The following is a 144,179-nucleotide window of genomic DNA, read 5'->3' on the forward strand; positions in this document are numbered from 1 at the left end:
CTACTTAAAGACAATAAAAAGTCCAGTCTTTCCTTAACCATATTAAAAATATTATTGATAGAGAAATGCTTTATATATGAGATCACTGGTTTTAGTCCTGGTTTAGACCTGCTTTAGTCCTACTTTAGTCCTAGTTTAGTCCTAGTTTATGAATTAATCCTGGTTTTAGTCCTGATGTTAGTTCTGGTTTGGTCCTGGTTTAGTCCTGGTTTAGACCTGGTTTTAGTTCTGGTTTTAGTTCTGGTTTTAGTTCTGGTTTAGTCCTGGTTTAGTCTGGTTTTTAGTTCTGGTTTAGTTCTGGTTTTAGTTCTGGTTTAGTCCTGGTTTAGAACTGTTTTTAGTTCTGGTTTTAGTTCTGGTTTAGTCCTGGTTTAGACCTGGTTTAGACCTGGTTTGAGTTCTGGTTTTAGTTCTGGTTTAGTCCTGGTTTAGTCCTGGTTTAGACCTGGTTTAGTCCTGGACTGGATTAGTCCTGGTTTTAGTCTTGGTGTTAGTTCTGGTTTAGAGGCGCACAGGAGGAAGCGCGGTTTATGCAGCGTAAGCGAGAAAACACGATCCACACGCGGCTCACGGGAGCACGTCGGTGTCCGCGCAGTAACTACGGAAGGAAACGTGGTCCGCGCGTTCTCAGGTTAATGACGATGATGAAGGTGTGTGTGTGTTTTTGTGTGTGTTTGTGTTTGTGTGCGTGTCCCCTCATGTGGCAGGTCACTATAGGACAGTAGTGCAGACATCATGAGCCTATGCAGGTTGTTTTCACCAGTGACATTTAAGTTGTAGGCGATATTATATTTGTTATTTTCTTTTATATTTCACGTCGGGAGAATAATTTCCAAGACACGAATGTGTTTTTACCTGTGCACTGCTGACTCTGTTCTACTGGCTCTTCGACCTCGTCCATTGTGCCGCCAACGTTAACGTGACGTTACATCGCTCTTACTGCGCGCGTTTTGTGTGGGTTTCCGGCAATGAGTGGAATTACCGAAATAAAAAAAATTTATAAATGTGTTTTTTGTGTATGTGTGTGTGTTGTTGTCCCAACAACACATAAAAACAGGTTTTATAATAAAGCAACTCGCATACAGAAACACTAAAGTTAGAGATTAAAAATGAGATTAACGCGATTAAAAAACATAACGCGCTAAATATGACTGTAATTAATTAATCGCAATTAACGCGATAATTTGACACCCCTAGAAAATATATAAACATATACTTACTATTAAACATTTTTAGGCTATATTTAGGTCTATATACCCTAGTGGTATTTGAAAAACTGTATATTTAACATGGTATTTGGTTTGAAAAAGCTGGAGAGCCTCTACCAGAGCACAGTCCCAGTTGGTGAATTCACTGACAATGAAATAAAACAGATTTTTTGTCTGATTTGGTTAAAAAATTCCAAGTGTGTTTTTTAAAGAGATTCACAATCACTAAATATGACAATGAAAGGCAGTAGTGAATGAGAGAGGGAGAGGGACAGAGAGGGGGAGGAGAGATACAGGCAGCGCCAGAGAGGATTATGGGTAAATACAGCGAGGCCCGCCACTCACTCGCTGCCAGTTGATTAGCCCAGGTGTCTGTACCCACACATGAGCACAATTTGAATTTTAAACTCAAGCCCCAAAACACGTGTCAGACCTCGGCAGGCTGTCTGTCACCCCACCTCGCGCTGACAATAGCACAAGAGCAATTAATGTAAAGCTGCAGCCATGTGCCAATTTACCCACAATTCCCTGCTCACAACATAGGCCTTGTCCTATCACACAAGTATTTTTTTAACATAATACATGAGGCACACCATCTCCTGTGCCAAAAACATCTCCATATCAACCAGCAGTGTCCCAATTTACTCATTATGGAGCGCGTTCCAATTTAGGCAATTTTAGCATCTTCCATGTATACATCTCTGTGCTTCCTGAGTCGCGTCTTTTGGATTGGCGTTCTGCATATATAATGTTTCTCAGTATAGATCTGGTGTCTGGGTTACTGACTGAATATTTTACAATATATAACTATATTCAATTCATCGCCTTCAAGCAGAAAACAGTCCATTTAATGTATGTATGTATATGTCACACGCTTGTATAGGCAAATATTTAGACACTACATCCCAGTTTACAATACATGTAACATATTTACTGCTTTGGAAACATGGATTTTCCAAGATACTAAGTTAAAAAGACTCAAATAACTTAAATAACATCGCTGAAAATAGTACAAGTTGAAATAATAATCCTCTTTCTCAATGGAAATTTTAGACGAGCCCTGAAAATCTGTATTCACATAAAAGTAATATTCAATAAAAGAAACAATAAATCAGATATAATCACTGTTACCTCAGAATAACTCAATCCTAAAAGACTGCACAATTTATGTATCAGTACAAAAAGGACTTATACTTTACCCCTGTAGTATAACACTATTTATTACTGACTTTAACACTAACTACTTACTTTTACTATTACTATTTCTTAGGGATGTAACGATAGCCAAATCCTTCAATAAGAAATGTTCACGATCTGCATGTCACGGTACGAAACTGATACGATATTTTGTGGAGACTAAGTGAATTGTGAATATGCTACTTTTAAAGCCTTTACCTTTTACTTTGCCAAGCCTTTGGTTCTGTCATCTGTATAAGTGCTTAATAACATAATTTCTTCATGCTGTTTGTGCTGAAATGGAGCAAAGGATCATGGTCTATGTAGTTCCATCTGTTTTTTAAGCTATTCCTGCAGCATAACAAAGAATTTAAGCAATGAAACTTGTAGCGTGATATATTATGATCCTTCATGATATTATTGTAAGGCTTATGAGGATACAATATCATGATGTTTTGGTTATATTTAATGAAACACAGTGATTACATCTCTACTATTACTACTATCAACACACTTTTTACTCATTGGCTTTTAACACAGAGAATTCTGTAGTAATTTTAGCATTTTTTTATGTTTTTTTTTTTTATTGACTTGACTTGTTTGTTTATTTTTTATGCTTTATTTTATCCAATGTGTTAAAGTATATTGTGCCTGCTGTGTGCAACACTTAGGAGACTTAGTATTGGTAAAAAGTGCTATACAAATAAAGTTGGATTGGACAGTACAAAACCACCGTACACTTAAGACTTTCATTTATTCCACAATTTCATGAATATTTGCACGTTAGCACAAATACCTTGTTAGCGGTAGGTATTCTCAAAATGCTTTTTTAATGAACATACTTTGGCTTCCAAGACTAATTGAATACCAAGCTTTTTAAAACCGCATTTTAATTTGCGACACATTTCGTCTTAATGCCTATTTTGTCTGTCTCTATCTCATTGTACATTAAAGTGGATGCGCACTAGAAGCCTCTTCTTTAATTGAAGGTTAACTCTACACATTATGCATACTAAAAAGACTGTTCCTGCCTGGAGCTCTTTGTTTTTCTGCATATATGTTAGACACTTTGACGTCCAGAATGACAGGGAGAGTAGACAATTAATGTAAGCATATAGGTAGACCATACAAGCAAGTGCCCCAGCAGCTGTTTTCCATATAAGCAAGCTGAATTAGTGCCAAAAGCAAAAGGATACAGGTGCTGCTATTTCCTTTGAGACTTTAGATACGGCAGAACAATATTATCACCATCCTAGCTTGTGTGTTTGTAAGTTTTGTGTTTTTCTTCAGAGAGAATTGATTAAAATTCAAAGCAGCAGTTATGAAAAGCTATTCCGATTCTGAAGGGCGCACTAAGCAGTGTTTTAATAAGTAAAATGGATCAACAGCCGCTGGGATTTTTCAGGTTTAGTTGTATTCTCGTTCCCAGTGAGGTGAAATTAAAATGCACCACTCCGACCTTGTACGAAATATAATTATTGCAACTCGATTCAATAATCTCGCAGTTCTTTAGTTTTTAACTTTGTTTTCAAATATAAAAGGGTTTGAGTGAATGCAAAGAGGAGGAGAAGAGTACTTAAGAAGAAGTCAGTCTGTAATTCTGTCTTTGTTTATGTCTGTTTATGCTAAATACATGGTGTTATTGTTGCTTTCAGAATAGTAAGCAGCTCGCTATCCAAACAGCTATTCATCATACATTTCTTGTTTTGTGAGGGTTCAAAAGATTGTACCTGTTTTGTTTGTTATCACTCATATGAGATCTGAAATTACATGTGGCACATTTGCTGCAGGATAACAGTTATTCCAACTAACCAATCCACAGTGGTACTATAAGTAATGTGCAGGAGTGGCTGTGTACTAGTACTATGCAGGAGTGGTTGTGGGAGTATAACATTACAGCAAGAAAAAAAAAAAAAAAAAGAAAAGAAAATTTTAAAAAAAGAAAGAAAAAATATGAACATGTAAATACTCATGTTAAAACTTCAAATCCAGTATATGCTTCTAGATAGATAACAAATGATGTGAGAATTTGATTCCTTTCTGATTTAACAGGTTTTGACAAGGAAAATTCTGCAAAAATTGGGAAAACTATGACAAAAATGAAAGAGAAAAGTTTAAAGGGCTCATATTAAGCTATTTTCTGATCTATGTTATAATGTTTCCTCATCCAAAACATACCTGGGGTTGTGTTTTATTTCATTCATGTTTAATGCACAAACCCTGCTTATTTAGGTGAGTTCTTCTCTCAGACTGAAAACACGTTTTTACTGTTCCACCTTGTGATGTCATGTAGTAATACAGGAAGTGATCCCCTGCGTTTTTAAACTCGATACACCTTCATTAGAATCATTTGGATACATTTCAACCCTGGATTTATCAATCTCTACTGATCTAAGGGTAAAAAGCAGCTGTTAACTTGAAAACTACTGCTTCATGACATCATAACGTGGAACAACGCATTTTTAGCTTTGGAGATCTAGACAGTAGGCATGTAACAATATCCAAATCTCTCGTACGATATTATCATGATATACATCTCATGGTACGATATTTATTGCGATATTTTGGAGAGGCTGATATAATTGTAGACACGTTTTTTGCTTTTAAAATATCTTGACAAGATTTTGGTGTGAATTATTTCCATCATAATCACAAGAATTAAAATAAAAAACATTTTACTTTATGTTGTCTGCGCTGAAATGAATCATGGGATATGTAGTTCCCAATGTTTATTAGCTGGTGCTACTATAAAATCATGCATTTAAGGAACTTGTAATTTGATATATTGCGACAGCCCACGATATTACTATGAGACTTTTGACGATACAATATTACGATATTTCGGTTATTGTTACATCCCTATTAGACAGAGTAATAATCCAGGATTATTCAAACCTGTGTGAATGAAACAAAACATAACATTTTTGGGGGAGTAACATTAGAACATGGCTTAAAGCTCAAAATAGTCAGTTTTGTGTGTTATAGGACCTTTAAAGACTGAAAGACTAAAATTGACTGTACTGTGCTGTGGATGTAAACACACACCAAAAAGCAGATCTAATTATTGGCTTATTATCTGATTTTACTGGCCTTGTAAATGTACCCATATAAGGTTCCTCAACAGTGCACACGATAGCACTAAATAGCATTGACATTTAAATGCATACTGTAACTAAAAGTAGATCAAGTGGAATTGTAACACATTGTATAATATTATATAGAATCAACGTCTCTGCTCCCTGCACCTACTCCTTTTATTAGCGGCTCTTACAATGACTCAAATTAAAACTCCCATTAATCCAACAGTGTAATCCATGCATGCGTAGGGCTGCTCCATTCATCCTGAGTGGGGATTAGTGAACAGTGAGCCCTGTGTTGGTGGTCACTGGACTATGGCACCTCATGAAGATAATATGCCTGATGTGTGCGTGTGTGCGTCTCTGTGTGTGCCGCTGGTCAGTATTGTGCGTATGCGAGAGGAGGTATTCAGTACATGTGGCCAATGGGTTTGTCCGGGCCCTTTGTGGTGACCTGCTCAAGGGGAAAATCCCTGTGTGGTGGTCTTCTGGAGATGTGGAGGTCCGAGGGGGAGGCCTGCAGCATAGGTAACTGTGAATAAATGGAATAAGCCCCCAAAGCCACATTCTATTTGTAATTAGGCTTAGTAACTGGATAAAGGAATGAATTTAGATTGGTAAATCAATGTTGGGAACCAGGTTAACTGTAAAGTAGGGGTTATACACAAAGGCAATTCTGGAAATATTTAAGCACTGTGTCAGGTTAATGAAATTGAAATGACCAGTTTGCAGATCTAAGATGGAGATGTATACGATCAGGGTCAATTACTGTAACATACTAGAATGTAATGAGCGCTAACATTTCTGGTGGAGAGTCTACCACTTGCACGGCTCTATGGTGATTATTGCATTGCCTCGATGTTACACAGTATGGCATTAAACATATAATATATCTCCATGAAAACAAGCAGCCACTAGGCAAAGTAAAATCTTCGGAAAAGCGATTCAGTAAACAAAATGTTTTTCTCACAATAGCCTTTCTAGGTGTTGTTTACCTATAAAAACTGAACAAACACAATAAACAGAAGTTAGATGCAATATTGTGGAATATTTCAGGAAAAGTGATACCATCCCCATGGAGACAAGCAGGTAGCTGACAGAAAAGTTACATAGTGCACCTTTAATGTGGCTTTCTTCTCAACCTTCTTTTCTGCCACTCATTTGGACAAGGTTTTGTGATATTTGTAATACTGCCATTATAATCTGTCATTGGATTTATGCGAATAAAATATATTTAAGTACATCAATAATGAGCACTTTGTTTTTGTGGTATTAATACACTTCTGTGAATTTGACAATGAGCAGTTTTCCATTCAGAACTCTTTCACAGAAACAACAGAAGCATTAGCAGATCCTGTCAGACTAACACCTTCAGCTGTGCACGCCATTGTAGCGTTGTGTTTCATTTGCATATCACACTTTTTAGGCTTTCATTCTTCTCATATAGTGCCACGAGAGAAGTCTGCTTAGAGCTGTAGTTTCAGACCTTTTGTTCCTCTCTTCCTGTATGTAAACAGCCATGTATTGCATCTGCATGTACCCAACATTTATAGGAACTGTTTTCCCCCACACAGCAAAAGTAAATGCACCTCTTGACCCTCCCGCATTGCAATCCCTGAGATCATTAGTTAAGCACAAATTGGAATTGGTGAGAATAAGGGACGGGCTAAAATGGAATCGCAAAACAGTAATAATAATAAACATTTATATCCCTGTACTGGAGTATTGGAAAATCTATACAGCGCAGCCTTCAGTGCAATCATGAAAAGGGATCGGTCAGAGATGCTTGGCTGCTCTGTTCTCACCGGGCCACACCGACCAATGGATTCATCTTTGCACTGTTGTTGCATCCCAAATGAGAAGCTTCTTAAAAGGTGGTCCTAACATGAAAACACTTTATCTTCATTTGAGGAGATGATGCATGGTGCGTAGTGTGTGTGTGGGCGGATCTGGACAGAGATATACTGGATTTTCATTGCTGATTTTTACAGCAGTGAAAACAAGAGCGTCTAGTTTGCACTGGGAGATGAGCGTATATATCCATTGTAAGCTTATGGGCCCATAAACATGCATGCTGAGTTGGGGTAATCTGTCTGCCAAGTAAAGTATATTGGGCCAAACTAAATATTATGTATATGCTTTATGTAGTCTGTGGCGGTATAGTGATGCAGGAATTATGGGTAATGGATACACACTACGTCTCTTTTATGAATGCATAATAGAATGACTAGGATGCAAATGGCATAGCTTGTGCCTCACAGCAAGGAGGATGCTAGGTTTGATAATTGAAGTATGTTTGTGTAGAGTTTTCATGCTCTATTCATATCCACACAGGGGTTCTCTTTGCAAAGCTTTTACCCATCGACCTAAAACTTTGTGCACTACTCAGCTAAACCTCCATAGTCCAAGAGTAGGAATTATTGAATGTTTTATATCTATGCGATCCATATAATTGAGATTAAAGGTAAGATTAAGGAAAGAGCTGGCAATAAAGTAAATGGAGATCCAATACACAATAAAGGTTCCAGAGGATACACTTAAAGACTTTCATTGCCTCTGATAGAATAATCCCTCCATGTTTTTTTAATTGTTTGTTTGTACATTTTAATGCTTACTTAGCTGTTGTAACAATGAATGTGTGGCTTATTGCTGGAACTTATTGACAGAAGCAGACATGAGACTGAACACTAGGCACATGGACCCTTCGTAATATTTGGTCCAATAAAATTTTTCAAGATGAGTATAAGTGGCACGAGTCAATATGATTTCTTCGGTCCTATATTATGCAAAATTGACTCTTGCAAACTTCAAGCTATATATATATATATATATAATGCTGTTATCCTGTGTTTAGTTATGTTTTGTTTTGTTTCATACATGTTTGAGTAATCGTTTATTATTAGTCTGTATACATCTTCACAGCTCAGAATGCTCTGTTCCACCTGTGATGTCATGCAGTGGTAGTTTTCAAGTTAACAGTTACCTTTTACTTTTAGTTAAGCAGATACTGTCAATTCCAGATCTGAAATTATATAAATGACTCTAGTGACTGGTAGCCTGATTCATCAGACCTGACCTCGCAGCATTTGGATTCATTCGCTCGACGGTAGGCAGGTACTTTTTTATTTAACCAATTGCTGCTATTTGGTTGTGACGTATGTAATGCACCAAATCCTGTAGGAAGAAAGGCAATAACATCTTCCCCTTGATAAAATTCACCAAACATTCTCTGTGTTCTGGCTTTAAATCTCAATCTCGGTTATTGTTGCCAACATAGAATGTATGGCTTCATCTACATCCATCTCAGCGGCTTTGATTACTGTTGTGCTGTACCACAAAAGGACCCAGACAGGCGCTTGAGTTTGATGTCAATAGCTTCACAGCTCTTCGCTGACTGGCCGACTACAACTTCCGAGGTTCTTGCAAACCATCTAGTGTATTCTGATTCCTGACCTAGTCACTGGAGAGAAATTAAATTGAGTAAAGGCACTAGGTGGTGCCAGCCTGGCTAAGTGACTACTGTATGGAGTTTAAAAACACAGAAGAGCACTACCTGTTTTACCACATGACATCCCAAGGTGGAACAGAGTGTTTGAGAGAAGAACTCAGCCTAAATATGCAGGGTTTATGCATCAAACGTGTGTGAATGAAACAAAACATAACAAGTATTTTTTGTGATGAGGAAACAACATTTTAACATAGATTCAAAAATAATGTAATATGGATCATTTAATAAACAATAAGAAGAAATGCTACAAACAATAGAAATACAGTATCCCAGTTTGATAAAGACTCACCCAAAATACATCTGTCCTAAATCAAATGTAATTCGTAGGTGGGCATACAAGAAGTGTCAGGTACAGCTCTGAACAGAAATCTCCTAATCCGAAAACTTGGACAGCCTTCCCAAGTACATAATACTTTTCCGTTCAGTCTGCACTGGCTCCGTCTCGGGTTTGATGTCCCTCCAACATGCAGCAGCCTATCATTATTTCATTCCTTTTTTAACATAAAGCATCAATTATTCAGCTTTGGGTAGATCAGATATGATTTTTTGATTTGACAAAAATGACTGTGCGAGAGTCCACCCCTTGCATATAAAAACCGCTGCAATGATAATACCTTGAGTGATGGATGAGAAATGGGAGGAGTAGATGGAAATAATTTCAGTATGCTAGAATAAATTATGTCTACATTAGCATAGTGTGACAAATATGACTTTCTCTCTCAATAAATAGCGTTTGCATCCTTAAAAAATGCCCAATGCAAATTCGTTTTTTAGAGTTTTGTATAAATCTCATTTGTAAGGAACCCTGGAAAGTTCTCCTTCTGGCGACAACAAAAATGATTAGACGATTATACACTGATGCGCATTCATTACTCCTAACTTTTACAAATACAGACAGTTTGCTTCGTAACTTTTCCTGAATGTCCTAAAAGTCCTCATTAATTCCTACCTTTACTAAACTGGCCCTTTTTCCTGTCTCCTCCTTCCTCCACTATTCCTCCTCTGTCCTTACATCCTCTTCCCTAGCTAATGAGGCAACTTAAATTTATGCCAAAACACAAACAGTGAAAAAAATTAAGGTAGCGCTCACTGGAAGCTGTTTGTAAAAGGATTCATCATGTGAGCAGTTTTCAATAAATAATAAATGCAAGTGGTGACTTTTGTCTGCGAACGAGACTTTGGGCTATGAATAATGCATTGTTATTCCTGGATACGGGGAGGTGCGGGGACAGCATGGCAGCGTATGAACTGTCATCATGTGTGTGTGTGTGTGTGTGTGTGCGAGTGTGTGGGGAAAACAACGCCGTGAAGTCCATGCTGTTTAAAATAGCAACAGCAGCATTGAAGTTTTGACGGGGTTGAACTTTTAACATGTTTCTTGATCCACACCTAACCCGTATTCAGGATATTATGTTAGCAATGTTTTGGTGTTATTCAAATCATTTCAGGCATTTTATTTACATAGCCTGCAGTAACCTCAAAGGAGTTTACAAGATGCATGGCACTTCTCAGACTCCCCACCGGGGCAATGAAAAACTCAATGGGACCTCGAACTGCAGGACAGACGCACCCGTATAAAACAGCACGTGCATGTGATTAGAACAATAACTGTGTTGTAACTACACTCAAATGTTATTCTCTTTATTCTGTGTTTTTGATGTTAATTTTTGTTTGGGAAGGGAGAGAGGAGGGTCAGGTAAAACTACTTTCAAATTCAAATTCACACAGATTAATTTCATCTTTTATATCAGATGCCCTTCCAAACAGACATATACTATGGATATGTCATTGCTCTGCTTAGAATGTTCCACAGTATGACATTAAATCACTAAATAGATAAAGAGAAATAACTAATAGATAAATATTACATTTTATAGTTTCATAGTTACAAAATATCTAGAAAAACAAGCATTATGATTGTGAGCGGGTTTGGTCTCCATGAAGTTAGAAAGGTTTAGTACTATACTGTGAAACATTCCAGACAAAGCAATAACATCTTCATGGAGAAAAGCATTTGATGGACCCTCCACCACAAAAGTTACACAACACACTTTCAATAGACATATAATTTGTGATCTGAAATATGTTATGAAACAATAATAATAATTAAAGCCGCTAGCAGAGATGATGGCCCTCGCCTTGGCACGCAGGCACCTCACACACGACCACCGGCATGCTGTTGCCCTTCCTGACAGCTGCCCAGGCCCACAGATCCTCTGTCAGAAAAATTACACAGTGCACCTTTAAATGTTTTTTTTTTCTTTTGAATCTTTACACTCTTACTGATCAGCTGTGAAAAATGCCCCATGTCCATAATACATTTTTTTGCTTGGAGTCATTCATAGAATTTAATCCCCAAACTTGGTACAAGTCCAATAATGCCGACATTTCATATCTATGGTAGGGGGAGCTATTGAGTACACTTGTCGTATACTTGTATTATATTCAGACTGAAATCACGCATTAGTGATTTAATTTCAGCACAATCGAACTAAGCATGTCTGTGTACGATTTTTTAAAATATTTTTTGGGGAAGTCTTTGTGCCCCTGCTGGCCAACAGTGAAAAATGCCCCATGTCCTTCATATATTTTTTGCTTGTAGTCATGCTTAGAAGGGAATCCCCAAATTAAGCACAAATCCAGTAATGTTGATATTTCATGTCTATGCTAGGGGGCGCTATAGTGTTAAATTGTATTAGATTTCATAGTCCTTTACATTCAGGCCAGGACCACGCAATTGCAATTAGAATTTAAGCTCTCTAGATCAATGCCTGTGGCTGTGAGAAGTCATTACAAAACAGGAAAAAAGGTGTTTTTTCACCAGCGTGCTGTGAGCAAACTAAGAAAATAATATCTCAAAATAATGGATAATTTTTGTGAACCTATGTCTCTAGATGGGACGTGCCAAATGTGAGCTCATTTGGCCCAAAAAAACAGGGACTAGTAGCGTTTTACAAACATGCAGCCAAAACAGTGGCGAACTTTTGATCCAATATGGCCAAGTTTCTGTTCATTATGGGGGTATGCGCCAGTTCAGCTTTTGCCTTGTCTTATTATTCGCTATCACCGGTCTGAATTTCGTTTGCCTATGCCAAATTTTGCTTGTCCCCACTCGGCGGCAGCGCTGTTGAATCGGGTCACTTTGTGCATTGTTACGATGCCTGTTTCATCAAATTTTTCACCTAACCAGTCAATCCCATACTTGGTTTGGGGACTTTCTGACAATATTTAGGCCCTCTAAATCGCAATCGTTTGCAAGGAAAACTAATAATAGAGAAGAAATGGGCAAAGAACGATAGCCCTCATCAGTTACTCTGTTACTGGCTCTGACCAATAATACTGTTTCTAAATTACACAAATTTGGCCTCAGATGGTACATATTTCACTTGGATTGTGGAGCAGTTTTTGGTGAAACTTGGGAATAAAAGTGAGTGAGAAGTGATAGACTATGTATCGCTGATCTGAATATTTGATTTGAGCAGCTGTTGGTCAGGTCCTAATGACCCTTAAGTAACTATCAGTGGGACGTCTAACTGCAGGACACACATCTGCACAGTACAGTATATAAATAATCAAATAGTCCTCTCATGATTAAAACATGATTTGCTGAAGCTACTTATTTACAGAGGGTTTGTGTTTGGGCATTTACTCGAGAGTTGCAAAAAACTGATCTTAAAGGTTTACTATGTAACTTTTCTGGTTGAAGGTTCACCATTGGTTTGTCTCCATGGAGATGTTACCAGGAATGTTCCATGGTACAGCATTATTTTTTTTTAATTCCAGGTGTTTAAATGCCTGGAAAACATGAATTCTGACTGTGAGTGGGGTCATCTCTCCACAGATCTGACTTGTAATCTGACGTGACATGCTTGTGTCTGTAGGTATAGTTAAGTTAATGCCTTGCTGTCAAACATTTTAGGCAAAGCGTTTCTATGGAGATAAGCAGGAACAAAGTTACACAGTGCACTTTCACAATCTGATTGTACCATTACTTACCAAAATGATCACTATTATTATTCCTTGTACAATATGCACTTTTTTCCCCCTGGCAACACAATACGATATTAATAACTAAAATTTGTCTTGCTGTTGTGGCCGATAATCGATTATTGGCAACACCGATATCAAGATTTCAACATTTCAAGCAACTGTCAACCACAAATTTATGATAACATTTCACAGGAAAACCATCCAACTTATTCATCAACCAATGCTAACCCACGGTAAGATAAGATTACTTGATTGAAGAAAGTTTTCTCATGACTTGAGTAAATTTCACATGTCAAGTAAAATAATTTTTCAATGGAATAAGACTTTTTGCACTTGAAATACGAAATCTTGCTACACTTGTACGCACGATACAATTTTCTGATTAATATTCGAGCAACGCATTATGGTCAGATGTAATAATAATCACAAAGTTGATTAGCCAATTATAGTTTGACAGTTGTTTGATCAGCTTTATGGGGCTTTTCAGACACATCGGATGAAAACCCCAGCTTTTCTCCTGCTCTTGTATTGGCCTATTATTATTTCATCTGAGCCTAATAGCTACCCATTGCCCTAACATGATATGAACATCTAATGTATATCCTCTTGTCCATGTGTGGGAGTTCTATGCACTGGACCCCGGAGCACATTCGTATTGCACATTTTCTGTTCATTTGATCTCCTCTCCATCCCCTCTCTTCTCATTTCCCCTGCTTTTTCCCCACTCTGTAATCATTACGACAACAAAGGCAACTACTTTTCCTGCTAGCTTCTACACGGGCCTAATGTATGTGTGTGTTTTTCTGCTCCTCGTCAGTTGTCACGGGGGATACATGAGTGAAAAACTTGATTGAAAATGTGTGGAAAAAAGGGAATAATTATAAAGGGGAAAAAAGCTGCAACGGCCCGTGACAGTAATCATCGGTGATCTTGGCTGTCATTCCAGAATGTTGTAAATAATTTATCAAAAGAAACAAAGGGGAAACAAATATGCAAATAAATCCCCGAAAAGGCCGCTAACAGGGGCCTGCAGTGCCACATGGGAAGAATAGGAGCGGATTATAATGGCGGCAGGTTATGGCTGTGATGAATCTGAATCTATCTTGTTTCATCTACCTTGACAGTACTGAAGTCGCACATAACAGAAAAGAGGAGAGAAAAAAAAACCTGGAGGGATTTGTGGTTTTGATTGAGGAGGGAAGGGAACAAGGGAGGGAGCAAGGATTAAGGACAAGGGGATAGGAAGGATTGGAGAAAGGAGGGGTGAAACAACATTTGGGAAAGAGATGGAGCAGAGAGGGATAGAGAGAGGGAGGGAGGGAGAGAGGGAAGCTTTTGAGGGTGTATTCGGCAGTGCTGTGAAAGGTAGCCATCAAGGGCTTTGATGAAAAGTGCAGGCCTTCTAAAGCTTAGGAGTGACAGCATATGATTTGGTCAAAGCATGGAGCTTTTCAAAGGTAGACATTTTCCCCTCCATTCATCCCTCACGACTTGACTGTAACTTTTTAGGGGGCTGGGCTCAGGCTCAAATGTAGAATTGGGATGACAGATTGTCTGCTGCTGTATTGTCAGTGACTTATACAGAGTGCAGACTGGCTGAGAGCAGACAGGCTAAATGAGAGGGATTACACTCAATAGTTTAGCTAAGGGGCCACAGTCAAAGACAAGTTGTGTATTGTGGATAATTAAGTAGAAATATGGGTGCTGGTCAGTGCATTTGTTCTGGAAAATTGCAGTTACTTCTGTATTCTCTATAAACTGAAAGTGTATGCCCTCCAAAGCAGCACTCCATGGAGATGTTATTGCTGTCTCTGAAATGTTTCACAGTAGGGCATTTACCATTTCTATCATTATGGAAACTAAACCGGGCCAAGTTTCTGGTCATATCTGTGGAGAGACAACTCTGCTCACAGTCAGAATGCCTTTTTTTCTGAGTATTTTGGAGCCATAAAGCCATAAGTAACTAAATAAATGCAAGGTAGATCTGTTTTAGGTCATATTGTGGAACATTTGAAGCAGAGTAATTAGCCTGATTCATCAGAGGATTTCACTTCGTGGAAACCGTCTGACCTCACAGCATTAGAATTCATTTGCTCAACAGTAGGCGGGTACTTTTTTTATTTAACCAATCGCTGCTATTGGGTCATGATGTATGTAATGTGCCAAACCAGTAGAAAGAAGGACAATAATGTCTTTCCCCTTGATAGAATTCACCAAACATTCTCTTTGTTCCGGCTTTAAATCCTCGATCTCGGGAATCGTTGCCAACACAGAATGTCTGGCTTTGTCTACATCCATCTCGACTGCTTTGTTTACTGTTGTGCTGTACCACAAAAGGGACCTAGACAGGCACTTGAGTTCGACGTCATGGCTTCACAGCTCTTCACTGATTTATGGACGGTGATGGACCCCCAACCAAAAAGTTACTCAGTGCAGTGTACCTTTAAACACGTGATCATGTTTGCGGTAGTCCATTGTTATTGTATCGTGTGATTTTGGACATTAACTACAACCCTTACTCATCTCTTGGGAGTATTTCTTTCTGTGAGTAATGGATACAGAAAAGCTATTTACTGCATTGTGCTTTATTAACTAGCAACACTTATGATGATAAACCTGTTCAAATAAATGCACTAGAACTTTAAATCAAGTTAATGTGCAGTAACACAAGATCACATGGATAAACAATCTTTTTTCTTTGCATTTTGATAAGGTATGGCTTTTGTATTACTCTCTTTACTTATCTGTGCTTCACATTGGCACAAATAGTGAACTGATTCGTATTCGTACTTTTCTTAGTTTTTCTTATTTTTTTGTGATTGCATGTTTAATTGAAGTAAAAAACTATCCTTTCTGTTGATACTACTCCGCGAACATCATCACGTTCTATTTTTTTTATCTTTTTCAAACATAAAATTATCCTTTCCCATTATTTTTTCTCTGGTTCTCACTTCAAAACCCCTGATTACATTATGCGCGGCTTAATTTGTACCTTTAGACTTTCCATTTCCACTCTGCTATGACAACAGCCCGCGCAACTGTTGTCTTGCAATGCCTTTCTCCATGTTATTATCATTCAAGCTCGGAAAAAAACATTAGCTTTGGGGGAACAACAGTCATTACATTTACAGCGCCTATGCTAACGGGCTCCTGAGCTGTCAGCTGATGTGTGCGTGTCCCTTCACACACACGACAACATAACGCCTTGTGCCTTATGTAAAATGTAGCTTTAACACCTATGCGCAGAGACAGGCACGCTAATGACGTGGCTCTTTCAAAGTAAAAGCATGCAGAAGGGAGCTGGTACGCCACCGGGGCCCTTGTCCTGATATAGTGCTACCCACACACAAGGAAAGATAATAGCGTCTAATTTAGGCCCTCATATCTGCACAGTTCTCCAGAGGACCAAAGCTCATCAGGAGTATATTGGTGACCTACATACTACGAAGAGAGAGGAGAGGGCTCAAGTGAGTACGTTTGACAGAGGAGTAGGGACTTGTCTTAGCCCAGACACACAAGCATGTAAACATGTCTCTGAGCATGTCTGGGTGAGTCTGCATACATAACATACTGTACCATACATTAGGTACATGAGGGATGAGGGATCCTCCATGGGCTAAGAAAGTGCTCAACTAATATGAATCAATGTAAGTTTAATGAAGTCTCAAAAAGAGCATTGTGCCGAGTTTAAGAATAGATCAGTGTCAGGTCAACCATACAATACTGACTCCAAACACAAGAGTTCAGTAAAGGAGCAGATATTTGATGTATGGGCTTTTTAGTGTTTATGATTTTATTAAATTTAGCCCAAAATCACAATGACCTGGCTTCACGAAATGGTTGATTTATATTAAGGAACGTTAGATACTTTATATTGATTTCAGTACTACAATTATAATTTAAAAAATATAAATATTGTGGTCATTTGTGGTATTTCTGATATAGATCTAAGACCTTAACATGTCAACAGATTCTTAACATTTTCAGGAGTAGTTTCATTTTCTTCAGTATTATTCAAATGAGAATCTAGCTTTGATACTATGCACTGTTTTTTTTGTGTGTTTTTTTTTGGATATACATATACATATGTCTCCCCAGGACATCATGGAAAGTCCCAAACTCATTGCTCCAAGCCAGATCAACATCCATACACCAGTGAATATGTATGGACATTAAAGGGACAGTCTGGAATTTTGGACATTGGACCTCCTTTCCTAGCACTAGTGACCTCTGAAAATACAAGGACTGGATGGAAAATATTAAAAAGTGTCTCCACACGTCTCCAACACTGTGGCTAAGAAACGTGGTCCTATATAAAAAATTTTGGACTGTCCCTTTAACTAACTTGTCCAACGATCTTTACTATCCATGGGTTTCAGACATAGACTGTATATAGATATAGACATAGCTAGCCAACTAGCCACTGCGTTCCAAATAGGAAGTGAGCATGGGCGCGATTCAAGCTCCATCGACTCTGGCTTCAATTCACTTCATATTGAAAAACTGTCTCCCCTCTCTCTGTAACTGCTCCTCAATTTAGTCTTAAAATGTTCGTATTAACTTGCTCTATAAGATCTTTTTTCTGTAAATCAATTCCTATTGCTAATATGGAACTCAGCCCTAAATTCGCCCCCATAACTGCTGGTCTCATGAGCTTCATTTGACTGGAAGCGAACGCTCCAGGTGACGTCACATTCTCTTCTCCACTTCTTTATACAGTCTATATTTTCAGAATGATGTGACGTGATTATAACAGTAACCTGAAAATGGAGCATATTTTACTTGTCAGAGATGAAGTCAAGATTTAGATTTATCATTTTATATATTTATTATTTTATATGTACACAATACAAAATTACAAGACAGATTAAATGTGGGGTTTGAACAGTATACACATCCATAACAAGATTGATTAAAAGCTATGCAGGTCAAAAAGTTGGAAAGAAAAAAAACTGAACAAAACGATATACGATTTCAAGTGTACACAAAATAAAGTGTATAAGTCTCAGCTTTTATGAAAACCCCACAGAGGGTCTTGAATATGTTTAGATCTCTTCTCAGATGGTCGCGCGTGTTGCCGGGGGGACCCTCAGTCAATGATGTGATGCACCGTTTTGTGGCGAGAAGGCCAGAGAACGGCTGGATGTGCGATGTAATATGTATTCAGCTGGCATCAGACAGACCTCCAGTCATCATTCATCATTCATGGGCATCGTCTGTTACCTTCACAGTCCGCCAAATGTCTGAGAGGACCTGACAGGGAGAGAAAAGAAGAAACACATATAAGTAAACACAATAGAAGAAGAGAATAATATGCTGTTTATATAAGAGGATAATGGGTCCTTAAGGTTAGCTGCTACAAGTCTGACTTGAAATTTCTGCTGACGTGTGAGATTCTCGTACCACAAAGGAAAAGTTTAATGAAAATTTAAGTTTTATTTCATTTAATTTGTTTTTATCAATAGAAATTTGAAATATGTCAGAGCAATCGTCTCACTCAGTACCAAATATACCCACCTCAGTTACTACAATGTATTATAAAATCCTCAGTCAAATGCTTTAAAGGGTCTATATTATGCCATTTTCTGATCTATGTTGTTTCCTCATCAAAAACATCTAGAGTTGTTTTGCTTCATTCACATATGTTTAGTGTTTAGGCTGTGTTCTTCTCTCCAACTGAAAACACTCTGTTGCACCTTGTGATGACATGTGGTAATTCAGGAAGTTGTCCACTGTGTTTTAAAGTCAATACATCTTCACTAGAATCATTTGGATGACCTCAGCCCTGGAATTGCCAATCTCTACTGAACTTAAGGTAAAAGGTAGCAGTTAACTTGAAAACTACCACTTCGTGACATCATAAGGTGGAACAGAGCTTTTTGAGCTTTTCTAATTATCTATCTAATACAGGATTACTCAAACATGTGAGAATGAAATGAAACACAACTCCAGGTATGTTTTTGAGGAGGTAACATTATAACATGACCAAACATGACCCGCATACAAAAGTCAATTTTGTGTAATACAGGACCTTTGTTTTATTTCTTTTATTGGCACTCTATCCTTATTACAGAAACTTAAAACACATTTTTGCTATTGCTGTTGACAAATGCCATAATGCACTGTTACATTTTTGGCATCTTATATTATACTACTATATATACAAAATACACCATTAAACTTTATTGTTTCAGTTTCCAATGTAAAGTATATTGACTGGTAAACAGAACATTCAGAATACCCTGGTCCAAAACACAGCATATACCAAAGGGTGGGGACATCTGCAGACGTTTATGTGTCTGTCTGGCTCAGTTATAAATGGCCATAGAACAACTTGACTCATGCATAGTAGTGGTGGTTGCGATTGAAGGAGAAGGAACTGAGGTTGGACCACAACTGATGCAAAAATAGCTATTTGAAACAGCCTGGAAATGTATTAGCCCTACTTTATTTGTATGGGTGGTTGGAAGACTTCAGGATCCAGCTCCTATGTCCCTGTTACCACAAATAGTAACCTAATGTTTAATAGTTATTTTTGCAGTTTTCCTTCTGGGGTTGCAATTATCAGCATTTAGCATAAAGTATTCAGTAACATATTGCTGGCAGACCGAAGTGGGATTCCCTTCCTTACAATTGTACGAAGTTGAAAGTATTTGATGCAGCAAATGCAAGACAGAGATAAAAATAAATAAATGCTCATAAGGCTCACACACACATTGTAGATATTTGCTCTAATACAATGGAACATGTTCAGATCTACATCCAGACCAAGATTAGTGCCATTCTCTTTTTGCATGAGAAAATAAACTAGTTGTGCTCATACAAAAGTGAAATAATAGAAAATATTGGGCTTCTCATTAAAATGATTCACATATTTTAACCATCTGATGTTCAACAACAAAGGTCTGGACTTGGTCAAAATGCCATTCTGTCAAAAGTCGGAGCTGGCCTGGGCATCAGTGGCATGGCTGCAGACTTTTTAAGAGTTTCCAGACTGATGCTATTAAGGCTTTTGTTCTTACTTCAAACATTTTGGGATCATCAGTGACTTTCCCATCTTTTATCTCTGATTGACTTTTTCTACAGACATTTGGGAGCATGAACAGAACATGTTTATGTGCTAAGTTGGGATAGAAGTCCTGGTGAGAAAAGTCAGAGCTGAAGAGAAAACTCCTTAACGATGTTGGGGCAACGGAAGTGAAAGAGACTGCCTTTAGTAATTACAGATTCACTGAGTGCTAGCAAAGAGCTGAGCCACTGTTATGTAAACCCGAATGAAAGATTAATGAGAAAGCCATCATCTCACTCTCAACCTGCTGGGGTAGCACATGACTGACCCATATGGATGACTGCTATCTTCAACTCTATACTGTATAAACCTTTTAGTGTTTGCAAACACTTCCTATGGCTTCTAAAGATAGTGACAGTAATAGATCGTGATGTGAGCCAAGTAGACCGCAATGTATGATTTTATAAGGAACCACAAGTAGCAAAAAACCACACAAAAAACACACACAAAAAAAAAAAAACATTTATAATAACTACACCTTAAATTTCCTTATTAAAGCACACATAAAGATTTAAGATGGGGCAACACAAATAACTACACCCTCATTCACCTTACAAAACATGATCAAAGTTTTAATACATAATGAACAAATAGTACAGTAAAATGATTCAGGCTTAGTAGCTTAATTAAGGGGTTCGTGTTAGGGTATTAATTAAGTTCTTAATAAATGATTTGTTCATTATCTTAAAGATGTATTATGTAACTTTTCTTGTGGAGAGTCCGTCAAATGCTGTTCTTCATGGAAACGTTATTGCTTTGTGTGAAATGTTCAACAATATGGTATTTAACCTTTCTGTCTTCATGGAGACCAGATCAGACCAAGTTACAGGTCAGATCTGAGAAGAGGCAATAGACTTTCCAGCAGCGCAATTATAGTTTTTATTTTATTATTATGATGTATTACAGTGAAGAGTAACGCCTTGGATTATATAGAGCTTTAGCGTCTTAACGTGTTATTCATTCACAGTGTGCAAATAAAAATATATACACAATAACTTAACTCACGTTTTTATATGTTATAAAAGAAAAGCAAATCATAGCCCCAGACACCCTCATTTATATTGGAATTAATAGAAAATACTGATTCCAGGGCCAATATTATCAACAACAACCTTTACAAGTACAAATGCTAATGTCATATTTGAGCCTTAACTAGCAATTGGACAGAGGTGCTGGGGTGAAGGAAACAGATGAAGGACAGACAGCAGGGAAAGGAGACGGAGGTAGGAGCTAGGAGATAGGAGGTAGGAGAGAGAGAGAAAGAGAGAGAGAGAGAGAGGGATTAGGCAATAAAAAGACAGATGAGATCGACACACAGCCCTGACACACTGAGGCTGTTCTTTAGCCTGGGAGCAGCTGCAGTCACCACACTCATACACACTCACACATACACACACACACACACACATACATACACACACATGGTAGCTTTGTGATGTGGTTAGAGCGCGTGCATGTGATGTTTAGAGAGGGGCCATGCTGTAGGAGGCCAGACCCACAAGCCTGCATCATAAGAGTAGGGGGGGACTTTGCCATGTGTTGTATCTTGACTTCAGTTGCGGCTTCCATAATTCTTAGTCTCTCCATCTTTTTTCCTCTTTCCTTTATACTATATATCCGCCCTTTTCCCTCCCCATCTCTTGTCTCAGTCCAATGCTCCGCTTCCCTTCAGCTCTTCCTCCTCTGCCTGCGTCGGTGTCCATCAATCTTCCCGGCTAACCTTATCACATCCATCTCCAGGCTCTCTCTTACAAAGGATACACTTCTATGAATAACAATTGCAACTCAATCATCTGACGGTATGATATCTGCATATTACCAATCAAACAGTCAATGCAAAGGTCTCCAGCTCAGCAGTTTAAGCATAATCAGGAAGGACACTGGAGTCGTATTTAGGTCATAAGCAGGAGGTTGGATATATAGGCCTCAACTGTGGAAAGCCGTGGAGAATTTTATTGCTATACTTGATGATTTATTTGAAATAGGATGAGCCTATTTTTCCTTAAGTTATTATGCCGTTACGCCTTTTAGACACCTTCACCTATGCCATAAAGTATATATGCAAGTGCAACCCAGGTTCCATATAACAAACAATAGATTAGGATTACGTCATAACACCCCAGAGGATTGGCAAACATCTTCTGCTGACCAGTTCAAACTTGTGATTGACATGAGTACGCCCACCCTTTACAAAGTTGTATTGTACGGAGCGTTGGTGAATGAAATGAAAATACCTGATTGTCTCCAGTGAGATCGTACAATTTATGACATCAAACTTATCTCGATGAAGGCAAGCAGGTCACGACACTAGGTCAATTTACAGGTCAGGTCTGTAGAGAGTAGAGCCCACTTTAAAATAACTTTAAAGTAAGTACATAAGGTAAGTGGTAATGATTTGAACTGTAATGGTAAAATGTATTTTAATTCATCACAAACACAATAATAGTGGTTTTATGGTGTATTGAAATAGAAACACTGGTAACAGACAGAGGGTGTAGCCAGTGGCAGAGTTAGCAATTTGGGGGGCGAACTTGAGTTTAGGGACCTCACAATAATGCACTGTTATGTTGGTTTTTTTTGTATTTCTTTAATATGTATTGTTTGTCTTTCTCCATTGTTCTTGAGACACACACATCTTTATTTGAATTAGGGTGGATTGGAAACTTGTCTTATTAATTAGGTCGCCTACTAGATAAACAGAGCTGAAAGTTGTTTTGTTTTTTTGCTAGTACAATTTTTTGTTTTGTTTACATCCATTATATATGATTATGATTATACTATGATTATGTTCAAATCAGGGTAAAGCTGGCTAGTCCATTCTAACATGAAAAGGGGGAAGCTTTGACAGTTAAAATAGATTTGACAATCAGATTTTGATGGTGTTTTCTTTTTTAAAAGTAAACCACTCTCATTTAATGTCATATTGAGAGAAAATCAACCTCGACCATTAGTGGCACTGAGGGCAATTGGTTGGGGGGCCCCTCCAGGTTCAAGGGCCCTCGCTGGCTGCCTAATAGTAACGCCACCTCTGGGTGTAGCTGTACTAGCTCAAGTATTAGCATTAGAGGTAATTGCAGTATTAAAAGTAGTATTAGTTGTATAACTGCTATTAGTACTGGTAAGTTAACTTTGCTTTCTTGTTGAAAACAGAGTTCGCATTTCATTTTCTATTACACAGTAAGTAGTCAGCAGCTCTGGAACTTTTGAAAACTTTGGCAGTCCAACAGTAACATATACTGCACATTCTGCTTAGCACAGCCTGAACCCAAAGCAACTTAAATTACCCAAGTGGGTAAAAGCAGTGGGCAAAATGGCAGTAGATTGATGTCATTACCTCAGTGTGAGCCTGGAACCTTCACCACAAATAGTTAAGGAATCTGATCTCTTTCCTGGCGTGCGTGTGTGTGTGTCTGTGTGTGTCTCTGTATGTGTGTGTGTTTGCAGTAACACGAACTTGGGCGCAGTTTAGATTATGACTATAATAAGTATAGGAACCTCCAACCACATTAGCCTGTGATCATGAGGTGGTGGGCTTCTCTCAGTCCTTTGAGGTCTGGCTTCCTCTGTTGTGGTCCCTTTGAATCTGAGCTATTCTGTATTTTCCTAGGATTATCATTGGCTCCCCATGCGTTAATCACCCTATAGCTGTTCCAGTTGTCTGTCCTTGCATGCTATATATGGGTGTGACTGGAGCACGTTTAAATAAGGTGAATATGGTTGAAACAATTACCCGAGAAGGCTTCAGAGCTAAACTTGCAAGCCCCTTGAGTCATGAGTAATCCTAGACGCTCATGTACGGACACCCACGCACTGTACACATCGCAATTTCGACTTAGCTGTGGATAAGCTAACAATCACATCTGACCACTCTGTTCAGTGCCTTCCACCCCCATGTTAGCTCCTATATACCTCCAACGCCCACACACTTCTATATGATTCAATTAATGCTCAACCCCACGGGGTGACCAAAAACTTCCAAGACACATTCTGCCCTGCCAGGGACCTTACTGCTCATTGCGGTAATGGATAAGTGAACTTTGACCCCAGAAAACATTCACAATCCACCCTATATGTGACTTCCAGTAGCACGATTTTTTATCATCCTGTATTGGCCGACTGTCTTTCCATCTCACTCTTCAGTAATGAGACAAGGACTGTCCTCCCTGTGGGTAAAAAGGTCAGTAACCCTCACTCACACAAATACATAGACACACAATAAGCATCTAGCCCTCATGCATGCACTATGAACACATGCGGACATGCACACACCGACTCACAGATGAAAAGGACCCCACTATGCCCCACCATCCCCCGCCTCAAACCCCAAGCGCGCACACACACACACACAGCAGTCACACTGACGCTGACCCAGAAATCCCATCTCTATTATGCAGAACATCAGTTAGCTGATGGTGGAGCTGATTATGCAGCTACCCTCCGCTAGCCCAGAACTCCCCAGTGGATCGCTGCCTTTAAAAACCCCTAATCCCAAATGTCTTTTTAGCATATCAATAGAGAATTATATATTCCTAAACAGTAGGAACTTGCATACATCTCTGCGTCTCTCGCAACTTTTTTCTCATCTCACCAAGGCCCAGTGAGAGCCAATTTAAAGAAAGAGACAAATTTAAGCAAACATGTCCTATATAAAGTTACTCGGACTGTCACTCAAAAAATAGGATTCACTTTATGGATGACAAATAACACTTCTGAAATGATTCAAACTGCTTATTATTCTAATCCATATTATTGGCCAGGAAACTCTTGGAAAAGAGATTTTAATATCACTGAGGTTCTCCTGGTTAAATAAAGGTTAAATTAAAAAAAAAAACAATCCAGCCATTTGTAGACTTTGGCCCCAAACATTTAAGATCTTTAAGGATAATATTGTGTGAAATGGTAAAATATCTAAACAAATATACATATTTGGGGATTTTACAGACCCTTTCACAGGCTTATGTGGGCTTGGGATGGGTAAAAAGCAGTATGCAGGCTTGACTTGATTCGCAAATGAAACCCCACTGAGAAAGTAATCCATAGCATGCGGAGACTGTCTGTTTGCAATCTCTCTTATGAAAACAGTGGCTGATCATCTATTATACACACTAATACCATCGCAAATAAAAAGAGCATATTCTTAGACAATAATCCTACAAAGAACCTTGAAAAACTTTTGCAAAATGAGAAAGCTCGAAGATTAGTTCAACTGTTCCAGGGATGTATAATGTTTTTATTAGATAAGGAACAGAGCTAGAAGTCAGCAGCGATGGCAGACAGTAACTAACTTTGTATGTATTGGCTTCAGTGTGTCCCAGTGGGCAGCTTTATGGATTGCTCCAGTGCAGGGGTGAAAAGTGGTGACCCCAACACAGAATGCTGGGTAAGCAAATTTACAAAGTAATCTGACACTGTGTGTTTGCATGGGGTCCTGGAGGCTACTTGCTTTATATAAACACTTGTAGAGACAGAACACCATAGAGACAGTGCGGTTGAATAAACAGTCAAGCCATGTTTACATACACAAGATAAATTAATTAGTTATATCAATACTGCTTTATTACTAACTTCTGTCTATGTCCAGTGATGCTAGCACTTTATAAAGACATACTTCACAGAAAACACATTTAAATTATCTAATGAATATACCAAATTCTGTTGAGTTGAAAGCACTGCCAGTAGAGTTATGGGAGGGCTATCACAGAAAAAAAAAAAAAAGTTGAATAAATATCAACTGCATTTTAATATATTATAAAACAGATTGACACAATGGGATATGATAAGTTGACTGTATCCTTGGCTCTGGATACAAATCCCAGTATGAATACTGGTCTGTATGTATGTGCACGTATGCTTACTCACACGAGCTGAAAATGTGGTCCCTACCGTACGCTCATTGATAATGCCATGCATAGCCATTCTGCATGTTTTAGCTTGGTAATTGAAAGGCCATCTGTGGTCTACTGGGGAGGTTTAGGAAAGGGTAAACTATGAAGCTCATTATTTTTAGAGTCGGAAGCCCTCGGAGGCCACAACAAATTAGTTTGTGTCCAGTTTAACCTTCACAAGACTCAATTACTGGAGCTTAGGTGTATGCATACATGTGTTAGTGCAAACTCACGTAGCAGTAGTAATATAGCAAAGTCAAAGGGACCCTACCCGAAAGTGGAAAGTACTTTGTCAAACGGACAATGGTGTCTGAGTTAAAACTTTGTCTGGACGACACAAAACAAGGAGAATTGATTACCCCATGTGAGGCAGAGAGTGGGTCTGCTTAATCTATAAACATGGAAACAGAAATAAGCTGCATGTCTCAGCAGTTTCCTGTAAGGTGAGCTCTGTGTGTGCACGTGTGTGTGTGCGCCTGTGTGTGTGCGCCTGTGTGTGTGTGTGTGATTGCTCAGGCCTGCAAAGCTACGCTCACCACTCTATTACTGTGTCCCTGTGTCTGTTGCCTCCATCGTGTGTGTTTCCATCTGTCTCCTGTCACCGCTGGTCCTCTCTGCACCATTAGGACCTGTTAGGGTCGGAGGTCATTTCTCCAGAGGTCAGAGGTCATCCTTCCAAAGGTGAAGTGTCACCAGGGTCGGCTCTGGTGTGAGGTGACATTGAACAAGCACGCAGCTGCAGTCCTGACAACCAACACCTCTGGGAACTTCAAGAACATCCCTCTTGGGTGGCATATATTATAGTTCATATAAAGTTATTCGATTGCAAAGATTAAAGGTTTGTTTAGCATATTCACAAATCCTGTGTTATTATTGACACCAGGACAAGCAGTGGCCTATGCTTAGTCATCCCCCCCCCCCCCAGTCACTGCTGATTTGTTAACCTAAACACAACCTTAATACTTACGTAAAAACTGAATGAATAAAATGGTTGTTTGGAAATGTTACAATTTGACTGTGTTTAGCACTGTGCTGAATTTAGCCACAGTATTTACCCTCATCAACTTAAATTAAAAAAGTATTATTACTGAATTAACTTTAGCTACACTCACTATGTTTTCATGCAAGCCAAGAAAACTACATAACTTGCCTAGTCTAACTGAAACCAATTTATGAGAATGCATGTAACCCATGTGCAACAAAAGCAAAGTAGACCACCTGCCTGGATTATGTCTGGGGTTAAAGGGGCCTAGGCTCTATTATACCCAGGTATATTTTGGTCTAGCCCAGTTTATACTCTTGGTTACGGTCTCAGCCAATTAAATCCATCCATCGTACTCATACTCATTACTCATAGTATCACTAGAGTTCATCTTTGATAAATAAATACATAAATACATCTCCTACTGTGTTAAAAATGTAATGCAATATAAACCTGGGTTGCCTTATTCTATCATACAGACAACAAACAACAGAGCACTTTTGGGAATTAAATAACTATACTATCTGAAATATATGAAATGTAAATTTTACAACTCGAAACACATAGATTAATATTGTACTTCAGTAAAGGTGAATGCAGTTGTAATGTAATGCTCTATTAAGTGTCACTTTTGTAACCAAAAAGCCACTGCAATGTCACTACAAGTAAATACTTTACATTTTATTACTTTTGAACAGGTGTTGGCATTTAAAAATTTCCATAGGATTAGTATTGGTCTATCTGATGTGACAACAAACAGTATAATAACATAAGTTCTGTCAATGTTACACAAATTTTGATTTTTTCTGTTTGACATGAAATGTATATATTCTGTCTATACAGTTCACTGCTCTGCACAATAATGGGAAAATACAAATAAAATCTACTGCAATGATTTTCAGACATCCACTACAGCCCTGTTTCCCCACAAATCTCGAACACAGCAGTGTAGTGTGGAGACCCAAGTATATTAGTCAACTTATTTCTTGCCAACATGTGCCTACTTTAGGAAAAATGCGGGGGAAAAAATGGATTGATAACAAAACTCTGCACATTAGTACATTAGTAGATGTGAGATGATGAATAAGACATCGAGATTGACAAATGGCTTGGCCTCACTTTATCTCTGGGTGTAGTCTGGCCTAGGCCAAAGCATACCTGGGGTTAGTCTGGGCTGCAGTTAATCTGGCCTGTTACATTATGAACTACATATCTCAAAGATCCCAATAACACATTTGGAGAAGCTGAAACATACAGAGATATTTGATGCATGTAACAGCGCAGTCCAATTTACATTAGGCCTAGGCTAAATGAGGCCTTCAACTGCATGGGGTAACAACAGTTTATGCATTTCTGCCAAATGTGTGGTTATATGTATGATAGTCATTTTTAATCATTATAGCAGGTTTGTGCTTATGCTAAATTACTAGAAGCACCTAAATGAGTTGAAGCTCCTGATCTACACTTGATCTGCATGTATACTGGGACAAGAGTGGTCTGACAAGTTTTGGGGGCCCTCAGATTTCCCTGTACATGTAAACATATGCAAGACAGTGAAGTACTTTGGCGCATTATTTCTATTAATCTCACAATTTGTACATTTTTGTATGTTTATAAGTTGTACAATGTGACTTTTGCACAACATCACACCTTATTACACATAAGGAAAAGGCAAAGGATGTAGAAAGAATGGTGTTTATGGTACCTGAAAACTGTACAAACTCCATACAGTAAAGGTTATTTAAACATGGTCTTTAGGAAGAATAATGGAGAGCTGCCAGACGGATGACTCATTAGAAAAAGCCCAGTGTCAGTCGGTTCAGTTAGAAGACATGAAAGTCCAGGAAGTCCAAGTTCATGCTGGTATTGAGGGTCTGTTTAGCTAACATACACACACGTCCGTTAACATCTCCACAAAAACAGAGTCTCACCCAAACAACAAGTCAACCCAGTCACCCGGGAACAGTCTGTCAGCCTGCAGCTAAGTCAGACAGACCATAATGACTCTTTCTGTGAGAGTTTAGAGGTGGAATTACATCCAAATCCCAAACAATAAAATACATCATTGGAGATTGGTTACTGAACTGGTGCAGTGTTGGGTCATCTCCATGGCTTCAGATCCACACAGCTGAATAGCACAAGTTCATCTTCGGACAAGTGGATTTAATAGCACAGTATAATTATCCAAATCATTTATGTGCCTTATAAGGGAAAAGTCCACTTGTTTCTGGTAACCATTAACATTGTTTTATACCACAAATGGACAAACAGATTTCTGGACAAAACAAAACCTAATGAGATTGCTGGCCTGATGATATCTCAACATAACAGGAAAAAACACAGTCAGCTACCTATGCTGGTGAAATGCCACACATTTGCGTGTGCCTTAGTCCTTATGTGAACTTCATTTAGTTTTTAAAAAGACCTTGGATGGAGCTGTAGCTTTTTAAACCGCATTAGTGATACTTAAACCTTGGTTTTTCACATGGTTGAACTTGAAAGAATGTTCATGTATGGGAGTCTAATTGAAGTTTTTTATCCCACCAGAGGGTGCAAGGACTCAGACTGCTGCTGCACTGAGAAATGAAGCATCAGGCTAAAAACATTATCCGCTATGTGGTTTGGTTAGCTGCGCGGTGAAGCTAATTTCAGTGTTGGAATGTTTGGAATAAGTAAAGTTAGCAAACCTAATGACATCATGCAGTGAGGGGAAATGTTCTGAGCTATAAAAGAGGGACACAGTCTAAATGTGCGGGATTACTCAGATATGCATGCAGTGAAACAAAACAACGCAACAGCAATTTGATGAGGAAATGGGTAAAAGTCAGCTATGCCAAATATAGGTCACATAGGTTGCTAATTTTCTGTGGTTAGCTCTAAAATAAGGCTTCTAGGACGTTTTAGTTTAGTGTTTGCTATTATTTGTAATTATCTCAGTTTAAAAAAATCTGTCCATGGATCACATTTAACAAAACTAAAAGTATAATACTGAAGTGCCGGTTTCATTAATGCAAAGTCCGTAATAGGAGTCAAGCAGGTCGATTCAGATCTATAACGCCTTCCCTCAATGTTACTCTCGTCCATAAACTGCACGTAATGGAGAAACAAAAATGGTAAACTCTCAATTTGGTTCCTGCCCACACAACTGAACCCCCTCACCCTCGGGCCCCCCTGTGTGAATGTGGGTGTGTATACATATGAATGAGCGTGTCCATCTTCTCCCCCAGTTACACAGGATGCAAAGGTCAAAGGACAGGTTCAGAGGTCAAAGCCTGACTAAATAATTACCAGATAGTCTTTCCAACAACACACAACACACAACACACACACACACAGCAACACAACTATACAACTTGTTATTTTTGAAATGTCTGGACAGTGTCTTCCTTATATGACCCTTCAGTTTACGCACACCTTCAGCATACGCCTTTTTCTCTCTCTCTCTTTCTCTGTCTACAAGGAAACTCACACTCGCACCCAAACAAACCAAAGCCGGGGGAGCTGGCTTGTCCCCCTGACAGGCTATCAGTCAGGAAACACTGGGGTGAAAAGGAGAAGAGGGCAAGAGAGAGGGGTTGGGTAGCTAGATTTAGTCTGTCAGTCACAAAAGGTCAAAGGGCACGCTCAAAGCCCACTGACATGTATGCACACACTAGCATGCATGCATTTGCGCGCACACACACCGAAACGTTCATCAAAACAAGGTCAAAAGTGGAGGGCAGGCAGCTGGCTAAGGTTTAGCAAGAGAAAGAACAAGTAGACAGCTGGGTAGTTTTACTAGTGTCTGCCTTTTAAATACAGACTGAAAGAAAGTTTAAAGGGGACAAAAGTAAATGTTTACAGCAGGAAAGGAGCTGCAAGCACTTGATTCTAATGTTCTACAAGATCTCACCATGTTTTCAGTGTTTTGTTCTAGGGAGTGAGATATAAACCATTTAATAGAAAGCATGTGACGTCAGCGTAACACGTGGAGTAATAACTTTCTATGCAAGTGTTTGTTTTTATTAGGGCGTTGTACAATGAAACGCGAGGATTTTGCAATAAAAACAACATATGTGGGCATAAGTCCAATGCAATGCTTTGTTCCCCTTATGCAATCACTCAGCGGAGAGACACACATTTGTTATGGTCAGACAATGACAAGGCCATGCCAGAATTTAAAATTAAAATTCAGCATGGAGCAATGGAGCATGCTACCAATACCTATATAAATATGGAGTAGGAAAATATGTCATTCTATGATGGACACCTTGACCAGTGAAGGGGTTATAGCAGTGGTAGTGCTTGTGAATAGCCATATTGTAAGTCATTTGAAATTTCATAACATATAAAAGTACAACTCCAACTCAGTGCTGCACCAAACTAAAATTCTTATTCAGCCTTATATTTTTTGGGTAGTTCCGTGGGATATTCTAGCCACCTGCGGGGTCCTCCATCTGGCCCTTGACATAAGAGCATGAGAGGCTTGAATAATGATCTCATTGAGAGCAAAACAAGAGTCAGCCAGAAACAACTACAACATGGGTGGTCAAGGTAGAGCCGCCAGGTAAAGTGCAGGAGAAGAAGGGTTAGAGTGGTTAGAAGGGTCTAACATGTGCTTAGTGATGAGAGATCCAAGGTACTTTTAACCACCATTTTTATTACCTTGTCTCTTTTTGTCTGTTTTCTTGAGGCCCTTACTCAGATTGCATCGCTATACAAATTACTCATGCAGGTTGTTGACAACATTTTAACATTGGTCCATTCTTCTGAACAAGTGAAATCTTGCATACACAAAAGTTTCCAAACATTAAGATGTGTATGTCAACAAACAACTTCTTATAGTGTCTCTACATAGTACATGCTGGTTAAACACCACGTACTTTGACTGTCAAGTAATGCCATTTCCTTTTACAACTGTTATGTACTTTTACTTTCATGTATACCATATAAGGAGGGTAGAAGTGCAGAAAGCTACTGTAAATAGCATTAGATGAAATTTCACAGCTTTTTTCATTATCACTTTCAACTGGCCTCAGTCCAATTCTAAGGCTAGTATTTTCATAACTGTATTACCATGGACTAATATCCACATTTCCATTGCACTTTTCTGGACTATCAAGAAAGACATATTTTCTGCAAGGCATTTGTTTAGTTTAAAAAAAAAGGAGAGAGAGAGAGATTACTTTTTATTAATTTGACCTGTCTTCAAGAGGTGAGAAACAAATAAGGGTCTGCTTAAACATTCAGGCAAAAGGCGGCTCCTGCACTGATGCGCCATGGCTTTAGGCATGAAGTTGACGAAGGAGAAATAAGGTTAATCTTTCATTTGCCACACCATTTATATGTTTTTACAAAGCCACGTCAGGTACACTCGAAAATACATCCATCTTCACAAGTAATTTCATCTCACATTCAGAGCTGGGCTGGTATCTCTGCTGCACCTGCTGCAAACACTGTTTCTAATAAAGTCTGGACCAGTCCCAGAGGAGCACACTCATATTGCCTATATTGATCAGTTTAATCTTAAGTAATGCAAACTATATGCAACCGAGGTATTTCAACACATATTTAGGTGTGAAGTGTTTACTAAGTAAACAGTACGATGGCAGCTTCAGTTTGCACTTGGCATATCTAAAAACAAACATATACGGTATATCATGGGCTTGGAACCAAAAGGCATAAATGATATTTCACAGTAGGAAGGGAAATGCTTTGATGTGACTTTATGTGAAATTTTAAGTGCTAAATATGCATACAGATGACAGACTACTTATGCACCCACTTTTACCTATTAGGGAAACATACATAAACTATATGGGTTTAAAAACAAATACCAGATCCAAATTAGGCTTACTATTTAGTGGCATTACTCTGAGTCTTTTCAAAAGCATAAAAAGGAGTCAATGTAAAGAACTCAGTTTATATTAACATGCAGATATTAACATTCAGCACCAACATATAACAGAATATGTGAAAAATGATTAGAACAAGAGCAACTCATTTAGATCAAACTCTCAGATCAGTTTGGGCTTCATCCCACAATGCATCTAGCCATCTGATTGCATGGCTTTTGATTCTTATATTCAAGTTCATATCACTCAGACTACAAGAGTGCATTATTACAATACACTGTGACAATTCAAATCTATGTATAAAATCTCCACCCAAAGAACCACATTGGGAGTGGAAAGATTGCATGCAAACTTGCTAAATCAGGCGGCAAGGGGAAACAGCGGGTTGCACAATGGCACTCTTGTATTAATATCCCCTTCTACAATTGTTGGATCGTGACGCAAAAAGTCAAGTTAGTCTGGGAAAATACCAGCTTCCTGTTCTGTGCATGACTCCAGGGTGCAGACTCGGAGGAAGTGCTTGGCGTTGCCTTCTCACTAATGCACTCACTCAATGACCCTGTTTCTCTCCCTCTCTCTCTCCCTCTCTCCGTTTCTCTCTCTCTCTCCGCCTCTGTCTGCGCTGCTGCTGCTATTTGGCTGGCTCCCTGTTTACTCAGATCAAACTTGTCAGGAGAAGCCGAGCCAAGTTTAAACAAACACACATGCACCTACTTATCCCAGCTCCAAAAACACACCAAGTTTGTGAGGGCCTCCATCAATACTAAACTAAGAGAATCTCATGTGATGTGCTGAGATCATTAAAGTGTAGTATGCAGTTGGACACAAGTGTGCAAAGGGTTGGAGCTAGTGAGAAACTAAAATGCATTTTTTATTTTCTTGTATGGAACTTTTAGGCAGTGTTGGTAATGGGTTAAGACTAGCAGAATTTATTTTTGTGATTTATTATTATGATAAAATCTTTTATAATAACAAAATAGCAAAATTCTTATAAAAGTGCTAATTAAAAATAAAAAGAGAACAAATGTAGGTAGTAATATTTCATACAAGGGCACAAAGTCTGTATTTCTGCATGTTTGAAGGTAATTTTATAGCCCTTTCTCATGAGTCACATCTTTTTACATCTAGACAAATACACTTAAAAACATATTTTAGCATACTCCTGTTGGGTTGCCAAAATATCTTACTCAAAAAACATTGAAATATTCATGTTTGCCAACATCTCCCACCTTTATGAGATACCTTACCAAAGCACAATACACAGTATCTTCTATTAAAGCGCTCATACTACACTATTTTCTGATCTATGTTATAATATTGTTTCCTCCTCACAAACATATCTGGAGTTGTGTTTATTTCATTCACACATGTTAAACACAGAATATACTACATATATGGCTGAGCTCTTCTTTCAAAAAACATTCTGGTGCTCTTGTTGTTGTTGTGATGTCATGTGGTAATACAGGAAGTGCTCCATTATGTTTTTAAACTCCATACACCTTTACTACAATTTGGATGATTTCAGCCCTTGAATTGTCAATCTCTACTGAACTAAGAGTAAAAGACAGTTAAAAATATCAGCTCATTACATCCTATCCATTTTGAGCTCTGATGTTGTAGACAGTAGCCAGGCTGGCGTCACCTAATGCCTCTGCTAAATTTCATTTCTCTCCAGTGACTAGGTCAGGAATCAGCATACAGTGGACAATTTGTAAGAACCCCGGAAGTGCGAGTCCGGGCACCAACCAATCTGCGAAGGGCCATACATTCTGTGTTGGCAAAGATTCCCGAGATCGAGGATTTAAAGTCGAAACAAAGAGAATGTTTGGTGAATTTTATCAAGGGGAAAGATGTTATTGCTCTTCTTCCTACGTAATTTGGGAAAAGCTTAATATACCAGTTAGTCCCATTAGTGGTGCACTACATACATCATGACCAAATAGCAGCGATTGGTTAAATAAAAAAAAGTACCCGCCTATAGTCGAGCGAACGAATTCTAATGCTGCAAGGTCAGACGATTTCCACGAAGTGAAACTGGCTGATGAATCAGGCTATGTAGACAGACGAATAATAAAGGATTACTCAAACATGTGTGAATGAACAAAACACACTTTGGGTATGATTTTGATGAGGTAACAACATTCTAACATGACTTAAAGCTCAGTAGAGTCAATTTCATGTAATATAGGACCTTTAAGTATTTACTCCAACTAAACTTAAGACTCGCTGTCATAGTTTTATCATTTCAAGATACAACTAAAGCCTACGCTACCCATGTGCTTTTAATTTGGACTTTTAACTACCACATACTGCATTTCCTATTCAAACTTACACCACGCACATGGGAAGAAGGATGCAGGGGATTATATGAGGCTGTTCATGTATAATTCTGTGTTGTTTTTAGTCGAGCTCCTCTGCCCCAACTCCACTGGTGTTTAGAGCAAAATAACAGTGAAATCTCTTATCCTAACATAAGGCCATCCAACTAGTGGGGAGTGTGTCTCTCCTTAGGCAATACTCACCATGTTTCTGACCTCATCTGAACCACAGCACTTCTGGGAGACTTATGCTGATTATGTGAGCTCAAAGGGAATGATGAAGACGAGGATGGAGAGAGGGCCTACAAAATGCCCTCATTAGTTTTAGCAGAAAGTACAGTGTTTGGCGAGACAGAATCGCTCAACTGTACTAGAAAGTTTGAGTCAGTCATATGAAGCAAAATATTATTTATTATAAGAAGTATAAGGGAAAGTAATTAATCAAAAATATGTTGCAAGTGCAGCAGTACAGAAATTAAGAAGTACATAAGAGTTCATGATTATATATATATATATATACTATATATATATATATAGTAAGGATATGATGATTAAATGTTTTTATTGTGTTTAGTTAGTTTAGTTGTTTTTTCTTTATTTTTTCTCCTCTCAAATTGAGTTTGTTATCTCTAGAGGCACAAATAGGTAGATGAAGTGGTTGTGTCCTAGTATAGTACAGTATCGTCCCAGATATTGTATATTCAATTGAAAGGAAAATACACCTGATGCCCTGGGAGCCTTCTTAATACAGAGACACTATACAATCCACATGCAGCGGAGAGTCCAAATGTACTGTGCATGAGGTAGTTTGCAGAGAATGAAAGGAGGACAAAGTCACAGAGGGCAGAGTGAGAGTGAGGTGGAACATAGAGAAAGTGACAAGGAAAAGCCCGCGTGCAGTGTTGTGCAGCAGGGACGCAGACAGGGCCATGATAGAGTTGGCACTGGGAGCAAAGGTAGAGAAGGGGACTGATGAGTTTGAAGAAAGAGTTCAGCAAAGGCCCAGGATCCAATCAGAAAATTGTTTCTGATTCTGGTTTTTAATTTCGGCCAAAATCAGGTTTCAATAGTCACTTGCTCATAGCTTAGCTCCAACCTTGGTGAGTGAATGGGCACTCGTTTTGAGCAAAACACTTCTCACTGGCCCTGCGTGAACCATGCAAGTGCTCTGGAGCAGCAGCTCGGGACCAGACCATGTGGGATTAACTAACCCCTGTTCACCATGGCAACCGCAGGAATGACGGAGACCCCTTGTAGATTTGGTTTGAAGCAAGGCGGCTCATTGTTTGACACGGGTTTTTGTTAAATGAACAGGATAATGTATGAAGAGAGCACTGCATGAGTCAGCCACGGAGCACTGCTTTGATTTATCAATCTCATTAAAAGTGAGTCTTTTAATATGACTTTGAGATTGACACGGCTAATGACTTGTGAAATATAAACTGGAGGGTAATTTACCTTGTTGAAATGTGTTAATGATCACAAAAGATAAAAAAAAAGGACTAAGTTTTTTAAAATGCACAGTTTGTGGAAAATCTAAAATTATTATTATGACTTTTCATCCAAAACAAAAAGTTCACTTTTGTAGAGTGAAGAAATGCTTTGGGCACAAGTGGAAACACAGAGGGAAGCAGCGCTGGAAATCTCCATCATAAATAGATGATAATTTACTGATATAGATCAGAACCGCTGCACTAATCCTCAGATGAGATCAAATATGGAGAGGGATCGATGCAGTGAGCAGCAGAAATAAAAGCAGCCAAACAGTGAGTTTTACCAACTGTGTGGGGTCTCAGAGGTAGGCTGTTTACCACAGCACATACAATAACAGGACCACGCGTCTCATTCTCAAGTGCTTTCAGTGCATATGGCCACATCAGTTCCACACAGTCATACATATGCATTATCTCCTTAGATACCAAGTTTCCAACACAAAATAATTTAAGAGTCTCTAAGTGCATAGTGAGCACATTAAAGGGATTTAAAGTTAGTTTTACAGAGAGAGCCGTGGACGTGGAGAATGGCACAACAGCAGCCGCACATAAAAGCTCACACAAATACATAAAAACCTGCATGTGTCAAGCTCCTCAGCAGCTCATACATAAATGCATAACATTTTGCACATGAGCACATGTGCTGTATGGCTGTCTGCCTCCCACATGCTGGCTTTGTGACGCATAGGAAAAGTCATTAGGCCTGTACTTCCTCTACAAAAAGAAAAGAAAGAAGAAAAGCCCATTGCACATGAAACACACAGGAAACGTGTGGGTGACTGCTGGATCTGTATCACTCTAAATGTGTGTGTGTTTGCGTGTGCATGAGGCTCACGTGCACACCCATATGTCTGTCTGTATGCTTGCTCCTGTACGCTGCTGAATGCACACACATGCCCTTAGGCCCGGTCACCACTGTCCTGTAATTGCTTGGCTTTGATTGCCTTTTTTTCAGTCGGCCACAATTACAGTCAATTAAATCCTACCACCATGGGTCAGCTCCTTGCCACTGCAAGATATGCTCCGCTGGCCCAGCTAATACTGTTTACATTAGAGATTATTAGAGATTGTGATGAAAAATTTAACTTGAAAATGTTATCAAATCAAGCTTTTGACCAAGCAATGTTAAAGGGCAACTCAAAATGATTTTATCATAGTATAATGTCCAAAGGTTATAAAGGTCAAATAACTTGTCTTGTATGCAACTATTTATTATGTTTAAGTAACACTGACAGTAATGATGCTAATTATGGTAGTGCTTTAGAAGTACACAAAACAACAACAACAACAACAACAACAAAACAACAATGTAAATAGCTGTAATAGTATTAGTAGTTGTACTGTAATTATAGTCTTACAATAATAGAAGTAAATTCAAGGCTAAATTGTAATTTTAGTCCAAAATAAAATACCTACAGCTCAAAGCTGAATAAACAGTATATCGAATTTAGTGCAGATGAGTCTCCTTCCACCTGGCTCATATAACCACTGCTTAACATAATCACAATTATGTCTTTTGATGAATGATTAACTTTCTTAAATTTCACTTCCTCTGTTGGAGCTTCTGCTTTTGGGTGTAATTGTGTAACGTATCGCTTGACATATTCAAACATGTGCAGCCCAGAGCTCTCCTTGTGTGCCTGTCAGAAGCTATCATTTTTTTCACATCATGTCACAGCCAGCACCTCTATGTGATATTTAAACTGTGTGTGGGTGCGCATTTACGGCATCCTCTGTCAACCCCAACCAACTGTCCCTGTATACTGTACCCAGCGCATTGTATATTATGTAAATGTGTGGGTGTATTTATGTATATAGAGGACTGGCTTGGACTATTTAAATAATCCTTTTGGAACACTGAGCCAAAATGACATTTAAAAGAAGAAGACAAGAATACACATTGACAGAAATTCCCAAAGAAAGAAAGAGCTGGAGAGGATCCTGTGGTTTGGACATCTGCTAAAGCTTCAGGAAATTCAATCATTTTATGGCCGAGGGTGGAAGTCTTGGAGTACCTGCAGTAAATCATGTCAATGCACACAAACATATACTTGGCCACAAGGGAAATAGGTGAAGGACAACTTTTCCCACTTTATGGAGACAGGGCTGGCTGTAATACACACACGCACTCATAAGTGGATTAATGTGGACATGTGTGCCCATACGTCCCCCAAACATCTGTCCCCTCAGCAGGAGCCAGCGCACTAATAAACACCACATATGCAACAAACATGCACTGGGTTATTATTACATGCCCTGTCAGGTACACAATGGTATCAGCGTGGAGCTTTGTTGTACACGGAGTAACAAAGTGCTCAAGAACTACGCAAAGTTTCTTTTGGAAGTTTTGATGGAAAATCTAAGTCTGGTACAAGTATTATTTTAGTACTACAAGAAACTATAACTGTACAGGAGGTGCAAATGTTACAATGTAAGTATTAAATTAATGAAAGAACAACACAATATGGGTTTAGGCTGCATCACATACAAGCTATAGTATACAAGATCAAAGTCTGCCAATTAGGGATGTAACAATAACTGAAATATTGTTATATCATATCGTCAAAGTTCTCACAATAATATCGTGGACCATCACAATATATCATATTGCAAGTCTCTTTGCTTAAATTTTGGATTAAGTCTTGTCAAGGCATTTTAAGAGGAAAAAGTAGCATGTCAACAGTTTTTTTAGCCTCCACAAAATATCACAATAAACATCGTACCATGAAGTTCATACCGTGACAATATCAAATCATGAAAGTGGGATATTGTAACACCCCTACTGACAATAAATGCCCGAATGTCTCTCCCCACTCTTCACACTTTACAATATTTATTATGAACATTTTTAGCACTGAAGGGAACTGTTTTACTGCTTTAACCATTTCATACATATTTATTTTTTTACTTCCTCTGCCACTGGGGGTGATCAGCATATGGTCTAAACGTAACAGTATACTCTGAGCTGTATTAATTTCAAAACTGAAAAAATGTGGTTAACAAAATCCACCCAGTGAGTTCACATTACATAAAGCAGTAAATGTAGTTACTATCCACCTCTGCTGCTGAGTAATGTGAAACTCTCCCGTGATCCTGCATTGTGTTAAAGCCATTAGTCACCTGTTGCCTGTGCCTCCCTCTGGGCACGACTTTCTTTACATGGCTAAAGCTAACTGTTTGTAACATGTAGTCTGCTGGCACATGATGAAGGGAAGACGGTCTCGGAGCAGGGTTCACAGGCTCTAAACAGCGCACACAGCTCTGGAAATCCCCACGCACACACATGCACTTGTGCAGGTGTTGCTAGCTGCACTCTTTGCCCTCTGAGCTGTGCAAGTAACAACATTTCACCTCAAAGTGTGCTGCTTTTTCTTTTATGTTCCAATTTTAAAACGGCTTGGAAAGAAAATACATCTCCGGTGTAACTGCATGTGTGTGGCCTTTTTATACAGGGCTTTCACTTGGGCTGGTTTATATTTTTCTGATAAACCAACTGTAATTCCAACTTCAGAGTCAATATTTTCTGTAGTTAAGGGGAAATTATATGTGGGGGTGTTGACAGCTAACAGCGAAGGGAAGATCTAAAAGGTTATCTACAACCTGGAATGTGGGTTTGTACAAATAGTGGAAAAATACATAAAGAAAATACTACTTTTTCATTTTAACAAAGTATATTTAACTTTGGCCATGAAGTATTAGCAATAAATATAGTGATAATAGCTGAATAAAAGTCGGTTGTACCTTCAGCACACTCCAGTGGAAAATAAGGGTTAGTAGCGGGTCCATTAAAACTTGTAGTAGACATACAGTAGCAATAACAGTGCTTCAATTAAAGAAGTACTTTAATTTAAAAACAACTTTCTTAGATGAATAGTAATTATAAAAGTACAGCAATATAACTGTCACAAAATGCTACTAACTAATGAAACAGATTTACTGTTTTGAAATGAAAAAGCAGAGACGTTCTACTGCAACACCCAAACTGCAAGTAGGCCTCATTGGAAATATCAAATTTATTTCTGTGGACTTGCAGATGAGAAAGTCTGATTACCCATAAGGCATTAATGGTTATTTGGGTATGTTTGGCTGCATATTAAATTGCAGTTTAATTAGATCATAAATCCAAAAGGTAGTAATATCATAGGCTATTAGCATCTAGTGGCTATGAAACACATTACCTTAGTCCCATACCTTTGCACTTCATTCTGCGTACATTTTGACGGTGGAGCTGGGAAGTCAGTGAGGATTTCTCTGCTGTTAATTAAACCGTCTGTCTTGGAGAGAATTAAGGTCATGATCTCCCAGACCTCTCCACTCCCACATGCCCTGAGAAGAAAGGCAAGAAGAAGACAAGACTTAATGAACGAATAAAAGGATGAAATGACTTAATGAAGCGCCTAACGAGGCCGGCGGCCATTTAATAAGGGCTTATTAAAGCTTAATTAGAGCAATAATCCTGCTTGTTGGGAGTCGTTCAGTGTTGACTCGCGCTTGATTGTGTTTTTACGGCAACAGGATAAACAAGGAAGCATTGTCATTCAGGAGGAAGGAAGACGGCGGGCGTGCAGCAGGAAGTGGCTGCTGTAGATCAGGCACGAGGTGAGCACGCATCAGGGCTGTTTCATCACAAGACCTTTAAGGATAACTTCTTTTATTTAAACTTGAACTTTTGTTATCTCTTTCACAAGTCTCTTTCACAACGTAATACTGTCTTGAAAAAGTGGCAGATTTGGTTAGTCAGATCATGGGGTTTAACATCACAATTTAAAATCAGAAAGTGAAAAAAAGAAGATGACAAAACATCTTCCACTCAATTGATTAAATGTACATTTTCATATAACTTAAATATGTATACAATTTTTCAGATATATAGACAGAGACATTGTCTACGTGTGCTTTTTGAGTAATAAAACAACTGCAAAGTGGGTAGTTGTGAAGTACAGGCTGTAGCTATACTAGTAGGAATGATAAACATAACAACAACTAAATTACTAGTTCTCTTACATCCTTAAGACTGTAAATAAGATTAAAAGTCATTATGGTTAAGTCAATAGGCCTACATAATACAACAATAATGAACATACTAAAGCTCTAGCACATGGAGCCACTAATGAAGTTCCTTCACAGTAGACATCACCATGACTCACAGTTATATCACACTTGGAGCAGCTCTGTCTTAGGTAACAGCCAAACCCCATGTGAGCCACAGCGCCCCCTTGAGACTCACATTTTCATTATTCATACAGTGACGACATCAGTGCCCTACAATCTGACTCAAGCTATAGTCGTATCCCACTGGTACAGAGATGCCAGCTAAGCCCCGATGACAATGGCTTTCTACTAAAGCCTGTTAATCATTCATTTTATGTGTCTGATTCACAGTGTAAATGCCTTGGGCTCTTGTATGTGGTTAGTAATATCCCGGAGAGCCAGCGGTGAACAGAGGTAGTCATCCGCCTTCCCGAGCATGTGAGATCTTATAATCCAACCACATATACCACAAGGTGTCTTAATTAGAAGAGCAATTTGGAAAAAAACAAGTAGCTATTGTATATCACATCTCTGGTTGATGCACACACTAACACATAATTAGGTATGAGTACATCGATGCGTTGTGAAATTGCAAGTTTGAGCCAAAGATAGTGACTCCAAACTAAAGGGCTCTGTGGGGAAGCATATTATTATAATGAGCACATGTCAAAGATAAGAGCTTAGTCATGAGATTGAGCATTTGCCCCTAAGGTATGCAATAAACTCAGAAAATAGGTTCAGAAGATACAGACAATGCTGTAACAGATATAATTAGAATGTATTAACTGTGGCGCATTACAAGTGTCTTATATAAAGCACCATTCTTAACAATTTCATGGTCAATTCTGCTACAGCTGCCCAGGAGTAGACTGACTGAAGCAAGGTGACCCCTCTGACCCTCCAACCCTCACTCATACACTACATTCATATAGGCCTGATAATCATTATAACAAATTTTGAAGTACAATATATAGCTGATATAAATATATAGACAATAAACAATAATATTGAAACCCAGAAGTAGCAGAATGAAAGTTTATTACTTTAATTCAAACCTTTTAAAGGGACAGTTCGGACTTTTGGACATAGGACCTCATTTCCTAGTTAGCCAGAGTGTCGGAGATGTGTGGAGACACTTTATAAAATATTCTATCCAGTTCTTGTATTTGCAGAGGTCGCTGGTGCTAGACTAGTGCATGTTAATGACCATAGTTAGCCTGCCACTAAAAACTTACCACCCACTTCACAAAGCACCTGAAGCAAATCTATTATAAGACTGTTGATGTCAATAGAATAATTTTAGAAGTAAAACCAAACTTGCATGTGAAGGATTTATGTCTGAGCAGCAGCAGTGAATTGTACTTCCTGATAGAAAGCTTGGTAGCAGCGGACTGCGGAAAATAGTCCCTCAACATGCGACGAATCAAGCAATGTAAGTTTAGTTTTTTTTCAAACATCATTCTACCCACACAGACATTTACATCGACATGCCTGTGTAATAATAGATTTGTTTCTGGTGCTTTGTGGAGTCTTTTTATTGACAGACTAGCTATGGCCATTGACATGCACTAGCCTAGCACCAGTGACCTCTGCAAATAGAAGGATTGGATGGAATATTTTAAAAAGTGTCTCCACACGTCTCCAACACTTCGGACTGTCACATAAAACACTTTAAATCTTATTGTAAAGCCAAAAAAATAACCAGAAATTCAGTTTCAATTCCAGTAGTGAAAGAAATAGTTCACACACAAAAAAGTATAATTCCAGCTTTCATATATTGTATGATAAGTTTATGGAGTAGTATTATTGTGAAAGACCTACATTCATACACAGGCAAGGTGAGTGTCTCGCTCAAGGACAATATGCACTGATCTAAGCATTGTTCAAACGGATGACCTTTGTGTAGGTGTATGAGCTCTTTAACCATTGCGCCAGTGCCACCCAAATATAACATAGCCCCTGTGATTAAAAATACTGCACTTGAGCCAAGTGGGTGAGGGTGAGTGAGAGATTGGAGGGTTGCATTATGAAGGGTGTGGTAGTCTGGGTCCTGCTAGGTCACTGACCCCTAATTAAATTACTTAAGTAAACATATCTAGTTACATTCCACCTCTGAAGACCCCTTGTTCAACTCCCAAGTTCTATTGCAGGGAAAGATAGGATCAATGTCTCTGCTCTCCAAGTGCTTCTAGTTAAATCTGTTTATTTTTCAGATGACATCATTATCCCAGAATGCCTCACCACAGCCTACTTTTACAGCAGTGGAGGAGAGACTTAAGTTTAAAAAAAAAAAAAAACATTACACACCACAAACACGGGTCCTCTCCCCTTCACCCTTTTGGAAAATGCTGACCAAGATTCACCTTTCTACTGCTGTGGTAATCATCATTTCTCACCACACTGACACTTTTCAGAGTAAATCCACTACTCTTAAAAAAGAAACACTACAACTGATAGAAGCACTAGTGAAAGGATGGTTTTCATTACTTTGGTTGTTTCACGTTTGAGTCTGAAGATTTAATTATTCACTAAAATGAGCCCCTGTCTTGAATGAAAGACAATTAGAAAGATGATGGAATTTTTAATAAGGCAATTTAATCTTCCCAATGTGGTTATGATTTTTTTTGGTAATCCTTCTTATTTCCCCATTTTAAACTTGTTTTACACATGCTACAAATGTCTGGGAATGCTGCTCCTTAGCCCCATGCTGTGTGAGGTCACTCTCAAGAGGATTTTAACTGATCTTCAATATTCCCGTCTAAAACATATGGGAAATTGGAGGGGAAAATTGTGTGACAGCATTTCACAAGGATCCCTGACAGTCACAGTTCACGGACCATGTCTTTGGCTAGTCTGCCGCTATTTTAAAAACACACTCCCTTACGCAGTTATTTCCACAACGCCAAACAGCTGACGAATCCTGCAGAAGGACCAATAATCTCCCTGTTTCTTTTATGGATTTTTCTTCGCCTGGACACATGTCAATTGGATTTCAGTGGGAACTGGAGATTCTGTGGCATTGCTGGATAGAGCCAAAATACTATAGCTAACCCCACAAGAGTTCAGTTAATGGCCAATGTGATGTGTGCAGGGATGATGTGGTGTGTTGGAGTGCCAAAAGCAAAGTATGGTAGCTATATGGAAAACATCTCTCTCCAATATAAGTATAAGTCTACTGCCTGACGAGCCAGTCCCTTCTACATTCTGTCTGAATCCAGAAGGAACTGGAACTGTACAATAGAGGCTGAAAATCCCATTGTTTCCCAAAGACAGGGTCGTGACCCAAGAGATTTTTTTTTGGGTCGCCTGATATACACCTGATCTGAGTGTTGAGCTCTCCTCCTGCACCCCCGACTGGAATGCGCTACAAAAACGCCGACAGGCCCATCTATCTCATTAGAAATGCTGATATGTTAATACATATTTTGTATAATTTCTAATTATTTTGTATTTATTTTACTGACTATTTTGTTCCAGTGTTGCTGGTTCAACTGAATATTGAAAAGAACAAGAAATGGGCTGTATTTAATGCCCAAATAGACGACTTATGGATCCTTTTATTGTTAGTTCAATTACTGTTTTTCATTGCTTAAAACTTGAATAATACTAATTGTTCAGAGAGACACGATCACTCAGTCAACAATAAAATATCCTGTTTAATGCTGAATAATGGTCACATCCACCTTTATTTTGTGATTATGAATAATGTCTATTGACTTGGGTGGCGAAGGTTTGTGACTTTTAAAATATGGGTCCCCAGAAAAAAAGTTTGGAAAACACTGCTCTATCCTAACCAGAGACAGTCTAACCACAGCTGCTAATTTGCAGCATATGTCTCTTCAATTCAGAATGCAAATATGCTAAATTCTCATAACATTTCAGAACTAAATATATAGGTTCTTATGCCAGACATAAACAGTAGTTTGGTGCTTCAATTGCCTTTATGTCGTGTTATGTAAGTAGCCAAGCTTGTTTTTGACACAAACTGAGCACATGTCTCTCTGATTGGTTAATTTTCCCGTCAGTCAGACCCTGTGAAATCAGGATTAGAGCTCCAGATCCACTCACCTTTGGAAATTTTGTCACTACGTGAGTTTCTGGTTGGTCATATAACTTCATGCATAATTCCTCTTGATGAAAAGCTTCCAATCATTGAAGTGCCCATAATCTTGTAATTGGTCTTGCAATAAAAAACTTACTATATAATAACATGTTTCGACAACAACTGCTAGTCCTTCTTTGCCAGATTCTCTTATTTTAAAACACACTCCGTTATTTCCACAACGCCAAACAGCTGACAAATCCTGCAGAGGCGCCAATAATCTCTGCTTTTTCTGTTGTGTTTTTCTTCTCTATGCAGGCACGTGTCAATTTGAAGTCAGCGAGATTTGGGGTGCCAGGTATTGTTCTGCACAGCGAGGATGATGTCAACTTTCCTACAAGGTCTGAAGCAGCTGACAATTCCACCAAGCATGCCAAACCATCACATCATCTCAGAAATGTGCCTGCGCCTGGCCCCTGTCAGGTGTGCACCGGAGAGGTACAGGAAAGGGATGATGTCATTCTTACAAAAGAGCTCTAAATCTCAGGATCTACAGGCTCTATGGCGATGGTGCTTGTGAGTAGTACTAGTAGTCATATAGATGATGACAACATGATGCACTATTTCCCTCCATTGTCTAAATGAAACCACTGCACTCTAAAAGTAGTTTGTTTAGGCCCCACTGACCAAGAGCAAGACATGAGTAAGAGTGTATTCAAGGTCAGTGCATATTACAAGGGGAGATACAGGACACATAAAATTCAAATATTGGCGTGTACTAGTATAAGAGGTTACGAGGGGTTATCAGTGATTGAAAACATCAAAGTATGAGGAATGTTCTTTGTTGCTTTTGAAGATGAAGATTTCTTTCATCCAAGAGCTCTGGTAATAAATAAATTGTGTTCTTGGCCAGAGCACTCAAAATAGTGAATACAAGCTCAGGGTAAACACATAATTATGGTTTAATTTTGGTCATTGTGCTGTTACGTTTTGTTCATTGTAAATCACAATAAACAGTCTAATGATAATTTGCGGTGACGTCATTCTGGGGGTGATCTGCAAATATCTCTAAGGGTGGAACGTTTAGCTACCGAAAACATTTTAAAATTCAAGAAAAAGCACAGAATGGATTGAATTTTACACGAGCTTGTGATCAAAAGAGTTGTTCATGGTTCTGGTTAGGTGTTTGATTTTCAACAAAAAGGTGAGAGTGATGGACTGAAAAACTGTTGGCTAAGGGCATGTTTACACGAGAATGCTTGTGGGTAAAAACAACAAAATATTTTATTGGAAGTGCCTTTCGTTTAGACGGTGACAGAGTTTTTGGGGCTTAAAAGGCAAAAATCTGAAACGACCCTCCAGAGTGGAAAAACCGAATATGCTCCGAAGTAATGTTTCCGTCTACACTGTCCAAGACGCAAAACTCTAGTCAGATTTGCGCTTGTTGGGTACACGATTAAGTCACATACATCACCACCTAGTGTCACCACCTATGCCTAGGAATGGATCACCAATCAAATTCCACACAGTTTTCCGTCAGTGCACACAGATTTCATCCCCAAAACACCCATCTAACGCGGAATAAAAAGTGATGCCACTTTTGCGTCTTCTGTTCAGACCGTCATATAAATGTAGCCTAATGCTGGTTAATTTGTGACTGTAATGTTACGTGATAGAGACTTGTTTAACAGCCCAACATCTTGCCTGCTGTAATTCCAGGTAAACCAATTCTTGCTCGTCAAACTGCATTAAAATAATGCTAAGATGCCTCAGAGCAGTGCTTACAGTTAGCCTCACACCCCAAGGGAATGTTGCTGGCCCTGCTTCTTCACAGTGCCATTTCACTGTAAAAAGTGTCAGTTTTCCATTTATAGTGTTGTCATTTTTGAAATATGGCTATACAACTTTTTTCCACATTTGAGTATGATATAGAGACTGTTTTCTATATAATGTGGGCAGGGAGACATGCCTGAATGGATCAAAATAGAACTCTCAAGTCAATGATGAGGAAAACTTATATGACGTGGTTAAGAGCTCATCAATTTTACATATGTTTCCTTTAAGACTTTGTAAAATTTGGTTTGTATATGAACAACTGCCAAAAGTCTCTCACGGGATTTGAATGTGAGAAAGCCACAGGAGCTTTTGATAGTGCCGAGTATAGTGGTGCTCCAGACAGTTGGATGAGGGCAAAGTGATGCACTGTTTCCTTCCATTGTCTAAATGAAACCAATGCACTCAGCTGTATGAGAGGTGCTGGACCAGGCTAAGTCATGAGTCAGAGCAGAGTGCGCTCAAGGTCACTGCATAATACATGGGATGAATCGAGAAACATAAAAAGTGGTTTATTGGCATGTGCAAGGTCAAACATCAAACTGTGTTGCATTTGAAGATAGAAGTCATACTAATAACTCTCTCAGTACTATTCTTGGCAAATAATAACACATTAGATATCTTTTAATTTTGAGTTGGGGAATCACAATAGAAGGTGCATGAACTAAGATTAAAGGTAAAGATTTATTTATTATGTCTTCACACAAAAAATATTATGATCTATTGCCAAGATCTGTAATCAAAGCCCAGGTTTTCCAGGGCTAAATGCTGTATCAAGATGTATCCTGTGTGATGATTGTGGTATGTGACTCACTTAATGAACTCTTTGAATGATAGAGAGTAATGGCATACAAACCAGCCAAATCTGTGTTTTAATGTTGTTTCCTCATCACAAACATGCCTGGAGTTGTGTTTTGTTTCATTCACACATGTTTAACACACAAACCCTGCAGATTTAGGCTGACTACTCTCAGACAGAAAACTCCGTTCCATCGTGTGATGTCATATTGTAATACAGGAAGTGCTCCATTGTTTAAACTTTATACACCTTCACTGGAGGATTTCGGCCCTGGAATTGCCCATCTCTATTCAACAAAAGGTAAAATAGCAGTTAACTTAAAAACTACTGCTTCATGACAGCACAGGGTGAAACAGAGCTTTTGAGATGTAGACAGACTACATCTGTAAACAAAAGAGTTACTGAAATTAAAGTTACTCAAATCTATAAATAAAAGAGTTACTCAGACATGTGTGAATGAAATAAAACACATCTCCAAGTATGGATGATGAGAAATCAACATTATAACATGGCATAAAGCTCACAAAAGTACATTTTGCATAACATACGTCCCTTAAAAAGCTATTTTTAAAGAACATATGTGGTCACAAGCAGGAGGCAGACTCAGAAAATGTCTATATCACCCAAAAAATGAATTTATTCAAGTTCACTGTGGCATTGTGGCAAAAAAAACAAAAAAACAAAAAAAAAAAAAACAGAAATGAACGTAAATAATAAAAAACACATGTACCCCGGCTACACTGACCTGACTCACCTGAGAGGCTGAACTGAACTGATTTTATAGTTCCCCACAGGAAGTACCTCCCTCCAGGTCAGTACAATCTCACACACGGGTTAGATATCGTAGCAACTTTACCTGTCAACTAAAATTAGCCATTCAATTTGCTATAAGAGCCTAAGTCCCTTTTACATAAAAGTTCTTAAAATAAACTATAAACACTGAACTATTTAAATCAAATAAACAAAATCCATAAAACAAAAAAGAATTGAAACCAATTTTCCCCTCCACATGGTCTGGCCCAAAACCTACCCCCAGAGGCTATAAATACAGCCGTCCAAGGGCACGCCCCCTCTTTAGTGTCCAGACCACGTGGAGTAACAGGTATAAGCTTCAGTGTCTGAAATGTATAACCAAACTGAATAGATGTAACCAAATAAAATATATTTCAAGTAACTTGCATGTATTGTGATTAACGTAAAGGAAATAACAAGGACTAAATAAAACAAACCCAGGATACCAGTTAAGATGATTATTGATAGAATTGATGCATTAATGAGATGTGAAATGAAATGAAATTAAAGTGAGTATACAGGGTGAAAGGCCCTCTTTGTCACACGCTCACTTTTTTTAGTTCTTATATTGCCCCGTGTATAATCATGACCGTCAATGAACCAAACAAGTCTGCCATCCCCGGTGTGAGTGGTGCATGATGACAACATGATGCAATGTTCCCCTCCATTCTCCAAATGAAACCTCAGCACTCTGAAAGCAGCTCTTCGCTAAAGACCACACTGACCGGAGTCATGTTGCGTCATGAGTTACTTTGGATGACATGTGACCAAGGTCAGTGCATAAAACATGTATAATAGTGACACAGGAATCATAAAATTTAAATATGGTTTAGTCATACATCCATGTGAGAGGCCAAGAGGGTTTTCTGTGATTAAAAACTACACCATGAGTAATGTTTTGGTTACATTTAAACATATTAGTCTAACACAGATCACTTTATCAGATCACTTTATATGGTATTACATTATTCAACCCCGAAACATGAACGATAGGTACAATCCTCCAGCTACTGTAGCACTGCCCCTGACCAAACGGAGCTCAACATCTGGGGATAGGTGAAGGTGTCAAATGCAGACAACAAATTTCCCCAGGGAGACAATAAGGTGTACCCATAGACAATAAATATAAACGGACATACTTAACCTGTTCATAGGCGTGCTTCCAGCTCCATCAATATTGAAATGTTGTCACACCTCTTTCTGTAATTGCTGCAGTGAGCCTAGTCATTACTTAATTTGTTTTGTATTTACATGATCTTGGTGTTTTTATTTCACTATTTTGTATAATTCCAAATATGGAACTGGCTCCAAACTCGCCCCTATAGCTGCCAGCCTTGTGAGCCTCATTTGACTGGAGCCGAACACTATGGGTGTTGTCACAGTCACCTTAGTTCACTTCTTTATACCGTCTATGAGTGTACTTTAACTACGGGTGTGCAAAAATATTGAAATATCGATATATCCTTTCGTTTAAAGTGATGATACTGTATCGATACCGTGGGTTGCTGTATAGATACATCGGCAAGAGTATTTTTTAGTATATTTTACAAAATTATTTTGTTACCTTGCCACAGTTTTGTTGCTTGTTTAGAAGAAGGAAACTTTTTTATGCAACACTTTTGACATTTTCACTCTGTTTCACAGTAACTTTGCACAAGAAGTGGTTTTACAAAGACTTTTAGTATCACAGCCATGGTTTAGCTTTTATATTTTATTGAACCATGTTGAATCGATTTGAAATATATTGTATTGAATCAAAAGTGCACTGTATTGAGATATGTATCATATCGTGGCCTATGTATCGAGGTGTGTGTCGTATGGGCAACTTCTTAATGATACCCAGCCCGAACTTTAACCTTAATATTAGAGCCCGACCGATATGGATTTTGCTGTGGCCGATATGAAACCGATATAATGGAAGTTGGAGCTGCCGATAGCCGATATAATCGCCGATATATTTAGTGATGTAAAAATTCACTGTAAATGTTGAATTGTTTAAAAAACTTAGGTTTGGCTCTGGTGGATTTTAAATTGGGTTTATTTAGGCAACATTTATTGTTATTCTGCCTCTTTACATCATATTTACAGACAGTAGGTTGTCTTAATGGCATTTTTGCATCACATTCTAGACACTAGTGATGGGTATTCCAGTTCTTTTTAGAGAACCGGCTCTTTTGGCTCGGCTCACTAAAAGCTGCTGATTCAGATTGTTTTGTTGCAAGCAGGACTAAAGCACGTCTAAAGCAGGACTGAATCAGGACTGAACCAGGTCTAAACCAGGACTGAAAAAGGACTAAACCGGGACTTATTTATTTTATGCTAAACTACAGTCAAATATGCTCGTTTTTTTTTTTTTTTTTTTTTTTTTTTAATCCTACGTACACGCAAATTTCTCAAAGTTTCGTTTTTAGCCGCTGCCGCTGTCAAACCACGAATCTGCACGCGGCGTGAAGAGAAAAAAAGTGAGAGAAAGAGAAAACACGGCTCCCAATAAGGATCAGGTCTCCCGTCGTTCCCTTCAAAGAGCCGGTTCTAAGAGTCATTTCGTTCGCGACGGACCCATAACTAGTAAAGAAAGTAGCGCTATTAGCCTTTAGCCGTAAATACGTGCGCGCCGCTGTAATTAATTATATGCGCAAATGTCATAATTCACACGTCTGTTCACAGCTCATTTACATATCAATGCAGGTCCAGTAGCAAATATACGGCCAATATAGTCACTTTAGAACAGACCAATAGAAAACAGTCTGTTTATGTGCGGGAGCTACAGCAGCTAACCCATAACAAATGACAAAAACTAGCTTCAGAGTCGACATATTTCCAACACTCACCGCTCATACAGGCTCCTCCTCACATCACAAATCTGCACTAATAAATGACCTTTTAATCCAGACACAAACCGATTGTCCGTAAAAAGAATATAATCTCAGTGTTTGGATCTGTGTCTGCAGGTGTAAACAAACACAGGTGAGTGACGCGACTCTGTGGTGTGTTCAGGGACAGTACGGACACAGACAAATGACTCCGTAGATAAATACTTATGTGGAGCCACATATTAGGACATTTATCTGTCTGTAAATTGGATTAAATGAACAGAATGTAGAGAGTCTAAGCTTTATAACGAGGTATAACATGCCCACGTGAAATATCGGCCCCTATCAGCAAGCATATCAGCCGATAGCCGATATGCCTAAAGTTGCCCATATCAGCCGATAATATCGGCCAACCGATATATCGGTCGGGCTCTACTTAATATCTAATGGTAAAATAGTATAGGGAACAGTAGTATAGATTTGAGCGCCGGCAGGTTGGTCATACAGCTGTTATATCTACTTCTGTTCACATAAATTACTCAAAACAATAAACCATCCTTCTTCCATCTACTACCGCATACTAAAGTTGCAATTGTCTTATTGTATAGCAGTAAAATAATTTAATTTTAAAAGGGAGGGTCTCCATTTGTGATTGTTTTTCCAGTAACACCCATCTGGTTTAAAGTGTATCTAGTTTAACACAGAGCCATGATGTCACAGGGCCTGCGGGGCTTTCCCATATCCACACTCAGCTGATAACACATGTGCTGCAGAGCCATTTAAAACTCCTCCTAGCCCATATCAGACCTTCCCTGAGAAACTAAAGGGGAAAATCTGGCAAAGCAAAACAGGGCCCCTTTCTCTCTATATATTTTTTCTACTTTCCCCCGGCAGCAACCTACAGCTTTAAAACTCATCTAGATTGTGATTACCTTGGCTGAATCCAAACAGCCCAGCCCTGTGTTGTTACAGGCAGGCCTCAAGTCCATAAAATCTCCCCAAAACCATTTCTTCCCTCAACATTTTCTGTTTTACAAAAGCTTTCAGTACAGAGAGCAACAATATGTTTTAAACTCACTGAAATGTTTTGCCTAAGGTTTGTTTAACATTAGTCTCAATTCCAGCTTAACAATTGCTTTGACATTGCAATACTAAGCGCTTTTTGTCTGAAACTTGAGACGGTTTCTTTAAACTGCCCTTTGGGTCAAAAAACTGAACAAAGCAAGGTTGAAAATGTAAGATTGGTCCTTTGTGAGTTCACGGCCCTTTTTCATGCTTTTGTAAATGAGCGAAATGTGGATGGAGAGAAAACAGAAGGGAAAGATTGTCTATGGAAGGAGATGGTTGGTGTAAAACAATCTCTCTGGAGGATAAGCAGCTGATATGGAGCAGAGAAAGAGGAAGCCGGACTTGTTTATGAAGGAAATGACATTGTTGGGCTTGGACAATGACCTCATGCTGACAAGATAATAGCTGATAGGGGGAGAGAGAGGGACACATGGTCAGGGGAGAGCTGCTGCATAGTGATTTAACTGTTTAAAGCCATGTTGATAACAGGGTGCAGAAATGACTTTGGGAGAACAATAACATGTTTTTAACTGAATATGGCAGTGTGGGCTCTAATCACGGATCTATTATGAGAAGTTTGGCAGGCTGTTAGGTTCACCACGGGACACACACAACAATGAGAAATAGACCCCATAAATTTCAATCTGAATAGAAGCTCACCATCAACTGCACGCCTTTCAAACATTCATAATTATTGATACTTACAAACATTTTTGGAATTGATGTGGTTTAGCACAGAAATTTGGCCTCTGAGCACAGTTTACGTAAAAGAGCGTACAATACAATAAAAGCCAACAAACAGGTGTTCAAATCGCTAAGGCCATCACCAAGGCGTGGTATCTCCACTGAAAGAGCTAAACTGTTGTTGTAAACTGCGTCAACACTGTTACTGAACGACAAATAAGGACCAACTTGGTAACTGTTGTGATTTCAACATATTGAACACAATTATAGTATGTTTATATTATATATATTACAATTATATATTATATGTACATTATAATATATTATCAACTTTTGCTAATAAACTGAAACAGATAATTGATTCTGTCTTGAATTAACATGAAATTAAACTTTTGTTATGATGGCTACTTCTAAGTATCCAGACTCAATTATAGCTAAATATATTTCTATGTAATCAACGTCCAAACAAGAATGACTACAACTCACTGGACACAAAATGAATAGTATTGTGTAAGTAAAGTTATTAAAAGATAAGCAACCAATTTCTCTTTCTGTGCAATTTTGCAACTACTGTTGAAAGCCCGTTCGTCCACTCAAGGGACCGCTACAACTTTGGTAACAACATTCGGGTTGCTCTGCACTTTCTATAAATGGCTCTGAGGTGACCTCTAATTGTACCGGGGATTGGGATGACATGATTGAAAATAAAAAAATACTTCATGCCAAAAAATGACTAGAGGGGCTTGGAGGAGCTGTTGGACCTCCCAAGAGCAGTGCTGGACTCAAGCCCAAAACAAAGCTTGCTGCTGGGTTAAGAATTTTAGAAGTTTGCCCTGGATTATGGAGCCAGGGAGCTAGTGCATATCTTGGGACAGTGGTGCAAAAACTGTAGTGATTTTGGCTGAGCAGAGATAGTGGTTGGCGGACAGATAAAAATAATTTCAGGTCTGATGATAAAGAAGTGGAGTGAGATAATTTACACCAACAGAATGCTCCCATCTGGCCTGATTTGCATACTACATTGCTAATGCTAACTTTTAATGGTGCGATTATCTCACACACTCATTTTCACTGAATTCTTAATGCAGAATTAGCATATTAGAACAGCATATTGTCTCACACATACCAAGAGCCTTATACAAGGAGTTGTCACGTTCTCTTGTCAACAACAAGATGTAGGAAATAAACAGACAATAATGACAGATGAACAGGTACATGTCTGAAATAATGCTGTGTTTGTTTATCCATCTGCCTCCCACTCCAATCTCGGATATGACGTCACGTCCACGCTTCAACCGTTTTATTATGTTTCGTGTATCCAACTCGGAGAAAACATGGACGTTAACCACAAAGCTGTTGTTGCTTTAGCACTGGCCGAGTACTAGGCGCTCCAAAATGTATGTGCTTCAACTACACAACCTCGAGGAAGAATTCAGTATAAATAGTATATTTCAGTATGTTAGTGAAGTGAAAGCATCGGTGGCACGTGATAGTAGATCATTTTGGCACATTAGCTAATAGGAAATGGGCTAAAAATATGGGTGATACCAACTACCATGCCCATAGGCAGTAACACAGACACAGTAAGGTATGGCAGTAAAACGTGTGACTGAAATTGTCATATAAAATACCAAAGCGTCCAAACACAATGAAAACAGTTCATACTTAAAAGTGACACTGGCCTAACCATTCTGGATTCTATCTCTGAATCCTTGCTCGGTGTCCTCCGAGCTCTTACGAGTTCCGAGTGGCGCCATCCGAGGAAAAGGGGCGTGTGAGTGAGTGTCGCTAGGCAACGTCCTCAAACTTACAAGTGGGATGGCTAAACGAACGCACCAATGGATTTCAGAATGATGAAAAGTTAGGACTGTTTCCATAGCAATGAACAGTTTAAAATGAAATATTATATATTTTGACCACATAACATGAAGCTGAAACCAATGAATACAATAACTAAAAGGTGTAATAGATTGTGTAGGTATGCCAAAACAAAATACTTAAGAATTATAAAGAATCAGCACATATGAAGGTCAGGAGCAAGAGACTGTCACCCACTAATCCAGACGTGGTTGGTTTCATCACTGCTCCCTAATCCCATTCTGTCATTGTGTCCTTGAGCAAGATACAAAAACTGACATCTAAGTGGTTAATTCATTTTGTCAAATTCAATATGTCATGAAAAAATACAAAAACAATCTTTCAAAAGATAGTAATGTTTGACTATTTACTGGTTTAAAAAAACAAAACAAAATGTGTACAAAACAACAATACTCAGATCTTGAACTTTCTTACATCTCCATAGATGCAATCAGGTGGAGGACCTTTCTACCTGTAAAGTTACACACTGTTTTTTGCTTGAAAGAAGTGTGTGTGTGTTAAAAATGTGTGAATGAAACAAAACTCAGCTAGGTATGTTTGTGATGAGGAAACAACATTATAGCATAGATCAGAAAATAGTGTAATATGGAATTTTTGTTCCTCGTTAGTACCATTTTTATCTGTCCTTGTGCAGCACTTTTGAAATAAAAAATGTGCTGTACAAATAAATTGGATTGGATTGAATAGAAAACACTCCCATTTTACATATTCTTGGCAAGGTACAAGGTTAGTTGGTGCTATCACAGTTACCTAATATCAGTCAAATTTACCTGAACTTGTTCTGAAGCGTGTCAAGTGTCCACAACCCTCAGAATTCCATAAAATCCAAATCCATGGAATCGTACCTTTATTTACAGTCGAAAAAACTAAACCCACATTACGTCATGGGTCAGATCTCCTCCATGTTTTGCTGCGGTAAGCATTTTTCATAGCGCAACAGCACGTCTCACCATTTGTCCCTCTAAAAGCCTGGGAAGCTCACTGGTGAAATATTATGAGGCTGGAAAATGTAATCATTGAAATGCTCACAGCACAGACTGCAGCCTCACTGTCATCCCCATCCCACACACATGCCCGATCCGTCGCATTCATAAGTCAGTGCATCTCTTCATGCAAGGAAGAGGAAACATAAAATAAAAATGCAAACGCCGGCAACTGCCCTTTAATGTTGCCATAAATCAAGAGGGGCCATCAAAGGTAGCCGGTCCCACTGGCAGAATCACTCTCTCTATTTGCACACTGCTAAGACACATGTACCGATGGAGCTGGGGAGATAGCCCGGACACTAAAGCAGTTATCAAAACAGATCGCAGATATTGCTGTATGGGTTGATATCATGCTGGCTAACTGGTAGCAAGTCAGCAATTATTGCGAGATCTTTAAAGATTAATTGCTTATTATCTAAGTTAATTTCACTATCTAGCCATTCACTATCTATTGGTTAATTAGCTAGGCCTATTTAATTAGCTGGAGGGGTAGTTACATAAATTAGAATATCTATTGGGAAATGGGAAGACCCTTTTAGAATTGGCTAAATGTAATGATGAAATGTCTGGCCAGAAACGTAAAGCATTTTTATAATCTGCTCCAAGATGATTTAAAAAAAAGTTGAGACACTAAGTGTGACTAATTTACAAAGATAAAACAAAACTTTGGTGTCATCAGTTTTATATATAATAAGTCTGTATATGTTGTAATGGTCACATTAGAATATAACCCTGATCTTTCTTTGGATTTGTAACGCACAACATACCAATGATCTGCTATTTAACATCAATACAGCTTGATGCTGCTGTAAGATGCACACCATAAAGTGGAAATTGCTATAAAATGTGCTGCCATCAATCAGCATAGGGGGCACTATAGCTCTGTTCATATGCAAATACTGCAATACTAGGGAACTTTTTCTACTAATACACGTGGAGGAGTACTTCTGTAAATCCTCTTACAGCACTCATATGCGGGTCTCATGAGTGAGCACTTATAACTCTTAAGTACGTCTTCATAAAAAGTGAATTTATTACATCCAATATGTTTTCATAGGTGGATATAATAACTTAGCAGTGGACAGGCCTTCTATTGAGAGTAAATGGCATGGACTGACACAGAGCAGGAGACAGAGACAGGTGTGGAGAGAGAGAAGGAGGGAGGGAGCGAGAGAGGGGAGAGAGGGAAGAGAGAGGGGAGAGAGGGAGGGGCAGTGCATATTTCACCTCCACTCACCTGCTGACATGGCCTCTCAAAGAAACCTTTCATTAGGCCCTCACAACAGTCAGCTTAGTCCGTCCAATGCCGTCAATTTAGCTGTCATATTACACTGGCCCGCTCCCCACTCTTTCATCTGCAGGGGATTTTTCATCTTGTGATTTTAATATGCACGATTGGCAAAAGAGGTCGGCGCACAAAAAGCCCTTAGAAGTGGAATCATCGAATACATCAGTTAAGTGATTTAAAAAGGCCCATGCGGTTAACCTGGACACCCGAGGAACACTTTATAGTAAAGGAAGAAAAAACTGAAAAGAGATTTTTATATTATATGGCACATGTAAAAACGCCCTATTAAAGAATCATGTCGTTTGATGCTATTCTCTGCTCTAACACATTTTCATTAATGATTTTTCTTTGCATGTGTGTCTAACAATGTGAATTTATTCTTCTGAAATCCAGGAGAATATACTCAAACTTGTGTAAATCAATCAAAATACAACTTTAAGTAAGGCACTTCTTATCCCCAGTACTTCTCACTTTACCAAAGAAAAAAACATGTACCCCAAAAGATCTCAGTATATTATAGTGTATTTTAATGTATTAGTAAATCATTTGAGTAAAGTTAGCTTGTTTTCCCTCTCTGTTCAAAGGGAACCACATTTGACAGTATTTTCAATAGAACCTGGGCTGAACGCTAATTACCGGTCTGACATTTTTGTTAGGCTCGGCGGACCTTGGTTTATTCTCACTGTGTTGAAATATGTGAACTTCATGCACTAGTCTCAATGGGCCCTTTCAGTGGGTGACAATTTGGCCTGCCAGCACCTCTTCTAAATCATTAACTTCAGGCAAAGTTTAGCCACAGCAGTCAAGCAGAGCGCAGGGCCGGAGCATAAACAGACTCAAAGCCCCTCACCTTAAAATAGATCACATCAATAACACTGGGTTGTTGGTGTTAGACTGAGAGGATTGGCCTGAGTTTCTCTCTTCACAGAACCCGCTCTCTCCCCTCCGGTCCAACTCAGGCCACCCACATCATATAGGCCTTCTCTATATGTCCTTCTACTAAAATGTGCACTCAGCAACTTCTGCACTCTTCCATATATCCGTTATTTCCACACTTAATTAAGATCGGGCCCAATACTTATGCTGTGTTGACTTAAGAGTTAATAAGGAGTAATATAAGGAAGGCTGGTGTGTATTTGAATCAATCCAAATGCGACCATTATAAAGTAACTGTTGAAATATAATATTACTTGGCAGGCTTAACTTTTACAAGCTGACCAAAGGTTTATGTCGTTTAGCCAGCAGACATCTAAATAAAAGTGGAAAGGACTTTCACTCAGGAAATGTTTGGGTTTATTTAAAGTTGACAGTTTAGACATGAAACTGCAAGCCTCCATCTTTGTTGTGGCAGAGTTGAACTGAAAAGGTGATAAAAACATTTTTCTTTCAAGCTTTTTGGTGTGTATATCTTAGCGTTTATATAGATTTTATTTTGAAAAGTCCACAGTTTATTACTATTACTAGTATTCAAATATTCAGTAATATTAAAATAATGATAATATAAGTAAGTCAAATAGCACTTGTGCACTTGTTATATGAATGAATATGTAATAATATGAATGGACAATTACAAATAATGTAATTAATTTGTATTAATGTCTTGATAATCCCCCAAGGCTGGAACATGGTGTTGTTTAATAGTCCCTGTATAAATATTACTCATGTTGAAAGCAAGCCAACATAGCAATATCAGAATAAAAATCAATTTATTTATTTGGCCGACAACCAGGAAAGATCACTGAGGTGTTATATGTCTATGTCGTTTGCAGTTAATTTATTCTGTAGATAAGGCTGACCTTTGACCTTTATGTCATACTGCTGGGCACATTCCTTCCTGAGAATACAGTGCGTCCATAAAAATTATCAATACAACATTACATCTGTAAATACATGGCCATGAAGCTTTCAGCAGGAATAGTAACATTTAAATCCACCAGGGAGGTCTTTGTCTGAAAGTACACTGCGAGATTTTAGCCTTTACTGTCATAAAACTTTATTTAAAAAAAAAACAAAAAAACTTATTTTAATCTGGTTTTGTATGCTATGAAAATGAATGTGAAAATGCTTAAGGCCTGATTAGATACAGTTTGCAATATTCACCCCTGCTGGTTTAAAAGTGGCATTGCACTCAGTTTAAAAAGGAAAAAAAAAATCCACAACTCGAACATTGTGTATTTGTAAATTAATCATCAGCATAATTGTGGTCAGAAAATCCATACAGGCTCTTATCACACTGTCACTGCCACAAGACACAGTAATTGATTAATGCTGCACTATGTAACTTTTCTGGTGGAAGGGTTAACTTTGCCCATAATATTAAATTTATCTATATCTCTAGATGAGAAGTAAAGCCACCAGGCCAAGTTACAGGTAAGATCCTTGGAAAAGTGACTTGACTCATAGTAAAGTATGTTTAAACAAGATACTGCGTAACAATAAAAACACCTGTAATTGAATAACACGATAAGATGAAAATTCCAGGAAAAGAAATAACACCAAGAAGTTTACTGATCCTTGAAGTTACACAGTGTATCTTTAATAATTACAATATGTGGATGTTTGTTCCTCCATAGACTATTGTTATCAGCTATAGAATTACACAAAGTCAAACAAACTATGAGAAAAACATACACCACTTTGTTTTCATTTCTCTGATATAAACCTTCCTTTAAATTTGATTAATGCTCTGTTTACTGGCCATGCTTGTTCGACTCCAGCTGCAGAGTCAGCACAGGACAGCCCTCTTTTTGCTCAAAACTATGCACCAGTGAGAACAGTCAAAACGTATTACAGCCAATATCCCTGAGTCACCCTTCACACGGCGATATGCAAACAAACTGGGTTCTGACATGTCACAAGGTAGCCGCAAAACCCCCTCACACACACGGACGGCCCAACCACTGCACCAAACAACACGCACCCATATACAACACAGGGGCCACCCAAGAGCAGCCTGAGAAATTGTGTTTAACTCGGGATTACAGGGTTGAGAGAGGGAGCGGAGGGAAGAGGAGATGCATTTAGGTTGCTCAGCTGAAAATAATTAAAAAGCAGCAGCGTGCCCTGCTCTGGTGCTCTCCCATTCGTCACTCCCCACACGCACACATGCACTCGCTAACTTATCACTTCTACAAAGTACTCCCAACCATACATTACCTGGGATACTTTCATATAAACATACCAGAGTTATCTCGTTCATATACATCCTCAGAATATGTAGTTATACGTCTATGCGCTGGGTGGGAATCCCATAATGAGTATAGTACTTCTAACAGACTAGGTCAGTTTAGAAAGAATGTTATGAGAACCTTGCAACTTTCATGTAATGGTTAAACTGTTTAGTAAGTAAGTAAAAGGCATATTTTTACTTGCATATCTTATTTAATGTGAATAGTAGTATTAGCCAGTAGTACTGTTGGAAAAAAATAAGCAAAAACTGAAAAACAATATGATGAAAACAGTTTTTTAGAAATTGGGTTGTAGGGTCATATGGAATATTGTAGTCTTCTATTCAAGCAACCATGGATTAATAGATTATGGTGCACTGGGAAAACATTGCGAACACACTTTGTACAAGTCACAGCTGGTCCAGTGTTCCCAAAATATCTAGAAAGTCAATTGTGTTTACTAAAGATTACAACTTATTATTATCTAACTTAAGATAAATAAGATAAGGGAACCATTATTTGTCCCAGTGTGGCTATGAAAAGTTCAAGAACAGAAGGGAACTAGAAACATGCAATCAAAAAAAGAGAAGTAGTTATATAAAGTTAAATTTAATGAAACTAACAGACATTTTACAAATACTTTTAAGAGACTTGAGACACAAAAAGGTGACAACACACTAGCAGAGTAAGCAAAGAGCAATATAAAGCTACAAAAAGTGTAGAGAAGCTGTATGTTTACGCGCTACAGCATGTGGTCAAACTGTGCTGTATGCGCTTGTTCTTAAACTGTTTTACCTTTTCACATTACGCACTGAAAGGCCTGACCCAAATTGCTTTTAAATTTGTTTCCAACTACTGTAGGCGCCATTGAGTTGCAGACATGTGGCTTTGTGAGTGACGTGCGACCCTGATTGGAGGTCAGTAACCTTACCCGGCAAAATAAGGCCTGGCTGCAACAAAAATCATTTAGGAAAAAAAAAAGTTTGAAAGCCACTGTGCATAAAACAGTCAGCTGCAAGCCATTTAGTGTTGGGGCTGTGGACTAGCTGCCAAGTCTTAAACAGCATGTCTTATTGGCAGAGCTAGCACACAGCTGAAAGTCTTATAGATGAAAGACTTATACTGTACCAGGCCCGAGGCTCATAAAAGTAGTTATAGTGTGAATGGGGCTGTGGAGATTACCTTCACAGAGACCCACATTACATATAATTGATTACCTGTTTAATCAAAGGGGCATTTTTGGAATGAAGTCTTATAGGATATGCCCCGTTCATTTCCCATACCAGGTGACCTTTGCTGCAAGCCACTGTAATTTTTACTTCAATTAAAAAAGTACAATTTGTCTGATTAACTTAATGCATTATACTCTATGTAATGGATAAGTGGCCTATTTCTGGTGTGGAACCTCTGTACATAGTTTAAACTTGTTTTGTAATTGACCAATCATGTTTCTTTATAACCACTATTTGTAAGATTTGAAATTTTAATCCCAGCTAAGCAACGACTTTATTCTCAATGGCATAAGCCTTGTGTTGTCACGATACTGAAACTATTAATAGAAAGAAAAGTCTCTCTCTTTAATAAAATACAACAGGGGTGCCCACACTTTTTTTTGCTGCAAACTTCATGTTAAAGGTCTTATATTACGCAAAACTGACTCATGTGAGCTTTAAGCCATGCTAGAATTCAGTTACCTCCTCAAAAACCCGAGCCTGGAGTTGTGTTTTGTGTCATTCTCACATGTTGGAGTAACACTGGTTTATCAGTATGTCTACTTCTCTAATGTTTTCAAATTAACAGCTACATTTTACCTTTTGTTTAGTAGAGACTGACAGTTCCAGGGCTGAAATTCTCCACATGATTCTAGTGAAGGTGTACGAAGATTTAAAGAACAATAGAGCACTTTCTGTATTACCACGAATACCGGCTCGAATGTCCCCCTGGCTTGAAAGTCCCGGCTCGAGCGTCCCATTCTCTCAGCGGGAAGGTCTTCCTATGACGTGTCACGCACTATGATGTACTGAATTAGAAAATCAGCATTCAGCATATCAGGCCTTGTTTATGTCATTTTATGATCTTCCCGAAGTAGCACACATTTTTTCAGTATGTAATATCAACATAATCCTCATTTGCTCACAGAATCTTTTTTTTTTTTTTTATTTATATGTATGTAGATTAACTAACTTAGTTTCATAAAGGGTACAATTCAGGGGGACTTTTCCACATGACATCACATCGTGGAACAGAGTTTTTTCAGTTTGAGAGAAGAAACTCCTAAGCCTAAATATGTAGGGTCTCTGTGTTAAAAATGTGTGAATGAAACAAAACACAACTTGAGGTATGGTAATGAAACAACCTTATAACAGATCAGAAAATAGTGTAATATGGTCCCTTTAATGTCAGCTCGGCTATAGAAATTTAGAAAGTAAAAAGTTTAAAATGGTGTTGATAGCAAGCATTTATTTGAACACAAAACCAAAGGTTATAGTTATGCTGGACAAGATGACCGAAAGTACAATAGCATGTCATCCAAAAATGTGTTTAATGTTGTTTGCTTCTATAAAAATCAATACAAGAAAACTTATCTGTCACGCTGATTACATCACTTGTGGATAGATCGATTTTCACTCTCATCCCATTTTGGACCTTCTTTACACACTTTCTACAAACAAAACTTGAGTCTTTGATTGTTGCCTCACTATTAGCTTGTTTTGGAAGACGTTCAATTTTTGGAGACAGAATCCTCTTCAAACTAACACTCCAGTCTCCAACTTACACGGCTGCTTCCTGTGCTGCATGCCAACCACCATGCAATTCCCGAGCCAAGATTTAGCAGTGCTGGGGGTTACGAGTTCAGCTCATATCAGGCGCACAAACACACACACTAACACACAAATGTACACAAATGTAGCCAGAGACCAGGCCCCTTTGAAGCCAAAATGCCAAGCTGTCATGAACTTTTCAAACTTACAAGACTTAAGGCCAGTGCACCATGACACGGGGAGGAACCGCTCAAACGCATCTGATACAAGTGGCCATTTTTTACAGCTGTTTACACAAGCCTTATCCTCCTCCCCAGTGTTTGTGTGTCAGAGCAGGAGATGTATTGTTTTAAGAGGTGAACCCACTCTTCCTTTACAGATCTTTGGACAAACACACAGAGATACTTCATTGTTTCTATTTGACTGACTTTTTCATGTTTTGTCCACTTTACATTCAACATCTTTAGATTGTGCAGCACTATGGCTTTGTTATTTGAGAGCGAATGCCGGCCGCTGAGCAATAACAGCTGTTCGAAGTGGAACAAGTAATACATTTGTTATATTTCCTTTCGTGATACATCACACTTCAAAATATGCTACTGTGACAGGCCTACAGCCCTTTCTGCTATTGATATAACAACAAATACTGCTACTGCTTTCACGACAAGTACTTGCATGGTTGTGGTTTCAAGTCGTACAACTAGCAACTTGTCTATATTTATACAAAACTTTATGATTATATGTTTGGTATAATATTTATCAGACATAGCTGCATGGAACTGAGGGTAGAGAAGTTAACTGAGAGATGCCACTGTAATAACACTTTAACTGAACAAAGACTTTATTCATAATGAACAAATTAGATTGACAAATATGTTTTTTTCCATTAACATTGCTGATACTGATTGTTAAGAATCCAGAGCAACCAATAGCCAATAAGCTCTGTAATATTTTTTGACAATATGTAGAGCAGTTTATAATTATTTTCTCCAAATTATATCATTTGAATAGACTAAGAACTCACCTGCAACCCTGTTTTACTACAAAAAGGATAAGAGAGCAGTGTAGTCACATTTTGTGCAGTGTGCTCTTCGTAGTAAAGTGTTCAAATAAAGCTTTATGCATATTCTTTAGGCAACTTGAGGTCCCAAACTAAATATATCAACGTCTTTTGGAGATTGAAGGCCAAGCGATATATCTGTATCTCTAGAACAAATAATTGATTAAGTATTAATAAAGTACTAGGCCTGAATCCTTGTAATCAAACTGTTCACTGTTCATGATAAACTGAGTCTTTGGTCATGCTTTATTAAGGCAAATGATCAACAATGAAGCCTGCACAACCTCATTTGTGTGTGTTGTACTGTGTGTGGTAGCGTATATTTGAGTGTGGTTGGGACAGATGACCGCATGTTAAACCCTCATGCCTCCATAGGGCCTTTATGTGTGAAGAGAATTTGAGGGGTTAGCGATGGCTACCGACTGTGCGCCCTAATGATGTAGCGGAGAGCGTCAGACCTGGATTTGTCATGCTGCCACTCGGCTGTGTGTCCTCCCCGCAGCCCCTCCCACTAACCCCCTTTCATCTCTCCATCAAGATCCTCCTTCAAACTCTTTGATCCTACCCATACAGATCACTGTCCAAGCCCCGCCCCCATATCCCTTTAATTCTTGCCATAAGTTTAACCTTTGCAATGTCAAGTCCTTACTTTTTCATTTAAAGGTGTACACAATAGAGCCCCGAAACCAATTGGACTCTGTCAGCCACAACAGCCCTGATTACAATCTCAATCTTTTAAATGTCCCCACGTAGGAAATACTCAATTTCCTTTATAACCTGTAATTTCACTCTCAATCACCATAACCTTTCATTTTGTCCACAACAAAAGGAATGTTATGTTCATAGCGGCCTGACAAAGATTTATAATGAGCCCTCATAAGAAATAATGAAAATTTTTGACTTTTGCCCTTTTAATGATAATAATGATCATTTGAGCATGATTAGAGCGTGTAATTCAGCTTCAAAGCAAAGACAAAGGGAGTTGGAGGTATTTTGAGATTATTTGTACTTCCATTAAACAAACAGCTGTGTTCCAAACACTGTCTCATAGACAAATATTTACACTCAAGCTTCTCAAGTTAAAATTAAATCCAGAATCATAGTTTGAGATTTCAGCAGTGTTGGTTGTTTTTCACAAAGATAGATAAAAGTTACGATAGCTGTAAATGTATTAATTTTATTATATGGCTTTTGTTGTGCCAGACTGTGTTCTCTTAAATGACCTATTTAAAAACTACACAATAACAAATGACTAACAAATAACCTCAGGATCTACATACTTCCATTTCATTTTTAAAGCACAAAATATCTTGTTTATTTTGGCATATACTATACTCATGTAAATACCATTAATCTTAATATAATGTACAAATACAAAAGGCCTCTCAAGTTGCAAAAGTACTGAATGTACCTGAATGCATCACCATAGCTTTCATCTGATTACAATATATGTAAATAACAGCAATATACAATATATGTAAATAACATTGGTACATTTAACAAATCACACATGCATAACAACACTTGTCAAACCATAATCTATTGCCAACCAACTCCATAGACCCTTCTATCAAGCACAATGCATTTCCAAATAGCCTGTATAGCAGTCTAGCCAGAGCTGGAGATATTATTATTCTCCTTGTGCACTGATTTGCACAGAGTGGGTATCCACAATGTGTTTTATAGAGAATGAATAGGTATTATTGTTATTAAGCCGAATGAATGGCATATATTGTTCTGGTTGACGCTGCTCACATATCCAATCTGAACTGACCCCGTAGCACAGGGTCAAGGTTCAGCAGCAAGATGTGTTGACTAGAAGTATGTTTGACACTCGCAAATATCAAAACTTCACATTTAGCTTCCCCGTAGAAACACACGGGCTGTAGTGCCATTACATTACAGTTAATAAGAATTGTGATACGTGTGGTTGCAAGTCTATATATCCCCAGTAAGAGGTATTTAAGGTGAGACCAAATGAATCTTTATAATGGTCTGTGACACTACCCAGGATGTCTGGACCAAACAAAGCCGCCTTACACCCACCGCTGTTATCTCCTCTGCAGGCTTCTCCTTATCTCAGGCTGTGGGGCCCCGTATAGACACCCAATCATCATATACATCAATGGCAACTAGGTGGACAAACACACAATGCGCTCTTAACGTCAAGACACTAATGGCAACCGGACTTGATCCTCTGCTTTTTTACTACCATCCATTAAAAAAAAAAAAAAAAGTATTGGGAGAGGCGGGGGCCGGTGAGGAGGACCCCCTTTTTTCTGCAGATGAAATGAAAGGCTCATGTTGCAGTGATCTGTCAAAGCTAGTGAAGGTTCAACGCTGGGTCAGACTAGCTGGGGGGATTTTTTTTTTCTACTACTCAAATTACATGGTACAAAAGGAATATAAGGAGAGGAGAGAAGGTTGATACCGGACAGCTGAGGCAACAATTGATATATTCAGAATGGGTTTAGCGAAAGCATGAATTTTAAGCTGTAAATTCAAGTTTTGATTTGTTGCAACCATGGCTAATTGATTTTTAAAATAAAGAATGCTTCAAGGCCAATTGATTTGGTTGGTTTTAGCGCTTTTCAGGGAGGAATAAATTCAATCAGATGGATCAGGGGAGAGAGGCAGGTGGATGGGAGGTCAGTAGGGCAGAATAAACATCAAAGCAATATATCGCGGTACAATTTTCCATCATATATTCGCCACTTTCTTTGGTCGCCCACCACCCTGACCACTCACCCCGCCCCCTCACTAACTCACTCACTCCAGCCTGGTTCTCTGCACTGGATTTGGACTCTCCTATTTCAAACACACTCACACACACACACAGGAGCTATGGAGTGAGTTCAATCACCATCTGAAAATGACCGGAGGCAGTGAAAGAGAAGAAGAGAAAAGCATTGTGCGACTTGTGTGTACGGAGGGGGGTAATGAGACAGAGAAAGAGGGGCTGGGGAGGCAGGAAGTGTGACAGACGGAGTGGACGGCAAATGGGAGAAGGAGTCGGACCAAAAAAAATGGGGAGGAGGACCAATCAGAAGCGGGGTTAAAAAGTCGCAAGCATCATAAGCGTCAAAGGGAGACTACAGAGGCCATTCTTTCAGCTGTCTCCTCTATCTTCCTTCTCAAGTGTGCGGCAGTGGTGTTAGGCAGAAATATGGCTGCTTCTCACACTGTAAAGACGTGTCGCCTCCATGTGCCGGGCAATCCCAGGCAGCTGCACATTTCTGAGAGAGATCAGAATTTGAAACATCCATTCAGCAGTCATCCAAAGAATTATAAGACTCCAATGGCCTGCTCCTACGTGGTGTAATGCTATGTATTAGAGCACAACTACTAGCACAATGCCTCGAGATGTATTACTGCTATTCACAGCTTTAAAAAGCAGGATGTCTGCAGAGGCAACCTCATAAGGCAGGTTACAAAGTGCACTTATAACCACATGACCCGACATCCATTTAAACGAACACGCCAACTCCACCAAAGTTACTGCTAATGTTGCTTAGCAACTGATACTTTTTATAACACAGAAAACTCTCTGTTGCAGTCTTATTCATTTAACGGCCTGATGTATATACTGCATGTATGAGTGCTTCCTTCCTTTCCTCTTATCTTGTTTTCCGTGAACAAATGACCCATAGTGCCCAAGATATTTTCACTTGTGGAAGTCAGTCCTAAACTTTAACTTTAAAATAAGTCTTTCAATATTACTCCGAATGACATTTAAAACACCGTTATTTTACCTCTATCTTAGAATAATAGACCTGAATATCGAAGAGTGAAAGTTTGCCTAAAATTGAGCTGGATACTGTTCGATTGCAGTAAAGCATAGAGGAAGTACAAAGAAAACTGCCTTTTCTCACCTCTTCACTCTCGACATCTGGCAAAGTGGAAAAGCCATAAAAAACAATCTGGAAAGACATTAAAGATAAGTGTGGCGGAGCCGTGTGAAAATGAATACATCTCTCTTTGTAATGTTACACAGGGAACAGAGTCGGCCCAGGAGAAGTCATACATTTAGGAGTTATAAAAAGTCAGACATGAGATCACACAGATTACATGGAGCAGGGAGGAATCAGAGAGGCAGAAAGGAAAAGAAGATTTAACACAGTGGAGATACGCTCAGAGAAACAGCCCAGAGTGGAATAGATTGGTATTGTAGTCGACAGGATGAGAGGAGCGCGGTGACAGTATGACAGGAGCAGAGCACATGATGAAGGGAGCAGTGAAATCAACCAAAATGAGAAAAACAAAGTTGTAATGAATAAGACTTTTTTTTTTTACACGAGTGACATTACAACTGCAGCTTGCAATACATAAAAAAATGTTCAAGAAGTAGACTACAGTTAATGCAACCACAAGGGGGCAAATGAGAGCAAACTCATTGAGCCAGTCCTAAGCACACATGACTTGGAATGGTTAGGTAAAGACAAGAGAAGCTTTATTTGTCTCAAAATGTAAAATTGGGACTAAACTGGAAGTAAATCTGGAATAGAGACTAGAACAGGACCAAACCAAGTCTATGCTGGCTAAACTGGGCTAAAAATAGGACTAAGCAAGGACAAATGTGAACAACTAACGCAGTGTTTCTCAAACTGTAGTAGGTGCATATATGAATATTTTATTGCACTTTTCCTATGTATCGTAAGTATATCTGTTTGATTGTTTGTTTGGTTTTTTTGTGTGTGTTTGTTTTGTTTATTTGTTGTTGTGAAGAAGGTTAATTAGCTGAAGTTGTTTTAAATGTGCTATATAAATAAACTTGAATTAAATTAATTTTTTTTCATTCAGACAAATCAATTTATGTTTTTTTTTTCTTTTGGATTAATCATTATTTCTGAAGTATAAAATGTTTTATTCTTGGTTTAGACCTGCAGGGTTAGCCCTAATGTTGGCCTGGTATAATCTAATTTTAAATCTGGTCACACTCGAAAAGCAAAATATTATCATAGATGTTGGCATTTGAGAACCACGACTAAATGTAAAATATATTGCCCATGTTAGTGCTATATAAAACAAAATAGAAAACTACAGTTTTATAGTTTTTATACGGTTTCTAAGCCAGATGCCCATCCTGATGCAAGCCTCTATATTTATCCAGGTTTTGAAATCACAAAGAGTCCTGTGGATTCTGGCTCTGGATCCAAACCTACTCAGAAGATGTTTTGTTGTGCTTTTTAGCATTTGTTGACATTTTTAGGGGTTACAGTTCTAAATGACACATTACTGGTCTAAATGTCCTCTCCTTTCTAATGGTAAACTTGTTTTCTTTCACGGTTGACTTGATATAATCTTCATTGCAGCTATCTCAGTGGTGTGGCAGGTCTGTTGTGTGGGCAGGCCAGGGATCAGCCCAGAGGTTATGTCATTAAGTGGAGAGATAAGTGCTGCAGGGGAGTCTTTAGGGAATGACCTTGGTGTTAGCACAAGGGAAGACTGCCTCAGCTGCACAGGAGGGACTATGCTAAATAACAAAACCGTGGCTTTTAAGGTTAAGGCTCTGCACATAGAATAACCTGCATTTGCTTTTGATCTCTGCAGCGATGATCAAAGGATTTTCAAAGGGGAGACTTCCTCTACATGTTCATCAGATTTGCAGTCCATTAACCTGACTACACTGTTAAAGTCAGGGCGTTTTCAATAACAAGTGCAGCAATATATTTGTGGAAAAATCTCAAACATCCTGGACAACACAGCCCTTATTTGGATATGCAATAAGAAAAGTTGGATCTTATTAATGATTCAGAAACACAACTCTGATCCTCTCTTTACGATGCACTGCACAACTTTTCTTGTGGAGGATCCGTCACCTGCTTGTCTTGTTATTATGTTATGTTATTGCTTTTCCTGGAATGTTCCATGGTATGAGGTTAAACACATCTATCTCGCATTTGTTCATTATGGATTATGGTTTCTATTGTTCAAAAATACAATAATTCTCTCTGTGAATAGGGTTGCCACTCCACAGATCTGAAATGAAATGTAATCTATAGTTGTCTCCCTTGAGATAGACAGGTTTAATCTCTACTGTGGAACATTCTAGACAAAGCAATAACATCTCCATGACGACAAGCAGGTAAAGGACCTTCCACCAAAAAAGTGGAGCAATGCCCCTTTAAAGGAGGCTTAAAGGGGACACGTGCTAACTTATCTTTTCGGTCATGATATTAAAGGTTCACTGTGTCACTTTTCTGGTGGGGGCTCACCAACTAGCCTGATTCATCAGCTGGTTTCACTTCGTGGAAACCATCTGACCTCGCAGCATTAGGATTCGTTCGCTCGACAGTAGGCAGGTTCTTTTTTATTTAACCAATCGCTGCTATTTGATAGTGACGTATATAATGCGCTGCTAACAGAGCTAACTGGTATATTAAGCTTTCCCCAAATCCCATAGGAAGAAGGGCAATAACATCTTTCCCCTTGGTAAAATTCACCAAACATTCTCTTTGTTCTGGCTTTAAATCCTCGATCTCAAGAATCGTTGCCAACACAGAATGTATGTCTTCATCTACATCCATCTCGACCGCTTTGTTTACTGTTGAGCTGTACCACAAAAGGGACCCAGACAGGCGCTTGAGTTTGAAGTCATGGCTTCACAGCTCTTCACTGATTGGCCGGTATGTGGTCTACAACTTCAAGGGTTCTTGCAAACCATCTACTGTATTCCGATTCCTGACCTATTTGCTGGAGAGAAATGAAATTGAGCGGAGGCACTATGTGGCACCAGCCTGGCTACACACCAACAAATTGTCTCCATGGAAACGTTATTTCTTTGCCTGGAATGTGTCACAGTATGTAATCAGTGTTTTTTATGACTAAAAAATGCACTGAAAAACAGGCATTCTTACTGTAGGTGGGGTCACTTCTCCACAGATCTGTTAAAGTTTATGTGTTTGTCTAAATTAATTCAGTAACTTTTAATAATGACTATTTCTCTGTAACAATTTCAGTTTATTAGCTTTTGTAGTTCAATTTCTGCTTCAGACTGCAGGTTTTTATTTACAATAAATTATTCATATTCTGTTATTATTTAAGATTTCTAATAATATGGCTGATTGGTATGTTGCACTTGCATTTGCACTGACTAGACTGTGTAACACCAGATAACGCCAGCTGGTACACTGTGTCAATTTATTTGCTGAATTGTAAAAAAAAAAAAAAAAAAAGCTGCATGGGATTAAAACTCCTTACACACACCCACACACATACATACACACACACACATACATATACACACACACAAACACAGAGAGAGAGAGACACACACACACACGTCCAGTGGTCACTCCAACTTGCATCTCCCTGTGAGGTGCAGTTGATTCAAAATTGAAGAGAAAAAGTCGCAGAATCTCCCTTGTGAGATTTACCAAGCTTTTTTTTCACTGAGATTTGTTCTGTTGTGTTTCTCCAGCAGGCTGTTGAGTGCTGTGGCAGGGGGATAGTCACGCTAGAGCTGCTTGTATGAATAACATTTCATGTGCAATAATCTGTGGCTTTCTGTCACAAAATTACACACGTTTCAAACACACACACACACGAACGGATGCCCACCAAACAAACACACACTTTTGTTGACATGTCTAACTTCTTTTCTCACACACATCATTCTACCAAGAGACGGCAAGGGACCAGCAAATCCAATTAAAAAATATGGGCCTCAATGGAAACCACTGGCCCAACAAAGCTCAAGTTATGATTTATGACAGATCTATAAATGTCTGTTTGGATTTGCATCCCCAAGGTTTTGTTTTAAATGATCCAACTTAACTTTAACCTTTAAGTGAAGGTACTGTTGCGGAAACATAACTACAGGAACAGAAAATAACTCTTATGACCAGTGAACTACATATTTGTATGACTAATCATAACTGTAAGATCATCTAAAAATACCTATTTACTTTTAACACTCACATAATTTTTGGGTTAATTTACATTGAAATATATTAAAGATGCACTATGAACTTTTCTGGTGGAGGTTGCCCGAAATGTCCCACAGAAAACATACACTGTTAAAATGAGCTGCTTGACCCAATTGAGATACTAAAATGCCATAATGTGGAACATAAAAAGCAAGATCCTCACCATGGAGACAAGCAGAACTACACCAGGAAAAAAAAACAAAAAAAACACATAGAGCAAGTTTAACCACACCTCTATGCCACTGTTTGCCTTGGAGAGAATATGACATATTTGTAGGGCATATACCTAATTAACATGTCTACACTCATTTGGAGCCAAGAGATTATGCAAGATGACCGGCTGTGAACTTCATGGTGAAGTCACGTTTTGTTCCAGAGAAGCCCCAGAGACTTCAGTTATAAGAAAAACAAGAAAATCTGGTTAGTACTTCTGGTTATGCCACTTTCCAAAATAGAAAAGAAAGTAGCAAAGTGAACAAAACAATGAATATTTCCGGTTGACTAAAAAAAAAACAAAACACTTTCATCCTTATGCAACGTACTTTTTAGACCCAATTTTGTGTAATTTCAAAAAATAGCCACGCATTAACACATTAGCTCTGATCACTTCTATATTTAAACCTGCCTTGTCAGTTGTTCCACTTTGCAACTGAATGAGGTCACGCAGTACACATGTCATCCCCAACAAGAAAAACTGCATAATGTCTTCATATCTCGACAGAGCCAGACTTGCCCAGTGTTCTGCTTTGGAAGAACTATTAACTGACAGATCTATTTTCTATGTCAAAATGTGTTTTCCTTGTCCAACCTGTCTCTCCGTCTGTGGCAGTGATGTCAGCATTTGTAAGCAGGCTACTAATGACCAGTGAGGTGCTAGGGGCCAGTGCAAAATGTTCCCCATGAGCACCATAAAGCTTTGTGCTGCTTGGGCATATGGGTCTATTTACATGGAGCAGGTGGTGAGGAGAGAAGACTGAGGACATGGCATGCACGTCGCAGCATTATCTTGGCTCGCAACTTAATTTACGGTTTAAGATCAAACATTAGAAAATAATGCATCTGCTTCTCACTGAACAAAGATAAAATGAAGAGATGAAGACCAGCAGCTGTCGGCTAATTTACATTTTGTGTCCATGATCAAAACAAGAGTGTCGTGTTTTATCACCAATCAGCCATAACATTATGACCACTGACATGAGAGGTGAATCATCTATTCATCATGACACCTCTTTGTGAGAGTAATATATTAGGGCGCAACTTGGTGTTTTGATAGAGCTGAAAGCTAAAGTTGGAGTGAAATATTTAGCTTCTCTTATGATTACTTTGAGCAAGTGTGCAAGTGGACAACAAGGCTGATTATTTTGTTACACAGTATGACTTTAAACTTATCTGTCTCCATTGAAACAAACAAGTATTTGTTTTTCAAGGTATTTTAAGAGAGAGAGAGAAAAAAAAAGAATGACTCCTAACTGAGAAATTATTTGGATGACTACTTTTTACATCTACTTGAGAGATTATTTTTAAGATAAACAACAAAACTTTTTGATTTGCTATCAGCCAGTGAAAAAAAATGAAAAAAAAACAGACTAGGATTTCCAATTGTCAAGCCCAAACTGTGATGACTACTGGGTCAGAGTATCCCTGAAATTGCAGCTCCTGTAGTGTGTTCCCAGTCTGTAGTGGTCATCAGAAGTACTCCAAAGACTAAAGTAACTTTGTGAACCTGAGTCCCAAGTGAGGAGCAAAGTAAAACTAAGTTAAGTTTCCGAAAGTTTCTGCACCTGTTTTGTATGTTTGCACATAGGCTAACGTTTAACAATAACAGGAAGATCTTAAAGCTAGGTCTGATAAGGTTACCACATCTGTTGAATTCCACATTTGATAGAACAAACAAAATATAAATAGATAAGAAGTGTCATCCGTTGGCTTGTTTACACTTGTGTCAGTGTGGAAGATCATAGAGATACAGCAGGGTTGTGTGTTGTGACCTGGCAGAGTGCAGGTGCTGCAGGAAGAGGAGAAGAAGGTGGAGCAGTTCACAGCTGTGGGTTTATGACTGGTAATTATGGTCATAACCATAACTGTCTCAGGGCTGCAGTCTCAACATAGTGTAGCTACTCACCACACTGTCTCAGACTCCTCCTGTTTCACACAGACGTTTGTTCACAAGATCTGTTCATGTGTGTCTTCCCATTTGTACAGTCACACTATTTTGGCTTGTATTTCTGAAAGAGAAGAAAATGAAACGAATTAAACATGACTATTAGGTAACAATCTGGAAACAACTGCTACTGCTGCCAATCTGGATGCTCCAATGCAGCTTTTTCTCTCAAATACTCATGCCAGTACTATGTCTTTAAGTATCTGACAAGACCTGGTATCAGCTGATACTAAGGCAGAGACAGAAAATATCTGGACACAATTACATTAATTAAATATATTAAATATTACCTATGTGTGTTTTCTAAATGGTATGTATCATTTGGAGTAACTACAGAATAGCTTTGAAAACATACAAATTCAATATTATGAGATATTTCTGGCCAGTAAATTATCTTATTACACCAATTTACAGACCAGAATGAGATCAGTTGTAACAATATCTTGGACCTGATATCTGATCTATCAAAATTTTCAATATTTCTGCCAATATCCGATACCAGTACTTAATCAATGCATCCCTAACTGATACTACTTCCAAATACCATGTAATACCCTCATTGTGAATCTATATGTTCTTGGGTCATTTAATTTAATGTTTGGGGTTTTTTTTTTTTGGTTTTTTTTACCATTGTGACTTGACATTTGGACAATTAGACAAGACACTTCACTTTCACCAGTGAAAGGTAGAACCAGAACCTTGGAAGTCTTGTACTATCTGACTGGTAATTTATATTGAATGCTTTTATGATGTCTACATTTTTTGTAGATGATTCTACTTTTTTTTTCTCTTCATCAACATTTTCAATAAGATACCTAGAACTTATACCCCGTGACTTTATGTCTTCATATGAAACATGCACATGGGGAGGAAGAATGTATAGACGGATAGATTTTCCCATCTTCTGATTTAAAGCCATAACATTAATCTCGCTCTCCTCTTTCCGCGAGTCATTTTAACACCTTTAAAATCAATACAAATCTAACAAAATGTAAAAACAGCCCTGGTCATGAATACATATTTCAACAATGTCATTTCCCTCTTATTTACGGCGCGCTGGAGACGCCACCGCCGCGGGAATGACAAGCCTTGTTGGGATTGTGTCACATCAAGCCAGCAGATTTGAATGCTAAACCCATTAGCCAAGCATCACTCACAGTCAAAGCTGGCCATGATAAATAACCCAAGCAGGGAAATCTGATTAGGAAAGATGGAGGCCGCGGATCTGAGGGAATGAGGAGCAGCAATGTGGCCCTTATCAGGCAGCAGTCAGATTGGAAATCGCACAGCAAGAAAATATAAAATGTTCATCTGCAGTGGCTTGTGTCGGCTGTTTGCCTAATGCCCGGGTTGAAAGCCAAAAATGGGGCTGAGTTTGTCTTTGGAGGCGACAATTAAAATGAAAGCTGAACTGTGTGTGCCTGTCGCTCGGCTGTGACAGAGTAAGTGATCTGAGCCCGGGCCGGATGGTGGTGGTGGTGTACTCTGACCTCGGTGAAAGAAGGAGTTTTTTATGTGTTTTTGGGCGGTTCTGTTGCCTCCAGGCTCAGGCTGTGCTCCGCTGGATTAGTCAAACTCACATGACATTCAAACGTAGTGAAACGCAAAGACGAATGATACTTTCAGCCTCTGTTGTTCACTGGTTTCAATGGTCACGTCAACTATTAAATTTCCACTATTAGTACAACTGACTCTTATGTATTGCTATTATTAACATTCTAAACTTCTAAACTTACTTTTACAATTAAGGTAAAAAAAAAAAAAAGAAGGACAGTGAAAGGTATGGTGTAAAAATAGACATTGTGTTCTCCCACTAGAGTATGTTTCAGGAAATGGGCTACAAGAAAAACGTAATTACCTTGTTCTATAAAGCACTTTGAATTACTTTTTACGGATTACACTCCATAAACCTGCCTTGCTTTGTCTTAGCAATTAAGTAACAAAAGTAATTTCTGTACATGAAAAACACACTAGTTAAACTCACAATATAAAGTACAAGTAGTGAATTCTTAGGCTCTAGACTTTTCCCATTTTGGACAAATAAGTCTAGTCCAATTTTAATGGTGAAGATGAACAACCCATTCCTGTCTGTGGCTTTCCTCATAATTAGCCAGGTCCATCTTAAAAAGGTTATTAGTTTGTCTTTGCTGTGTTTTTATGATATTACATTTGCGAGCAGTGGCACACTAAAAAGGTCATCCCTAGACTCAGCATGCAACATCTCAATGAGCCTATCGATTCACAGCCCTTAGCCTGGTCACTTGGGTCATGTCTGTACATTTACATTCATTAGTGCCTTACAGTCCACTCAGCATAATCCAGAACGATCCGAAAACCAAGCTTCACACATTTGCCTTTTTCCTGGTATTTTTCATGATGACTAATTAATCGGTCATTGACAGTCTGAACTTAACATGCTAGGGAGAATTCCTCCGGTGGGGGTATTTTAATTTTCAAAGTGACTGTACTACAAAGAGCAGGGACACACATCATGGCATGTAATCACTTGATTACACATCATCATTAGCAGGAGTTCGCCCTACAGCCAAGTGCTACGCCACATCAAACTATCAGTCTGGCTTAATTATAAAGAGGCAAATTCAATTCGCTCTCACCACTCCACTGACAAGCTCATATAGCGGTAGTTCCAAGGGCCTTTATAGGTTGCATAAGCGTCCCCTTACAAACAATTACACCCAGCCATACACACATACATACATTGATTGACCTTTCCCACTGAGTGTTACTAATACATGCAGGTCGTATTAGGAAAGGTTAACGAGCTGGAAGGCCAACACTACGCACATGGAATAAAAACAAGAACACAAAAATTCACCGCAATATAGAGGAGAAATGTAGATCACATGACTTTTAGTATGCCTGAAATGTAATGACATCATTTACATTGCATGGCAACACTAATAGGTCACCGGAGAAGGGGATAAGGGCAGGCCCAGACAGCATTAGTCACCGCTTAACCATTTAAAACCAATTATTCCAGGCTGAGATATAGGGACACTATAAGGTAGACATGATAATAAAAGCTGTGAACCAGGCTGTCACTGTAGCTCTTAATACAATCCATACATTTAATAAGGTACACTATTCAGCATTTCATTACAGCATGTTTAATACATATATGTGGGATGTAAGGTTATTAAACAACTAAAAGTGAGTATTAGTTTAAAGAGTACAAATGTAACCTGAACTACCATAAATCCAAACACAACAGCTACTACAAGCCAAAGTAAGCTTTAAGGAGTTACTTACAAAGAGTACGAAAACAAAAAATGTTTAGATTGATCAATCTTTCATTGCTAATACCACTGTTGCAACTATTAACCACTAAGGAAAAAACCTTTAGGGGTTGGGCCTATGCCTCCGACCAGAAGATTTAGTGAGAATAGACCTTAGTCAACAGCCTATAACAGGGCAAACAAACACTGCATTCTTTCTCATGATTCAACAAACACATGCAAGTCTATGGGTATTCACTGAAAGGCATACTAATTCCCTTCAATCACATCTAACAGAGAGGTGAGGGTGGAGGACATATAAAAGAGGTAACCATTCTGCAGTTATACGCACACCCATGTCTACAACAATATTAAAATCAATCAAATCAGAATACCCAAAGTGAGACCAACAGAATGCATCTTCATTAGTGTTGACCCTATATTTAATCCTGTGTGGCCATAAGTCTTAATATCTCTGGCTGTCTGTACGTCCCCCCCCCCCTCGTCTCTGTGGAAGTGGGTCAGTGTGCTGATGGTGTCGCTGTCTGGACTGAGCAGAGGCAGCATATTTGCATCAGTCATCCCAAGTAGACCGTGAAGAGAGGGATTTCCCTGCTTCAGCTGTGCCTCTGAGTCAGTGAAATCCACCTCACACAAGCTGCTGTGGACTGGGAGCACACCCCACTGAAACTCACTCGGCTTAATGGTTACAACTGGCTTAGAGCTATGTAGATAGCATTGTTTAACTTATCACAAGGTGGAGATAAGATAACAAAAGCCATAGGAGAGGAGACGGTTGTGACAGCTTTTAACTATAAATCAAACACGAGAGTCCTGACACATATGGCATATAAGTGTGAACATTTTAATTAGAGAAGAGTACTGCACCCACGGCAATTTTCTTTTTAGTTTGTCAAAAGTAAATAAAGCACTGACACTACTATCTCTACTCCCCTATGGCTACTACTTCCCTATTTAAGGTTGGATACCTCACTTTATACTTTTTAAAGGTGGACTGTTTTTTTGTTGTTTTTTTTTAGTTGAAGGTCACTTGCTTGCTATATGGCAAGGGTATTAATCTCAAATTCATTGAGGGCCAAAATGAATAACCGGGACTAAGTCGAGGGCCAAACTAAATATTTCTTGAAAAATTTCAACAACATTTGCATGTTTTCTCTTCTTTCGAGATATGTAATGTTAAACCTTTTCTTATTAAAATAAATGTTTAATAATAGTTTTGCTGAAACACTGAATCCAGAAGAAGCTTAATATAAAAAAAAATAATAACAACATTTTAAATAAATAATATCTCTATAGCCTATATGTGGCCGGCGGGCCAGCTCTAATACATATTTGAAATGATCTCGTGGGTCTGATTTTGACTAGCCTGATTCATCAGCCAGTTTTACTTCGTTTCACTTTGTACAAACTGTCTGACTTAGATTTCGTGAGCCTTAGAATTCGTTTCGATGGTAGGCGGGTACTTTTTTCATTTAACCAATCACTGCTATTTGGTCGTGACGTATGTAATGTGCCACTAACGAGGCTAACTGATATATTAAGCTTTTCCCAAATCCTGTAGGAAGAAGGGCATTAACGTCTTTCCCCTTGATGAGATTCATCAAACATTCTCTTTATTCCGGCTTTAAATCCTCAATCTCGGGAATCGTTGTCAACATAGAATGTATGGCTCTTCGCTGATTGACTGGTGCCTGAACTTGCACTTCCGGGGTTTTTGCAAACTGTCTGTTGTATTTTGATTCCTGACCTCGTCGCTGGAGAGAAATAAAATTGAGCTGAGACACTAGGTGGCGCCAGCCTGGCTAGAGTCTGCTCTATGCACATGTCAATGATCTGCCTGGAATGTTCCACAGTATGACATTAAACAGCTCTATCTTACATTTATTCAATTACAGGAGGTTTTATAGCACAAAAATACCTAGAAAAACAACAGGCATTCTGACTGTGAGCAGAGTGGCCTCTCCACAGATCTGACTTGTAACTTGGTCTGGTATGGTCTCCATGAAGATAGAAAGCTTTAATGTCATACTGTGAAACATTCCAGACAGAGCAATAACATCTCCACGCACGGAGACAAGCATTTGATGGACCCTCCACCAGAAAAGTTACGCAATGCACCTTTAAATGAGTAGTTTAGATTTGCTTTTATAGAATATATTTTAAAAGCAACAGTGAAACCACCACTTTGAGATAATATCAGACCACTGCACACTGTCGGCATCTAATTATGAAGTATTTTCTTGATCACTAACCCAGAAGAAAGAGCTGAGTTTTGGCTTTTTTGCCCCACAAGAGTGCACGTGAATACTAGAAATGTGCCAAAGGGTTTGTGAGGACTAACAACTTATATAAGACTTACTTTGTGGTTTGAGAATAGGGCAATTCATGTTTAATAGCAAGTGCCAGATTATAGCAATTATGGCATAAAAATTCAAGTTTATGTCAAAATCAGAAATGAATAAACAATCACAGAACAACTGTTGTTTAAGTGTTCTTTTTCCCTGAATAGTGCAGCCCAAAATATTTGTGTTTGCTCATCTCAGTATTTATTGTCAATTTGGTGATCTGCTTGATTCAATTTATGCAAAACAAGAGAAGGTTTGTGACTCTAAATGTAATCAACACATGTTATGCATTTAAAACAGGACACCAACACAGCCCCTCTGGTGGGTTTTTAAAAAGGGAAAAGTCAGTGGTGCAGCCAAAGCTCTGCAACCAAAATCAACCTCTAATTAGGCAGACGCGAATTTAGAAAACTGTGGTAAAAATTTCCATGATATAAGCAGCCTCGGGACATCCCTTAACTAGAAATTTTGGCTACGACGGCAAATTTGGGGTTTAATTAATTGTAGAGTCAAGCTTGTCGGGTCATATCAAAATAGCAACATTAGGGTGTGGGTGAAAGGTGGGTAATTAATGAGGCACAAAAATAAAATGGAGACTTTATTCTGATTGTTGCTCCAATTATAACTGTTTGGGGGTCTGTAACATTTGCAAGGGTAGGCCTCAGGCGGGAGCACCCTGACTCACATAAATGCACATTACATTAAACAGGAAAGAGATTCTTAAAGAAGGCGGTATATGGTTCAATCCCAGTTCTGACCAGTGCATAATGTTTCTGTGTCCTTGGGCAAGACAGCTCATTCATCTTGTGTAAATGTAAATATAGTGTGTGAGTTATCAGTGGTGGTCAGAAAGTTTAACTGCCATGTTTTTACAGTGGAGGGTAAATGAATAATGCAAAGTAAAGAAACTTTATGTATCCAAACAAGTGTTATCTGCATTGTAAACACAGACAAAATTATTTAAATTGTCTGTATCTCATTTATATTTATTCTTGGCAACATGATGCATTGTATGGTAAAAGGTTATAAATAACAAACTAAAATGAAACTAAAATATAATCTATTCATTTTGCATAGCATTTACTCCAGTAATAACTAATATAGAAGCTACTGACAGGGCCACCTTTTTGTCCAAGAAGGTTACTAAGAATCATGGGATTTCCTGCCATGGTTTATTTTCAACACTGATAAAAAAGCAAACAGCAGACAGAAATTAAAGATCAATAAGGAAACAATGGCATGGCAGACAGCTGTTTCTGTGTCACAGAGCAATACCAGAAGCAGAAAGGACAAAGTGGGTGGGGCTAAAAGTTCAACTAAGAAAAAACATGTTCCTGTTTCATGGTTTGAAATCAGTTACATGAATTTACTAGTGGGGTAATTGACGGGAGGGAGCTAAAGGACCAATGACAGCCCATAGGACATATCCACAAACTGCATGCTAGACTTAAATGTGCCAATGTTCACAGAGTAAACTTCTTTAATTAGACATGGAGAAACAACTTTTTTCTTTGTTTTTCCACTTGATGAGAAACCTGGACATAAAAGGAGATAAAAGTGTGTCTGGATGGGTCAGTGCCAGCTCATTCCCATGTCCTGGTTCCAAAGGTTAGAAATGGTGTTTTTTCCTAAACTGTGGCCGCTGAAGCTTTGCTCTTGTAGAGATCAGTGGAGATTTGTCTTGATCCCAAACTCTAATCTCTCAAGTTGAAAAGACCCCTACTGTGTCTTTCAACTTTTGGACATACTTCCCATCACCCCCTCCCGACTGCTGACTGAGTGTGAGCAGATAACACCAGCTCCGAATTTGTTGGACTTTTGAGGGATTTCAGTCACGTCAGGCAAAGAGTGATGAAAGTGCCAAACTCTAAAACTTCTACGTTCTTCATTTTTTGACTTTATTAAAACTGAAGAAAAGGTGACACTAAAAGGTAATACATTCACATATACTACACATTATCTAATAAGATGTTTCCATAACTACCATTAAAGTGAAGAAGAGGTAAGTTTTGTTGTCAACAAAAACACACAAGCCTTTTTGGAACTATGTATGTTGCCATTATGTCATTAATCATCTCGGTGTCAAATTTATCCCAATGAACAGATGATAGAAATGCTATTTAATTTCAACTTCTTTTTAAATCAAAAAACATATCCCAGTAGGTCATGGTCAGTGCTCACATACCACCAAGGGTCCCCACCCTGGTTTGGAAACACTAGCCCTATATAATAAAATGTTTGACATACGTAAGTGCAAGATACATGAACTAGAGATGCTTGCTGATTGGTCAGTGGGTGGAGTTTGAAACATTTGTTGAAACAAGAACGTTCAGGCTCATAAAGGCCGCACCACAGAATACAGGATTACCATGGAATGAAACAAATGAAACACAACTCCCACGGTATGATTGTGACAAGGGAACCAAATGAAGGAAACTTGTGGAAAGTCAGAAAGAGAAAATAAACCCCATTAAAGCTCTTTAGTGCACTGCTGAGGTTGGAAACAGAGGGACACGCTGCGTTTGGACACTACTTTCAGTCCCTTCCAAACTCATGAGTGCACACAACACATTTGATCAGTGGCAGGAGCTCTGGCTGTGCAAAAAGGACAGTTCTGGTGCCAAGGCGACATGCGGCTGGCCAACACGGCGAGGCTGTCACCGAGTCTTCTGCTCACTTAGCACTTCACACACAGTCTGTCAGAGCACCATCGTGCACTCAGCAAAAGCAAGAAATAACTAACTGAGCTGCTGGTACAAAGTCAGGGAAACTCACTGGAGTTTTCAGGATGCATTGGGCCAGTTTTTAAGTGAGTTGATGGGAAAAGAGAGTCTCCAATTTTTTTAAATAGCTGTAGTTAGTTAAAACCAGTCTCTGAAGTACTCACAAACTGCACATAAAAGAAATAAAAGATACCAAATAAATAAATAAAAATAAATAAAAGTATTGACACTAATATAAATCACATAACAATATAAGAACCTTCCTCAAGAGTTTTAGTATGGTCTTAATGGTTTTAAGAGCTAGTATATAAGTTTTGTGTTGAAAAGGTATCATTGTGGTATCAAAATCATTACTGTGTATTGAGAAGTTGTCTTAGTATCAAAATTGACTTTGAAATGTTAATATTGTAAAGATACCTTACTTATAAACAACTTTGAGATCAAAAACATATTTTAGTTTCTTTTCAAAACATACTAAAATATTGATATGTTCTCAGAAGGTTTTTGAATATATGTATCCAGTTACTTTCCACCTCTTCGTGACTCCCTTGCAGCCACTAGGGGGTCGATAATACCCTTTTAAGACATTCAATACAACACAAATCTGCAGGATGATGACACCACACACCATAATGAGATTGTGGGATGAGTAGCTGAAAAGGAATTGTACACTCATAAGATGTTCATTATAGAAAACCTGGTCTCCATTAACTTTTATGCAGCACTGACATCATAGAAGATTCGCCCACTGTTGATGTACAAATCCCATATAATGTAAGCACACAGAAACACTCCCATATGCTCTCATATCCCTCTCCTCCCCTCTCTCCTGTGTCCAAGTGCTTACTGTGCATGTCTCTCTCCCACTGTCACCATCACTCAGTTTACACGCACAAATCAATCACCTTGAAGCTGAAACCTCTGGGCTTTAATTGGTGGTGACATAAGATCCTGATTTTGTGTACTTTGGTGCTGACTAACTCCTGTTACACATTACCTCATCTCGGTGGTTGTCACAAACAGGTACAATATTATTAACAGTGTGTTAATAATCTCTGTGCACACTCAGGTAAGTGAAGTGTGAAGAGTGAAGTGTGAAGGTGTCAGAACAACCATCACTTTAGAGGGCTTTTCAGTTAAACATTTAGCCCTGAACAATGACTTCACTGTGAAATAGAATCATTGTCTTAACAGAGTTCTCACTGGTCAATTTTCAGTGTCTTGTACAGACAAAACTGTGCAGAACCCCTGGACTACAGGGCACATCAGGTCTGCCCCTTTCCACTGAGGAAAAGCTCTGAATGACAAACAGCAGAGTCAGCGTGAGAGCAGTTCCACTGTACTCTCGCCCACAGCTCCTCTGTGTTCAGTACAGTCTGAGAGACTTTCACAAGGTGTCTCCCAGGACTCACAAGGCACCAGTGAATGACTACGATAAAAACATGCTTTGATCCGAGTACATTAGAGTTGTTATACAAGATCTGCAATGGTGTGAATCATAAAGTGATATGAGTGATTTTTTTTTTTTTTTTTCTTTAAAAAAAAAAAACAAGAACATTTGCTATGAAATAATATCAACCCTTGTTATATTATATATTTTAGATAAAACGTACATAAATAAATAGACAAATGGATTTTAAGGTATAATGGCAATAAAATAGTTTCAAAGGGGGAGCAGTTCAGTAGAAATTCTCATTTATAGGCTCATGTTAACAACACTTTATATAAAAGCAAAGTTGTTGACTTATTGTTACATAGACATGACAGTCTTCCACAGGAACACGTCCATATGTGACCTTTCATATGACTGACTTAAATGAACCAACATCATTAGCTCAATACCCTTCAAGTTTGAGTTGAATAAAGCGTATAAGCCTAAGAAAACACATATAAAATCTCGCTCTTGCTTCCACATGTGATTAATGAAGTGAGAGTTAGGGCTGACCCTCCTGACCTGCTGCCTGGCCGTGGAGCCCGGGGCGCTGTGCACAGTGCTGTGTGTTAATGGCTAAACAGGAGACAGAGGTGTGTGTGTCTACAGTGTGTACTTGTGGGAGTTGATGCTTTCAAGTGTGTTTATGCATATGCAGGCTCAGGAGTGTGCTGTGATTGTGTATGGGCGTGCATGGTCCAAGCTACATGCCCCCAGGCTGTGACAGACGGACTCTAAACCACGTTACCCACACACCCCACTGCCTCACTTAATAGTGCATGAGATAAGAACATTTGGACTTCAAAACACCCCCATTCCGCCCCCCATCTTCTCCCCTGGCCCCTCTCTCTCTCTTCTACATGGGAAATTGAGTTTTATGGCTGTGCAGTTTAAGACAATGGCTCGACTGGCTTGAGTTCCTGAAGGGAAATTCCATGTCAATGATTAAAGATGTCCTATTTGTTATTGTGAGAAATCTGAATATAAAAACAGACAACACATGCTTCCATATATGGGCATCTACTTCCATATATGGGCATCCGCACAGAAGCAACAGCATATTGTTTGGGTGCACATAGCAAAAACATAGGCGGCAGGCGCAGATGCACAGGGAATGCAACATGTCAGTGTCCACATATGGGACGCACAAGCTGACACCAAACCAAAGCAATGGAAACAAAAGCAGTCTTCTTCTGCTCACAATCACAACACACACAAGCAGAACATGCATACAGATACATATATCATACAGATACAACATCACACAGGTCTATTACTGCTGTTAATACCCTAGAGTGCCTAGCACGTCTGTCACGGTGTGGATAACTCCAAACCATTGAATTCCCAGTCCCAAAAACAAATCATCTGCCAGAGTGTCAATGATTCATAGATATATTGATCAAAAATGATTAAGCTCAGAAAATATTTATCCTTACATGTTACTGACAAACAAATCTCTGACAATGTTTAAACTAGGCCTCAAGTCATGTAGTCCTCTGGTCGACCAAATTTGTTTATGGTCAAATAATTATTTAATATAAGTTTATTAGGAGTTATTGAATTTCACCTGCCTTTTCACTTATGAAGATGCCGTTTACTTGTGCTTCTGTTTTTGTAAGAGATCCTGACAATTTTTCAAGCCACACCTCTTTTAGTCCATTTTCAATCTGTTTATTAGGGCCTGTGAACTTGCACAATGAGACACAATAATTTAAACACAGTTCAGCATTTTTAAAAAAAGTACATTTCACAGCCCCTTATGTCGTTAGCCTCAGGCTTCATTCTCTCATGTCAGCTTCATACACTTATGTTTTGTCTCAGTTGTTTCCAAATGTTTTTCCCTGCAGACTTTGAGAGTAACACATTCCCAAGGTCGTCTCACAAGCCAAAGCCCACACAAAGTATTTTAAATGAGCACATGTCAGAAGTCACAGCGCTGACTCACCTAGATCTTGTAACAAATAACTGGGTAATTGACTTGAATGAGATAAGCGAGCAGCAGATACATCAGCGGCTCTCCAAGGCCGAGTGGAGTGATGGCTGTAACTGGATGAGAGCTGGGCTGGCTGCACTGAGCTCTCACAGGGATCAGGTGAACTCTGAGCAGACTCTGCCTCTGGAGCAGTCTGCCACCAGCGGAAGTGATGCATGCTACTGTAAGTACTGAGAGCACACAGGCTTTATTGGTAATAGGATACCAGCGTGGGGGTAGGGCGGTGTCATCTTTGGCTATGATGAGTAATAATGGCTTCAACAATGGCTTTTGGGAGTGCAGAGAGAGCATCAATAAAGGTGATGTGGGTGAAGCAATGAAAATCTGTTTGGGCTTAAATTTGCTTACATTAAAGGTGCACTATGCAATTTTAGGTATTGCCTTCAGTGAAATATTCCACAGTATGGCATTAAACTTCAGGTCAAATCCAATCTGTAGACAGTAACACACTTACAAATGTTGTAAAATAATAAAAAAAGCTTCTAACTTTAATACTTTTATTATCCCTTCCATAAAAACAGTATAAACAGTTCCAATATTATGATTATGTGTAGTTACAACTGGGAGGTGTTAGTATTCAAAAATAAGTATGAAAACATAGGATATTTAAAGCCAAGCAATGAGTGGGATAAACTAAATAAACATTATTCCTGTATATGACCCTCATATATCATTCAGGTTAGTGGGCATATGCTGCTCTATATGGTCTTGTTCTAGATACAGCTCTAGATCACTCTAAACTTATTCAGGAAAGGTTCATTTATGTCCCGTGAATGTGACTTTTTTAGTAACAATAAATGCTTAAATGAGCATCTAGTTTCAATACTAGTTTTAGTATTGATTAGTATCTCATTTTGGATACTTTTGATACTTTTGACAACCCCACTTTGATCATATTAAAAAAGTAGAAGATAAAAGACACACCAAGTCTAAAATGTAACTGTATAAGAAAACAACGGGCATACACTTCAGCCTCAATATAAAATGACATAGGAAGAAAACTCCAAAGACAGCTATCCCAAGTATAGACGACAGACTGCTGCACTGTAAAGAAACACCTTAGAGACAGCAATGCAAAACGGCAGCAACAGAAGAAGGAGAGAGTCAGATATAAAGTGTAGCAGAGCAGTGACAGAAGAGAGGGATGGGTAGTGATCTTGTCTGGAGAGAGGAGCCGAAATGAGACAGAGGGTGCAGAGCTCAGCAGGGGTCCCGTCTGACGCACTGAGACTCCTCCACATGACAAGGACAACACAGCTTTTGTACACACTCCAACACTTCAGCCTTGAGACAGCAACTATGAGACAGATAGTGGCGCCGTCACAGCCTCTCCATAAAGATCAATCACATGCATCAGGCTTACAAAGCATTTTACTAGAACCAGGTCAACAGAATTCATTCCCAACTGTTCTGAATCTTGTTCTCAATTACACAAGAAATAAACTCCATTATCAGATGCAAACATGTATTACAAAGTTCCTGTTAATTGGTGATCACACCGACAGAATGTTACACTGTCTATACACCTTTTTGGAAAAACTAATGATTGAGACAGGGCTGTGCAATTATCAGATTTTAATTGAGATCAAGATTCAGTCATTTCTAACTGTCAATAATATAAATGGGACTTTTAATGAAGTTACAGGAACACTGGCTCGAGCGTCCCTCTGGCTTGAAAGTCCTAGCACGAGCGTCCCATTCTCTTGGCGGCAACGTCCCTCTCCTCCCTCTGGTCGCTCCCAACCAATGGCTTCACACGGAGGGGGAAAGGGTACTGTTTACCCAGGGCCTGGAGCAGGGAGGGGCCCTTTACATAGTCTGCAATGTGTATTTTTCATTAGTCAAGATGAAGTGCGGGCTCACCAAGATCATCTGTACCCAGGGACCAAAATTTGGTACCACATCCCTGCTCCCAGCCCTAGATAAAGATACTACTGGATAACATAAAACAGTACAGGCCAGCTTGGACTCTGCTTCACCTGTGGCTGTTTCACCACTGCTCCTTCTGTGGGTCACTATTGGTCAGACTGAATACACATCACATGAGCTGCAGTTTTGGAGATGCAGTTTTGGAGATGCTCTGCCCCAGTCATCTAGCCCAATTTTGCCCACGTCAAAATGTTTACCAGTGCCCATTTTTCCTGCTTGTAGCACATCAACTTGAAGACAAAAGCATCACTTGCCATCTACCACATCCCACCCATGAACAGGCAGCACACTGATGACATCATCTGTCTCATTCCCTTCACCTGTCAGGGGTCATAAATGCTATACCTGATCTATGTATACCCGTGTATACTATACCAAACCCACGGCCAGCTCTGCCTTATAAACCTATTCATAACTGTCAAAAACAAGTCATCATCATTACCTCTTCACAACATTTTAGGCTCCAATATGAACACCCTGCGATATTATGCCATTTTTCTTTGTGAAGATAGTGAAATCTCTTGTGACTTGTGTGTGAGTAATTTAATGGGCACTATGTGTAAAAGGGGCTTAGGATAGTTGCAAGAAGCATACCTGTGGGAGAAATTTGATAAATAAAAGCTATTAAAAAGAAAGTATATTTTTAGTTGCTCCTGGGATATATGAGTCAGCAAAGTAACATCACATTAACAGACTAAAGCCCCAGCATGCCTTTGAGGTAAGAATAGTCTAAAGCCTTGTCTAAAACGTCTGAATGTGTCTTTTGAAGCCCGCACAAATTGCTTCTTGAAGTTTTTTGAGGAGGGATGTTGGAAAAAAAATGAGTCTGCCACCTTTTGCTGTCACTGTCAAATTTGCATTATAACTCCTAACTTTATTCCTGTCAGACTAGCGAGGCGTGAACTGGTGATGAACTGAAGAAATAGCAAGAGAAAGATGGCTCTTACCGACAACGTTTTCGCAGCGGTGCGAAAGTGAGAGGATGAGACAAGAAAATGTAGTCAGAGCTGGATAAAAGTGGTGGCATTTGGAGGAAGTAAGTGTGGAGAAAAAAAGACACTTACAGAGTGGAACAAAGGAATAGTAAGAGAGGAGTAAACAGCTATTTGTGAGTATGGCTGAGTGCCTATGCAGCTCTTATCTCTCTGCCAGTGTCTATGGTTCACAGTGTCAGCAGGACTCATTAGAAAACACAGAGGAGGGCATTAAGCGCGTTTGCTAAGGAGCTGCTTAAGCAAACCACATGGCTGTCTGAATACAAATAGCGTAACAACAGGCGAGCATGGTAAACATTAGCATAGCACTGGAAGGTAACTGGATACATTTATGCAAGTATTTACCTCATCAGTAAAGCGGGTTGCAGTACTCATTTAAACAGTAGACAACAGTAGCAGTAGGAGGTGAGTAAATAGCAACAATGGGGGTAAAAGTGGATGTGCTATTTGTAGTTGTCTTCATAAGGCCAATATGTGAAATATTAACTGCAGTAGTTACTCAATAATAGTAATAGTAGTAGTAACAGTAGTAGTAGTGGTAGTAGTAGTAGTAGTAATAGTAGCAGCAGCAGTAGTACTTAAAGTAGTACAAGTAAAATATCACAATGTCACAATTAGATAGCAGCAGTACTAGTAGTAGTAATAAATAGTGGTAAAAAAATAATAAATAAATAATAGGGATGTAACAATATCCAAATCTCTCGGTACGATATTATCACGATATGCACCTCACGGTACGATATTTATTGCGATATTTTGGAGAGGCTGATATAATTAAAAACAGATAGGAAATTTTTTTGCTTTTAAAACACCCTGACAAAATTTTGGGGTGAATTATTTCTGTCATAATCCCAAGAATTCAAGTAAATAACATGTTTCTTCATGCTGTCCACACTGAAATGAATCATGGGATATGTAGTTCCTGGTGTTTATAAGCTGTTGCTACTATAAACCCATGCTTTTAAGCAAAGAAAATTGTAATTTGATATATTGTGACAGCCCACGATATTATTGTGAGATTTTTGACGATACAATATCGTGATATTTCGGTTATTGTGACATCCCTAATAAATACTAATTAAAAATAATACATTTGATTTATATACTTTTCACTTTTCAGGACACTCAAGACACTTTACAGAACAAATACTTAAAAAAAAAGAGCAATAAACCAATAATACAGGAAAGATATAGTGAATCATATTGAGAAAAAAGTTAAACATTAAAAGCTATTCTAAATAAAAGTATTAGTATTACATCAATCGTCGAGTAGTGGAACAAATAAAAGAATGCATTATCAAGTGGAAGTATACTACTTTTTACTTCCAGACTACAGATTTCCTGGGAGCTGATCCACCTCTGCATTTGCTCACAGTTGCACGTATTTACACTCTGGAGGCTTGGAGTGGATTATCTAGCTTGCACATTTGTGAACCAGTCAGACTGATGTACAGGGATTAACACAGTCAAAATATTCACATAAATTAAATTTGGAGCAGAACGAGGGCAGTTTCCTCCAGGCGGTCGGCGAAAGGAGATGCAAATAATTTGGAGTAAGAGTAAATGAGTCATATTAATGAGCCATTACGTATCCAGCAAACATGGCCAATTCCTTCTAGGCTTATTAAGGTGTTTACACAAGACCCTTTTCATTTGGAAAGTGAGCAAATTAGACTTGTTAAGATGTTAGGAGACTAAGTGTAACATCACTAGTTACTTCGAGTCTTGTTAAAATGATTTACCAAATGAGCTTCTTTCTTAGAATTAGGCCAGAAGATTTGCATATTCTTAGAGACTTAACTGCTAATTTCCAGGCAAGACTCCCACAAAGAAATTCAAGACTAGTACTTTTAAATGCTGACAAACACACCCTTCTTTTCCAAACAGTTGCAGAACAAGAAATGAACACACGATTTGCATACAAGTGGTATAATCTATATCTTTGGTATGCTGCTTTGCATGTGTGTATGTTATGTATCTAGCCAATGAATTTCTAGTCTGGGGTCTCACCCATTTAAGAAAATTGCAAGAAAAGATGCACTATTTAACTTTTCTGGAGGGATGTCTGTCACCTGTGTCCACATGTTTCACAGAATGGCTTTACATGATCTTGCCGAGTTTTTTTTTTTTTTTTTTGCTTTAAAATGCCATGGTGATCACCTGCTCCATAGATATATATATGATAGATAAATAAAGCTGAGGGGCATTTCAGGCAAAGTTATAACATCTCCATAGTAACAAGCAGATGACCTCCCCTCCACCTGAAGCATTAACATAGTATACCATTGATATTGTAGATTAAGTTTCCAAATTGAAAACGTGGCCAGTCTAGTCTCATTGCTTTGAGGTATGCTGCCGCCATTAAATAACAAAATATTACAATCATTAAATGTTAAAATCACAGCGCAGTAAATGCCCTTTATTGTTAATAAAGCGTGTCTTTTCAAGCAATGCAAACTAATACATTTTTAATTGACTTTTAACACAGTATGAAAATGAGCCTGTGTATGTATACGTGCATGGGAGAGTGGCCTCGCAGGGTTATGCATAATTTAAGATATGACTCATGATTACTCAGATTCCCTCTCAGCCTAAGCCTTGACCTTGTCTTGGTTAAATTTGTGTCCATTTTGATATCATGATGGATGGCTAAGACACCTACCTTAGATATGGACTATTGCCAAAGGCTGTAGTAGACCAATAGCTTATAGCACCTAGCACTATTTGCCTTCACACACACACGCACCACACCACACAGCTTTTGAATTACAGTCTAATTTTATTCAGCAAGGACATTTACAAGTAGCATGAGGATGACCTTGTGAACCGGGGCTGGCAACGGCACAGTGCAGAATGGCTAACAGCTGACGCATAGTAATTAGATGCATAATAATGAAAGAGGGCCATGACTTGGTCTTATTCAGCCATATTCCCACCAGAGATTACAGACTGACCCCATATGAAAAGACCCTCAAAGAAATATGTCAGCTTTTATTCTCCATAAGATCCTTTTATAATGCTCATAAAAAGCTTCAATAGATGTGGCGATTCTAAAACTTACATGCATTTTTCATCCTTTTTTTTTTTTTTTTTTTTGGAGACAGGTCATAAGAAGTGACTATCTGGCAACTATGGTGGACAGTGGCAAGTTGGGTGACATAAACACACTTTTGACCTCTGATCATTATGACAATTGTTGGTAGATTGGTGAAATTTGTGTTTTAAGGGGCTCTATGCCATTTTTTCATGTAAACAAGTAAAAAATATGTTGCTTGTGTACAAGTCTCTCCATGGCTGTGCACCAAAGTACATCTCTGACATGTTAATGCCATATGAACCATCTCACACTCTGAGGACCTCAGGGACAGGCCTCCTGCTGGTGCCAAGAGTCAGGACTAAACACAGGGACTCAGCGTTTCAGATTCATGCAGCTAAAACCTGGAACAGTCTTCCTGAACATGTGGGACAGGCCTCTTAGTTGACGCTGTTTAAATCCAGCCTCAAAACAGTTCTGTTCGACTGTGCATATGACTAAAAGATTTTCATTCTGCACTCTTCTCTCTAATTTATGTAATTAATCCCTCTCTCTCTTTTTTTTTTATTTTAATCTTTAATTTTTTGATTATTATTTATGTTTTGATTTGTTTTTATTGTGATTTTAAAGTATTTCTTAATCTGTAAAGCACTTTGAATTACTTTATTTGTATAGCACAATTTGTACACAAACTTGTCTTGCCTTGCCTCTGAACATACAGTATCTATTGCAAAATCAACTCTGCTGATACTGCTCTGTGCTGTCAACCAATCATGAAATGTTTTACTGTCCGTGAGTCAGGAAGTAACAGTGGGTGTTATCAGGCTAGTGGCAGTGTCTTGATGGAAAAACTCTAGCCTCTGAAAGTTATGAAACACACTTCTGAACCCATCATGGTAAATAATTAGATTAGGATGCTAGGAATGCGTAAGGAAAGTGGCAAATACGTTTATAATGAACTAGTTCTGTTCTTCCTGTTTTAAAGACCGTGAGAATCAGTGCGTTTAAAGGTTTTATATTACGCAAAATTGACTCTTGTGAACTTTAAGCCACGTTTTAATGTCATTACCTCATCAAAAACATACCTGGGGTTGTGTTTTGTTTCATTCACACATCTTAAAACTTTAATTATTAGTCTGTCTACATCTTCCAAAGTTTAAAATGCTCTGTTCCACCTTGTTATGTTGTGAAGCTGTAGTTTACAAGTTAACAGCTACCTTTTACTTTTTGTTCAGTAGAGCTGGGTAATTCCAGGGCAGGAATTATCCACATGAATCTAGTGAGGTGTATAGAGTTTAAAAACACAGTGGAGCACTACCTGTACCAGCAAATGTCATCACAAGGTGGAACAGAGTGATTTCTGCTTGAGAAGAACTCAGCCTAAATATGCAGGGTTTCTGTGTTAAACATGTGTGAATGAAACAAAACAAACTCCAGGTCTGTTTTCGATGTGGAAACAAAATTATAGATATAGATTAGAAAATGGCAAAACTGGCAAGAATAAGGATTTGAGTTAATTTGATGCTGCCAGTTTGTGGTGTCTAGAACACCGTTACAAGTTTTCAGTTAACAATAGAAAAAATTATCAAAAGAACACACTACCATTATTTGTTGAGAGGTGATAATCGAAAAGAGTCAGAATACGGCAACACACCAGTCCAAGCTAAAATACACACAGCAGGATAAACATTAGGCTATTCTACTCCTGACTGAGGTCCAAGCTCAAGATCTGTAGATGGGCTCCCAGGCACTGCACTGCAACGCCCACTGCTCCTGACAGGCTGCCCACAGGCGCTGGTTGAGGTATGGGCTAAAGGCAGAGAACTACTTCCCCTACAGAGACAATAAAGTCACATTGGATATCAGATATATAGCCAGGTGATTACAGTGTTATATTGGCAGAAAACCATCCACATAAAGCACATATTAATCTAGTATAAAAGGTCTATATTGTCTGCAGTCCAATATAGACCTAATAGCTCGTATTTTAACTTTTTAGCATATCTGCTATTGGACTTAAATCTACAGTAGTTCTACACAGACTGAGATTTTGTTTTGGTCAGTCTGCTGCCTAAAAAATACAAGAGATGCACAAAACATGACTACACAGCTCTCTTGTGGGTTTGTGGTAAAAAGGGGCTTGGGGGAGTTTGTCGTAAATATAAAAGACATCATTTGGGGAAAATTATAAAAATTGGCCCTACATGTCGGCCCAAAAATATTGGCAAAGCTTATCAGCCATCAGTTGCTTTGGATTCAGTATCGACATCGGGCATGAAAAACACTTGAATGAATACTTTTAGACAAAAGCACGGAAACTCTAAAAAGAAAAGTTAAAGTAGTCCATACTGCAAAAAAGCACTCTTTAGAAGCAATCACATTTACAGCCCTGTATCATTGATTTCTTAAGCACATGCAGTATTTAATGCAGAATAATCCATTGGGTTCCAGCATGCTCCTCTTACATGACTGAAAGCAGGTCATTTACTTATTCATCCCATTTCCAGGCACTCCGATTATGCCCACGCGCCAAACACAAGAGCGGTGCCACAGCAGACTCTCTGACGGGAACTGCATCCGCCGTCCGTGACATAATCTGCCTCCAGGAAACACAACTTTATACATGAATCATCTCAGCAGGCTTTCCCACACATGGACGATGAAGAGCAGATTTCTACAGTGAAACAGATAAAACATGAATCATCATATCACCATCAGAGAAAATTAGAAATCTCAAAACACCAATTGGCTTATGAAGAGCCAAAGGAATGCCTCACAAGTCTGCCCATGTCCAGTTTTTGCAGGATTCAACTAGAAAAGTGTCTCTCGAAATCTGCCAAGACAACTGATGCAAAGTGTTGGCATAAGGGTGCAATAACAACACACATGCTGCACACACACGCTTTATTTATTTATTTATTTATTTATTTTCTTACAATTTTTTGAATTTTATGAGTATCTGAGACAGGAAACAAAATCAGCACAAGACCAAAGCAGTGGAATGAGAGGTAATGAAAAAATAAAAGCACCAGTTGCTTAATGCAGCAGTAATCAAAGGTATTTTGGTTTTAGGTTTGTTAACAATCGAAAGAGAGCGAGGCATAAGTGACCATGTATTTAAAGATTTAACTAAAAAGTTTTCAACTACAGAAAAGTTTTTATTATTATTATTTTATTATTTTTATTTTTATTTTATTTTTATTATTGATAACATTTTAAATTTATCTGAGGCTACTGAGTGCAGTCATTTTGATCGACAACTGACTGCAGATGTAATGTCAGTGTGAACTATATCTGAGTGTGAAAAAGTTTTTTACACTCCAAAAGTTGCTAGAGAAAGTAGAGAAACTAATGGCCAAAGGACAGTGCAGGGGAAAGTTCAGCACTCTCCTCCAGACTTCTTCACAGTTTTTGACATAGCAACTCATTTTTAACCTTGAGAAACAATAAATGTTTGGAAACAACTGTCAGAGCATTCTTTTCCACGCAAGATTAAAACTCAAAGCTGACCTTGCATTTGCATTTTTACTTCTTTGGGAGGATTTTCACACGTTTCTTTGATGCTGTGTGTAATTTGTAGTCTGATTCACAAGGTTAGAAGTCCCCAAGCCATGGTCAGAGTAAATTCTGTTTATATGCACCATGTTCTCGAGCAAAGTTTCTCACAAAAGTCTGACTGCAAAACAAAACAATCTCTTGAGTCATCACACCAATCATCTCTCATCATCTGATTTGCCAACGAAGCTGCCAATAACTTTTATGCCAGGTGTTCTTCTTCCCACAGTTGGTCTGTTTACCCAGACTTGGGACTGTCAAAAAAATCACAACACTGTAATCTTGTGAGATTAAACAGTCCTGATCATGGAAAGTAGCCATGCAAAATGACGTCTGTGTAAAAAATACATATTTGACATCTTAAATCTAAATGTAAGTCGGTCCAACACTAATAAAGCCCTGGTTTTCTTAATCAATGCCACATCACGAGCCCGTGTGCCTGTGCTAATGTTTTATCCTCTAATGACACCAGGGTGAGGTTTGTGTCAATAAAATCTGTTTTTCTAATCTCCTAACTACAGCAGACAATAACAGATTTGTGTGTGATCAAATCCCGGACGCACACATGTTTGTTGGTCTATCAGACACATCTATAATCAGACATGAGTCCCTGCTCTGGGCTGAGGAATGGCATAGGCCTGTGTGTTTGTGTGAGAAGCAGCTTTAGCTTCCATAAAACCCCAGTCTTTAGAGGGATTATCAACCCATCCCCAGACAGCGACATGCTGTGCATTTATGGAGGTAATAAGTTGACCTGTAATACACAGACAGCTAACAGCTAAAGCTGGTCCAGGCTGCACAGGCCTTTTACTGGAGTCTGGGACAGGATCTGGAGGGACTCAAAGCTGTAGTTTCTCACCTCTTATCCACAACATCCATTTGCCTCCATGTGCACGGCATTACCTGATCTGACATGTTATTGTGTGGATTTACTGAGAAAACATCACAAAAGCAGCTGGGAAAAATTATCACACGCTGAAAGGTATTACCATTAGAAGACATTCTTTCAGCTCTGTCCTTAGGATCCCTCTAAAGCTGCTGTCTGACATATTGTCTCTATAATGTTCCCATTCTGCACTGAAAGCAACTCAGACCTATTTAAGTTTTTCAACGCTCTTATTGCTCCATTTTTCCAGGTTAAGTGCTGCTATTTCTCTTTACATGATTCCGATATTATAAGAGGCAAAATCCTTTAAAGGTCATATATTGGTTGATTCAATAGCTTCCATTCTGAAGTAATAACATAAATCCGGGCAGCCATTAGTTGCCAAAGCTGTGTGCGGTGTTGTTCCCGGGCACTATCAGTATTGGAGATATGGGAAAAGCTATCAGGTATCTGTCTTGTTAAAAAGAACAAACCAGGGCTCTACGTTTTGAGGAAACTCGATCACGGCAAGGATAAGATGAGTTTTACAGTTTTCTCTGCAGCAGAAACACCATTAAGTGAACAGAGAATGATTTTATGTCTTTTTTCCCATTGTGTCTCAATTCCTTCAAGTTGCCTTCCCTCTCTCGCGCCTCTCATACAGCTCCAGTCTTTTTCTTTCTCTATGTGTTATCTCACTATATTGGCTGTGAATCTCTCTCTTCTTCATTCTTAATGCTGTGTGCACACTCATAGCAGAAATTATTTATCCTTTTCTCCTGGCTAGTACGTATTAGCATGCTAGAAAAGCTTGTTAACTTATCTTTGGGCAATTGGACAAGTGGTAGAACTAAGTAAGGATATTTTGAACAGTATAACCAGAGAATAGCCTGCTGCAACAAAAATAAATCGTTCACCTAAAACAGTTACAAATCATCGGGTCCATTTCAGAACCTTTCAGAATTGAAAGTATTGCTTCAGTGATCTTGTATTCCCAGAGGGCATTCAGCATGACGATAGATCAAGTCAGAAAACGTTCACATTGGAACAAGCCGTTTCTGGACATATAGTTCTACTTGCACCTTATGAGACTTGTTGCTGTCAATGAATTCAAAATAGCGCAATATATCATTCATGACATGGAAAAATATCCCACCTCTCCCAGTCACCTGATATGTTTTTTATTTCTTGGTAATACTATAAATACTGAATACCTTAGCCCTTGATCGCTGGTATTTCCGTCATTTTGTTGTTTCATGAACCAGAAAATACAGCCAAGGAAAACATTAATGTACTAAAGTGGTTTCTAGGAGGGGCCGTGAAGTGCAATGCCCAGGGGCTGCATGGAATGAGTACTAAAACTAAACCTGATAGCTTTCCTGAGGCAGTGCACGGGACGTCTGAGTGAATTAGACTTGTACTAGTCACTGGTTATTCCAGGCTTAATGTGGTATTCTGGTCCAATCACACAAGCTCAAGGACATGACAGGCCTTTCAATGGAACCACTGTATCCATGCATCTTGGTAACCAGAGGATTGGACAAAACAGATGAATGAAAAATGATAGTCCCATGATAGTTATCACTAAAATACATTTGACAAGAAATTGCACGTAATAAAGATGTTAGAGCTGCCTTAATTTGTATTGCAGAATAGATTTGAGAATTCCATTTGCTTTTCACACATAGACTTTGCAAAGAAGTGGACTAAATAAGTGTGATGCCACCCATAGCGTTTGGCTTCAGTCAAATGAAGCTCACTGAGGCCTGCAGTCAAAGGGGCAAATCTGGAGCTGTTAAAAGTTTAACAGGGAGCGAGCGCTTAGCAACGCTGTCAATCAAACCTGCTGCTAATGCTAGTGGAAAAGAGGAAACTTGATTTGTCTGTTATTAACGCTCATATCTCGATTTACAGACAACTTAGTCAAATAAAAACACCAGAATCATGTAGAGTGGGTTAAAACAAACAGATGAGTCTGACAGCAGCAGTTACAGAGAGAGGCGGGGTTTTTAGTAGAAAGTGAATAAGAGTCGATGGAGCTGGAAGCACATCCATCCTCACTTCCTATTTTGAACACATTGGCTAGTGCATTAGCTATGTTCATTTACAGTCAACATACAGTCTATGATTTCACATGCAGTCATTCGTTTTTGTAATTAAAGATACACTAAATAACTTTTCTGGTATAGTGTCTGCTTGTGTCCATGGAGATGTTGCTGCTCTGCCTGAAACGCTCCTATTCCCATGGGAACAAGCAGGTGAGACCACTAGGCCAAGCTACAGGTAAGTTCTGTGGAAAGGCTTGTGCACATTTTCATTTATTTCTTAAGCTTTAAAAATGGCTGCAATAGAATAAATGCTGGATACAAAAGTGTAATGCCATAATGTGGAATATTATGGCACCTTTAACTTGGTAATGTTTTGTAACCAGCTCCCAGATTTACATAAGGTGGACTGACGAACCACTTTCCAGAACCATCTTGATTATTAATACATTACTGGTTGCCCTTTCCTCCAGTGAATAGGCCTATTTACTGAGATTTGCTTAGCGTATGCTAGCATCTTTGCAGTGCAGCCTCATTACAAATGTCAATAGAGTCTCATGGTATCCAGCCGTGCTTTGTAGCAGAAAAAGGATCTTTACTCTGGAGAAATGGCCAAAACAGATGAGCGATTAATGATTGAGTTGTGCATATGCTCATAAGACAAATTCTCTGACTTTTTAATATGAACGGCAGCTGTAGAGGACACGGGGACTTTGATTGCTGACTGGAGAATGCCTTACTGCTGAGATCAGAAACCCTTGTGAATCAGTGGATTAAAGCCCCCATTGGGATGTCAATATAAAAACATCTATGTCCTCATGCTGCCTTGACTAAATGGCATCTGTTATGAAAACTGCAGCAGGGAGAGAATTACAGATAAGAAATGTCATTCATCTATACACAGTGGAGTATTAGTGTAGAAATCATACTGCATATCAAGAGCTCAATGTAGCAACTGCCAAAGTGATTAGTTATGGTAAAGATTAGGATTCCGTCTATAATAAGTCTATAGCTTCATAAACTGCACAGCTGAACAACAGACAGTACAGTACAATATGTAAAATGTGTTTTATCACCAACATTAGTGCAATACTTTATAACATACATTTGATTTGTTGACATAAAATACTGATTTATTTTTGGTATTATTTATTTTTGACTTTGCAAATATAGGGGGACGTCTAAAACTCTACTACACAACAAATGGTTATGTTAAAATTAAACAGAGAATACTACTACTACTACTACTACTAAAGATATTCCTGATACTACATTATTGCTACTATTATATTGTTAAACCAGAACTATAATACTGTTTGTACCATATCATTGCCACTACTGCTGCTTATTTTGCCACAAGTAAAGAAATAAAGAACATGCACAAACATATGAATTCATTTGAGGACCACTGCATTTCCGCTTTTTGCTTTATAAATTGTAGTCAAAATGTAGCCTCCATCAATACCCCCCTAGCACTCAAGCACACTGCACCATAGATCCGTGGCTCCCTGTGGTGCTGGGACACGCCCCTCCTCTCCTGCTCCCTGCTCCCTCTTCCTGTAAGTGCATGACTCACCAGCAGCCCTAGCCGCAGCCTCAGCAGCCGCCATATTCAGCAGTGACCTACATGTGTGGAACCTGCGTGTCCCTCTCCTCCCTGACCCACATTCTACACTGATCCTGTCATTTCCAGGCTGCGACCCGGACTTGTTTCATAACGCCACCAGACGCCACGTAAACACCACTTCTGTCTCTAAAACAGCTCGTGTGGTGTGAAGCTTTAGTTCATCTGCTTTATTTCAGTGCGTACACATAGTAAAATATGTTGTGCCGGTGTGATTTACAAAGGGAGTACATAGATAAGCTTTAAGAGTGTCATTGCCCTGCTGGTATCGCTTCCACACATTCCTCTTTAAATCTCACGCTTAATGGACTGAGTGTAATCGTGTAAGTAAACAGAAAATGTCATCTGTGTTTACTTCTTGCTTGTTTGTCTTTAAGCCGTATTATTACAAATACACTGAACAACTATTAGAGGAAAAAGCGCAGCCTCACATTTGTGTTCACCTGTTCCTCTGTGCAGCAGCAGCGCAGGCACAGGCAGCAGCGTAAGCGTGCTGAAAATGTGATGCGGCAAGAACCATGTGCGCTCCCACACACCAGGCACTCAGGGGGCGGGGCTTCAGAAATGGACACTCCCACTGTGGCATCTTATTGGCTGTCAATGACATCATTGATTAGAGGCTGTAAACAGTGAGTGAGAAGAGCTCACTCACACTCCTTTCATAACATCAATGCAGTGCAGTGAATTAATAATGAAAAGGCAATATAAATATACTTCAGTTACATTATTAATACATTGGAGATCAAGTCTATTAAAGGTCAGCACAAGGAGCAAAGAGCAAAGGAAATACTTGATAAAATACTAAAATCCTTGTTCCTATAGTGCAGACAGTTGCATTTTTTTTGCAGTATAAGTTACGAAAGAATGATTTTGTTGTTCTTATCTGAAGAGTGAACACAAGTATAACTATTACATTTTCTATAACTAATAGCATGAATGATTTGATTTAGTTGATGAGGACAGTGCATGTTAATGAAGGTACTAGTACATGATATACGTACATGCTGTAAACACACTAGATTGTAGCTATAGGCTCATTCTTATCCATTGTCCTGCCACATTCGCTCTCACAAACACACTTGCATTCATACACCTGTGTACATGGACACTGGAGATAAGGTGGGTGAAGTGTCTTGCCTAGGGGCACAACAACAGCATGCACTTGAGCAAGCAGAAAAGTGCTCCAGCTGAGCCACTGCTGCACTACTGCCCACAACAGCACCTGTTATTCCCAGTGGTCTCCGATCCAGTACTACCCAGGACCAACCCTGTTTAGCCTACAAGATCAGATGAGACTGGGCATTCTCATGGCGATATTGCCTCCTTGGCACGGTCACCTTGTACTCCTGCAAAAGTACTGAAATCTGAAATAGACCATCTTGCTGCTTAAATTAAACTTACAATTATAATTTTAAAATAACAGCACTTACATCTAACACAGTTCCTAAATTATTAATGAGGCTTTTTTCTCATTCTAGATAGTGACTTTTACCTATTCACATTTCTTCTTGAGGCCTACATACTACATATCACCTGTACGTGCATTTCAGCAAGCTCTTCCAAACTTGCAAGCTACCTGTAACTCAATTGCACAAAGATGGAAATTATCACATCCCAGCTTTGCAGAGACAAATGTGACATGGATCCTGATATAACATACTGGTCTCAAAACTGAAATGCCCATGCAAAAATCCTCTGAATATTAGCATGTCTTCTCTTATTTATAGACAGCACTCTTGCGGTGGCACTAAGTAGTAAATCTGACTATGTCCTGCAGCAGAGAATGATGCAAACTGAAGCAACCCGGGGAGGCAGGATTTTGTCAGGTAAGTGTTTGTGCTTACGGTGCACTGTGGAGCCTGCAGAGGGGGGACAGTCAGCCCACCCCAATGATTACAGAGCACACCCACTCAACTACAGGCTGCAGCTCTCTACTAGGAGCTTTGCACTGAAAGAGTCAAGGAACAGATTGGAATTATATTTAGTGGGGACTCAAATGGTTTTATCAGTCTGGTAAAAAGTGATGAATACAGGTATAATAAAGTGAATGAGTGCCAATTTTCCACAGTCAATATAAAACAACTTGTAGAGGCAAATAAAGCTGGAAGTTCAAGGATTTCTAAAAACTATTTATAAGTACACATAAAAGTATAGTGCCCTTCATATTGTAATGCCAGTCAATATTAAATGGAATCTGAAATTTATGTACAAAAGAAACTTGTACATCCATTTTAAATGTTCCTTACATTTTTCATGTGTATAATAATGTTTAACTCCAACATAAATACATTTCAATAATGTAAAAAACTCAAAAGAAATAAGAGTCAAATTGGGTCAAAATGTTAAATTCTAAATTATTGTAACCCAGTTAATCGTATGAATCATATTCATGTGTAACAAAGTTTGGCATTCCATGTGAAGAGGTGAAAAGAATTAAGTTAAGCATTTAAGTTTGAGTTGAATGGAGTTTTTAATATAAGTGTATATATAATGGTGTTGAAGTAGATTTTATGTCATGTGACATCTACATACCGTATGGTAGAGGAACGAAGGATATCCTGCCTTTATCCAGCGAAGTTGTAAGTGCCTCAAGATCTTTATAATCCGCAAAGTGGCTCCAAGAGTTGGAGATTTCCAAGTGTGCCTTAAACTCATCCTGCACGCTACTTCTGTTCTGCTGCTCAACTTTAAATCCTTCAGAGATGAGTCTTCACCTTCTCCAAAAACGAAACCAGGCCACTGTGTCTTAATCCGCAGAGCTTCTTCTTAAAGTGCTTGATAGGTGGCTACATTTGCTGCAAGATTTGTGGAGATTTTGTGGAGGGTTTTTTTTTTTTATTCCTTTAACCTTTCCTGGGGAAATTTGGTGAGTCGGTTAATCTGGTGTTAAAATCCCACCTAAGGACAGAAAGTGGAAAAAGCAAAAAAGTCAAAAACTAGTTATTATAAAATAACTGTGGTAAAACCACCCATGAAACAGCAAATTTGTGTTTTTGCTGTAAGGGATTAAAAGGGACAGCTAAAACTTTTTCTTTAAGATACTTTCAGATGAAATTCCAGGCTTTTTATATATATATATTTTTTAATATATAGTAATAATACAAATAAATAGCTACTTCAGATAGCGCTTTCTGTCCCGAGTGCTAAATAGTTGGGCAACTTACTGTACAATGGAATGCAGCATATTCAAACAAGTTGTTTTGCCACACCTTCATACAAAAAAACTTTTTCTTTGTTTTTTGTATTATTCAAAATGTTACCAGCAAAATAGTAAAAACTTTTCATTGTAAATAAAAAATAAAATAAAAATCTTACTACAAAAGTAGGATCAAACTTACATCCTTTTATCCAGAGATGCTCTGAGTCCCATGTGCTTAAAAGTTTGAAATTGATGTATAATACTGTCTTTTTACTATTTGGGCTTATAGAATAAAGATTATAGACAAAATAGCACATTGTGGTGTCCTGGGCGACACAACAATTGTTTTTATGACAGAATTACATTGCTTTGTGCGGAGTTTCTTTGTATGGACTATGGGCTGAGAACAAAGAGGCTGTACTGTAACAAAGAGGAGCTGAGACTTATACCTGTTGCTCCGCTTCTAATTAGCGGCAAACAACTTATTTTTACACTTTTCAAAGTGGAAATACAGCTAACCTCAAGATAAATTCGTTTACTTTGCATTTATACTATATTTTTCTGCACAACAACTTTGCCTCCACGCCAGTGTTGTGTTTATGATACTTTACACCTGATTGCATTGTTCTGAATTCCCACAGTGAATTAGCAACTTCGCGTGACTAAAACACAACTCAATTATAACTACACCGTTAAATCAAACAAATTCAAAAGTTATGCCAAACTTCTTACAAACACTTTGTCTTTAAGCAGCGTGCGTAAGAGGAGCATTTTTCTCCGCCAACTTCTCCTGACAGGCAGCCAGCGCGTCGCAACATCACCAGGGACAAAAGCAGCACCAACTCCATGTGACGGCCGATAAAGCAAACAAAGACATATAATCCCATAGAACAAGAAGTCGTGCGTTATGGCGCGGTTTGGAGATGTAAAGAGCATCCCCGTCAACTTGTCTTCCTCAAAGCGCCCTGCATCAGACAAAGGAAAGAGGGGGACCGCTCCTTTCCCTGCTTTGTGCTCAAGTTTGCGCGCTGACGCACCAAGTACAGCGGCAGGCTCGAAACTTTTAACTTGCAAATGAGTGCGACCGCGCGAGCATAAAAAAGTGTGGCAGCCCGGAGAGTACTCACCTGAGGCTGTATCCCGTCGTGCCCGTCGGTGGCGCGTGACGGAGGGGCAGAAAAAGTTTGAGAGGGCACATCTAGCTTTGTGTTGTGGAGTCCCCCTTTGTCTACACGTGTGATAGATGGATGGGGCTGTGTTTGGCCGCGCCTTGTTCGTTTCGCTCTCCATGGAGTCCCGCCCTCCCAAAGTCTTACAACTCTGCACTTTACAGCACAGGAGATCTGCATATATGTACATAAGCATGCTCAAGTAAGCTGTAAGGTGCTGCATCCATACAAATGTGAACTTTTGAGAATTCTTTTGATGGTATTAGTACTTTCAAGTACATGGCTTCTTGATTGCAATATCCCCTCTGTTAGGCCTAATTATTTAATCCAGAAGCATATCGTTGCCATGTCAAAAAAAATATATGTATATATAATATAAAACTGTAATATTATATTACATGGATTTTGTTCATGTTATTAATAATTCATAATTCATATGTAAATCTATAGGCTGAACTTTGGCTCATGCATGGCTGCTGTTTCCATTGTGTCTGGCTGCAGCACTGAACAAAGGCAGAACCCGCTTTGTTTTAACGCACAGTAAATACAAATATGACAGCGAGCAGGAGACTAGAGGTTCAATTTGCACACAATGAGAGTAATTATAGCACTCGAGTCTCACTTATGTGATGGCAATATAATTGAATTAATGAGTACTCATATACATTGCTGTATAGTGTATGATAGACTTGACTTAAGAGGTTAGCTTCTCAAATTAAGTGCAGGCTTGCCTGTTGTATTCACCCAACTGCTGGGTAATCATTTTATTACAATGGCTGCATTTTTGTTTAATTTCCTTGAGCTTTGATTGTGTACTTCTGTAAAACATATTAACTTAAATGTATGTTCATTTGTATCGCCTTTTGTTAGGGGTTGGTGGCTTGAGGCTTTCTATGGCCTTGTATGGCGGGATACACCCTGGACAATGGTGATTGCATGGCAGTAATGACAGAGACAAAGGCTGTTCACATCCATTGACTAGAGGCCATTTAGAGTCACCAATCATTTTAACGTGTGCATGTTGAGAGACAATGAAAGGAAGCTTTAGAGAACTCAGGAAGAAATCACTAAGTGTCTAAGTTGGAATTTAACCCACCAATCCCACATTTGCAGAGATGTGTAGAAGCTTGTATTTGAAAATTAAAAAGACTCAAAAATTCTTTCTTTTCCACTCTTCAAAATAACAAAAGTACAGACAACTGCAAACAAATATTTCTTTTACCAAATGTTTATTTAATGAGCTGCAATCCTCAGACGCCTTTGGAAACTTTAAGCATTCAATAAAAGTTGGATACGCTATATTACATGCTCTTCTAGAAGATTGTAGGTGTGGAATAAAAATAATTTCCAGTGGGTGTCAAGTATTGTTAGGTAAATTATGGAAACTGGAAAAGCTAATGTTTGTGCCAATATCCAGCTTTAATAATGAACAGGAATTATTTGGATAAGGAGGATGGTGTAGAAAATCAAAGGAAAATCAAAATTGAACTCAGTGCCAGTGTGGAGATAGGTGATTTGGAGTTGTGGCCATGGAAGGGAAGAGCTGAAAAGAAAGAATTTGGGCTGAACTTTGGCCACTTGCCATTTTTATTTTTACAGCTCTTTGTTTGTTTTATGACCAGTGAATTGCTAAGACCTTTCTATTCAAGACAACCCCAACTAGATTTGGGTAAAAATAAAGAGAAGGGTTTGCAATGCAGCCATCTTTTATGTAAGACTACACTGTGGACAATGTGGTGGTTCATTCTCTCACCTCACAGTCAAACAGTACAGGGTTCGTTTTCCAGGTACTGGGTAGAGGTTTGCATGTTGTTCCCGCATCCAGGTGAGTGCACTCCAGTTTCTCCCATAGAAAATGCATAAAAGCCTTATCCTCTTGTAGTATGAGACACTAAGGATGGGTCAAATGCAGACGATATATTATCCTACAAGGCAATACGGAAATGCAGTGTGTATTTGCAAAAACAGGTAAGTGCCATTAAAACAACATAAGAGCATCTTAAATCTTTGCATAACAGTGTTTCACCAAACAAACCATTTCATCTTGATGAAATCCACTCAACTACACTTTCGCTTTCAGAAAATGCTTTTATATTGCTTGCATGTATGTATGTTTTTGCAAATTAACTCTTCAACATAATGGCTTATTAACAATTACATTTTCCAACATATTTTGCTTATAATTATAAACACGTTGCAAAGTAGTTGTTAACACACAAATAACAAGGTGTGCGTGCATGCCAGTGTTCCAGGATCCCACTGCAAAACCTTAAAATAGTGACACTGTGGATTCATCCCACCAATTGTGCACCATCCATCTCCCCAGGGACGAGCTACAGATGCAGACAGCAGGCTGCCATAGAGCTCTTATCCCACCACTGTGACCCCCCCACCCCTCCCCTCCTCACTCCTGCTGGGTTTGTATGGGCCACTGACTCCAGCCGTCCATCAGCTCTGCTCCAGCCTGCTCTGGTCTATACTGCATATGCCAGACATGAGACAGCACCCTTAAAAAGCCTATAGCAAAAGCACACAGAGGCCAGGTTCAAAACGCATAGATCTGCTGCCATGATAGGAAATGCACCACTGAAGACAGTTGCAGAGCTGTTGTGTGACAAAACTGTATATATGTTTGGCAGGTGGAACACCAGGTTATTATGCACAGCCAATTAAGTGCAGATAAAAAGCACAAATCTGCATATCGCTGCGGAGCTGCAAGGGCTTAATTATAGCAGCCTCATAAAATCAGTTATGTTTTAATGCTCCACTGCACATTCACTTTATTTCCTATAGCTACAGACAGCAATGCATCTTCCTACACATGCATGCAGTTGCCAGTAAATGATCATTATATAGACACTTTTAATGAGTGGGTTGTCTCCCGCGGCTGTGTTTTTGCATACAAACTACCACAGGTTTAGGACACTTTTAAATAGTGAAGATGCAAAGGCTATGGACAAATCCCAGTCAAGGTCAACAGTGATGAGTAATTATATAATAGTTTGATGAAGTAAATGAAGTATTCCATTTACTAAAAGCATTAGTCCAAATTGCAATGTCTGTAATAAAACACTCTGCAGCTATAATCTTATAAACAGTGGCTTACATATAACAGAACAACTGCACTTCACTTGAGTGTAAATCAAGCTTGTGTCATTGATTATTGTGTTTCATTGTGCGATTTGTCTACAAAGCTTGAAGTACATGTCAAGCATCAAGTATTGACCCTGGCCTGTTGTGGTGATATTGTTTAATTTCATGCATAGATTGCCCACTACTTCCTGCATGTAGACGTGGAGATTGGAGGTAGATAGACACGCATATAGCTATAGTCAGCGATGCTGGAGGGCCCTTGGCTGACTGCTGCTGCGAGACCAGGCCCATCCCCCACAATGAGGGACTGTCTGGAGAGGGGGAAGGGAACCATGACTGTCTGAACAGCAGACAGCAGTGTACCTCACCATTGCGTGCTATTTAACATGAAACATAAGGACTACCTATAGACCTTTACCTTCATGAAGTGCAGTGTGATTTTGTTAACCTGTTACTATTACATTAGACCATGATTTTAAGCGCACAAGTGGATATGTCGAGCTTGCATCTGCAGAATACAGTCAGTATGAAACACTAAGCATGAAAATTGCTTACAAGGGTAGTACATTAGTAATGAAGTAGTAGTGTTAGTGAGTAGATGGTGACATAACTGTTCATATTCATCATCTCATTGCTGGTCTGACATGGATTCTTTATTAGTGCATATGTAAAAGAATTCAAAAGCAGTAATAGGGCAAGTGTCTCTACTGTAAAAACAGAAGTATACTTGTGTGTTGTAATGCATGATTCCACGTGGAGAGTGTTTTGATCCTATAGCCCGGAAATTGAATGAGATTTGATTATAACAATGACATTATAGTATTTTCCTTATATGTATTAGCCCTGTAAAAGTGAATGTAAAAGTGCAGCACTATCATAGCATGTCGGTTTGTACAGTGAGCCTCTCACTTGGAGGATTTGCATATTTTCTTTACTTTCACTGACAGTGGTTTAGCATGCAGTGACAAAATGATATAGTTTATGCATAATGCATGTGTGAAACTTAACACTTTAACACACGTTTTGCATAATTGCTATCCCCATAAAGACAGTTTGGAGCTCTAATATTAAGGTAAAGCTAAAGCATAAACTGTATATGTCACACATTTTGAGTTTAAATTATTCTATTTTGAAGAGTGCAAGTGTTGGGTCACTGAATTGAAGTCACGAGGTCAAAAATCACCAAAGAAATAATAAAGTTTCAGTTCCAGCTGATTTATTTCCTTCTTTGAAAAAAGTTCTGTACACAAGTTTATATCAACAATCTGACAGGCAGTGAATGGACACAATTTAGCTGGCATGAGTCTCCCCTCCCTTTGAGCCCCTACGAAGGATGGTTCCTTTGTATATGGCATGATTAGACAATAAATGAACGAAATCTACACAGCATATTGCACAGGATGAATGAAAAATAAAGTTAATATATTTAAAATGCTTTGATATATATAAAAATGAGTCCTGAACTGACCACCTCATAAGTGTAAGAGTGTAAAAGATAGCAGTTCAAGACAGTGCCTGTCCTTGATAGCAACAACGTACATAAACACACAATCTTTTTGCTTTATGATACAGTCAAATATACAAAGATCGAGTTCACGTTTCATCATTTTTCGTTTTTCATTTTTTTCTTAAAAACACAACAGCTAATAACCTGAATCTGAAATACAAATGCTATTCACCATGCCATAAAGATACTAAAACAATTATTAGCTAGTTAGCCGACAAGTAGAAAAGATTATATATTCAAATACAATGAGAAACGCAGTACAAGTAGATGAACTCAAGTCAGAAATTTCAATATGCTTGCTGTTCTCACTTTTGTTGCTTGTTATTATGTAACCTGTTCCATCCTGTAGATCTGACATCAATTCATGACAAACAGTGACAAACAAGTCCAATTTAAAGCTACAATCTCCTCATGTTGTTGTCATAGGCAGGATTATCAGAAAGGAAACGCAACAAAACAAAGGAGTGGTTTGTTGGAGAGAGTTATGCTGTTGGAAAACCACGTGGTGCACAGGCAGCGTGTGTGCCTGTGCCTTTAAGAAGTCTGCAGACTTGGCACTGTAAACGTAGGAGGGAGGCTGATAGAAAGACTGGTGCTGCGTTCAAGTGCTATCGTTCATATCTAGAAGGGATCTATATTTAATATGTCACGAGTCCAGGGGTCAGCCATCAAAAGGGTGTCGGTCCTAACTGCTGGTAGAAGATTAGTTTCCCTGTAATAGTAGTTTGGTGCCATGGATTAATAAGTTAAAACAGTACAAGTCTCAAAGGTACAAGATAAGCATGAGCACTTGAAGGCAGCATAGAAACCAGCCAGCCCATGTCTAAAAATTAGGAAATCCAATACAACTGTATTAGGCTACACACACCGATTGTTGACTTCCCCTTTTCCATATAGATTTGTACAAAAATACACTGAGAAAATAAACAAACTGTTTCTTCTCTTTAAGTGTCCAAAAGTGTGTACATTTAGTTATAAAAAAGAACTTAAAAAGTTGTGTGTTCGTAAAACTCTAGCCCTTCGCCTGAGAAGGAAATGTGAAAGACATACTGACAAAAACAACAGGACTAGTACAAGAAATAAAAAATGATCAAGTCAAAAATGCTTGGCCCAGTATATAAATACAATATCCAGTATAAAATGGCATCTGACACATGTACAAAAAAACAAAGCTCAGAGAATGAACCAAAATAACAGTGAGGATTTCTCTATAGCTATCATCTGAAATAAACAATAAACAATTTGGTCCTGAATCGTAGAGAAAGTGTATATAAAGTTCAGCACAGATTTGAAGTTGAATCCTGAAGAAGTTTGAAACATTACAACAGCTGGTGATTATTTCAATGTCCATATTTTGTCTTTAAAGAGAAGAACCGAAGCGAGCGCCACCTATCCATTTTAAATACTATCAAGACTAAAGTGTTCTCACAGAAAATCTCAGCACAAGATAGGAACAAAGTAGGCGATCATGCTTTTAACGTGTTTTTTGCGTTTGAAAATACTTGAAAACTAAAAAACGACAACCCACCTCGGTTTATCAAAAAAAGAAATCCCTCTTTGTGACACACAACAATAAAACTGTCGCACGACACAGCAGTCCTATTGTACCTTGTCAGTGAAGTTCACTTGGAGCGTTCAAACTCGTGAAATGTCCCTTTTTCTACGTAAAGTGAACGGCGGACCGTGGAGCTATCGTGCAAATAAATCACAGTTTAAGTTCAAAACAGTCGGGGCTGAGTAGCGTTTCAGTGCGCGCACATCTGCCGCTACAGTCTCCTCTCTCCCTCTTTTCTTCGTCTCTGCTAGTTTTGTGCCCGAGTCCACAAAAAAACACAAAGTTTGTTTTCCAGCGACTTTCAGGGCGAGGGAAAGAGGCTTGCAGTTGGGCTTTTTGCTAGTCTGGTGCGCAACACAAACTATAACGCCCACTTTTTTAGATTAAGTTAACATGGGTCACTTTTACGCGCTCAGTACGTGAACACAAGGTTGGAAATAGTGGACTCGAGCCAATCCCCGGAGATCATCTCACTGACTTCAGGTGTGCAGTAGTCGGGGAACTCGAAGTGGGACCCTCCGGAGCCGGACTCAAAGTTCAAATCCAAGTCTCTGTCCAGAACTGAGGAGCCGAAGCCGCTGCTCAGGGACATCCCGTCAAAGCTGGGGCTCGGGTTGATGTCTAGTAAGTCATCCTCAAACTCCTCATCCTCCGAGGAAGATGACGAGGATGAGGAGTGGGACGAGTGCGAGGCGGAGGGAGTGGGGGACGAGGAGCGGCGACTGCTGGTGTAAGTGTGGCCGCCGTACAGCCCTCCTACCCCGGTACTGCTGCTGCTGCTGCTGTTGCTGCTGGTGCTGGAGCTCGGGGAGTGCGCGTCCTCTTCCCTGCAGCCCGCCGCGTCCTCGTACAGGCTGAGCGGGTCGCTGCTTTCCGCCGAGCTGCTGAGCGTGGGGCTGGCCGGCACCACTACAGAGGAAGCGGGGTTGGCGAACACGTAGACCCGCTTGGGCTTCTTGGAGTCCTGGCTATGCTTAGATGAAAAAGGCTTGGACTTGTAGAGAGAGTTGTGATGGTCTGATTCAAACGCTTTGGTGTTGAAAACTGATTTGTGTGGCTTTGGTGACTTGGAGCCACTCTTCCTGGATGAAGATGTTTTATTATTTGTGCTGGTGTTGTTAGAGCTACCGTTGACTTTCTCCGCCTTGTCGCCAGGTTTAGACGCGCTTGACTTGACTTTCTTCCTGGGCCGGTACTTGTAGTCGGGATAGTCCGCCATGTGCTTGAGCCTGAGCCGCTCTGCTTCTCTGATGAACGGGATCTTATCGCTGTCTCGGAGCAGTTTCCACCGCTTGCCCAGCCTCTTGGAGATCTCCGCGTTGTGCATGTCCGGGGATTGCTCCATGATCTTTCTCCTCTCGATTTGGGACCACACCATAAATGCGTTCATGGGTCGCTTGATGTGGCCACTCGGGGTCTTACACCACGCCGGATTCTCCCCCAGCTTGTCCCCCGCGGTGGATGACGCCGTGGAGCCGGGGGAGAGAGGCGACGCAGCCGCGTCCAGGTCCATGCATGCGCCGGAGTCGGAGCTGGAGTCCCCGCCGAAGAAGGAGAGCGCCTCAGCGGTGCTCTCCGTGTGGCTCATTTTCTGCACCATGCTGTCCGGTTAAAGCGCGCAGAGGGAGAGCAGTACAGGCTCTTTCTCTCCCCCTCTTCACTTTAAAGCAAACTCAGCTCTTTTCAGCCACTCTTCACAGTTTGCGCTGCGTAAAAACAGTGTAAAACAGTTGAGTCCTGAGAAGTGCGGTCCAGTGTAGCCCCAAAAGGCCCGGATATGTTGTTAAAAAAGTTTAATTTCCAGGGTTAGTATGTGCCGTACGGCTCTCTCCAGTCTCTGCCGTAGTCTGTCTTGTTCTGAATCTATTGAGCCGTGGAGTGAGTGAGCACAAGTCTTTGCAGGGCTCCAACAGTGTGTAAGGTATCAGCCCTGTTCCCTCTCCTACAAACAAAAGCCATGCATGCTGAGTAGGGAAAAGGCAGTCTGGAGCGAGTCACACTGTCCGCCTTTCCATTTGCAAAAGCTGCAGTCGAGTTTCAAGCAACCTTCCAATACCGGCCCCTTGCTTCAATTTATCCCTTCCCAGATACAACAGCGATAAAAATCCACCAATGGGGCGCTGTCGCTACGCTGCTTCTACGCCAAATACACGCCCCTCTTGGCTCCCATTGGCTCAGAGAATCTAATAATAATCAGCGCGTGCAATGAGGAGTCTCGTGTCTGACCTCATTCCAGAATACAACAAGAAACTTGAATTTTTTTCAACAGACATGGCTTATGTTATGGACCCCTTCTCTGCTCTCTCTTACCACGAGCATGTGTGTGCCATTAGCATAGATCCATATGGGAAGTTACCATATGGAAACTTCACTTCGTACACTCTGTTCTACTAGGGTTAAACTTGTATAGTAGTATCAAAACTAGAAATTAGGGTAAGTCGGTTTAGGGAGTTTACCAAATCAATTATTACACAGTTATAACGTAGTTGTTATAGAAACAATATACACGTTTTGAACTAATTACAGGTTTAGTCGGTTTTTATGTAATATTTCTACTTTTCCCTACTTTTAAAATTAACTTCAATTCATTTCAGTCCACAGGTGGTTGCTTTGTAGGCTGTCACCCTCACTGTGTCTGAACAGAAAGTGTTTCCACTGTGCCTCCCTCGCTGCGCCCTCACCAATGAAACGTCTCCCGTACGCAGCGTTATCGTTAGTCTGGTGTGAAGATTGGAAGCCAACTGTATAACCTCTCTCCCTCCCTCTTTCCCTCTCTCTCAATCAGGCGGGGCAGGGCGGTCTTTTGTCAAATAACGCACAATCCAGATCTCTAGCACGCTAAACCTTGCGCGGAGACAGTGGGGAGAGCGTGGAGGCAGCAGTGGTGTGTGTGTGCGCGCAAACATGTGCGCGTTTAAGTGACAAACTGCCGGGCGCGCACTGACTTAAACAAGGAGCTCAGGTGACAGACAAATAAACACATGCCACAGCGCGTTGTTGCGCACGTGGTCACTTTTACGCACAGGTGAATCCAGATTTTTAGAAATAAATGTCATAAAGGTTTCACTACACTGGTCAAATATATTTTAAAATTCATCAATCATATACGTGACTATTTCATATGATTCATATGCGCATGTTTAATTAGTTTAGTAGCCTTCAAAAAAGGCTATCATATTTGTAATTTAATTGAAAATATTAATATTAGTACATCAGTACGCTTATCAATGGGGTGGGATATAAGAAACCAGAATTGTGGTACACGAGGTAGCAGCCGACTGAGCAAGAGGCTCATGTTGAGAGACGCCGCTAGATGGCGTCGCAGAGCCGGACAGGATTTGGGGCTGAGGGTAAAAGGGATCAGAGACCAAGCTTACAGAGCAGTTACCAGAGGTGAATTACATAATGTCTCAGTGCAATGGGGAGGGATACAAAACCTTTTACCTTCTCTCTTTCTTTCACCTGTCGGTGTAATCAGCCTGCATTGTGCCACAGACAGGTGACAAAGGACAGATCTTTTTAAGATATGAGCCACTAGCATTCATAGCAATGAATCCATATAGTTTAGCTGCTAATAGAGCAAGAGAATGATGTGTAATGTCTTGAGCGTGTGGTCACTGTGAAGGCCAGACTAGTCACATGATCATAAACCATTTAGCCAGTCCTTGTACCACGGAGTAATCGTCAACTCACAGAGAGATAGAGCGATAATGCAGATCTGAGCATATGAGGAGAGAGCCAGAGGTGACTAGGATCACCGCAGGGAAATTAGTATGGAGGCATGCTACTCACCTTACCGGATGCAATTCACTGGCTACAATTATATTCAATATGGGCTCATATCTTCAGCGCATCCAAGTAAAGCATTGGGTAATTGGGCTCCAATTTGTGTGTTCATGGAGCAGAACCTGCAATGGAAATAAAAATATGAAATCATAAACTCAATGATTTTTAATAAGGAGGCACAGAAAAAGTTATAGCACATCCCTGTCTGGCATGATGGTGTGTTCTTATGTTTTTATTGTTCAGGAAGATGGATGTAACTTTAATAATTCACTGATCATAAAATCATTAGCAAGGTTGAAAGGATAGGAACAACTGACAGCATTTGTTCTGAGTATACACATTTATTACAAGTATGAGAAAAATATATCAATTTATTTTAAGAATAGATATATAAACCAAAGAGATCGTCAATAAAAGTCCAGTTGCAGTGTTTGAATTGTGCGTAGCTCCTGAAGAACTTTTAAAACTACATTCACTTGCATCTTTTACTTTTTAACAGACCAAAACGTCCACTGAAGTACTATTAGTTTAACTCAAGTACAGGTTTGGCGACTTGTTATAAAAGCTGCTATATAGGCAGTGCACCTGGAGGGACAGCTGAAAAGTTGATCAGTTGGACTACTCATTATTAGCTTGTGTGTAATAAGCAAATGTCCTCCATTGTGCCGGCTCCTATTTTACATGCAGATAATAAACAGGACCTTTCACCCACTTGGGGCTCATAGTTCACTTGAATGCGAGTCTTTCTTGGCTGCCCACACTTTTGTCTGTCCCTGTGTGTGTCTCCCTCCCTCTCTCTTGTGCCTGTGTGTGTGTCTCTCTCCCCCTGTGTGCGCGCTGGGATGCCGTGCACACATGACCTGCACGATAAGTAGTGCATTCAAACTTTGCTCTCTCTGCTTTTTGTTGGAGTGAGGCGCAGCTGCCACGCGAGTCCGAGTGGGTCGCGTGCCAGCCTTAATCTCAACAGGTGTTCTTTTGGGCCACTCTCTCTCCACTCTCTTCTCTTTGTCTGTACTCTCTCGCCCCTCCCCCTGCCCCTGGTACTTTGGATTTAATAAGTAGGCTTCTTCTCAGGCCCGGCCCCCTCCCAGATAATCCAAACTTGTCTTTTGTTATTCTGATATTGGTTGGATTAGTGTGTTTATGAACAGCTGCTTTGTTGTTGAATGTTGATTATAATTTAGCAAAATATACAAAATATTATAAGAGCATACTCATCATCATATTTCAATTTCAATGATTATGGTCACTTTCTGTAGTTATGTAGTTCTTTGTAGCATCTATGTTTCTATTTAAATAGTCTGTAATGTCAAAAACACAAACACAAACAATTCAAATTAATTTCACCAAAGTTAAAACCAAGAATAAATAGAAACATGTATCCTTGCTATGATATTCCAAAATATGGTATTAAACATTTCCGTGGAGAAGAGGTTTAAACTTTCTATGTCCACAGAATCCGCCTCCAGAAAGTTACATGACGCCAAAAAGCACTCATCAAAATTAATTTGCAAAGACATTTCAACTTACAAGAAGATTATGTTATGTAACAACATAAGTGGTGTGAATGTACAGCCTATGGTTATTATTCAGTGTTCCCTGAATGTAAAAGCAAACATGTATGCTCAAGTTAGTAGTGAAAAATATGAGATTATTTAGGTCTAAATGCTTAATTTTCAGTGTCATTAGCAGCTCTGTGTTAGTAAATCTACTGGAACATGCTGTTACCCTAAATACAGTGTCAGTTACCAAAGGATTATTTTTCTAAAGTTTCATCTGGACATAACTAGATTTTCCTGTTCCAAAACTGCTCCAATATTTTATTCCCTTTTGTTTTTATTGAAATCCAAAGCTCCTTGTCGTAACCCTGTCTTTATCTCTGCTGCTCAGTTTAGCCTGGTCCGTTTTATTGGCATGAATGTTGGATGAAGAGCGTTGCCAAATCACCCCAGCAGCCCGTCCATCTTCTCCTGTGATAAATCTGATCTGAGGTCATCTGCTATTCACAAAACTGACACCATATGGTCAGCCACCCACTCACAGTACTCAGGCTTTCATGAAAACTTAAAATCTTCCCATGTGAAATATTGATGAACCTGTATTTTCACTATTTGTCACAGAGAAATATAAAAGTGTAACTAAAACTCATGGGATGATCTGTGTGTCACTTTATAATAATTACAACATGATTTGCCATAAAAAACCGTGAAAAAAGACTTACTTTATAATGAACATCAAATAGTTTATTAAAATGATTCATACTTATACCGGTAACTAGTTTTTGGTGGAAGGTCTGCTACCTACTTGTCTCCATAAAGATGTTATCGCTTTGCCTAGAATGTTCTACAGTATCACATTAAACATTTCCATCTAGAATTTATTTATTACTGGTGTTTCCACTGCTCAAAAACACAATAATTCCCTCTGTAAATAGGGGCAGTTCTCCACAGATCTGAACTGTAATGTAGCATAGCGTTTGTCACTCTCAAGACAAGCAGGTAGTGAACCCTAGAAATGTAACGCAGTGCACTTTTATGGGGTTAGGGTTTAGAAATTGTTAACTTTGAGTCATTTTTAATAAACTATTAGCTGTTTATTATGAATTAAGTAGTTGCTCATGCTTTATTAAGGTTATATAAGTGTAGTTATTATAAAATCTTACTAAAGTCAATGAGTTGTATTAGTATATTATTGTATAATTGTATCCGAAAGTGTATGAGAGATTTCAAATAATATAGAGACAGATGGTGGTCTTGGAAACCTGATGTCAGTGCAGTGAGAATAGAGCCCAGGCAGTTTACAGGCCTCAGGGACTTCTGAGACGCAATGAGAGAAGAGGCTGGGACTATTGACTGGTGTTTCTGACATATGGAGAATTACAACTTTCTTCCATAATCAAGATGGAGGAGGTTTTAGAGTCTATCCATAACATACCTGATGCTCTGTAGTAAAGTTAGTAGTAAACTGTCAGTGAAGCTATTAGAGGATCTCAAAATATATAAATTATATTCTGCCCTGAGGGATGCAATTAAAAGGTATTGGGTGTGGGTGTCTTGCTTGGGGACACATCAGCAGTACGCTCTGTGGTTGCTGGGCAAACTCAAAAAGCAACCAAATCTATTTCAAATGTATTCCTTACATATACGCGGTCTATATGGAATAAGGAAACAAGAACAGTCGTAGTGAACTTTTACATTATAATCAATACAAAAGAGCTATGGGTTGTTTACGTTTTCCAGGAAAGTCTGCATTTTCTATTCCTGTATGGCTATCTCCGCAACAACAACAGCAATATCATTGGAAAGCATAGCCTTTTTCAGAGGAATCTACTGGTATGTTTACAAGGATATGATCAGCTGATAAAAAATATTGTATTGTGCATGCCACTACATGCCTTGCACCACACAGTGTAAGCCCTCGAACAGATAACCTTTGGAGAGATGTATTTCCTGGAGTAGCCTTTATTGAAAGTCTAATTTATAAAAACAGAAAGCTGCCCTGAATACAAATACAGAATTAGCCGCATATCTACAAGTATGTACAAATCAGTCACAGCCATTATTTACTGGAGCATTTAATTCAAAATCAATGCTAAGCAAGTTTAGCAAGAGACAAAATAAATGGATTGATACCAGTGTATGTAAACACCTCACTTGAGTTTGTCCAATGACCAGTCTTAGTGCGACGAGTCTGCAAAGGTCAACATGGCTGATCTGGAACAGCATGAGGTTCCTGCATTAAATCTAATCATAACTGAAGACGGATCAGGAGGATATGACCATACATTTATACATGCACTTAAAGGACAACAAACAGGGAAATGGATTGGCTGTACTTTAGTAATCAGGTCAGAGACAATCATGTGTCATCCACGACAGACAAACAAAATGAAAAAATATTCATTATAGTGCCAAGTATGTGGGATATAGATTTTTATACTTACATTATGTTACAATTTTGTAAATTTTTGCAAAATCACAGCTGAAGATGGAGATGGGTGCAGTTTCAGTGCTTTTTCTGTGCATTTCCTTCTTCAAAACAAAAGCCTTTTGTAATGAATTCATCTGTTTTAAAATCCACACACCTTCACCTGACCAGTTTAGCACAGCATTCTAGCAGCCCTTTGACAACATGCTAACATGGCCTTTGAGAGATTTCCAAGATCATATGCTATTTCAAGTTATACCTCTTGAAATACCAAAGTAAAACTAAAATGTAATTATATAATATATTATATTATATTATACTATATATATATAGAGTTTATGTAAAAAGAATAATTATTATCATCTAAAGTTAGCAGTAAAAGGAAAGGAACAGGAAATTTGAACTTCCCTAAAATGAACATGGATTTATTTGACTGAGTATGACATAAGATAAGAGCAAATCGTTATCTGTTTGCAACGTTTGGCCGTCCTTCCGAGTCGCATGAACACATGTCAGGAGCAGTGGGCACGTATAGAGCGGTGCCCAGAGACCAGCGTCCAGATCGTGAGCCAGGATCTTGGCCAGGAGTAAGTAGAGGATTATTTTACTGTGCGGGTGTGTGAAAATCCATTCAGACAGGAGGGGCCGTCGGACAGGGGGGTGAAGGGTATGCGTTTACACAGGGCTAGAGCAAGGAGGGGCCTTCACAAAACCTGTGATATAGTAAACAACAGCAGCAGTACCCAGGGTCCTGAATTTTATGCTCTACTCTTGCACAAAAACAGAACTGGAAAACATCGCACTATTTTGCCACCTATGCATTCAAAAAACAGTGTTGGGCTCCTTTCAAAACTACAGCAATAAATCACATTGTTCCTTTTGGTCTTTTAATCCCACAGCAAACCTCGATAGGATCAAAACCTGCCTGCACTATAAACTCCATCAACGATTATATTTTTACTGTCATCAAAGTCAATGTTCACATCACACACTCCTTTACAGCCCCATAACAGACAGATGGTTGGTTACAGTATACGTCAAATGTATTTATTCAGTTGTATTTCTAAAGCGCTGTTTGAACAGGTGTTTTCAGGCACAGATACTGACAAAGATGCAAGCATAAACACACATGTACACGCACACTCTCTGCAGTCTTATCTTATCCACCACAGGCAGCTGCAAAGTAGAAACTCAAGCTTTAGCTGTTAATGATTGGTATTGTGTATCTCCAAGTCTCTCCCTCCAACTGAAAAGAGCTCATTATTAGTGAGCTAACTTTGATTTGCGAAGTTCAGCGAGGTGAGTTTGAACATCTGTTGCGTTTCAAGGTTGTTTCTGCATAAGGGAAAAGGCAAACATGGGTACTGCCAGAACTAGCGAGGTGGTTAAATAGAGCAAGCAAACAACTCACACGTTTAGTGGGTTAGCGCGTATTACACTGAGTATCATCAGTGTAAATAAAGAGGCTGCCTTGTGTTTTGGCAACAAGTAAAAGATCTCACTGATAAAACCGCAGTATATTTTAAGAAAGTCAGGTCAGCTTAAGTCTGAAGCACCAAAACCCTGGAGTCCATAAAAACAAGACTGTAAAAAACAAAGGTTTGCATTTCTAGGTTGACATTTTCTCATGAATAATAATTAAATGTAATATGAGCAAACTGATATAGATGATCTAACGTGTAACTTAACCTGCCGGCATCAACTCCGTCCATCCAAGAAGATAGATTTGGCTGAGTAATACGGCGAACCCTCTACCAGAAAAGTTACATAGTAGGGGTGTAACGATATCCAAGTCTCACGATACGATATCATCATGGTATGAACCTCACGGTACGATATTTATTGTGATATCGTGGGAAAGCTCACGATATGGTGGGGAGGCTCACGATTAGAGATGTAACAATATCCAAATATCTCAGTACAATATTTTCACAATATACATCTCATGGCACGATATTTATTTTATATATATTTTGTGGCAGCTAAAAAAAACTGTTACAATGCTACTTTTTCCTCTTAAAATGCCTTGACAAGACTTAATCCAAAGAACTAAGGCTTAAAAGGGCTTAGAACTGCTATTTCTTCTTGTAGTCTACACTGAAATGGAGAAAAGGATCATGATCAATGTAGTTCCCTCTGTCTTTTTTAGCTGTCGCTGCACCATAACTCTTCATTTCAGCAAAGAGACTGGTAATTCGATATATTTTGGTGTTCCACGATATTATTGTGAGAACTTTGATGATACGATATCACAATATTTCAGTTATTGTTGCATCCCTATTACATAGTGCACCTTTAAGTGTCCTACATCAAAAATATCACCATGTATAAATCTTTCATGCTAGTAATATGCTTGTAGTATGCACTTCATAATCCCAGTAATGGTAGAGTCAATCAGGCCAGGTAGAGTTAAGAGCGAAAATGATGACGCTAGTATTGAACTATTGAACTCCGATTCCAACAGAACAAATCTTGAGCCAAGAACATATTTTTAGTGCTGTAAATGCATGTAAGTCTGAAAGCCTCTATTTTAACAAAGATAGCTATATAGCACAAAAGTACCTCTAATGCCCTTTTTCATGTTTCCCAGACTGTTCTCTCATTAAATGGAACATATGTATGACTATGGATTTTTCTTTTCTTTTAATTTCACAGCGAAACAGTGACCGATGGACATAATGAACAGAGTTTAGTGGGGTGTGAAAGGCTGGGGCTGCTGACAAAAGGAAGAATACGCAGGCTGTCATTGTGAGACTTAACCACGCTACACACTTGACGAGGCACATGCATATTAAAGCACTTGACATTTGGCATACAGCCTCAGTGTGGAGGTGTGACTCTGTGTGCTCTGTCAGGCAATAGGCAGGTACGAATACGAGCACACAGAATACCCAAATGTGCCATTCAAGGGACCTCATATCACTTTGTGCATATTCTTGAATATATTTATATCCGTGGCGGCTACATTTGTGCGCTGGCTTTTAAACTGCAGCTTCTATGCGTCTGTGTATGTGTCCACTCAATGGTGACCAGCTCTGACAGGAACCAACTATCAGAGTCAAGGTGTCACCTTGTCACCTGCCACCTCTGCTCCTGGGAAGTGTGTGCACGCATGAGTGTGCATGTGCCAGCAACCCCATTACCACCAGGTGAACAACTGACGGCCCCAAGATTTCCTTTGCTCCTTATAGAACTATCTATCTTTTTGTGCACGGCTGTCAACAACACCTATACAGACAATTCATACAATAGTTTTTTGAAACGATAATGTTATAATTTTCAGGAAAGATGAAGCGTGTTGTTTTTGGTGTGGATGATTCAAAATTGTCTAGACTGAAAACTAAAATATGACATTATAAAATTTAAAATTTATAATGAGATCAAATAATAAAACTCAACTACAAGAATTATAATGCATACAGAAAGGATTTACAGAATTTGTATTTTATTTGACATTCAAGGTACGCCTATATGTGTAGTCGTAGAAGTAGTGTGTAGAATTTTAGTACTTTTATATTGAGCTTATACTGTATTCACATTCCCATTGCAAGATAGGGCAACACAACTAAAAGCTATCTTTTACACATGGATTTTACTGGTTTTATTTGGCAACCTTCATGAAAACCATGTTGAAAGTTTAGTTTATACTAGATAAAAAGGTTAGGTCTAGTAGGGCGACTAAACCAAAAGGAGACAACAGTTTTTGATCCAGTTTAGAGATTTGTATAAAAACAACACTGATCCGTAACTCACTGTTGAATTGATTGAACTGATGTAGTTAATCTTTAGAAAGGATTTAGGATTTAGCTCATAGGGTTAGACATGGTATAGTTCAAATGATCAGGGTTCAAGTTGGGGACTGCATGATGTCCTCTCTATGCTATCTGCTTCAAACACGTGTGATTGCCTTGGCATATCCCCTCCACAGCCCCTCTAACCTCCGGCCAGCACGAGTCAACTGCACACTGACAAACACAGGGGGTCCCCAGGGTGCAGGCAGGTGAAGGGGCAGTGTTTGTGTGTTCCTGGATGACACACACATGAAAAACCCACCGAGTTTGGAGCAGAAAGTTGAGTCTCCAGTGACTTGATGGTGAAGTCAGTTGGTATTAGGGTCAGGGTCAGACAGGGAAGACAAAAGCAGGACAATGCAAAGCTAGGAGATGTTTGGAGATTTATGGAGTAAAAAATGCTGTTATTGCACAGGTTGTCACAATGGTGGAATTTGAATGTCTGTCCTGACAAAAGTGCACAAAGGTTGTTTTATTTGAAATGCTTAGACAGAATGTGTTGTGACAGTCTGCATTTAAAACAGTGGAAGATCAGTGTTCCCAGCTGACAAGGTAACGTAAAATGGACCATTTTACAGTTTGGATGGGCACAGGAAGAGTGCTGATACAGACACATAAGCCAAAACAATATAAACATGGACATGGAATGTGAAAATGACAGATTTATAATTTATTTTGAGATATTTTGGGTCTGTAGTAAAATAGGTTTTACAGGTCCCATATTACGTTATTTTCTGATCCATGTTCTAATGTTGTCCTCTTATCAAAATCATACCTGGAGTTAGGACTGAAGGCAATCTCAAACAACATGATTTCATAGCTTCAGTTTTTTTGCACTGACCCTAAAGCCCAATTGAAGGGCGAAGTTTAGTTCTGTGTCGACTCAAAGCACACCGGCGCTGTCGCCTTTTTGCCGTTGTTTTTGATTTATGGATCTGCGTCTGGTCTATCCGCTGCCAAGTAATTCCCCTCCACAATGCGAGGAGGCTAGGTTTTAAAACTGGCGTTCATGTAAAGTTTAACATGATCCATCTCCAATGCAATAGAAGCACAGAACAGACTCAGCATCATCAGGGCATCCATCTGTCACAGAAAGAACACTCATATTCCACTGAGTCGTGTCCTTTAGTCCAACAGAAGCTGAACCGCATTAGGACACAAGGAGCAAGCTGTTTTTTTTTAGCGCTTATAGATTATGCAAATTAGCCATGTGGTTATAAGTTTTGTTTCTGTAAAACGTAAACAAATGTGCACAAAGCTGCATTAAACACATTATTACTCAATGTATACTGAAAGAAAGGAAAGCGGAGTACAGGAAATATATGTAGAGCGGTGGTAGACAGGACCAATCACAGCCCTTATTGATCTGCCTAAATTGGGCTTTATGGTCCAGCATCAAATCGTTTGTGCAGGACTCTGGTATGATGTAAGTTTCTGTGATGTTTGCACTGAAACTTGATGTGAAAAAAAATCATGGATAAAATCAAAATCGAAATATCTGCCAGAAAAATCGCAAATCATTTTTTTCTTAAAATCGTTCAGCCCTACCTAGAGTTGTCTTTTGTTTCATTCATCTGTTTAACACACTGTAGGTGACAACATTATATAGCATTATAATGTGGCTAAAAGCTCACAAGAGTCATTTTTGTGTGTGTAGGAGCTTTAAGATATTGTGGTGTTCCAGGTTTGCACTGTTCTGTATAAAAAAGTATTTGAATTGTGTCACTCGGTGCACAATATGGTGGTATTTAAGGAGTACATAATGACAAAGCTCAGCTGTTTGTGGGTTTTCCAATGGTCATATTAATTTTAAATTTGATTAAAAAAAAGAGGTAAAGCCACATGGGTCTCATCCAAATACAGCTTTTGTTGCTATAAAAGTCCATGTCACAACTCACAGTGGATCGGTGCATCCATATGGGACTTCATATTAAGTCAGTGGTATTCTCACAAAACATTACTACTATCAATAATCTGCAGGTGGACATAAAGTTATGCCTGATCTGCACAAATAAAGACAAATAAAAGCCTCAATGGAGCAATAGAGCTGTGCTGTGTCTCCAAGTGCAGCATAAATAAGCAACAATCTATATCCAGCTACTAGCAGGGTGCGAGTAAGCCAATAACACTCTTATACATTTTTAATGGCTGTTATTGTTACAAAGATGCACCTCCAACCAAGATCCTAACATGCTTCATATTAGAGGCAGAGGTACAGTCTAATCCCTCCATGTTGGTTTGCATCATGGAAAGAATTTATCTAGATTATGTCTTAGGTAAAATAAATGTGTCTCCCCAGCTAGATTTAATTGACAGCGTTATTTTGGGTTAATAATCGCTAAGAACGCGTGGATGTTGTAATCGCTTTTCTATGGCTCATTTTCACTGACACAAGGAGGCCATTTTGGTTTGTCATGTTCACTTTTTGCCTTGAGGATTGTTATAACAAGGATTGATATGGTTTGCTTTGCCATCCCGCTCGTTATTAGAAACATCCATCCGGGAAAGTGACAAAGTGCTTTCTCACCAATTACTGACTGCCATCTCCAACTTCACACCTGGCAAAGAGAGAGGGAGAAAGTGGAGCTGAATTGTGAGTGTGTGTGTGTTAGAGGCAGACACATAAATAGGCTCAGGCCGAGGTTGATGTATTTTCAGACTTCATAGGGCACAAGGTGGAATATATGGTGCTTTTATATTTGAATACATGCAATAGGGATGACATGTTATAGCGCTAGTGTTTGATGCGGATTATTATGAGAAGAAACATACACAACTGTGAAATCTTTAATTCACTTTCACATTGCCATATAGATTATCATGTCTAGCTTGTTACCATATTCATGAAATCAAACTTACTATGACGTAATAATAATGTAACGTTGATGTGACATAAAAAAGTAAACTTCAATATGCAATGTTAAAGGTTCTATATTACACAAAACTGACTTAAGTCATGTTAGAATGTTTTTACTTTCTCAAAAACAGACCTGAAGTTGCGTTTTGTTTCATTCACACATATGTGAGTAACACTTTATTCTTAGTCTGTTTACATCCCCAAAGCTCAAAATGCTCTGTTCCACTTTGATGTCCATCCATCCATTTTCGTCCGCTTATCCGGGGCCGGGTCGCGGGGGCAGCAGCCTAAGCAGGGACTCCCAGACTTCCTTCACCCCAAACACGTCCTCCAGCTCCTCCGGGGGAACCCCGAGGCGTTCCCAGGCCAGCTGAGAGACATAGTCCCTCCAGCGTGTCCTGGGTCTTCCCCGGGGTCTCCTCCCGGAGGGACATGCCCGGAACACCTCCCGAGGGAGGCGCCCAGGAGGCATCCGGAACAGATGCCCGAGCCACCTCAACTGGCTCCTCTCGACGTGGAGGAGCAGCGGCTCTACTCCGAGCTCCTCCCGTGTGACTGAGCTCCTCACCCTATCTCTAAGGGAGCACCCAGCCACCCTGCGGAGGAAACGCATTTCGAGTGCTTGTATCTGCGATCTTGTCCTTTCGGTCACTACCCAGAGCTCATGACCATAGGTGAGAGTAGGAACGAAGACTGACTGGTAAATCGAGAGCTTCGCCTTTTGGCTCAGCTCCCGCTTCACCACAACGGTCCGATACAGCAACCGCATCACTGCCGAAGCTGCCGAACTGCCTGTCAATCTCACGTTCCGTCCTCCCCTCACTCGTGAACAAGACCCCGAGATACTTGAACTCCTCCACTTGAGGCAAAGACTCCCCACCCACCCGGAGAGGGCAAGTCACCTTTTTCCGGTCGAGAACCATGGCCTCGGATTTGGAGGAGCTGATCTTCATCCCAGCCGCTTTACACTCGGCTGCAAACCGCCCCAGTGCACATTGCAGGTCCTGGTTCGATGAAGCTAACAGGACAGCATCATCCGCAAACAGCAGAGATGAGATCCTGTGGTCCCCAAACCGGACCCCCTCCGGCCCCTGACTGCGCCTAGAAATTCTGTCCATAAACACAATGAACAGAACCGGTGACAAAGGACAGCCCTGGCGGAGTCCAACATGCACCGAGAACAGGTCTGACTTACTGCCGGCAATGCGAACACAGCTCCTGCTCCGGTCATACAGGAACTGGACAGCCCTTAGCAAAGGGCCCCGGACCCCATACTCCCAGAGCACCCCCCACAGGACACCACGAGGGACACGATCGAATGCCTTCTCCAAGTCCACAAAACACATGTGGACTGGTTGGGCAAACTCCCATGAACCCTCAAGCACCCGATGGAGAGTGTAGAGCTGGTCCAGTGTTCCACGGCCAGGACGAAAACCACACTGCTCTTCCTGGATCTGAGGTTCGACTATCGGCCGGATTCTCCTCTCCAGTACCCTGGCATAGACCTTACCGGGAAGGCTGAGGAGTGTGATCCCCCTATAGTTGGAACACACCCTCCGGTCCCCCTTCTTATACAGAGGGACCACCACCCCGGTTTGCCAGTCCAGAGGTACTGTCCCCGACCGCCACGCGATGTTGAAGAGGCGTGTCAGCCAATGACTTTGATGTCATGAAGCAGTAATTTTCAAGTTAACCTTTTACCTTATTTTTAGTAGAGATGGGAAATTCCAAAGATGATATCATCCCAATGATTCTAGTGAAGGTGTATAATGTTTAAAAACACAGCTGAGTACTTCCTGTATTACTACATGACATCACAAGGTAGAACCAAGTGTTTTCTGTTTAAAATAACTAAATAAATAAAGAAGTTTTGTGTGTTAAACATGTGTGAAAAAACTAAACAAAACACAATTCCAGGTGTTTTGCTGAGGAAGCAGCATTCTAATAAGAAAATAGCATGATAGGGGCCCTTAAATGTGTTAACATATGTGTGATTGTAAATAAATATAAAATATAGAATCAGTTGTGATTATGCAAGTTTACAATGCAACATATATAGTCAATTTTAATGAAAGACTGATTACAAACAGCATTAATATTTGTGTAAATCACAGTGCAGTTCACTATTATGATAAGAAGGGAATAAGATAGGATATATATAGGATAGGATTTATTTTAAGAATCAGAAATTACATACATTTTAAGATAAATTTAAAAGCAATGAACAGGTAATGTGGAAACTTCAGGAAAGGGTTAATCCATGTTAATGCTGTTGCACAGTACCGTTTAAATAAAATGTTTGGTCAGCACTATATCTGCCTATGTAAAGTGTTCAAACAGTATTATTGTAACTGCAAACATTTCAATAAAATACACGCTTACTGCTAGAAAGCTTCAATGCAATTTTTATTGTCAGCTTTGTTTATGTCAAATAAGCTATTCCCATATATTACATCTGTCAACTCCATTACATTACACTGGATTCAGTAATGCAAAATGAATAACATCAGCAGAGCCAAGTCTAAGTATTGATCAGTGTGGTCAGACAGCGGCTGGCTTCAGGCTGACAGGGCATAAGTGTAAGGCTTTTCCAGGACCACAAGAATCACATTAGGGAAACTTGCTGTGGTTCAGGTTTGCTGTAGTTGCTAGTTTTGGATAAAGTATCAATTCAATCTATCAGACAGTCTTGCTTACCAATTTGTTCATAATATACAGAACAGATGAATCCAGTTTGAGCATGAATATAATCTCCAACAGTGCACCGTAGCAGAGTGGTTAGCTTTTCTGCCTCAAAGCAAGGAGGTCATGAATTCAATTTGTTTACATGGATAACACAAAATCTTTTTTTGTAGAGTCAGCATGTTCTATTCAGTGTCATGTTATATCTGATATGTATAGAATGTGAAATGGTTGCCAGCAATGCGACTAAACAGGTACACTCCACCTAAGGATGCCAAGACTATTTGATTCACTGATAATCATGATATGTAAGGTTATAGAACTGTGAGAACTAAAAATTCATAAACATGAGAATAACAGAAGCTAAATTTTGTATAAATTCACTTCAGTCTAAACTCTAAAAAAGTAAACCTGTCATCAGTCAAAACTGTATCAATCAAAGTACAAGTGTAATGGTGATTGATTAGACCAGGGAAGACTCAGTGATATAGTAAAAAATGTAAAATGTATGCAACAGTTTAAAACAAGGCTTCACCTCACAAATGCAGTGTTAAATGTAAATTCCTTTTTGTAGGCCCAATAAGTTAATTTATCTCAGCCTATATCTTAAAAATAAATGACATACATCAGACAAAAGGCTATTTTCTGTTTTTATGAGTAGCCTTTCTTGCTGTTTGTTAGTCGTCAGTGTCAAAGGACATTATGAAGGTCAAATTAATAACATTTTGAATGAGAACCACTGTATCAGACAATGGAAATGTAGGCAAATTAAGTTAAGCAATGGGTTCAATAATCTTGAATAATCTTAAACGTGTGTTGTTCTATCTCACAATAATGCTAAAATAATGTAAACTTGCTAAAAAATAATCAAACGCATTATAAAGTTAAAAGCATAAAAATGTACAAAACTTCTAATTGAGGATAAAGGTATTTATCACCCATGATGTCATATTGACCAGATGCTATAAAATTCACTAAGCAGCTGTTCTCTGAGCATTTTCAGTTCATGAGGCGATGTTAAAAGCACCCAGAGCGGCTGTTAGCACCTATTACCGACAGTCCTCACCTTCACCTCTCCGGATGAGTTCAACAACAAGGCTGTGCAGGAGAGACGTGCAGCAGAAGAGGAGATGGGCGGCCAATAACAGGCTTTCCTTATGACAGATGTGTGTACATATGTCTATGTCTGTGTGGTTATGGCTTTATCACAAGATGAATTCATTTCCTCTGGCTTTCTGTTTTCTGTCCATCATTCAGCTCTGGAATCAGGGCCAGGCCAATTTCCTGTTCCTGTACTGAAATAGAGAAACACATCGCCGCTATACGGGAGGCTTCTTCAGATTCACTGTAGATTTCACACCCCTATAAGATGTTTCAATTGAAAACATAGAAGGTTTTCATGGATGTACTTTGAAATAATAATGCTAATACATGGTACTCACACTTCATAGGCATGTATCATTAAATCTGAGAAAAGCAAGGCCAGGGCCGTGTCAGGAATCAGATGCCAATGGCTAGTGTTCTGACCTCCTAAGTGAATACCATGCTCATGCAGGTTCATTGAGTTCAGTCTACTGGACCTGCAGTAGTTGTGGAGGTCATAGTAGTACACTTTTAGAGCTCAGGATTCAATTGATTGAATCTAAAAAACAATTATTATTAACAAAATCCAGCATTTTGTGAGAATTTCTTAATATACTGGAAAAAAAACAATATCTAGGTAAGCTAAAATGACTTAAATTAAGAACATTTATCTTTATTTGAGTCGATTCAACATGACAAGTAAAATTATCTGCCAATGGAATACGAGTGTTTTTCTTAACTCAAGCAACATTCAGTTTTGTTTCTTATTTTAAGTGCAAAAAGTTGTTGTTTTTCATATTTTAAGTGTAGCAAGATGTATTTTCATATTTTAACTACAAAAAGGCTTATTCCACTGGCAGATAGTTTTACTTGGGAAGTGAAATTTACTCAAATTACGATAAAACTTTCTTAATTCGAGTCATCTTAACTTGACGAGATTTAGCTTTTTGCAGTATAAGTAATTTCATGATAATTTTGTATTATGATTTATCATGAAACTATCAAGAATTTTCATCAGACTATCATGTAACTTCATGATAGTATTATGTTAAAATGTTTTATAAAAATACACATACATCACCCATACATCGCTGTAACAAAAAGTTAACAAGTAGACAAAAGAGCAGTGGAACAAAACGATGGAGCTCAACAGTGACCTCCCACCCCCTGGTTCTGGAACTACATTTCCCATTTGCTTTTCTCATAGACCTTTTGGGGGAAAAAAATAATATAAAAAATTTGAAAGTTTGCTCAGGGTTACTCAGCTATGTGGTAACTAATGATCACAAGACATACGTTAAAAAACATTTTGCAGAACCTTGCCTTTTAAACAGCCTTTTTGGATGTAAAACAACCACGTTATGGATAGCATTTACCATGTAGATACCTAGCCTCTGTGATGTCTTTGAACTCTTAATGTGTGAATAAATTATTGGAAAATTTACTTCTAGATCCTGCACTGGCGGTCACTGTTAAGCTCCATTAGCTTCTGGGTCACTTCTGGTAAATACATGTATGACTCTAAACCATCAGAATATTTTTAAATTAGCATTATTTATGTATTATTTAGTATTTTAAAATCTCCATTGGTTTAACATTAGTCTATCAGAAAATTCTAAGAGGTGTGACACTACAATCCCAAACTCTATGGGGGTGTGAAATAAAACTGTAGCCTCATTTCAGTTTTATTGTGCCACTTCCAAATAAAACCCACTTATTTGACAAATTGCTAAAAGTTGAACAATGACAAGCTTCACCTGTCAGTTATTTAGGAGTCCTGGGTGAGTGTGGTCCCTTAGGTGCTGACTGCCATGTCTACACCCACTTAAACACCCACTCACCCTCCCACAAATCCACACAGGCGTTTGTTATGACAAAAGAGTACAGGTGACAGTGATTGATGGCAGGCGGGTGGCCTGGGTGGACATGCACGCTGCTGCCACGACGACAACAGGCTAAATGCACATAAACACTTTCTGCCAGTCTGCCACCACAGAGTTAGCAACAGTGTGCGTTTTTCCTCCCTCACTTCTCCAAGCCAGTCGCTCTGCACTGCGGCAAGGCAGGGGAAGCAGACACACACTCTCCACTGCTCCACTCCCAGATTTTTTGGAAGAGGAGAAGGGATAAGAGCTAGACAAAAAAGCCCAGACAGCATTGCATTTTTCATATCTTTTTACGGAACGCCGGCGATATCATGCCATTTTGTTTAAGGATCTCCAAGTTGTCTTTTCCTTTGCTACTAAAGTTTTCGGAATATTGTTAGAAGATGGAATACGTGCTGACAAAACACGCCAAAAACATGCGAAAAGTGTGAAGATAGAAGAGGAATCGTGGATTGCGTGTTGTGGATTTTTTTGGAACATGGCAAGACAACATGATCCAGGGGTCTTTTGAGGATAACCCTGCCAGTGACGCCGGCGAATCCTTACAGCATTACAAAACTCAGCCTTGAATAGAGTTTTGCATGGGCTGACAATGTTATATGTGTGTAGCTTCATGCAAAAGCTCTGATATGGCAATGGAAATCTCTCCGGAGTTATTTAAGGACACGCACGGAAGCAGGGCCTTGGCCATTGTTGCGAACTTGGCTGCGATTCTTCCTCTTCCATACGCAATATCGATCAAATCCAATGTAGTCGAGTGCATAAGTATCCAGGCAGTAAGGCGATCTGTCCAGCTAAAAGGCACGGAGCCCAAAGACATTGCAAGCCCCAATGGAGGAGAGAATGAATGGTGTGAGTGTGGGAGAGGAGGAGAGAGAGAGGGAGTGCAGCTTCCAGACAGGGTGACCTACATTCGTGCACTGTCTGGAAACACAGGCAGGCTACAAGAACGAACAGCAAGAGGGGTGCCATCCAAATCCCCAAACCTCTATGCATTTTTCAACTTTTCTATCCTTCTTCTATCCTCTTTTCGGCACATTTCGCGACTATTGTTCAGGACATCCGCTATCTTCGCTAGAGGCATCCAAACAATTCGGCTTTGTTTTCCTGCTTCAAAAACTAATTTCCCTTGCCTCCAATTGGTTCCATTCTAATCCACATACTCTCTCACCTCCCATAACCCCATGCTTTCTCTATGCACACTCCCTCCCGCTCTCTTCTCCATCTTCTCCTTCACTGTCAGCATTTATCTATCTCAAGCCTTCTACCAGGACTGTTTTTTTTATAGTGGATTACTTTGTCTAGCTAGCACGGCGATATCACGTATTACTGCAGGGCTCCAGAGCAAGAAGCAGCAGCGGTGATGATGATGGTGGTTTTATCTTTCTATATAATAAGTCTGGGAGCGAGACTTCACATCTACCGAGATATGACGCCTCCAGGACTGAGAGCTGTCTGTCTTCAGTTTCCCAGAATAGGTTCACGTTGCACAGTCGACCATTCTCTACTGGCGGTACTGTGCAGTTCCTTAGCTAGTAATACTCATTTGTAAGTAAAAGAAGAAACTACCTTCATCACGAAAATTGCGTGGGTGCTTTGTGTTTATTTGGCTGTAAAAATCTTTCTGATTGGCCGAGGGCAGAGCCAATCACACCTACAGATGCAGCAGGGTCTGAAGAGGAGAATGAGACAGAAAAGTCAGTGTGGCCAAAATATAACAAATCATTTCAGTGAGGAACTAGACAAAGTTTTGAATCATTATAAACAATTTTAGGAAAGACTAGTAACAGATCAAGACCAGGGATGATTCAAGGTAACTGTTTTGATCATTTTTAAAGAATGATTTTGAGGGTAAGATACTTTTTTGGAGGATCGCCATGTGAATTTGAATAGTAAATAATAACATTGTCGAATTTGGGACAGGGGATTTTAAGCGGTTCTGTAGCGTTTTCTTTAATAAGCTGAGAGGTGATTGGTTGAAACAGACCATAAAGAGACAACAGCTTTGTAGATAAATTGAGAAACACCCGTGAACGAAATGTATTATTATTTTTTGTTTAGTTTACGCTGTTATTTCTGCACAAAAATTATACATTATTTAGATAGTGTATGTTTGTAGCCTAGAGGAAACAGCATTTACCCGAGTATAACAGGGTCAAGTTTAGATCTGGGCAGCACGTCTGGCCATTGCGAGACAGGAGCGGCGTTGTCTACAGCTCGTTTTATTGCGTATGCGTGCATGTTTACATGGAGACAGCTCTCTCCTCCATAGCCTTTTGTAAAAACCTGTCTTAGTCTAGTGTCTGGCTGTATTGTCTATAATTATTTATAAGCCAAATCTAGCTCGCCTGTTCTATATAGCACTTTGCTCCTGGCCTGGTCCCTCGCTCCCCACTTATGTGTCAGTCCTGTGGGATCAGTGTTAAAGACATGAGAGGGGATTGCAGTTGAAGGAGAGGAAATGACATGCGTAATGCAAGGGGACACATAGGCACCTGTCAGAGAAAATCAGGCCTGCAGAGGGGGAGCCCATGCATAATTCATCAGGCAGGAATATGCTGCTTTCACCATTTAATATGCTTCATCAGAATTCAATATTTCGTTACAATTCGCTTTATTAGCTCCATCCCTCATTTCTGACAGGGGTTATTAATGGCAAAACAAATACGCTAATAATGCTAATGCTTTGAGGTTGCTTTAAATCCACTTACACTATTTTTACGACTACTGCTGATCATTTGTAGCGTAATTTGTGACCATTTGATGTAGTTTTACAGTAATGCATCCAATCATTTCAATATCATGGAAAGGCTGATTTATACTACACCTTATGCATCTTGGCAGCCAAATAATATTTTAATCCAAATTTCTCATTCTAAATTCATAAGCATTATAGAATATTTTTGTTCCTCCCTCTCAAGTAACAAAATAGTGGCATTTAAATACTATAATACATTTTGGTTATATTTTAAAAGAAATAGAAGTTATAAACATCATCATTGCACATTACGATGTAGTCAGTTGTCATTTACTAACACAACACAATGCAATTGTATTCATCTATCTTGTGTATTTGTATTCATCTATGCTGGAAATGTGTGATTCAGTCTTATTTGGCAAAGCGATTCTTAAAAAAGAGGTACAGTTGAAAAGAGGAAGTAGGTATTTAAATCTAAGTAGTTCCTAGCTCAAACAAACCCTTTGCTTGCCTGATTCATCAGCCGATTGCACTTCATAGAAACCATCTGACCTCGCAGCATTAGAATTCGTTTGCTCGACGGCAGGGAGGTACTTTTTTTTATTTAAACAATGGCTGCTACTAGGTCGTGACGTACGTAATGCACTGCTAACAGGGCTAACTAGTATATTAAGCTTTTCCCAAATCCCGTAGGAAGAAGGGTCTTTCCTCTTGATAAAATTCACCAAACATTCTCTTTGTTGCGGCTTTAAATCCTTGATCTCGGGAATCGTTGCCAACACAGAATGTATGGCTCTTCGCTGACTGGCTGGTGCCCAAACTTGCACTTCCGAACAGTCTAGTGTATTCTGATTCCTGACCTAGTTGCTGTAGAGAAATGAAATCGAGCGAAGGCACTATGTGGCAGCAGCCTGGCTAACCCTTTGGCTCAACACCAGTATTTACATGCATATATTTCTAGACATGTGCACAGCTTTAGAACAGCTTTGTCAGTCTACCAACACTCTACACATATCTATTCTCTCTATTCCCAAAGCACTATACAGTAACACGAACACACACACACTCCTTCTAAGACTGTGATCAATAAAATGTTTTACAATTGGATGGAGATGTCTGATGTGAATGCGCTGCTTCTACGCTATGAGGTCAATTTGAATATTCCTCATTTATAATAGTGTTCTAATGTGATAACATGGTTTAGAGATGGCACAACCACTCCAATAAAATATATATCTTACATAACAATCTGACCTATTAACTAAATATATCCTTAAAGCAGCTAGTGTTCACTCTGTGCTTTGACAATACACCATTTTAATTAGACTATTAACTTTTCTCCCATATTTAAATTCTGGAAGTAACAATGCGAACAACATTAAAATAATTATGTCTCTTTGCTATAATTCACATGTACATTCTAATAGGGTCCTCTCTGGGCCCATTTTGCCTGGTGTCCATTAGCCTATTTTGTGTGTGCGCACTGTAACCCTGACAGATCCGCTGTTCGCCTCACTTGACAAGCTTGTTTAGGACACTGTGCTCTTTCTATATCCACATAATGAGCCTGACCTTTCTATAAACATGCATCCAATGAGCATCCCCTACTTTCCATACTGCCTTTTTCTCACATTAGCTGACAGCTCCATTATTTGTAAATGGCAAGTACACACATAGCATTTTGAGCCAGTGACATCACCTCTATTTGTTTGTGTGTGTCAGTGTGACTTGTTATTGCATGGACTTTGTGTTTCGTCTTTCGTTCCCAAGGCTGTTTTGTAAATGCCCCTAAAATCTTTGGCTAAATTGGGGAGAAAAGCTGCGTGATTGCTGAATTATCCGCTGGGCCAGTTCAAAGCAGACAATGCCACACGCCAATTATAGTCCAAAAAGTGCGGCAAAATGGAGAGAATTGCGTTGGGGCTCAGCAGAAGATGATGAATGCACTTTGCTTTGTGCCTCTTACAGTAAATGCCATCTATTTGTGGAATGGCACAAGTGAAGGTCTACAGAGAGGCTTTTTGTAGTTTCGCTCAACCTTATAGCACTGCAGGTACCAAGCTAACTCATTCCTATATGACATTTTGACGCCAAATGCCTTTTTCATCCCATAACCTTTTCATAATCGGCTCTATAATTTTAAAAATGCACAGTTATCAGGGAGCAGAAGGCTTTATTTTGTATCTGATTTTTCAAATCATTTCTAGGTGGCTGACATTTCACTGAAGTTGCACAGAGACATAGTGTACACTGACTGATAGGTCCAAAGCCAAGGCAGCCAAATGTGTGCAGAAATAATGTGCAGTATTGTATAGAGACTATGTAAACTATGAACATGGATTTTTTCAAAAATATTTTTGCTAGATTTTTTTTTTTATGTTATCACACAATGAATGTGATAATTTATCTATAAATAGATCTGTACCTAGACTGTATAAAGAAGCGGACTAAGGGAGTGTGAGAGTTTGGCTCCAGTCAAATGAAGCTCATGATGCTAGAGCGGTTATCACAGCAAATTTGATGCCAAATTCCATTAGAAATACAGATATACAATATTATATAAATACAAAATTTTACAGACAAAATAGTGAAATAAAAACAAAGAGGGTTAATACCAACATTTTAAGACCAAAATGACAAGCGTCACTGTAGCAGTTACACAGAGAGGGGGGACAGTTTTTCAATATAAAGTCAATTGGAAACAGTCGATGGAGTTTGAAGCGCCCCTAACTGCACTTCCTATTTGGAACACCCTACCATTTATATACATAGTCTATGAGCCACATTATACATTTGGTCACAGACAGCTTTAGATGAATGACTTATATATGTCCAGAAGATAATGCAAATGACAAAATGAAACTGAAGTGATTAAGATATTTCTGATAGTCCATATTTTCTCCACTGTGTTGAGTGAAGTAGATTCATATTATACAAGATTCTACAATGTGAGAGTCTACAAAGTTTGGCTCTTGCAATATCAATTTATGTAGCTTTTTTGCTACTGACCCAAAGTTTGCCTACCTCCTGCATCATCCCTTCACTGAGACAAACAATCACTACATGTTCATAACTGTGTTTACTGGTGATATCATAGCAACTGGGGAGTCCGTAGCTCAGTTAGCAGTGTTCGTACTCTGATCCGAAGGTTAACGGTCCTTGCCATAAACATCACTGACCCACAGGTGATTCAGGCTCCCACAGATGAATGCTGTCATGGCGTCCTTGGGCAAGACACTTAACCCACCTTGCTCCCAGTGTCACAGTACACTGTTGTATGACTGTGTGTGTAAGTGGATGAGTGGTTCCTTGATGTAAAGCCCTTTGAATGCCTTGAAGGTGGAAAAGAACTATACATATATATAAAAAGAAATGTCTGTGTGTGTGACTTATGTACTCATAATTTATATTAATACGTGACAAGATAAATGAATTGCTAACACTGGCAACATATGCTTCTCTCTTTCTTTTTCATACTGTTTTCATCAAGCATCCTAATAAATATCAGTTTGGTACACAGCTGTGTTCACCAGCAGCTTTAGAGACGTATGATATCGTTTCACTCATTCACATAACACACTGTTTCTCAATTCAGTTCTTCCGGCTCTAATAACCCAAAATGTGTCCTTTTTATTACAGTTTGTCCAAAGGCTGTATATCTTTAGATTCCTCCTTCTTGTGCCTATTTCTCATTCATGGCTATTCATTTGTGATAAGATCTATTAAAGATTTGAGTTAATAAAACCGATTCAGTCTTGTCACTTCTTTTTTTCCTCACTGTCTTTGGCGCAGATACGCACATATTGTTACGTCTAACTATTTCAATTTAATCACAAACTGTCTCCTGTTAAGAGCCAATATACTCAAATGAGGTGAGTATTAAATCACAATGTAGCCGCTTTTCCAGACATATCTAATCTTGTGTATGTCGTTTAGCCTGATCATATGAGTCCTAAATGAGAAGTGTCTGTCACCTGGTGTAATGAAACAAAGCGCAGTTGACAAGGCAGTGTTTGGGAGGTGGTGATTCTGTACCTGTGCACCATGTAATAGCCATATCCCAGTCATTTGAACACATGTGATACAATCGCCTAATCACAAATGCTGCTTAATAACTTTAATTATAAGGTAGCTCCAAGCAGCACGGTTCCCTCACTGTAATTATTGCTTTTCCAGATAAAGCATTTGACACTGAAGCAAAAGAATATCTGAACACGTGTCTATAAAACTGACATTATAAAAGACATATACAGCATTAAAATAGATTAACTCATTTCAACTCATATGTGTTTAATGATGTTAAGATAAATTCAAAATATGTTTTTGATACTCTGGAAAAATTTGGATAACCAATTTCAACACCACAGCGTTTACATGCCACTTTTAAAAACAATTTACACTTTCAACAACACGAAATAATAGTTCCTACCATGTGGTTTACTATATAGATCTGATCTGTATTAAAAAGACCATTCAAAAGCTATTCAGGTCAAAGGTTAAACAAGGGTTATTGCAGCATTATCTCAGAATTACTTCAAATTCAAATGACTTTGTACTATTCAGTACTATAGTGTCTAATATAAATATATCAGATATCAAAGAATGAAAAGGGGCGACTGCTGACCTGTGCATGCAGTTGTTTACATTCTGTTTTACTGGGGAATATGTGAACACTGCAGTTCAGGAGGGAAAGGCCTGTACAGTGACAGACAGGTCTGACCAGTCTCTAACCACTGACTCATCAGAAGTACACTCATACTATATTGTGTCAACAGATTCAGAGATAGCAGCTTTAAACTTGAAAAACAAATCCTCAAGCCACAGTCAGGTTCACGTAAGTGTAGTGTAAGAAATATCAACAGATAAAACAGGTCTGTTTGTTCACACAACTTCAGTTCAACTGCTCCAACTGCCATTTCACATTGACTTCACACACTCAGACTCACTACAGATATGACACTGTGACATTCTTGACTTTTCTATTAACTTTATGTATTACATGTATAATGTCTATGCATATTCTCAACTCTGTCTATACAGACCTGTGATGAGTTTATTAGCACACGAGTAATGTAACTAACATGTACAAGGTAAACTATTAAGTTGCACTAAGTAAATTGTTTGGTCGGAGATCTGTCATCTGCTGTTTATACAGAGATGTGATAGCTTTACCTCAAATGCTCCAGTATAGCATTGAAAGTGTGAAACATTCTTGGCAAAGCAATATCATCTCCATGGCAGCAAACAGGTAATGTACCCTCCACCAGAACAGTTACATAGTGCACCTTTAATTAAGAATTATTTATGAATATTGTATCACATGGATTTCTAAGACCCTGTTACTCAATACATCCACATCTACAGTGTTTATTATATTTATGTAACAATACAGATACCACAGTCAAAATACTTCTTACATAATATTATCTTAATCCATCAACTGTTGCATATTTGTAAGGCATATAGGTAAAGTGAAATGAAAACAACAATGTAAACAGCATTCCTGTTAGTAAGCAGAGCATACAAGTTCACAAGTAAGAGGCAGCTCCACTGCAGTATACACTCTATACTCTTTGTCATCTGCACAATGGATGTAAATATAGCTCTGTGACCTGAGGCTGTGGTGTACGGCAGGCCATAAACGCATCAGTGCTACATGACTTCCTGACAAAGAGCCTGACTTTATACAGCCCAAGCCTACAGTCATACACTATATGTCGTCTGGACCATTTTACAGTGAGTGTATAAATGCCATTGAAGCTATACTTTTAATTAACAATAAAATCAAACTCCTCAAAGCAAACGCAACAACGGCCGTGGCGGTTGGCAGGTTCACCGAGTTTACACAGCAGGCAATGGAACACAGGGCAGCTTGTTCTCTCTCTCTCTCTTACAGCAAGATCCTAAACACACACGCACACAATGAGAACATCAATATATCCAGCCACTACAGTGACTTTGTCTGCACCCGGCACACCACAAGCTCAGCCCTCTCCCAGACGCTCCCATATGGACTCATTAGGGGCCAGTCTATCGCCACCTGTGCGCTCAATGGCCCAACGGAGCGGCTTTGACACTGACAATGGACAGGAGGTGCGCAGGGAATACACAGTCACACACAGGTGCAGCGCATCACCTACACACATGCAGCAAACACACATGCACACACACACATGCACACACGCACACACGCGCAAGCTAAATGGGCAGGTTCAACTGAGGGACTTAGACAATGTGCTGCAGCCTGAGACTCAAAACACAGTGCAGAGAAGAGTTTAGTAGCTTGGCAAAGTGGATGTTTAAGGACAACATGCTCAATCTGAGTACAAACTGTTATATCATGCTCTAAACATTCATGCAAATTGGTCCTGCATTAAGATTTAACAGTGTACAAGAGAACTTAAATATATTCAGATATTGATATATGGGGACAGTACACTTGGTGATACAGTACTTTTATTGTGGGCTGCTCTATCAATATATTGCCATAATACACATTTTATATTCACTGTTTTGATGATTAAAGGTCCAGTATTACATCAAATTGAGTCTTGTGAGCTTGTTATAATGTTGTTACCTTCTCAAAAACAGTTGTGTTTTGCTTCATTCACACATATTTGAGCAATCCTTTATTACTTTATATTATATCTCCAAAGTTCAAAATGCTTTGTTCCCCCCATGATGTCATGAAGTGGTAGTTTTCAATTTATCAGCTACCTTTTACATTTTGTTCACTAGAGATTGGAAACTCCAGGGCTGAAATCATTCAAATGATTCCAATGAAGGTGTATGGAGTTTAAAAACACAGAGGAGCACTTCCTTTATTACCACATGACATCACAAGGTGGAACAAAGTGTTGAGAGAAGAACTCAGCCTAAAAATGCAGGATTTGTGTGTTGTGTGAATGAAAGAAAACACAATTCCAGGTTTATTTGTGATGAGGAAACAAAATTATAACAGATCACAACATAGCGGAATATGGGCCCTTTAACGTTGGTATATTTCATATTAGGTTTATGTTTGTGTAGTGGTTTAACAAAAAACACTTTGTAAGAGTGATATATTGCAGAATATCATGTACAACATACAGATTACTGCAATTATCTTAAAAAAAAAGTGATACTATTGTGAGCCGTGTATGGTGTAGAGTATCAAAGCATGAGAAACCATGTACTACCCTGCCCAGTACAACCTTGTACGTAAAAGAATTCAATCCAATCAATTTTTCACAACACATTTGTTGTAAACAAGACAAGTTCCAAAGTGCTTTACACAGCATTATAAAAACAAAATTGTAAATTTTACGATATCACCCAAAGCAATGAAATATAACAGAACCAAGTAAAAGCATAACAATGCATTGAAAATCTCTTTCCAGTCTGTCGCTCTTGCTGTTGTACAATATGTCCCACAAAGACCTAAATACAGTACTGGCTCACATATACATCCCCTGTGTTACAATGGGTTCTGCATACACTGCATTGTCCACAGACCTGCATGTGTTAGATGAATTGGTGACTCTAGTTTCCCCCAGAGAATACATTTGTGAGTGCAAATGCTAATGAGTCATAACCTCTGTAAATTTATATCTTTAACTGCCCTGTGACTTATTATCCAGGGATTATCCTGTCTAAAGAGCATTGTTGGAGTGGTTAGCCTCTAGTCTCCCACACAACCTGCAATACAAACTGTGAAATTGTGAAAATAAATGATGTGAGTGATGAAATGATTAACGTTAGCTATATTTTTAGCTTTGCTTGGCTAATGGGAATTAAAGAGGCTCTACCCATTTTTTCCATGTAGTTGGCAAGAATAGTTTTGCCCAGATATTTTGGAAAAGCGACTCTTGGGCTCGAAATATGATTGCTGTGTGCAGCCTGCATCAAATCATACAGTGTTGTTGTCTGAGAATCAGGAAGTGCTTAGTTAGCATTTTGGCATTACTGATGACAGAAACAACAACAACAGACATGCTTGTAAAGAAATTCTGGTGAATAATTAAGATGTTAGGAATGCATTACGTGGAAAAGTGTGGAAAGGCTTTGAACTTCTGCAAACTGTATAAAATGAACTAGTTTTATTTTTCATGTTTTTAAAGTTTTTAAGTTAAAATCACAGCATCTTTAATGTGGTTCAACCCTTAAAACATGCCAGTAGAAGTCCTGCTAAATAATCATGTGTACTTATAAAGATCTTTAATATAAAACAATAACAATGACTCTAGATGGCTGTAAAAACTGACTTGGCCTTGTGACATAAATGATCTGATGTAATGTAGTGTTTTTTTTCTTACTTTACACTATCAAAACTATTTTGTCAGTGTCAGCAAAAGCATTGGTGTGAAAACAGTGCAGCCAGCTTTTCTTACAAAACTGACACTTGTGCAACAGCAAAACCCTGTCAGAAACCAAGACGCGGGAGTGCAAAACAGGAGGCAGAGGCAGGCAGCAGATGGAAAGACAATAAAGGAGGACGTTAGCTTGAGTCGCCCGTTGGTTCTGAAGCTGTTCTTGTCATTAGGGGAGGTTGTAGCAGGCAATCAGTTGTGTCAGAGATCCCACAGGACCTAGCGCCTTGGGAACTATGCTACCTGACTATCCTATATGAGGTATAAGTGTGTATGTGGAGCAGGAGAGACAGTCTATAAGCCACAAAAGCCCTAGCACGGATCGCCTTACATTCAAAGGAAGAGGGGTGTGTATTGTGGTGAATAATCCCAAGAGAGGGCCGGGTAGCGTCAGGCAGGAAGTCTCTGGGTACCTCTTGAGCTACCTGCATTAGGGGGTATTTGCGTGTGAGAAGGGGAGGCGAGGCAGGGGGAATTAAGGTGGGCTAGGTGAGAGTGGGTAATGAGTATCTACAGTATGTGAGAAAATCAGGCTCCAGCTTGCAGCAGATGTCTTGTTACCACAGTGTATAGCTTATCAGACAGAATACCAATATGGAGAGGTGGTTTAGTGTTGAGAATGGAGTTTTCTGGGGCATAAGATGAATGAAAACTATATGAAAATTTATAGATGTGTGATATCTATAGCAAAATTTTTTGATGAACAGGCAGGGGCACAATGTAAAATGAATTCAATTTGACATAACTTTATATAAAAGTTATGTCAAATTGAAGGCAATTTAAGCACATTGAGCAGTTAAATACAGTAATAAATGGCTCAAAGGTCTCAGTGCAGCTTAACTGGAGGACTGGTCAGGTATGTTAGGAAGTTTCTCTGTGTGTGTGTGTGTGTGTGTGTGTCTATGTTTGAGCTGTTTGAGGAGAGTAATATTGCTCAGGACAAAAGTGATTACTATAGAGGTTGTCTTTTTGATTCATCTGATCACATAGCTATTTTAAGATGGTTAAATATTTTAGTTTCAAAACCATATTTAAAATGAACACATGCAATCTAAGTATATACTACAGATAGATTAAAGAATATGGAACATAGGGACTGAATATGGGGATTGAATAAAATACAATAATAAAAATAAAGTACACTTTATTATTTTTAAAAACAATTTGCAGAATGGCAGAATGTTATGTGTATATATAAAAAAAATAATAATATCTGACCCATTTCAACAATGCCTATTTTTATAGAAGTCCCAGTATAGACCCGTTGGGAAACTCTAAATCAAATTCTCCTCTGCCACTGCACTGCAGTAACTTCCAGCACTGAGCTGTCCAATCAGAGCAGACTGACCCCTGGTCCAAGTAGCTCATAGTGCGAGCACACAGTTGCACATTGTTAATGACCTGTCAAGGTCATGCTCCACTTTGAGTCATTTCCCTGTGTTTCCCGAGCTCCCAGTGGACAGGGCATTCATACTTCATCACAGAGGGTCATCGCCATGGCTCCCCTCGCTGTGCACCAGGGTCCACTGTCCCCCTCCACGTCAAGGTAAAAACTCAAACTGTTCACATAAACATGCTCAGGCCTAATAATAGTGTAACCTTTATGCTGGAGCACTTGCTGATATCTGGGGATATTTCATCACGTTGAGCTAAGGTTAAGAGATCTTTTCTCTTCATTCGCAACTTACTCCGTGTGTTGCTCTGACTCTCTTGATGTCAGTCCCCACACCTCCACACCCCCCCACCCCACCAAACTGGCCTTTATATGTGAACTTAGCTTGACCCTTCTCTGCTAATCTGCCATGCTCTGGGGAGGCCTGCGTCAAAATGCAGCACTCTAATAGACTGTGGGAGCTAAGGGCCGGAGTAACACAGACAGTAAAGGGAATAGGAGATGGCTGCTTATAGCATGGCTAATGTCACGGCTCCTTAGAAAGGGCTTTGCCGTCATTTATCAACTTGTGTCAAAGTGAAATGATCGGCCTTGTTATTTTCATCACTTTCAATGCTTTTCACTCTTAACTTG

General features: G+C 39.1%; 1 protein-coding gene and 1 long non-coding RNA gene across 5 annotated transcripts; both read right to left on the minus strand.

Annotated features, from left to right (window-relative positions):
* Nucleotides 1–17,768: 17,768 nt before the first annotated feature.
* LOC129411722 (uncharacterized) lies at nucleotides 17,769–105,030 on the minus strand. 4 transcript variants are annotated; one of them, XR_008633428.1, is made up of 5 exons: nucleotides 104,896–105,030; nucleotides 103,162–103,527; nucleotides 74,794–74,896; nucleotides 40,719–40,866; nucleotides 17,769–18,212 (listed from the first exon to the last, which is right to left on the minus strand). It is a non-coding gene; the product is annotated as an uncharacterized LOC129411722 (long non-coding RNA). The 4 variants fall into 4 exon arrangements; XR_008633427.1 differs by lacking the exon at nucleotides 104,896–105,030 and adding an exon at nucleotides 104,501–104,811; XR_008633426.1 differs by lacking the exon at nucleotides 104,896–105,030 and adding an exon at nucleotides 103,968–104,811 and having other exon boundaries at nucleotides 40,732–40,866.
* Nucleotides 105,031–109,229: 4,199 nt separating this feature from the next.
* Nucleotides 109,230–113,158, minus strand: sox4b (SRY-box transcription factor 4b). Its single transcript, XM_020937312.2, has one exon. It carries the CDS (start codon nucleotides 112,690–112,692, stop codon nucleotides 111,505–111,507), a length of 1,188 nt encoding a protein of 395 aa, XP_020792971.1. The 5' UTR covers nucleotides 112,693–113,158; the 3' UTR covers nucleotides 109,230–111,504.
* Between the last annotated feature and the right edge of the window lie 31,021 nt (nucleotides 113,159–144,179).

This window comes from Boleophthalmus pectinirostris, unplaced genomic scaffold (assembly GCF_026225935.1).
Source record: "Boleophthalmus pectinirostris isolate CB_2022bp ecotype Guang Dong unplaced genomic scaffold, ASM2622593v1 HiC_scaffold_6, whole genome shotgun sequence".
Lineage (NCBI taxonomy): Eukaryota > Metazoa > Chordata > Actinopteri > Gobiiformes > Gobiidae > Boleophthalmus > Boleophthalmus pectinirostris.

Excerpts from the sequence above, each read along its gene's own strand:
- sox4b (XM_020937312.2), bottom strand. The coding sequence starts at position 112,692 with ATGGTGCAGAAAATGAGCCACACGGAGAGCACCGCTGAGGCGCTCTCC.